The sequence below is a fragment of the Catharus ustulatus genome, chromosome 3 (assembly GCF_009819885.2).
Source record: "Catharus ustulatus isolate bCatUst1 chromosome 3, bCatUst1.pri.v2, whole genome shotgun sequence".
NCBI lineage: Eukaryota > Metazoa > Chordata > Aves > Passeriformes > Turdidae > Catharus > Catharus ustulatus.
This window is the reverse complement of record NC_046223.1, coordinates 44,173,788-44,311,732: the sequence shown is the minus strand read 5'-3', so window position 1 is coordinate 44,311,732 and position 137,945 is coordinate 44,173,788. Positions and strand designations below refer to the sequence as shown.

At 42.1% G+C, this 137,945-nt stretch overlaps 5 protein-coding genes across 9 annotated transcripts; 1 reads left to right on the top strand and 4 right to left on the bottom strand.

Annotated features, from left to right (window-relative positions):
- Positions 1 to 17,908: 17,908 nt before the first annotated feature.
- ACTA1 (actin alpha 1, skeletal muscle) lies at positions 17,909 to 20,251 on the bottom strand. The gene is made up of 7 exons (XM_033056569.1): positions 20,155 to 20,251; positions 19,932 to 20,074; positions 19,446 to 19,770; positions 19,142 to 19,303; positions 18,737 to 18,928; positions 18,446 to 18,627; positions 17,909 to 18,326 (listed from the first exon to the last, which is right to left on the bottom strand). Exons 2-7 carry the CDS (start codon positions 20,058 to 20,060, stop codon positions 18,183 to 18,185), a joined length of 1,134 nt encoding a protein of 377 aa, XP_032912460.1. The 5' UTR covers positions 20,061 to 20,074; positions 20,155 to 20,251; the 3' UTR covers positions 17,909 to 18,182.
- A 3,182-nt stretch (positions 20,252 to 23,433) lies between these two features.
- Positions 23,434 to 54,162, bottom strand: NUP133 (nucleoporin 133). Its single transcript, XM_033055992.2, has 26 exons — positions 53,962 to 54,162; positions 52,718 to 52,836; positions 51,845 to 51,948; positions 50,702 to 50,809; positions 49,022 to 49,153; positions 48,456 to 48,626; positions 47,685 to 47,840; positions 47,518 to 47,588; positions 46,806 to 46,953; positions 45,812 to 45,959; positions 45,018 to 45,175; positions 44,191 to 44,282; positions 41,705 to 41,868; positions 40,256 to 40,350; positions 39,919 to 40,143; positions 38,809 to 38,931; positions 38,255 to 38,354; positions 37,048 to 37,290; positions 35,738 to 35,871; positions 33,955 to 34,113; positions 32,424 to 32,559; positions 30,523 to 30,641; positions 28,968 to 29,048; positions 27,862 to 27,926; positions 25,528 to 25,616; positions 23,434 to 24,558 (listed from the first exon to the last, which is right to left on the bottom strand). The coding sequence occupies exons 1-26, from the start codon at positions 54,144 to 54,146 to the stop codon at positions 24,422 to 24,424; spliced, it is 3,462 nt and encodes a 1,153-aa protein (XP_032911883.1). The 5' UTR covers positions 54,147 to 54,162; the 3' UTR covers positions 23,434 to 24,421.
- A 2,775-nt stretch (positions 54,163 to 56,937) lies between these two features.
- Positions 56,938 to 79,594, bottom strand: ABCB10 (ATP binding cassette subfamily B member 10). Its single transcript, XM_033055823.1, has 13 exons — positions 79,267 to 79,594; positions 72,049 to 72,249; positions 71,504 to 71,706; positions 69,733 to 69,867; positions 68,245 to 68,391; positions 67,354 to 67,489; positions 64,910 to 65,005; positions 62,296 to 62,505; positions 61,951 to 62,030; positions 60,008 to 60,188; positions 59,729 to 59,772; positions 58,203 to 58,237; positions 56,938 to 57,564 (listed from the first exon to the last, which is right to left on the bottom strand). The coding sequence occupies exons 1-13, from the start codon at positions 79,592 to 79,594 to the stop codon at positions 57,273 to 57,275; spliced, it is 2,088 nt and encodes a 695-aa protein (XP_032911714.1). The 3' UTR covers positions 56,938 to 57,272.
- An 8,531-nt stretch (positions 79,595 to 88,125) lies between these two features.
- TAF5L (TATA-box binding protein associated factor 5 like) lies at positions 88,126 to 106,612 on the bottom strand. 4 transcript variants are annotated; one of them, XM_033055148.2, is made up of 5 exons: positions 106,568 to 106,612; positions 102,373 to 102,517; positions 98,395 to 98,499; positions 94,991 to 95,715; positions 88,126 to 90,069 (listed from the first exon to the last, which is right to left on the bottom strand). In XM_033055148.2, the coding sequence occupies exons 2-5, from the start codon at positions 102,512 to 102,514 to the stop codon at positions 89,272 to 89,274; spliced, it is 1,770 nt and encodes a 589-aa protein (XP_032911039.1). In that variant the 5' UTR covers positions 102,515 to 102,517; positions 106,568 to 106,612; the 3' UTR covers positions 88,126 to 89,271. The 4 variants fall into 4 exon arrangements, with proteins under 4 accessions (XP_032911039.1, XP_032911036.1, XP_032911037.1 ...); XM_033055145.1 differs by lacking the exon at positions 106,568 to 106,612 and adding an exon at positions 105,968 to 106,158; XM_033055146.2 differs by lacking the exon at positions 106,568 to 106,612 and adding an exon at positions 105,836 to 106,060.
- Positions 106,613 to 106,910: 298 nt separating this feature from the next.
- URB2 (URB2 ribosome biogenesis homolog) lies at positions 106,911 to 123,963 on the top strand. Of its 2 annotated transcripts, none has more exons than XM_033056333.1 (10): positions 106,911 to 106,978; positions 107,158 to 107,323; positions 108,521 to 108,697; positions 109,949 to 113,318; positions 114,725 to 114,885; positions 116,056 to 116,166; positions 117,028 to 117,270; positions 117,650 to 117,740; positions 119,315 to 119,454; positions 123,208 to 123,963. In XM_033056333.1, the coding sequence occupies exons 2-10, from the start codon at positions 107,198 to 107,200 to the stop codon at positions 123,403 to 123,405; spliced, it is 4,617 nt and encodes a 1,538-aa protein (XP_032912224.1). In that variant the 5' UTR covers positions 106,911 to 106,978; positions 107,158 to 107,197; the 3' UTR covers positions 123,406 to 123,963. The 2 variants fall into 2 exon arrangements, with proteins under 2 accessions (XP_032912224.1, XP_032912225.1); XM_033056334.1 differs by having other exon boundaries at positions 106,930 to 107,008.
- Positions 123,964 to 137,945: the final 13,982 nt, after the last annotated feature.

Sequence of the window (137,945 nt, the reverse complement as noted above, 5' to 3'; positions counted from 1 at the left end):
AGCACCATCTGCTGTAACAGAGGGTACTTCTTGGAAAAAAACAGGGAACAATAGGTTTAGAAACACCTGTAACTGAAGACTGCACTAGAGAAAGCAGCTGTAGCAGTGCTGTCTAGAGAGGAGAGCAGATTACTCCCCAATTAACCTGGGCTCTGGTTTCTTACTCTGATCCTGTGCTCAATCTACACATCTAATCTAAGTGGATTTCACATAAACAAGCAAGGTCTGGGGATTGCAGAATTTCCTTTCCTTTTATAAAATGTTATTTTGTACAAAATGTCATTTTGAACCAACCTGCACAGTTTTAGCTGGTCACTCGTAGTTATGAAAATGCTGCTGTTCTTTCCACATATTTTATAGTATCAACCTTTCCTTTCCCAAAGGACTTCTGTTCCCTGTTAGCCTGGTTTCATTGAGATAATTTTCTTCTTAGTAACTGGTACAATGCTGTGTGTTGGATTCAGCATGACAATAATGTTGGTAATACACCGATTACTCTAAATCAAGGACTTTTCAATTTCCCATGCTCTACCAGGGAGCACCAGAAGCCAGGAGGCAGCACGACCAGGACAGCTGACCCAAACTGGCCGAAGGGATATTCCACACCATTAAACATCCTGCCCAGTAAATAAACTGGGGGGAGTTGCCCAGGAGCCACTGATCACTGCTTGTGGGTAGGCTGAGCATCAGTCAGTGGATGGTGAGCAATTGTACTGTGCAGCACTGGTTTCTCCTGAGTTTTATCTCTCTCTTCCTCTCATTTTTATTGCTATCATTATATGTTATTATTGTTATTATTATAATTGATATTATTATATTTTACTTTATTTCAATTATTGAGCTGTTCTTATCTCAACCCACAAGTTTTACCTGTTCTCCTGTTTCTCCTCCCCATCCTACCAAGGGGAGAGAGGACTGGATAAGGACTGCACGGTACTGAGTCGCCAGCTGGGGTTGAACCATGACCTCAGTTTAAAGGATGCAGTTGTATCAGAGGTATATGGATGCTCTCTGGTGGCTTCTCTATCAGGAAGGAATTGCCTTTTGCAGAATCAAACTTCTCCTGGGGTGCTCATAAACCTACTGCCCAGTCATTAATCCGTGTCTCATCCATCATACAGAAAATGCCAGTATGACAGGCTCCAGATCCTGGCACACAATCTGTGAGCTCCCATTTTCTGCAATATTTTTCCCCTAACCTCTGCACTCTTCAGGTGAGTCATCTAATCTTCACAACAGCCTGTGAAGTGTCAGTGTTTCATGATTATCACAGTGCTGTTAGCAGCTGCCTCCACCCATCCTTTCCATTGTACCGCACAGGGTAGTGCTAGTGCTGACAAGACAATGAGCGTCCAACTGCCTGGGTAAGATGCACCTTCACACTCCTGCTCAATTTCTCCTTCAGGGTGCAACCCTCCCAGTCCAACAGTTAGCATGTACATCCCACAGTGGCTGGGGAAGGACCAGCTGCAAGGCTTGGAAACCGAGTGGGGACCGCTTGCCTAAGAAAACTTGTGACAGAATGAGTAGAGACACCCAGTAGAGCTGATATTGTACTTCACACATCACCTGAGGCTGATGCAAGCAAAAGCCTGGATGTGGCTGCCGGGCACTTTCCCCATGCCCAGCCACAATCTAATCTGGACACGTGCAGTGCAGCAAATGCCAGGCAACAGGGCCCAGCATCCCAAGCCAGCTCCAGAGACACTCCAGCTCCAGGGCAGGATGCTGAGAACATCCCGGGTGAGGAGCAGCAAGTCCCTCACCCCTCCAGCTGCAGCCAAGCAGCTCTGTATGTGCCAGACAAGAATCATTCGCCGTCCTCGACACAGCAGCTCTGGATATTCTCAGTGTAGCTGTATAAACATCATTATTAATTTAATCCTAATGAGTTTTGGCTTCAATACCTCATGGCAGAGACTTCCATGTACTGAGAATAGCCAGTTAATAAATGATTCTTAAACGAGGAAGTACAAAATTTATGAGGCTGATACTAACATTAGAATTTCCTCCCTTGCATACTTTGCTGCATTTTTGCTTTCATTAAAAAATGAAATAAAAACACCATTTGAATCATAACACTGAAATTCTAAACATACTTTTTCCTTTTAAAGCGCTTTTCCCCAGAGGATCTTCTTTACACCTCTTAATCCCTGTTATTGCTTTTCCACATGTAGCAAACCAGGTGGCCAGGTAGGTTAAGAGTTTCTGACCCAACCCATGACAGATGACTGATTGGTGACAAAGCCCAGGAGTCCCAGTTTCCTCCTCTACCTTCATTTGAATGGCAGCACCATTCCCACCAGAGAGGACAGCAGCAAAGTCCAGAGCAGAGAGATAAGCCTGAACTTTAAGTAAAAAGCAGTAAGTAGTGAAAAACAAGCATGGATGCTATTTTGCAGAGTCCAGAAAAACACTGGGTAATCACAAGGGTAGTTTACATATGGTTTTGACTTGCAGTCTTTTGCCTTGCCCCTCTCCCTATCTCCAGGCAATAAGGGGAATAGCGGACAGTTTGTATGCAGTAGGAGTGGGAAAATTACATGTCAGCACATCTTTCAGATCCACAGACTGGCTTCCATCCGGATCAGCAGCTGTCAGAGTCTGAAACTGGGCTGCTGAATTTGCTTGGGTAAAGACTGGAGGAGAAAAAAAAAACAGGGAAGAGAAATAAGCTGCTTCTTAAAGAGAAATGCATTTTTAAGGTATTTAACAGCATAAACTCCAAATCACCAAGAAAATTTTACCAGATAGGGAAAAAAACATTATATTTCCAGACCTGTAAATGCTGCTTTCACCTAGATCAGTGAATCTTTGCTAAGTACTGGGGGTAGCTGTCCCAGTCACATCACGAAACAAGCCATAACACTGTTAATAGTAGCCTGGTTAATCCTACAGATAGATGCAGGTTCTTTGGTTTCATGGGCTATTATCCTTTCTAGGTCTACACCAGCTGCCCACAGGGTAATGCTCTCATGAGAGAAGGATCGGAAGAGCTGGTTCAAATGCTTAAGTGCAGGTTAGTCAGCAGTAGCACACATGGCTGAAGAAGCCTCCCAGGACTGCCCGATCCTGGTATCCAGAGTTCTGGGAAACATGACCACAGCTGTTTTGAGTTGTAACCTGCTGGGGATGCCCTGTAACACTTCTTTGGCAACTCTGCTCACAAATCCTGTTATTTGTGCAAGTCTCACATTTTGCTTGAAGCAGCTTGAAGCTTTCTGCTGTTACACCTGAGTGGTTGTGCCTCCAAGCACCCACACCAGCAGAGTTCACAGCAACCTTAGCAGCTCCTCTGAGTCTTGTCAAAGGTGCATGCTTTCCATCCACCTTGCTAAAAGATGAAAAGAGAGATGTAGCTCCTTGGGTTGTATGCTAGGAATGTGGCCAGGGGCAGGGAGAGGCATTTCCCACCCCTGAGTGCCTTCTGGCTTCTGCAGTCTTGGATAGGCACCCAGTGAGGCTGGCTGTTCACATCCCATGGTGTGAACACAGCTCAGCTCCCGATTTTTAATTGTTACAGTGGCAAAGAATAAAGTCCATAATGGTATCGGCTCTTTTTTTCCTTTTTTTTTCCTGGACCCTTAAGTTTGCAAGGCTGCACACCTCTGTTGACTGGTCAAGTGGGTCCTTGCAGGGGAACAGATCTTACAGCCTGCAGTACAGGGGTGCTTGTCAAGGCACTGCCCCCAGCAACACATTTGCAATCTGCCTACTCAGTCTGAGAAAAATCCAAGTTTACATGCCAGCTGAGTAAGAGGCAGAGGAATTGGGAGAAATTTCCCACCTGTCCCTTTTTATCTCCTACTCGAGCAGCCCCGGTGACCAGCGGGCTCACTGGTGCTCAGCAGCTGCCTGTCCCATGGCCAAGGCAAGGACCTGGCTTCCAGATGTGCAGCTCCCCACCCTCAGCTACAGACTGAGTGTTTTTCATGATGGATGTGGGTTTCCCACAGCTCCTGACAAGCAGTGGGGTGTGGGCACATGTGGAAGTGACTGCTCACCACATTTCTTTCCCCAGGAGGCTAGTGAGTGGGGAGTAAATCCAGAGTTGGCTGCTCTCTAAAATTCCACATGTATTCCCTCCAATCTAAAGGCTTGGGGCCACTGTGGGCACCTGCATCCAGCTCTCCTTCACCATGCCTGAAGGGCATGGTACAAAACAAAGAAACCCAGTCTGAAAATGCCTGGGTTTTGAATGTGTCTGGAATAACTTGTGTCATTTATAAAGTTCCCCTAAAGAAAGGATAAACAGGGACTGAGGCACTCCACCCTGTGGTGGGATCTTGCTCCCAAAGGAGTCATCAAAGACAGACCTGCATCAAACCTCAAGTGGCAGAGCCCAGTACAGTCACTTGCAAGGTGCAAGACATTGTTGAGTTGGTGGTGTCAGTAACACCTACAAGATGCCACCTCCATGAGTCGAGGCAGGAGGCAGCTCAAGTGCACCCACTCAGGGATAGACAGGTGATGGAGAAGCATCTGAGCCCACACACTTCCCCTCAGTCTTATCTCAAGCTCATATGGCCGCCCTAAGCTGCTCTTGTCTCATATTCCCTTCCCTCTGGAGCTCTGGGGCAGCCCTCTGGCCACTGTCAAGGCTACTTTTGCTCTTGTTTCTGCTCATATTTCTTTTTCAATCCCAGGCACATACTCCTCTCCTTCTTTTGGCCCTGGACAACACCCAAGAGGCTGGTACAGCATTTGCCACAAGCAAGGGATTTAAAATCTACACCATGGGCTACTTCTGAGAGCCCATTTGTCACTGAGAGAACATAAATTTTTGGGGTAAATCAGAGACACCTGTCCCACAGCAGTAAGGGAGTGCTGCTGAAATGATGAGCTCTGAAAGACCATCCTTCAGACCATCACTGCTGGGCTAGAGTCAGCCTCTGGGTGATGGGGACAGAAGCTGTTTCCACAGCTTTGGGATGTTTCCTCCAGCATAGGAACCCACACATCCCACAGTTCCCAGTATGGTGGCCCAGTGCCAGTCCTGCATCTAACAGCAGCCTGCACAGTGATGGATCCATTTCCCAAGCAGTAAATTGATGAGTAGTAGCAAATGATCTGTAGAAAATAATTCAATGCTTGAAAAAACTTCACAGAATTTGCAATGAGAAGGCTTGGGAATAAGGCTGGCTCAGGCTCATATTACCAAATCTGGTTTTAAACATCACAAATTATTGGCAGCTTAGTGCTGACTCTGGCCTGATTTCACATTCAGTTTGTGAAATCTCTGTAATCTAATCTCATTGTTCCTCCCCCTTGAAACAAGTGGGTCTTCAGCACAAAAAAAAAAACCCTCATGTGAATATGGTGCCTTTTATGGATCCCAGTGTCATGGCCATGTGCTTTGAGATCATTCACTGAAGGTTGTCACAGCAGTCTCATTTTTTCTGAAGCACCTCCAGCACCAGTTCAGAAAAACTAATGTTTTTGAAGCTCTTCCCCAAACCACCTAGAGAAGCAGTCCCAAGGGACCCCCCAGCTCCTGATGAGCACACAGGGTGGAGGAGGATGCCACAATGGGGACAAGAGGAAAACAGTGCAGGGAGCTCCTGAGAAGGGTTTACCTGCCCTCAGCAGTACCCGATTCCCAGTCTCTTAGTGGGGGGGCTGCAAAATTTCATCCCAAGTAAAGCCAGTCACATCAAGGATTCAACTCTGAACAGAGGAAAGGCTCTGCTGATGAGCCTTGAGCTGCTTCCAAAACTGCACAGGGCCAGCAGAAAAAAAATGGGAAATGGTGGCAAAGAAGGCAAAGGCAAGCTGGAAAACCACAAGCAGTAGGCTGGGCACAGGCTTACAGGTCCCCCTTCTCTCCCCTCTGGCATCTTGTCTTGTCCTCACTTATACCCATTTGAGGTTAGTGCTGGTTTGGAGGATGAGCACTGGGGTCCCATTGTCCCTGCCTCACCCCAGAGATGCTGCCCTTCACTGCCTCTTTAAGGCAGTGCAGGGGGGAACCTTGCAGGGAGCCTTCCTATGGGGAATGTGGTACAAACACAGCTCAGACCCAGGGAGAAGCAGCCCTAATATGGTCTCAGCCACTCTGACTGGCTGGGGACTCCTGGGGGAGGAATGGAGCCCCTTATAAAAGTACCCAGGTCCTCCCACAAAGGCAAACCTCCCTGGACTTTAGCAGAGCTACAGAGAAGCTTGCTAGATATGGGAATTTCATCCACTCTTTGGAGATTATCCAAGCTTTCTTGGGTTTCATATGGCATGAGGTGGTGGCCTGGTCTGTGCGTGACCTGGCGGGTGCCAGCAGAGAAAGCCCCTTTTCAGGCAGCACACAACTCCTGCCAGCATCACTCTGGGAAGGAAACCTGCTGGTATCCCCCTAACATGGGCTCCTGCCTTGCTCCCTGCTGCCAATGCAGCAGCAGCACATGGCTCAAAGGGTGCAGACCAGTGCCACCACACCAGCCCCCACTCACTGCTCTTCCTCCATAGCAGCAGCTCCTCTTTGCTTTTGCTGCTTCCCAACACGCTCAGGTGCCCGTTTGTGCACTATAATCACCCCATGCACACCCTCAGCAGCCTCCTTGACCCCAGGAGCCATGTGTGGGAAATTCCCCGACCTGCAGTGCTGACCAGGGCTGGACCTTACCTGCATCAGGGCTGCAGCATGCCCAGCACACAGGTCAGACCCCTGCCTCCTGCGGTGGGAGGTGACAGCAGCGAGCGGACTCCTGCAGCTCCAAAGGGGCCGGGCCAGGGCTGGGGCTCCCATGAGCTGGGGTGGCCGCAGCACAGAGCTCCAGCCCCAGATGTTTCCTATAACACACCTGGAGGAGGCTTGCAGGAACACGTGTGCCAGATGCCAGATGGCACACTGCTGGGATGTCCTCCCCCAAAAGGCAGTACAGCCGTCCCACACGGCCAACATGAGCAAGTAGCAGAAAGGATGGCACTTTTCTAACAGGTATTCTCTGTCTTAAAAAAAAAAAAAAATGAAAAGAAAAAAAAAGACTCGTTTAGAGAGCAGCTCCCTGAGTTGCTCAGAAATATAAACCATATAAACCCTGGCTGTGTGTCGGGCCAGGACCACCACAGGCACACCAGCGATCACGCAGCAGTTGCTCGTTCAGAACGGGGCAGCCGGGGGCAGACACAGCCCCCCAAAACAGCAGAGTGGGGAGCCGGCCCGGGCAGCCGTGGGTTTGGGAAAGAGAAAGAGCCTTGAACAAAATGTCATCCCCATGAAAAGCATTTGCTCAGGTCTCGCGGAGCACTGTTGGGATGGAAATGCATGGCACACCTTTAAATGGACATAAAATGTGCCATCAGGGGGGTGGGATCTATTTTTAACCCCTTGGAGCCTGCAGATGTGCAACCCCCCTGAGAACAGCTCTAAGAAGCTAGAGAGAGGCGTGTGATCAGCCTTTTGGCTACCGGGCTGGGAAATGCCACCACAGTCAGGGTTCTTTATCCCCCAGAGAGGAGGGAGATTAAAGTCTTATCGTGCCCCTTCCTTTGCCTTGGTAGCAGCCCCGGCCAGCAGCCTGAGCACACACATACGTGCTAAGCGCTACCAATCGCTCACCAGCTTTGCAGTTTTCTTTTTGGAAAAGGACTTTCTGGGTCGGGGTAAATAGCCTCGGCACCCCCCGGCTCAGCCGGTGGGAGGGAGCTGGAAGAAATGCTGCTGCAAGGCGAGGAAAAGCAGGACAGCCTGGGGAGGGTGAGTGCATGCCGGTGACCCGCTGGTGGCTGCCGGCGGCAGGACAGCCCTGCGGCGGGGGCTCAGCCTTGTCAGCACGGCTATGAAGCCATCAGAACTGCATGTCAGCCGTCCTGGCCTGTCTGGCATCGTCCTGCACCCCCCAGCTGCATGGCCAGCAAGTGACACACACCCGCCAGTCCGAGCTTCCTCCAGCTGTGTAGTTAAACCACCTTGGTGGAGAGCAGTGTGTGTATCTGCAGCCCCTCCACATCGCACAGCATCTTGCAAAATCACCCATCGTGTCTTAAGAGTTTCTTCATCACTTCCTGAGAGGAAACTCTGCTGTTCAGAAAACCCAGTACTGATTTAAAATACAGAAAAGCAAATATTGTAGGCATTTTCCCAGGTCTCTCCAGATTAAAATTTTAATACATTTGTCTCCAGGCACCTGTTTGTCCCCTCTGGTGCTCTCCATCCCAACTTACTCCAGCAAAGGAGCCTCCTCACAAGGACAGCCACCAAAAAGGCCAGCTGCAATCAAAAGGCAACTATGGATCCTTCAGCATCCCTACAAGAAGGGTACCTCAGCTCTGCTGCAACATCTCTTGGCGCTCAGGTTTCAGTTCTTCAGAACATGAGGAGCAAGCAAAACCTGTGTCCAGTGGGAAAAGCCCCATTTTGAAACACAGCGTCCTTCCCAGTCACCAGAAATTATCTTAAAAGTGGTTTTGACAAATGGATGCTCTTGAAAAGAACCTGTGCACCACTTGTGAGCTGCTCCCCTAGAGAGCGCTGACATCTGCATATATTGTTTGTAATGAATTACCCACTCAGCACAGGGAACCTGTTGGCTCTGGAGGGTGGTGTTTAGGCTGACTTTCATCTCCCCAGCCTGCTGGTGGGAATCCAGCCTGAGTCTCCTGTGAACCAGACTTCCTACTGCAAAAATCCAACATGATGCCCTCACCTCCTTGTCCCTGCCACCCCACACAAAGTGAGTCATCCACATCCAGGAGCACCATGTAAGCATGAACCAGGCTGCTTCTGCAAAATTATGTGCTGATTTTGGCACTGAAGGGGGCAAGGATGGTGTAGGAAACCGTTTCTGGAGCAGAAAAGGAGCTGGTTGTGGACCTTGTCAGATCCTGCCCCAGCACCAACATCCACCTGCTGTCCCACCCACCCTGGGTCAGAGATGATGGGCACTGTGAGGAAACTCGGCGGACACAGAACTGAAAAGGCTTCACTGAGCCAAGCTCACAGGAGAAGCTTACTGAGCAGGGCATTTTGCTAGCAGTGGCTGGTGAGGCAGCTGGCTTTACTCCTGAGAGAGGAGACTGGGAGTTTGGGACTCTGGCCTGTGCTCCTGGCACTGCCACAGCTGCATGGTTATCCTTGTCAACCCCACAATCCTGCTCCCCACTGCCCCGCAATGAAACCACCAGAGAAACACATTTCTCTGCCTCAAATGTGCGAAGCATTCATTCATTTGTAGTTGTACAACCCTATGTGACTACTTCCAAATGCTATCCCTGCGGTACTCAGACCCACTGTCTGCTCCAAAACCTCTTTGGAGAAAGGCACTCAGGATAGGTGAATGAACACTATGGCAGTGCTGCCTTGCTGAGCTGGACAGGAAAGAAACTGGCTTCCTGTGAAGTCCTTCAGAGCCAAACCATGTCCAGGAGAAAGCAGTTAGCTGCTGCACACAGAAGGAGGTGAGCAGGAATAAAACCAGTTCCTTCAGTCACTGAAGTCTCACAAACAGGGGTTGCTTCAACCCCACAGACCTGCGTTCCAAGGTGCTGGTTTTGGCTGAGGTAATTTTTTTCATGGTGGCTGGTATGGGGCTCTGTTTTGGATTTGTGCAGAACACAGGGTTGATAATACAGTGATATTTTTGTTATTGCTGAGCAGGGCTTACACAGAATCAAGGCCTTTTCTGCTGTTTGTATTGCCACACTGGTGAGGAAGCTGGGAAAGAACGGGAGCCTGGGAGGAGACGCCGCCAGGGTAGGTGACCCAAAATGACCAAAGGGATCATCCAGACCATGTGGCATCATGTCAGTATTTAAAGTGGGAAGAAGAAGAAGGAATGGTGGGACATTGGAAGTGATGGCATTTGTCTCCCCAGTTAACCATTACATGGGATGGGGCTCTGCTTCTGTGAAGGCAGACCCAGGATGCACGTGTGTCCCACATTCCGCTCTCATCTCTCATTTGCCCAGTCATTTGCGGATGACAACCATGGAAACACGACTGACAGGGAAAAAATAAGATCATGCATTTTTCCAAACCTCTCTTTAAAAGCAATTTGTACGCGTTTGTCCCTCCTTGCCTGTTGTCTGTGAAGAGGAGGTGGACAAAACAGGTCAGGACTCTTCCTTCACGCATTTAGTGGCTCCCCTGGTGTGCTTCCCAGTACAATTTCCACTGCATCCCTCATGTCCTTTTGCCTCGTCTTCCCCGTCCTACCTACTAGATAATCACTATGTTACCAGCATTTGGAAACATGCTTTCTTGCAGCTCCAGCTGGAGCCCTGGGGAGGAGGATGCAGCTCTGGAGATGTGTCCCTCCTGTCCTGCACATCTAAGCCCTGTCAGCACCGAGGCACCCCACAGCTCGGGAGCAGTGACCCGGAAAGGGCTCCGGGTGTGGCAGGGACCAGGGCAGATGCCGGCAGGGACCCCCACTGAGGCTCCATTCCACTCCATAGCTGCGGCAGGGAGCAGCTCCAGCAGCTCCCCAGCCTCCCTCCAGGCACTGTGCGCTGGGAGAAAACCACTGGCTGTTGGGTTTGTTGCCATGTTTCCCTGGAATAACCTCCTGCTGCTCATCCACACATCCTGGAACACCTGCAGGGGCTCGGCTTCACTCTACTCTTCTTTCTCCAGCTCGTGCCCAGCAGACTGAAGCCATCCACCCCTGCCTCCTGGACTGTTTCATGGTGAAAAGCCTAGCAGCACATTTGATCTGGTCTTCAGAGGGCAGTCAGTATGCAGTGATTTGTTGTGTCCTTTCTAACTTCCCTTACTCCTCCAAATTATTCCCTGGTTCCCACACGATGCCACTAGAATCCCCTCCACAACTTGAAAGGCTTATTTAGCAAGTCAGATATAGCAAGGCATGTCTTTATAAATAGAGAGGGGCATGGTTGGGGACTGTGCAACATGACTCACAAGTCAAACTGTCAGTGAAGAACTTATCAGACATTTGCTTTAAATATTCATTTAGCAACAGCAAACCCTGCTTACAGTTACACCTACCATATAAAAACACCCTTCCCATGTGCAGTCAGTGTATTTATGTTTCTTTCTCCAAAACTATTCTGAAGCCACTTACTGTTGTGCTGGTCAGAGATAAACCAGAGTCAGAAAAGAAAATACCTCTTTGGAGCTTGAGCCTGCCATTGCTTCCAGCACTGCAACTCAGCACTCTTTCCCAGCACAAAGCCAACAGCATAACAGTTATGTCATAAAACTTTTTCTCTTTTAAGGCTTTTTTTTTCCATCCATGTATCTTATTCATCAAAACTACAACTCCTACAGAACACCTGTGGTCCAGACTTGGGTTTTACTGCTCTTCAGTTTTCTTCTATACCCTCATTTGCTCAACTGATCCCTAATTCAGACACATTCTTCCGCAGAAAATGAAGAAAAATGGATGTGATTTATGCAACAAGCAATAAAATATCTCATGGAACAGGCAAGTGACTCAATGCATACATCTTATGCATTCCATGGTCTCAAGCCATGCCGGATTCTGGACCTACAACAGCAGAATTAATTATTCCTTCTTTCTCCTTTCTGCTTCTTCATGTGATTGCTTTTATTGCTATGGCTCTTTTCTTAATCTGGTCATTCAAGCACTTAAAAATTAACCAAATCTACTGGTCCCCCCTCAGCTTCAGTGGGGCTGAATCAACTCCAGCACGTTTACATTGCAGCAGAGGCTTTCTGTGACTGGGTACATGGGCTGAAACTTTGCTGCAATGCTGAAGTAGAGCCAATCTAACATGCACAGATAGTAGAAATGGATACTGAGTGTAATCTCACTACAGCACCCCAGAGCCTTCTCCATTACTTCTGTGCTGCAGAACATCCCAGATACCTCCTCTTTACGTGGTTATGCCTCCATCCCAGTATTTGTCCTGTCCTTGATCAAACCCCCCTGCCCAGGCATGAGCTCTCCCCCTGCCATCTGCTGGCCTTGCAATATTTTCCATGTTATTCTTTTCTCTCCCCTTTTTATTTTTAAATGGTGATGCACATTCAGCAGGTGCACTCCCTGGGCTGCCTGCAGTCCTGCTGCAGCCTTTGCCATGGGAAGCTGAAAGTGGTGAAGAAACCAAGCACCTCCAGTTTGGGCAGAGCTACACCTGGTTTCTGGATTCTGATCAAGATTTTGTAACAGGAGTTACACCAGCTTTCTGTCAAACAACTGCTTCTCCACTCAGGAACTTGTGCAGCAGGCACTAAAAAAAATAAAGCAAGGTGTCAACAGAAGCTAAATACCTCAAGGATTAAATTACACCCTTTTAAAATTGACTTTGGAATTTAGCTCCAAGTTCCACTTAATACCATATTTTTCTGTCTAAGTAGAACCAAACTTCTTTATTAACCTGTCTGGTATTTAACTCATCAAATGCAAACAGAGAAATCATAACATCCCTGACCAGGATGGGCTGTCTTCAGTGGACTAACAGAAATTAAGGAAAGAGGGAATAAGTCTCAGAGTAGAAGGTCTAAAATCAATCAGCACATTTCTCCTAAAAGATTTTCCGTATTCTCTCTGGTTCGAACACTGTAATCCTCCTAAATTTGCCACTGCTATTAGGTTTGAAGAATAATCTTATCACAAAGTGCTCTTGGAGGCCCAGTGCAGAACCATCACACCCAGAACAAGGACAGAAACTGCTGGTGGTTTGGGATGCTGATGGAAACAACCTTGGAGGAAGTGAGAGGTCTGGGTTCTCAGCAAGGCTAAGGACTTGCAGGAGCACAGCCAGAGATTCCCAGAACCACCTGTGGCTACTGCAGCCTCCAGCTTGTGGCTGCAATTGGAAAATGTTCAGTTTTCAAGGCTTTCTCTGGTATTTGTGCCAGGAAACTGGGCTGCATGACTTTCAGGGCTAAATTTAGGATCACAAGTATTTCACATTCGCCAAACACCTTCTATGACAACATCTCAAAACCCTTCATGGACATTAGCTACTCCTCTTTATCTTCCTTTGAGATGGAAAATAGAAAAGCCTCTTTGCTGGCAACAAACAGAGCTATGAATGTTGACTCGCTCATGGTCACAGAGGAAAATTGTGATGGAGACTTGGGATGGGAAAGGAGAAAGGAGAAAGAAAACCAGTTTTCCAATGTGAACTGCTTGGTTCCTGCAGTCATAGAAACATGGCCTGCTGCAGTGCTGCTGGGATTAGGTAGGAATAAAGCTATTGCTACTTCAAAGTGATTGGGATAAGGGATTTCTGGTAGCTCTTAATCAATGGGTTTTTTAAAAATTTTTCTAGTGTTGAGGATAAGATGCTCCAGGACAAGCAACTCTTATAGAGAAAATATCCTGCCTTTTCCAAAGTGCCCCAGTCTGAAAAACTTGTGGCAAGAAAGTGGGCAGCTTTAGCACCTGGACCTCCTAATTTTCAGTGCAGAATGTAGTGCAGGGTGGGCAGAGCTCCATACAGAGATCTCCTTACACACCTGTACCTGAAGCCTTACAGCACTTCTGCTTTGGAAAGAGGACAACCCAGCAGAAGTGTGACAAGGTGTGATCTCCATAGCAAATACAGCCCAGCTCCTCAAGCCTTTGTGAGCCAGGCTCAGGGACTGATGCCTGCTGATGCTGGCTTTGGGCTGCTCATCTCTGAGCATGTCAGAGTCTTCTTACAGGGCAATCTTCCTCCTTTTCCCTCCTCCCTCCAGCAGTAGATTTCTCAACTTTAAAGCCTTGTTTACCCTGGAAGAGAGAGAAGCTGCTGGAAGCCAAGCAGTGAGGACACAGGGGAGCATGGGGTGTTTGTTTGGAGTGAGTTATGGGTGGGAGTAATGTGCCAAGGAAGGAAACTGCTTCCAGGGATCTATATATATGCAGCTCCCTGAGGTGGGGTTACATTGAGGCTCATTCCCGGGCTGCCTGTGGCACTCCCTGAACATCAACAGCCAGAGCTGCCTCCAAGCTGCAGCTTTATTTTCAGAGCATGGCCTTGAGCAGCCAAGACAAGATGGGGTTGGCTGTGGTCCCTGCAAGCACAGAGGAGGAGCTGCCCAGAGCCGCCACAGGGCAGGGGGTTTGCACACTGATAGCCCAGCTCTGCACAGGGCAGTGTAGTTTCAAGGTTGACAGGGTGCCCCGGAGGGGAGAAGAAGGAGACAAGTGGGGAAATGAAGGATTTCTCCAACATCTGCTCATCCCCACTGCACACAGCACACAGCCCTAGTGGGAGCCAGCAGTGCTCCAGCTCTCCCTGCTGCATAGCAATCAGCAACTGCTTAATTCTTCAGATCCTGGACAAATTAAAGACAAAGTCTCTGCAAGCTGCAAATACAACTATTTCCCAAACCTTGCAGCCAGAACTTTTTGGTCGCTCCAAAGTGTATTCTGGCCATGGGGGTCTGAGGACGATCCCCCAAGCTGCCAGCAATTCCCAGGAAAACGCTCAAGGCTGTGGGATATTTCAAGCGGTCCTGTTTCTGAAACAGCCCACACTGACTGGCATCTGTCCCACATGGGTGCCCTGCACACCAGCACTGCCTGCAGTTATCCACTGGCTGATCAATAGGTTACAGTCATCCTCGTGCACTTCATTTTCTAGCCCCAGGAGATGAGCCATAAAAATCTATACAACTGCATAGCTCTTTGATTTTTATTTTTTAAAAAAGAAAAACGCCTGTTCAAAAATAAATAAATAAACAAATAAATGCTAACAAGAAATGTTCCATTCAATTATTTTCCCTGTGCATTAATGAAGTAGAAGCAGCACAAAAATTTCCAATAAAATAAAATCATTTGAATCTTTGAAGGTCTTCATTTTAACGTCCCACTATCAGAAATAAAGATTACCACAGATTTTTTTTTGCTTAGGAGTTTCCTGTGAAAAGTGATGATAATTTTCAAGTGGCTTCTATTTTGCCCATTTAGTAAAAATCATTTAATAAATATTACTGGCCAAATGTCCATGGGAGACACACAGAGTACACAGTGGGGCTGCACTGATGTCAGTTCTGAGAGGGTGTTCAGGTCCTCTCGGCAAAGCCAAGCCCAGTAAATACTGTGGATCAAAGTGCTTTTTGTTTCTGCAGCTTTGGAACCCAAGGGGAGAAGCATGTTGGGGTGCCAGCTCCCTTTGCACATAACCTTTGTGGGAGGGTAGCCCATCCTGCCCCACATTCTGCTCTCTGTGCAAATGCATATTTCCACTTTAGAAAAATCTGCATCAAAATAAAATTATGAAACCCATCCAGTGTGCTCATCTTCTCCAGGATTTCCTTTGTTCTTTTGTTCAGAGGCTCCCTCAAGACTTCCCCTCACAGACTAGGTTTTCCCTTAGCTCCTTATATAATTGAGGTAATGGCCCAGGCATCTGCAGATCTGAAGGAAGCTTACATCAAAACCCAGTCATGACTGTGCCTCTCAAGCTCATCTAAACAGACCTACGTAATTTTTGTCCTTTCAAGGACTCCCCCTCTCTCAAGAATTTCCATCCCTTGGTGATATTTGACTGAGGGCAGCTTCTTGGGTTGCCCACTGGATGTAGACCCAAGTTATGGAGAGTTGTCCAGCACTGGTCCAGCCCTGGATCCAGATGGCTGTGGGGCAAGCAGTGAGCTGCAGCCTCAGAGGAGCAAGAGCCACTCCCTCCCTCCCACAGTATGTGAGTGTCCTGCATCCTTCCTTCTATCCCTTATTATCCTCTGTTCTTCCCTCTTACTCCTCTGATGTCCCATTTATCCCTTTGCCTTTCTCAAAACAGAGAATGCTAGTCCTGGGGATCCTTTGGGTCCTGGGGATCATTTACCTGCTGCCAACAGTGCTGTTAGAGGTGCGGGGAGGGCAATGACATTAATGAGAACTGCACAACAAAAACCAAACCCAGGTCTCAGTGCACAAGCAAAATTTCCGTAACACCTTCCCAACAGTGGAAGCCATATGAAAATCCAGCTCACCTGTTTCCAAACAATCTGTGTCATCAATTGCTAAAAATATTAAGGAAAACCCCAAGCCCAAATAAAAGGCTGGTTTCAGAATAAAGAGATTGTTTAAGTTTGAAATGAAAATGTGAACAAGGTGGTTTCATAAGTTTAAGACTCATGGCATTCCTGTTCACTGATTAAGGAACAAAGAAACCCCAAAACAGTAATTTTTTTCAGTTGTAAGAAAGTACTTTAGGGCATTTATCTTCAACGGGATGAAATTGGCACTGAGGCTGTTGAGCATACCTGATGCTGTGGGTTAGGGTGAGACCAAATGCTGCTGTTAGAGGCAGCAGACAATGACATGCCAGTGGCAGCATCAGTCTCTGTACAAGGCAGTGCCTGTGCAGCATCCTAAATGCTGAAGGACTCACCTCTGCCCACAGCTGCGCTCATGAGGGGTCCTAAATCCAAATTTGACTGTGCAAAATATAGGGCTTCGTTCAGAAGGTGGAAGCATCTCCTGATGACTTTGATTTTGGTCAGGCTGGAGATGAGTAGCTGGCTCAGCACCAGTCTGATCCATTGTGGATTTAAGACCATAAATTAATATTATAGGTGAAAAAGTGGAGTCTGTGAATGCTAATTCATGAGGCTACTATTCTAAGCTAACTTCTATCTGTGCTTCTCCAACAGTCTTTTAATTAAATAACAGAATCAGGTCCTAAAATTCATCTTATAACAGCACCTAAGCCACAACTGAACCTGAGATGAGGGGCCAAGTACTGAGGACTTAATGTTAAGCACCTCCCAAAATCCCAGCAGGGAGCTGACAGATATGTGTCACTACACAAATGGCAATAAAATTTTGTGTTTGCTTTTTGAGAAGTAACTGGTTTCCAGTCTATTCCCAGTCACTAAGAGCCCCCAGATACCAGGGAAGGACCAGGGCAGCTCCTCCCACAGATTTTTGCTTTGGGATAGTGCTAAAAAAAAAATGAACTCATGTATGGGTCTCACTTTAATGCAAGTAAAACCAGCCAAAATGCAAAACAAATGCACCTTAGCATAGCCACAACAGAGCAACAAACCTTCCTGGGCTGGAAGTATGTCTGAAAATCATCATTTTTTCCCTAGTACTGCTGTCCCCCACAGCAAAAGAACACCCCAAAACTCAGGCACTGCTTTCATGACAGCGTCCTGTGCTCCAGGAATCCTCCTCCTTCAAAGGCTGATGGTCCCTGCACATGTGCCCTGACCCAAGAACATGTGCCAAGCCTGGCAGGGCTTTAGGATGGCTCCCAGAGGGAGTGGAGCTCCCAGAGGGAGCACCTGGGGGTTTTGTGTGAGTGTGTGTGTGTGTACACGCTGGACATAAAGAGGGGTCCCAGAGACCCCTTGCCCCAGTGAGAGAGAAATGAGACAGGCCAGGAGCATCTTTCCCTCCTCCCATTCTGCTCTGTTCGGCAAACAAGGCAGGCAAACGCCCTTGGCAAGGGGAAGCCCCTGGGATTTTCCTTCGGGCTCCCAGGGAATTCCTGAGTGCAGGATAGCACCCGGGTAGGGGTGGCTCAGGGGGGCAGAGGACGGGGTGGTCCCTTGGCAGGTGTGACCACTGGCAAGGGCAAGCGTGTCAGGCAGGGTGAGGAAGTGGCCCTGGCTGCCCCCAGCCCCCCAGGACAGCTCCATGGCAGGTGGGCTTCCCATAAGTGGAGTGGAAAGCTCTTTATTTAACCTGCGCCCGCCACCTGCCCCCAGCCCCGGCCTTGCCTTCCTCGGGAGCATGCCAGGGCTACTTTTTTTGGCAGGCTGAGCCAAAAGAAATATTTTGCAAGCAAAGGCTCCAGGTAACCCTTTCCCGCCTGGGACTGGCACGCCACAGAGTGTCAGGCATCCCCCTTGCTGCAGCGTGATGCAACACTCAGCCAGCCCCCCAATGCTACCGAGCATCCTGCACCTCAGGGAGTCACAGAGTCCTGCCCTGTCCCCTCCTGTCCCAGCCCTGCTCCTTCCTGGGAGCTCAGCCCCACCGCCCACCGCCCTCACGCTTCCCACCAGTGATGGAAGAACCCGAGCGAATGACCACAAACAACAGCGTTAGGGGTGTGACAGAATGACTGATGATTTAATGCTTCTTGAAGTTTTTTGTTTCCTTCCACAGGGCGTTGGTTTTAAAAACAAACAAAACGAGATAAAATAAATTAATTTATGTACACTTTACATACACTGTGTCACATGGAGCTTTGCAGCAACAGTAACCAGAAATCGTAACAAAATAGAAAGTTACATGGCTGTTGCAGGGCCTCAGCCGCCTGCAACCTTGAAGGTTGTCATCCTGAGCGTGCTTGGCAAAGTGATCATGTAAACATGTTTAGAAGCATTTACGGTGGACAATGGATGGGCCAGCTTCATCGTACTCCTGCTTTGTGATCCACATCTGCTGGAAGGTGGACAGGGAGGCCAGGATGGAGCCACCGATCCAGACAGAGTACTTACGCTCAGGTGGGGCGATGATCTGGAAAACACAGAGAGAGCTGAGGTCAGGAAACACGGCCCTGCTGCTGCGTGCAGCCCCCTGCAGGGCAGCGAGAGAAGGCTGCTCCCAGTGCTCCAGCCTTCGTGCTCCAGCCTTACCTTGATCTTCATCGTGCTGGGGGCCAGGGCTGTGATCTCCTTTTGCATGCGGTCAGCGATACCTGGGTACATGGTGGTACCCCCGGACATGACATTGTTGGCGTACAGGTCCTTCCTGATGTCGATGTCGCACTTCATGATGCTGTTGTAGGTGGTCTCATGGATACCTGCAGACTCCATGCCTGGGGGCAGCAGGGGGAAACAGGTTAAGTGCAAAGCAAGAGCTCTGCATAGTGACTCTGGAGAGAGGGGAGAGCTGCCAAGAGAAGAGAGAGAGAGTGGAGCACACACCAATGAAGGAAGGCTGGAAGAGGGTCTCTGGGCAGCGGAAACGCTCATTGCCGATGGTGATGACCTGCCCATCAGGCAGCTCGTAGCTCTTTTCCAGGGAGGAGGAAGAGGCAGCGGTGGCCATCTCGTTCTCAAAGTCCAGCGCCACATAGCACAGCTTCTCCTTGATGTCACGGACAATCTCACGTTCAGCTGTCAGGGGGAAGCAAAGGCATCAGTGTTTGCAGAGGAGGAACAGGGAGCACTGGCACTGCCTCCATAGCTCTGCTGGGACTCCAGACCCCCAGCCACACATCAGCTCCCACCAGGGACTGGTTTTGGGGCTTGCAATGGGGTGAGAGTATCTCTAGAAGTGTGAGGGTTGGAAGCAAGAGGGAGCTTTTTGGAGGAGGGAATGGTGCTTACCTGTGGTGACAAAGGAATAGCCACGCTCAGTCAGGATCTTCATCAGGTAGTCCGTGAGGTCGCGGCCGGCCAGATCCAAGCGCATGATGGCATGGGGCAGGGCGTACCCCTCATAGATGGGGACATTGTGTGTCACACCGTCCCCGGAGTCCAGCACGATACCTGGGGAGACAAGAAGCAGCCATCTGAGAGATGTGGCCCGCAGAGGGTCCTGCCCTGGGAGGCAGAGCACTTGTCAGATGTAGGGAACCAATCCTGGGCATCCTCGCTTGGGGAAGAGGGGCCAGCAGGACTTTGCACTCACCAGTGGTACGGCCAGAGGCATATAGGGACAGCACAGCCTGGATGGCCACATACATGGCAGGGACGTTGAAGGTCTCAAACATGATTTGGGTCATCTTTTCACGGTTGGCTTTGGGGTTAAGGGGGGCCTCAGTGAGCAGAGTGGGGTGCTCCTCTGGGGCTACACGCAGCTCATTGTAGAAGGTGTGGTGCCAGATCTTCTCCATGTCGTCCCAGTTTGTGATGATGCCATGTTCAATGGGGTACTTCAGGGTCAGGATACCTCTCTTGCTTTGGGCTTCATCTCCTACGTAGGAGTCCTTCTGACCCATACCCACCATGACGCCCTGCAGGGGAGGAAAGCGGGGGCTCAGCAAGCTCTCCACGGGCAGCAGCACGGGGCTCCCCAGCAGGACAGGAGGATGCGGAGCGCTGGAAGGCAGCGGGGATCCGCAGCCACGGCAGTGGCAGGGCGTGCGGGGAGGCTCGGAGGGGGAGTGCGCCGTACCTGATGGCGGGGGCGGCCGACGATGGAAGGGAACACGGCCCTGGGGGCATCGTCCCCGGCGAAGCCAGCCTTCACCAGGCCGGAGCCGTTGTCGCACACGAGCGCGGTGGTCTCGTCCTCGTCACACATGGTGTCGGCTGTGTCTGCGGGGGCACAGGGCAGCGCGGCTGAGCCTCACGGCCGGCCGGCAGCCGCGGGCGGTGGCGGCGGGGCCGGGGCTTACCTGGGCTGGCTGCGGGCTCCGCGCTTCGGGCAGAGAGAGAGGCTCCCGCTCCTCGCCGGGTCACTCGTGGCCGCCGCGGCCGCGGCCGAGCCTTTTATCACGGCGGGTGGCGGCAGCGACCGGCCCCCAGGAATGCGGCCCCGGCCGTCCCCATATTTGGGCGTCGGGCCCGGCGCGGCCCCGGCCCGGCAGTGCCCAAAGAAGGCGCTCCTGGCCCCGGCCCAGGTGAGCCGGGCCCGGCCGTATAAGGCGCGTCTGCCGAGCCCCCCCCGCCACCGCCCGCGGCCGGGGCCGAAATAATCCCCCGGCAGCACCGGCCCCGTTAAGGGCAAAGCAGGTGGGGGCGGCCGGGACCCCGCGGGGCTCAGCGGGGCGGGAGGCGAGCGGCCATCGGCTCCGCGGCCACCACGTGCCAGGGCTTGGGGCTGCGAAGGGAAACGCGCCTCGCCCGGGCCTTTCCCATAGCTATAGGTGAGCCCAGGGTGAGAGAAGTGACAAGGGGGAGCCCAGGGGACTGGGAGAGAAGTGACAAGGTAGATCGCAAGGTAAATCCCAAGGTTTGCAAGGCACACTGTGACAGCCCGTGCAAAACCCACAACTTTACACATCAGGTTAAGCTGCACATCGTTTCCTTGCTGTGATTTAAAAATGGAAAATAAATGCACGGGGTAACATCTGTCAGACAAATGCCTGAAGAGAAGCCCGGTAAAGGATTAATCCTGGTCCGATCCCAGAAGCCTGACGTAGTCGTGAATGCTGGTGCCATTACGAGTGCCCATTGCTGGCCGCTGAGCTCGGCCAGGCAACACGGGAACCCTTCAGCTATCCCTGTGGCTCACCCTTTCCAAAAGGAGTGCGGTCTCACAGGCAAGTCATTGCTGACGAGCTGAAGGTACTATGCAAGTGAAAAGGAACAGTTCATCTCCTTCAGCTGCGGGTGTTAAAGCAGAGATTCCACGTGGGACACTTGGAAGATTTTACAGATACTTGGTTTCCAATGGAAAGAAGAGGCAGTAATGCAAGCAGATTTGCAGCCCTCACACTATGTTTGATGAAATCAGCCTTAATATCTTGTCTATTTACACGATTAGTCAAGTGTAAATCCTTTGAAAATGCAGGGAGTCAGGCAAGAAGGAAGAGGAATAGCAGGCTAGAAGCACTGTGCTGTGAGGAGTCTCCTGAGAGTGAAGCTATTTCTGCAGGTGATTTCCTTCACTGCAAGGCAGAGCAGACAGCTCAACAGAGAAGCAGACAACTTTTCTTCTGCTCTGTGCAACTTTTACATCCTCCAGGTTGGCAGCATTCCTCTTTACCTGTGGCAGCCATCTAATTCCTTCTGCTATAGATTTTGAATTCTTGTCAAGTTCTTATATTAAAATGTGGTCTTCTCTCGCCTTGTTCCTCTGCTTGTATTATTCTTCAGTTCTGTCATCAACAACTAGTAGTACAAAAATCGGAAGCCTGAAAGCACTTGAAGGCATCACAGCCACTAAATCTATTTACAGAACTGTAGTGCTTCATTGTGGTTTCCAAAATACGGTTGGTTGTGTTGAATCAGAAATCAAGTAACAGAAACCCTAACGTCGCTGAAAGATAAACATCCTTAATCCTGCAATGAAACATGATGCAAGGGTAAACTCACTCTTAAACTCTCTAAACCCTTTTATTTTCTCTCTACCTCAATCTAGTTTTCAGCAAAGTGCCCAAAAGGCAATGTTAAATTCTCCCACTTCTGAGAAAAATATCATTTTCTGCAGGAGATCTGATGTTTATCTGGATTCACTAAATGAATGTGTTTTTTGTCTCAAGTCAAAGCAGTTGGAGTTAATTTCCAGTATAGGGCACAAAGAACTCACTATCCACCATGCATAGTTTCTGAAATTGAAATGAAAACTGGTAAACTTTCTTGCTGCTCTGGTGACAACAAAGAATGCAAACGTGCACCTCCCGGACTTTGTGTACTCTCCATTACTGAGAAAACTGTTTAAGAAACAACGTACATCCTCATTCAAGAGGAGCTATCCATCCCCCTTAGGCAGTTCGAACCCTCATCTTTTTGTCACAAGTTTGTTTTTGTTACACTTAGAAACAACCTAGAGCTGCGGCATTTGCCACCTTCCATATGCAGTGGTAAATGAAGGCATCCTCCTGGAGCAGTAATCTGAGACTGGAGTTCTGCACCAGCACAGCTTATTACATAATGAAGCAGAGGACAGAGAGGAGGAATAACCCTGAATCCCAGGCTCTTTAAACTTTCCAACAGAACTGAGAACCAGTTCAACATTACTAGTACAAGAACATTAAACATCTGTTTAGACATGGAAGTTATTTTAATGAGGCTTTAAGTAAACTCATTGCAAGTAGCCTTCTGTTTTGGCAAAAGTCAGATGGAAAGCCGTTGTACAAATGCCAAGTGCCTCCCAACCCAGCAGTAGAGTAAAACAGTTGAAAACCCTACACAGCTCATCCTTTCCCAAAAACCTGGGGAATGCTTTCACACCAACCATGATAAACAAGATCCAGCAGAGAAGCGAGGCACTTTGAAACAATGAACAAGGGTGGTCAGAACCGCTTGCACATGGAGCAAGCTTTCCAGGGCTTGCCCTGCTGCTCCTGAGAGAACATGGAGATCTGGCCAACAGTCTAGGAAGATATGAGACACCCCCAAAGTGATTTATGGTGGACAGTCAGTTAAAGAGATTCCTCTTCAAGCAAAATTTAGGAGTCTAGGAAAAGTTAAGGCAGAACATATTTTGACAGGGGCAAGCAATCATTTATTCCATTTGTCCCTTTCTCCCCAAACCCTGCTAAGTGTATCGATGTGAAACCACCCTCAGGCGAACACGTGGAGTTCTTCCAAGGCTTTAAACAAGCAACTCCTTTGAAGCCAGAGCTGGGAGTTACACTCACACTTCTCAGCCATGCAAGACTGCAAAGTTCGCTGCTTAGAACAATCTTAGAAGATGACTGCTAGTGCATTTCTTTCCCATATTAGTTTGAACCTCTCTACATAAATCTATTCTTCCAAACATGTTCAGACTCTCAGCCCAGCTTACTGTATTAGTACAGGGAGGAGGGGAAGCCACGGAAGGGGAGCTGTGCTTTTAAAACTAGAAACTGGATTCTCTTCAACCAATTTAACTTCTGACCTTCTCAGCTGTTAGATCAAGTTGTTGCAGCAGGCATGGAGCCAGACAAGTAAAACAGAAGGGCATGCAAGTTGCTCTGCAGTCAGTTTCTGGCTCTTGAGCTACATGCAGAAGAAAGGTGCAACTCATCAGATTGCAGTAATTTTTATTGGAAGATTTAATTCTGCTGTTAATCAGAATTGAGAAATTGATTTTTTTTTTCTTATTCCCATGTCAGAGATAACTAACTGGGGTAGTGGGATTAGAAAGGAACAAAGGACATTAGTAGTGCCTACCAGCAGAGACTAAGGCATGGAAGTAAGGAAGATCATGCTGTACTCCCACACTTTCGTAACTGCTTTCGAGGTTTCTTCTGAGCCTAGGCATAAGCAGTTGCTGTGAATGACTGCATGGTGAGCTGCTAATCCCATTTTACATGTATGCTAGAAATAGCTTAAAGGAAAGTTAAATGGATACAATACTAAAATGTTTGGAAAAAGTTTAATTTAACAGACACAAACTGAAAGAATGGAGTATTTACTGGACCAGAAGGCCTTGAAAGAGAGCTGCACTTTTTTCTGTCACAGACAAGCTGTGATCAGGACAAGACAGTTATCCTTTTTATGTAAGTAACCTTTAATGCAAAACTGAAATTACCTGGTTTCTACAGCAAAAAATGTTGTACAAAGAAGGAGTGGAGTTATCTGATAGAATAACCTCTTGTTTCTTAAGTAATGTACACAGTCACTCCTCATTAATGTGTTCAGTATTTTCTCTGAACTGAAACCACAGCCCCAGTGCAGACAACATAAGTTTCCCACCCTCTGCAGTGGGACCCTGTGTTTCACCCTGTGTGTCTGTGTATCCTGGAGTCTCAGACAGGACACATTCTGATCAAGTTACAGAACAAAACAGCAAGTTTATGAAAGGAACAGAAAATGAAAACTTTATTTTCACTTTGCCTGAAAACACAACTCTGTGTCCCCTGACTAAAGCCAATGTCTATACATTTAAGACCATGTATATTACTCACACAGATTTATCACAAAGTTTTAGCAAAAAATTCCAAACAGAATATAAAAATGTAAACATGAATTAGCAGTTCTTTAGAAAAAAATATTTAAAAACCCCAGTGAGAATCATGTTTGCCCTTGAACGTAGAGTTCATAGTTTGCTTTTAACACAAATTCGAAGTAAGCATTGTATTTCAAGTTGCCGAGTTCGTTTGCTTGAAGCAAGTCCTTCACCTCTGGCAAATACTCACTTAACTGAACTCCTGTAAAACAAAACCATTTATTACAACACTGATTAAAGTACTCTGCATTAGTAGTTAACAGCATTTTTAAGTAAACACCTGTACCTGCCTCACAGCTAAATTACTCTTGGAATTGGGAAGCTCTAATTCCATTATACACGTCAAGAAATACAATAAAGCTTAAATAGCCTGTAAAACAGAGTTAGCTTTTTTAATCCAGAGTTCAGCAATTTAATGATTAAACCTAAAATTCAAGTCTTTACAGAACACTTCACCAAAATAAAAATCAAATAATAAAAGAAAGAGAAAAGAAAGCTCAGTCATACAACAATATATCAGTTGCAGCAGTTGAAGCTTAAGAGTGTGCAAGTCCTACAAATGCAAGGAAATTGATATGATTGAACACATAAAACTGGAACTTAAGTTTTGTCTTTTTCACAGGAAGTCTTTCGTGTTCTGTAAAAAGTTCTATGTAGTAATATTTAAAACAGGCTTTGACTCTCAGTTGCTTCCCTTCTCTCCCTCCCTCCTCCAGCTGTAAATTCCATGGCCATAACTTCCTATAGTCAGCTTTAAGTGGACAATGGGAGGTGTATTTTTTGGCTTTTGGAGATGGAAAACAACAGCAAAAAAAATTGCCTAAAATAGATTAAGTTCTACTGAGCAGCTGTCAATTAGTTATTATCCTGTATCTTACAGAAGAGACATATTTACCCCCAGAACTACTTTACTCTACAATAAGCAACTGCTAAAAATCTGTTGAGTGCCCTACTGAGCAAATAACTTACAGATACTAAAACTATAACCAAGAAATCTGTTCATCTCTTACCCCACTGAACAATTAGAATTTGCTCCAGATGATTTTAACTGCCTAGTGGAATGAATGTTTTATTACTTGGGGAATTTAATGATGATACTTTTTACATAGTACTGTTGATCTTAAGCAGCTTTTGAAACAACAATTTCAAGGCATTCAATTATATACTTTACCTTCTTTCAATAGCTTTTGTATTATTTTCACAAATATACTATCTTTAGATGCTTCAATTGGATCATCTCCACCATCTGAACAGGTCCATCTGCAAGTCAAAGAATGATTTCGGGAAATAATTACACAGACAAATTAATAGGGAAGCTAGAAAGATAAAAAACCCACAGGAAAATCAGACAAATTATCAAAGGTGATTAATACATGTCCATATGGAAGCATTATGTGCTTGGTTATAGCTCAAAGCAAGAGGTTTTTTCCTACCTTGTGTTAAATTAGTCTTTACTCCAACAGTAAAACTGGAACGAAACTGCACTACTATAATGTAGTCTGGTTAGGAGGAGAATAGAAATGTTTTCCATCTTCTAAACCATTAAAAATCCCAACCTAACAACATGATTTCTTTCAAAAAATAAAAGTATGTAATTATACTTTACAACTGAGGTGATGAAAGTGTAGATTTGGGTTTTTTTGGTAGAATAAAGCGAGAGAAGCAATTCTCTAATGTGAAAAAAAATCAAATCAAAACAAAAATCAAATACTGAGAAAAGAAATGGGAAAAAAATTTGCAAAATCTAAGTTGCAGGCCTGCAACAGCATACACAGTCACAAAACAAATAGTTTATCTACTTTGTGATTAAACGTGAAGACTCATGAATGCCAGTCTCATCTGTGATACAAAAAAAATCCCAAACAGATTTTTCTAAGAGGAAGATTGTTTTAAATGTGAATTTTTCATCCTTGCAGAGCTTTATATACACCAGTTTAAAGTCAACACCAACCTAACTTTTTTTGTTTTCAGTTGTCAAAATTTCCTGTTCCATGTGCTAAGCTGTCAGACAAAACTGGTTCTCATATCACTCCCTAAACTACCATGAGCCTGTGGGACATGCTTGTAACAGATCTGGATCTGGATCCAGAAGCTATTATTGACAAATCCTCTGTACTTCACTGGTTTTACCCTGGATGCCTCTTCAGCTCCTAAATGTCTAGGATTACATCTTTAATTCCACTGGGAAGAATGTGTGGAAAGGAGGGAGGGAAGGGGGATTTTCTTCCCTTGGGCTGAGGATACTAGCAGAACATCAGGAGCACACTCAGCAAGGCTCTCTATCCTACCCAAGAACCTTACCACCATCTGAGGCCCTCAAGTCAGAAACCATAGACTGTCCTTAGATGCAGGCACTGTCACATCTCAAATGTTTACACAGATGAAAGTTAACACCACCTCTCTGTAAGCCTTGGTGAGCCTTGCTGGACTGAAAACTCAGCTGGGACAACAAGTTTGCTACCCACTATTCAGTGTAAAGTCTGCATCTCAAATTGTCCCTGGTTAGCTGCCAGAATGACCAAAATCTTGTCAGCACTGTATGTGTTTGAACCCTTAAAATACCATACTCAAAACCCCATGCTTGTCCAGAGTGGTGCCATGTAGGACTTCTGAATTCTTCTGTCTTTAAAGGAACATGGGAAGGGAACTTTAAAAGAATGGAAGGGAAAACTTGGAATAGTGTGAACCTCTTTCTGCTAATTATTTGTGTTATATGAGGGCATAACTTAGTCATGCAATTAGGAATTATTTCCTAGACACCACTGCCCTTTGGAATCCATCCTATGCATGAATGTGAACCCAAATGCTGCTTATTTCCATTGAAATCACAAATGGCACAGTCCATTTGGAATGTATTCTCTCCTCACCTTTTCTTCCTTAGGTCCCTCTTGGAACATAGATTAGAGATAGGAAAGTCAGAAGACTTCTGAAAGTTACAAAGGGAGGAAATGCCATTTGCATTATTTAACCTGGGAGAGAACAGTACTACTGTTCTGATGACAAGATTCTTGTGACCAGCTGGATTCTGCCTGTATTTGGTTTTGAACATCCATAAGAGTGGCTTTTCTAAGCACTATTTAGGATTTGATCTCTTACAGCCAAGAATGCAGTTTTGACTCAAAAAGGTCATGAAATTGCCAGTGTGGTTCAACGGCAAAACCCAAGTGAAATAAAAGGTGGCAGGAGTGACCTCTGCCTATGTTACCTTATTAAAAAGCTTCAAAAAGATTCAGCATTGGTCACTCCTTTTTCCTCAGGAAAAGGTTCAAGAACAAAAGCTGCATGGGTTCATTTCTGGGTCAGGTACCAGGACTGCCAGTGAGATAAACCAACAAAGTACTGCAGGTTTTTTTTGCTGTGGTTTCACTTTACAAATAAGAATACAAGTTGGGATCAGACACATTATACTTTACTAACCTTATCCTGTGAAATTAAATATTTGTGATGAATTAGAGAAGAGTACACTAAAATTTAATTCTGGAAAAGCTCTGTCTTGGTTACTTACCCATCTCTTTGGAGAGCTTTACAGAGAATTTTAAGTTTAAGATCATTTACATCCACGTCTTCTTCCTTCAATTCATATAAGTAGAAAAGACAGGCAAATAAAAATTTTAGGGTTTTGTACAAAGACATAATCACTCTGTCACACAGATTGCACCAATGAATTAGATTCTTCAATCACCAAACATAATTTTTAACATATGCTGTTTTAACAGATGACCTGATTGGACTGTTGAAACACCGAACACTATTGGTTTCCATTTGAAATAATGGATTCAGACTTTCCACATAACCTCTCAACTGCTGAAGACCAACTAACACAGTGGGTAAAAGTGTACATTTTAAAATACCAATTTGTAAAACATTGTATTCCAGGTAAATTTTGTTTTACCATGTGCTAAATGATGACTGGAGTCAAAGCTTTTTTTCAGTATGGCCAAGCTAACTAACATGCATTAGTATCCACATTAGGATATATGTTTTATGAATATATTAGTAAATGTTTTCAAAGATACACATTTGATTTGAAAAGGGCGGTTTCTCCATTGCACAGAAACCACCACCTCTGATTTGTGATGAATGGTTCTACACAAGTTGTTAGAAACTTTAATATCTGTGGGGAAAAAGATTTTGAAATTGCACAGGTTTAGAGTAACATTTATTTTACTGAAATAAAAAAAAATACAGTTGGAAAAAAAGCAGATGGCAAATCTGTGGCTCAAAGCCATTTACATGTTAGCAGCTGGGTGACTATCCCACATTACCTCATGACAATCAGTGAAACTATCAATAGATGACACAAGAACTAAACTACTAAAAACAGCTGATCTTTGTCCTGTCTGGAGACAGCCTGAAGGGAAGCCAGGCTCTAAAAAGAAACTATAGACTATAAATGGGAAGTGAAGATGAAGAGTGCAATTTTTCTTAAATTATCTAAACCACATTTGTCATTATGTCTCCAGTGACTTAAACTGAAAAAAAACCATATCAGGGGTTGCTTTAATTACAATACACTAAGCTAATATTTTAATCAACTACAGATGCACCACACTAGCTTGAATAATAATTAAAAAGTCTCTAGGTTAGAAATCCTTCAGAAAGTTTTCCTACCTCATCAATATATTCCAGCAGATCAAGTGCTTTCTTGAAGTCATATTCATTGGCTCTTCTGTTCTCATCACATATGAACATCTATGAAATCAGAGATTAACATGGAGAACTATTTTTAGCCTACAAACTAACATAACTGGTATTGGGGACAACCCACTGTGGGAAGACCACCACGTATTTTCTACTTACATGACCTTCTCATGAAGCTATGTCTTGATTCAACTGCTAGTATTTTTATAGTAAGGAATATACTTAAGGTTTTAAAGCAGCATTCCACCTACGTGACAATGGTCTCTGGACAAATGATACTGGATACAAGGCTGCTGGGTTTCAAATTTAAGTGCCATTTAAGGCTGTAACATTCCTGGGCTACTGTAGCCAGAGCTCAGCTCCGCAAATAAGCTCTCTGAATTATTTTGGTAATTAAGCTCAAAGCAGTACTTCAGCACATATGTGCTGCCTTTCACCCCTTAAAAACAAGTTCCCCTCAGTATTTCATATCCCCCAACTATAAATTAGTACTTCAAAGAAAAATTAACACTCTTTTAATTTACAATTTCTGAGTTTCATTTTTGCATTACACGTAGCAAGTATTAACACTGGTTTGACAATAAGAGAGAACTCAAAAGAAAAACTGTTGTGGTGCCAGCACTTGCCAAGTCCTGACTGACACTTCCTACCCTGCCCTAATGCCCTAGCCTTACTTAAAGACACAGGTAAGGACTTCACAATCTGCTATTAGCACAGTTCTCAGGAAACAACAAGAACGTAAACAAGCATGCTTGTTTACATGCTAGCTGTTGATTTCCCACAGAATTGCAGAAAGATACAGAAAAATTGATACCCAGACATAAGTGACTTCTTTTACAATGTATTGCTGTTATTCATGGAGTACTGCTTGTGTGCATCATTGGATGGTAAAAATATGTGGCAAACAAGGCAGAATCAACAAGGCTATTGGTTCCTGGCTGATGCCAGAAAGGAGTGTGGAAAAGGAGTCAGCACTAGTACTTATCCCAGTACTGGAACAGTTCAGATTTTTGTTTCATTGTCTGTTGGATTTTTGTAAAAGAAAACAAAAGTAGAAAGACTTCTGGTGCCTCTTTGCAGCAGGTGACCAAAACCTTTTCCTGCTTCTAGAACTTCCTTTTTTATCTTGCAGCATCCTTCTCCACTAAGGTACAACTGTTTGCTCATTCTGCCTTCCAAGTTCTGCCCTACCAAGAATGTAAAGGAAGGTAAAAACTGTCTAAACATTCAAAAACTGGTTTAGACCAGTACGTCAACTTCTGGCACTGATATGATTTGCTTTTTCTCATAACAGCACTCCAAAGCACACATTCAACAGAAAAAAACTAGGACTAAACCTATCATTCTGATGTTTGCTGGTAGAAACTAAGCAAAGTTGAACTAATTCATACATCAGATCTTTAGGTGCTTAGCAAGTCATATAAGGGATAACGGCAGCTGTGATCTTCTCATTCATTTTACCACAAAGGGGCAGGAATCATACTGGAAGTTTACCTGTGTAATGAAGAAAACACGAGACACTTACATCAATGAGCTGAGATGCAGACAGCACTGGCATATCATTGAGGTTCAACTGTTTCTCTGCCAGGAGTTGTTCGGGAAGTGTCTCCTGATGTAACAAAAAGCGCTCCTGCTCTGATATTTCTTGTAGTCATTTAAGGAAATGAATGTTTCATGTTATTAAAATGTAATAATAAATTTTGCGGCACAACAATAACTCTCAAGTCACAGTATTATTCAAGTCTACAAGCGTTTGTTATGAAGCATTCTATTTGGACTCTCATCCACATTCCCAAAGAAATACTTCCATTTCAATACTGCCAGCCCAAGGAACTAGTTCTTACTTTCCACTCATGTTCCCAGTGTAATGAAAATGCAAAACTAATTTTGCCCCAAAACTTCAAAATTAATACAGAGGATTGGATGGAAGCTGTTGCACTACTCAGGAAAATGAGTTGGTTGCAAGTTTAAGGAGCTGTGCCATGGACACGTTGCTTCTCATGAACTGTTCAATTTTTGACTGTTTTATACTTGCCAGTATGAGCTGCTTTAGGATGAGAAACTTGCTAGTCTGAGACATTAAAGATGGAATAACATCAACCACAGTACATGAACCCTGCCCTTCTCACCATCTTCCATTTTGGTTAGAATACAGAAAATAATTCTATGGATCATTTTATCTGTTTAGAGGAATAAGAAAAATGTAGCAGAAATTATTAGTCTTTCTTTATCAATATGAAAGTGAAAGACTGTGAGTTTAACTTTTAAAAACTACATCATGTGCTACACAGAAATGTCTAGCAGAATGAAGTCCAGAACAAATCTGGGAGTCCTCTACTCCATTGAAATAAAGCTTTGATTATCTCATTTGTCACTTTAAAATTTTCCTATTTAAAGGTGAGATTCTTCACATCAGCATAGGCATTTTCACAGTGACAAAAACCCAAATTTAAAGATTTCATGTAATGCTATACAACTTAAAAGGAAGATAATACATCACTATTATTATGAGCTAAAAATAATTTTTAAAGCCTATTTAGTTAACCTAATTATTACCAGGCTTTTTCAATGGGATTTAAGAACTGTTCATTGCATAGATGGATAAATATGCATATAAACAGAAGCAAGCCTGAGCAGCAACCCTGAGTCATATTCCAAAGCCTCCCCCTGGTGGCCAGAATCCTTTAACCAGTAGTGCAAAATTGCTTTTTTCTCAAATTCATAGCACATGTGCTACACAAACAGTATTTTGCAAAGGGACAGGAATAGAGCAGTGGAACAATTGCATTTGGCAATGAATCAGGATAGATATTTGTACTTTCCCTGTTCACATCATTTCAGATAGAGTACAATGAAACACTGTCATGGTCACCTTCCTAGATACAGAGAGGAAAACCCTGAGAAAGTACTTCTTGATCACAACTGTATATATTTGCAATTGCATTACTGCACTACAGCAGTAAGCCTTCCTTGTACAGCCTAAGAACCTCAGCACTTGAGAAGAATTCAAAAGTGAAAGCCATTCTATAAATGGGCTCTAAGAAATTAATTAATTTTTACCTTGCATTTGAAATACAAAATGCAGATGCACTTAAATACATTCAGTGTGAATGACTGACAACTTTCAGCCACTTCTCAAAGTACAAGTGCAGCTTGTTATTTTTGCCAATGTTTTACATGTTAGTAAAAAAAGTGGAAAGGTACAAATTTGCCATGCTCATAGTCCTAATTCAATGTGAAAGTGAATACTGAGGTTAGTGCCTCCTGTTGTCTTCCTTGTGCTTCCTAAAATGAGCAAAATCATCAGCCCATTTATTCTTACCACACCCTCAACATAAAAAAATCAACAATCTCCAAAATTAATGGGATTCTAATTCAGTAATTTAATAAGTCTTTTCTTCACTTTGCCCTGTTTCTATTTCTTACCTTCTATTTTCTCTTGTAGTATGTCTTCTGAGAAGTCTGATGCAAGTGCAGCTAATTTGCTCAAGCCAAGAAGTGTTTTCTTCTTTGCAAAATATCGTGTCTCCATATTTGCTAAAGTCTGCAATGTTCTGTGAGCCTAAAATTAATAAAGATGTTAGAAATCAGTTTTGAAAATTAGGATCATAAGGTCAACAGACAAGAATTTTATCTGAACAGAAGTCCCAAGGTAATTTCGTATTTGTAATACTATAAGCCTTAATTTTAAAAGTTGTACAATTTGCAAGTGAAACTCTGCATTACGCTCTTCAACAAGAGGTTCTCTCCTTCAACAATATATTTAAAAAAAATCTTTTAATTGCTAATAGAAAAACCCTACCTTATTCTTACAGGATAAATTGTAACTGCACACATTGTATCTTTAGGATCTAATTCAACAATTTGCAATAAAAGCCAAGCAAATATATTTTGACACAACACTTTTGCATGCAGATTGATTTACTTGTTAATTCGGGAATTTGAAAAACCAGAATTGTGTGTAATTGCTGCAGTAACCAAATACAGAGACAAGAATTTGTTTATCATACAAAGAAACAGTTTCTGAGCATTTACTCAGAAAGAAACTATCTACACTGAATTAACTGTATATCTTAGAATCCTTACCCCCTCTTTGAAGTGCTTTGCATGATATAGTAAACCTCAATTGACACAAACAGAATTTTACAATATTCTCAGAGTGTTTTTTGTTTGTTTTGGTTGGGGTTGGTGGGTGAAACTTTTTTAAGAGGGATATAGCATTATGAACCTAGAATTTGCAGTAGGATAAATGTTTCTATGGTTTCCATGCATAAAAAAAATGTGCATATGGATTGAAAGAATTTTGATTTTAAATATTTTTAACTGTTAAATGAAATGTATTTTTAACTCCAGCAGAAGGATGGAAAGACTGACCAGCAAGGAGAGGAGACGTAACTGGAAAGACCAGAAGGCAACAAATGATCACATTTTAAAACAATGTCACATTAATCTATCCACATGTCCATTTAAAAATACTTTAAACTATGAATGTAAGTGATTAAAGTTATCGATGGCTTTTTTACATTCATGATACCATCAAATTCCTTAGCTTCAAGATGTTAGTCTTGAAAGAGCAGTTTCAGTTTTCCCCCAGCTGGATAACATAATAATGCTATTGATATTCACTATAAATCCCCAATTCCATCCAAGTAGTGACCATGTAGCCAAACCAAACCTCCTAATTAAAAAGTACTAGCCACCAGCCAGGGATGAAAAGCAGAACTAATTTCCATTACATGGTGCAATGGCTTACATGAGATACCAGGTGGTGCCCAAAGGGAGGCTTTTGGTACTCCAAAAGTATCAAATCAATTATCTGCCATGTTTCCCCTAACTCGCTTGGATAAGCTGTCTTTTGATGGAGATGAGTCATAACTTGGTAAATTACCTACTTGAATATATATCTGACCTGTTCAACATTTGTTATTTCCATTTGGCCATATTTAAGAAACCCTACCTTTTGCAAATCTTGGCTATTGATGTCATGTAACCAGCTCAGATGTTCATGTGCTTGCAAGAAACTGGCCAGCTGTCCATGCTGAGCAATAGGCTGAGATAACAGCTTTCCTCGCTTTCCTTTTTCCAGATACCAGCGAAACAGGAAATCTGAAAAGTTCTGAACATAACAGAAATATGAACAAATTTTAAAAGTTACATTTCAGTATCTGATTTACCTTCTAAGTGCTTTATAAAATACTATTGTTAAGAAAATAGTAGGAACCTGCTTGATAAAGCCACACACAAGACACAAAATACAGTGCTGATAAAAATGCCCCATAAGAGTCCTGACAGAAAGTGTTTAAAGCTCTCTGCAACAGACGCTGATAAACACAGAATCCTTCAAAGTGATGGAAGTGCCAAACGTAAATACTCCACATTAACACACAAGAACAAGAATCATATCAGTCACATTTCTCTTGCCTCATTTTCAGACCTGTTCCTTTGCATCCTTTGAAACTCCGTGCTTACTATTTCCTCTCATAACAAGTTTACTTCAGCTGTCACTGTTTTTGAAACATTCCCTCCTACCTACAAGTTACCCGGCAACTTTCCTTCTCTCAGGTATTGTTTAAAATAACCTGTCCTTTTAAGAGAAAAACCACCCTATTTAGTCTCAAAAACTTTGATGTGAAATAACTAATCAAGATTTTTGTCTGAGATTTAATTTAGGCTTTACAGAACAATATTAGAGTAACATTTAATTTTAATTGCATTGGTAATTTAAAAAATAAAGTCTGAGGAGGCCATCAGTCTGATAGTCTATCCATTAGACTTATTTATTCAGCTCTACTTTTGCCACAGTAACTTTTCAGGAGGTTTTACACTTCCCCTTTAAAATAAAGCTTGTGAAGAGGGGAAAACAAAGATAATTTAACCCCTTTGACAGTCAGGCCGAGTATTTAAGATTCATTATTTAAAAAGTTTGCTATAATTTCTGTCTATTACTGATACTTCTGGTTTTTGTTATTAAAACAATGTTTATGTACTCTCATTACTAAGAAACATGTAGACTGCAGGATTTCTCTTTCCCCAATAGTTGTGGAAAGCTAAACAAATTCATCTCACCAATTCTCAAATTAAGACCCTTTTGCTCCAGTCCCACACATTTCAAGTAATCTCTACCACCTTTTCCTTAAGCCTTCTAATATTTCAGCACACTTAGTTTTTACACTAGATTCTAACAGACAGTGGAAAAACTGTCCATCAAATATATAGCAGGACAATGCAAAAAACCCCAAAGCAACAGTCCTACCTTCCTACTCTTCCTAACTACTTTTATATTTATACATTAATTACTTTTCTAGTTACACATTTAATAATTTAATCTCTTTTGGAAATTACCCTCCATTTCATATTATGTTAGTTTAGTAAAACAACATCTGTAATGTGTAACATAACGTGTAATGACAACAACATTTGAGTGAAGAAGTCACAAAATGTTGAAAAATGTTAAGAGTGAGAAAACATGTCTGGGGCACAAAAAGGCCCCATCAAAATATGGGCGCTGCCCATATAGGTAGTACTTTTATTTCTGCTGGCGAGCTTTGCCTTCCCAATGTAAAATACTCCACTGAATATTGACTTCAATTTTCCACATTTCCCCTGTATGTATACATAATTACATACACATTAAAAAAAAAAAAGCTAAAAGAAACCCCAGAAAAAAATAATAAATTTTGCAACATTTCAGGTGCAAACTTATTATAAAACACTATCTGAAGGAAATAGAAGAGACTTGCCTGATCTGCAAACTGAGTCATGTAGCGCTGTAATCTGGTCTGGTTGTCTGTCTGTTCGCACATTTGTACCAGGATATCAAAGTCACAGTACTTCTCTGCTAAAGCAGCTGCCAACTGGTACTGTCCCAGGGACACTAAGTAACCAAGAAAAAGAAGTTTAATCAAACAAGCTCACCTTTGTCTGAGACCAGAAAAATGAAAACATTCTCAAAGGAACTCAAACTCACACACTCCCCTTCTGCATACATCTCATGTGCATACACATGCTCACAGACCTACCACCTCTGTCCCACAGCACAAGAAGGAAAAAGGGGATACTAAATGGCATAACGTTTTCTATTTCCTCTGGAAGTTAGCATCATCTGCTATTTGCACTAGGGGAGGGAATTCCACCCATGACTTAACATCTACAGTAACAGCCACTTAAATACACAAAACAAAAAAGCAGCAGCCATAGGCTTTTGAAAAAGAACAGGACAAATTGGGCTTGCATTAAAGAGAAACTACTCAGAATCTTTCTTTTTGTTCAGTTAACTATGTAAGAATTGGCAGAAGGCTTAGTTTTGTTTGTATGGAAATATGAACCTTAGATTGAACATAATGATATGAAATGTATTTATAAACTGACAGAGCCCAAGGATGTCAGGAGAGAAGACAAGGATAATTTTATGAAGCTTTCTCTAAGAATGCTCGAAAATGATCACTGGATTGTTCTACTTATATACTTTACTTCAGTAAAAAAAAAAAAAAAACCCAAAACTTTCCAAAGTTACTAAAATGCATTTACACCAACCTATTTCCATTTTTAAAGGAGGTTTTTCTATGGCTTACTCACTCAGGACTTGACCACACCCAACACACTAAACAATGGGTACAATTATTAAATAATTGAGATTCAAAAAGTAAATATTCCCTGATAAACACCAAACAAGCTTTCAGGTATATAGGTTTATCTCAACTTGCCACAATATAAATATTTAGAATTCATTTACAGGTTAGTTTCAGCCAAGCAGTGCAAGATAAAATCCTGCCAGAAAAATGTAACAAGTTAGCGGAAGACAGAAATTCAAGCACCCAGGTGTCTAATAAGAGGCACACACATGGAGTGCAGTCCTGGATGCTAACTTGTAATCTGCTTTTATTTTGTAGTTATCTCATTAAATCATAAACCAGTCATTTGTTCTCTGAAAGCAGCTGTGTAAAGCAAGCAGAATTCACACACAGTTGCCATTTACTCTATCAAATTGGTGCAATTTCCCTATCAAATGGACCATTTAATTTTGGTGTTAAAGAACAAGGAGAGCACTCACGGAGAGGGGACAAGAGTTCGGATCTCTTCTGGACGTATTCCATTTCCACGCTGCTGTACCGCTCCTGATCAGCCAGGCGATCCACAGACTTCAGCTGAGCCACGTAGCCGTCCAGGAAGCAATCCAGCAGTGCCACCAGCTGCTCGGCCACCACGCTGCGGAGGTTGCTGTCCACCTGGGGATACACCACCTTCAGGATGACACCGTGCTGACGCGTTATTGCCGCGCGGAGGCCGCTGGAGGCTTGGGAAAACAGCACAGGGAATGTTAAAGCAAAAATCCAATCAGCACAGCTATCTATGGCAAAGCGTAAGGAAAACATTACTATGTGTAATTAAAAAAAAATACGAGGAAAAAAATGTTTTCAGTTTGAAAACCAAAGTAATGCTGTCATCACTCCACCCCTGCAATAAACAACTACTCCCATCTACTTTTACGTATTAAACTTGGCCAAGACGTGGTAAATAAAAAGCCTGAACTACACAGATCTATGTTGCCAACTACCAACATCAGTTCTTTTTCCAGAAGAAAAGAATTATTTGCACTATTTCTAAGCAAAGTAAGACAATGCACACAAGGAAAAGGCAACTTCTGTTAACCTGATTGAAATACTTTGATATAGCCATCAAAACACAAGATCAAAAGAGTTTGCATGGGTCCTGCTTTTGCGAGGAGGAACATGGATTTCAAGGTTTTTGTTTTAGAAGCACTAAATAAATGTGTTTTACATGTAGAGACTACAAGGAAGCTTAAGCACCAACTGGAAAGTGCTTGCTTCTGAGAACATTTGTTCTGATAGTTTTTCACACTATTAAAACATCAAAACAAAACATATTTATGGAAGTAATCATCAGTCCTTTTAAAACAACTTTAGATCATATTTTATGATTTATTTTAATGTTATGTACCCCACAGATCTGCCAACCAGAACCAATGCATTAAAAAAAATTATAAAAATTCTAAAATTAGTTTTGTTTCCCAAACTTTTGGTTTTATAGCCAAATTTGCAACACAACTTTTAAAAAACTTCACCAGTACTGGACAAACTAAGTGTTCATTAATGCATCTCATTTAATTCCCCAAACAAAAATTTCATTTTCACCTCCTCACACTGACAACTCTGTAGCAGTTTTTAACAGTAAGTTTAAAATTCAGATTGAAATTCATGTGTTCTGAAACTTACGAACCCATAATAGTATTTTCTCACCTGTCCATGGAATATATTCAGGTTCTCTTTCTGGAAGTTCTCCTGTTTTATATAAAGAGGCTCTAGACTGACGATACTGGCAGGCAGCTTGTAGCATATCCTATTGAAAGGTAAGGATGTGAGTATTTTAAATTCTACCTCAGTATACACAGACCACAAAACATGTTGTCTTTTGTAATTCTGAAATATTCTTTTAATACTCACATTCTTTCTACACCACTTTCTCAGCTGGACAGAAAGGGACATATTGACTGAGCAAGAAACCTCAGTGCTCAAACACAAGCTCTTCACTCTTTGCTACATATTCATGATTCACAACTTCCAACAAAACTGCAACCCCTTAAATTATCTTTAACAGTGGCTTAGGAGGAAAAGGAAAGTCCCTAATTCTGCCCAAGGCTGTTTTTTCCTTCCTACTGTATACAGATATGTGAAAAGCACATTCACTCTTCTTCTCATGCTAGTAACTCGGATGTGCTACACTCACTTGTTCTGCGTTCCTCAATATTTATCTTTCCCCTCCCACAAATATCTTGGTTAAGGCAGTTCTGTACCTTCATGATGTTGTTCACATTGACAACTATCTGGGCCCACTCAATTGATTCAATAGGCATATCTTTCAGGATTTGTTCCTCCTCTTCTAATAAGCATTCAAAGATGGAATCTATCTGGGATACCTTGAAGACAGAAAGAAAAGTTATGTCGAACACAAACATGCCCGCTATCAGTGGATACCTGAAAGCCAAGAGCTGTATAGAAAAATAACTCCATTACTATAAACCACATAAATAGCCAAAAATGTTAAAAGGTATTAACTACCCTAATGCATAATGAAATCACCAGCTTATGGTTCATACAATACTTAAAACTACCAAAAAATGCCTTCTTTCTGGACTTCATCCTGAAAGGAAAAAAAATCCTCATTTCTGAAAAAACTCCATACACTTCCACTAAGCATATTCCTCCATCATCTTCTGGAATATTTGGTAGCAGAATCTTTGTTAGATATAGTATACTGGAAAACATATCTGCTTTAAAATAGCAGACTATTATTTCTGTTTTCTTTTATATTTATTTTTCTCCCATAGCAACTATTGTTCTCTGCAGTAAAAAACTTCCCAAGAACAAATGTTTTGTGCATAGTTCTTCTCAAGAAGGAAGAAAGAAAGCTGGAGCATGTGACTGGAATACAGCATAAACTGAGAACTAACTTAGTTTGACTAATGTTACAGAGGACAAAAATTATAAGTGACTGAATTAATATAATTCCATCCAGGACAGCTCATCAAAGCAGCTCTCCTATCTCGAAAGCTTCATATTCTTCAGTTCATCCCTTAAAAATTATGATTTAGTATGCGTCTTCTTATGTGTCAGAGAATTTCAGTTTTCTTTTTCATTACTTATCCATGTTGGGTAGTTGGAAATTGTAACAACTTTACTTCTGCTACACAACATTTTTCAGAATTCATGTTTCAGCTGTAGACACAAAAAATCACAAACACTTAAGTAAGGAAAATACGACATATTATCCCTATGCAAAGGATAATTTTGTTAAGTTGATTTTTTCAGTTTTACAGGGAAAAGTTTCAAAGTACATTCCAAAGCACTGTAACATTTACTACATGCAAGGCTGCACATTAATTCAGGAAGAACAGGTTTCTTACCTCCCTGAAGAACACATCAGCAGGGGTAAGGCTTGGTGGAACATCACATTCCCTTTTGTTTAATGCAATCAGTATAGCAGCATTCACCAGCTCAGGCAGCCTAGAGTGGTGATTCTTGAGAACAATAGCTGCTGCCAGCTTCTCTGCATGCTCACAGAGCAACAGTCGAGTGGCCATCGGCATCCCTCGCACTGGAAAACTGCCCAGACGTTCAAATGCACCAACCTTTTATTAAAAAAATAAAACAAAAGACCTCATGCACTTTAAACAGTGTTCTGGAGGAATCAAGAAAGTAATAAACTGTGTGTACTGATACCAAAAGAACAGTAGGACTTACCTGATGAAGAAACTCAATGAAGAAGGAGTGTGCTTTTGTCTTATCCTCTAGCTGATGAAGAAGAATGAGAGATGTGTTGCTAAAACCAGCTGCTTCTAAAAAAAGTAAAATCTTAGGTCAGAGAACTTGATATCTTTATTTCTGGAGAACTAGGTTTTTTGCTTTGGAGATAAATTGATCTGTCAATACTTTTTACAGTACACACACACACATTTACACTGTTTACCATGCTCTTTTTAATCTGTTTTTTTCCAACTCTATCATGGCTGAAGTAAAGCTTTTAGAAGAAATAAAGTATCTTTGGACCAGTACTATTCTGAAATACTCAATTCATTATGTTGCAAAAATTAGTAGCTCATGAGCATATTCTAGTTTTAGTAGGATTCAGACTCATATTTTTATGCTCATGGTGGACTAGCTACTGCTAAATTTATTGTGCCCTAGACCACAGCTACTAGAAACTACAGTGTTAACAGGCACTCAGATCTAATTGACTCTGCATCCAGAGTTTTTGTATAAATTAAGTGTGCTTATAATATCAAGACAAAAAACTTGGAAGAGCTATCACTGAGCAAAATTAGCAAGACGATTTCCAAGAAGCTATCACTTTTCATTTCTGGCTTTGTCAGGAATAAACACAGAGAAGCTGCCAAATTAAAAATAAAGTTGATTCAGAAAATAGTGAGGATCTGATGCCTGACAAATTCCAACTGGCTGCCCCACACAAACAACAGGAAACATCATCCATCTGTAACTAGGTTACATGAACTTTCAAACTAAGCCTCTACTTTCTAACTGGCAGCTACCACCTAGAGGTTTGAGGTCACTTTCAAATTAAAACTTGTAAGAGACACTAAAGTATGAACAAAGAAGTTTCTTGCTGAAAACATGTCTGCCTCAATCCTTTATGTACAACAAATACTTGTAAACCAATTTCTCTAGTCCTCTTTCAGGCAAATACCAAAGCCCCAGAGGAATGCGAGCTCACTTTACCCAGGACCCGAGGTGACCAGAAGCTGTGCAGTCACACTGACAAAAGGGTTAAGAATGAACAAGTAAGTTCTTTCTCTTAACACATCTATTTTTTTGAAAATTATTCAAAACTACACAAGGAATCATAGAAATATTAAAGCGACACCACCGGACCCTTGCACAAAGCACCCTTCCGAGAGAGATGTTTTCCTTGCTGTGTTTACTGTATGAAGACAAGAACTAATCACAGCAGACAGCAAGTTTAAAGATGCAAAAGATGCATCATTAAGTCTTTCTGGAAATGTATCCAGTGGTGATAAAGGGCAAGGGACACCTATGCCTTCTTTGCAAAGCCTAAAGTATGTTATTGAGAATATTATGGATACTATTTCAGAATCTAAACAACAACAACAACAACAACAAAAGAAACCCAAAAAACCAAACCAAAAAGCTCAAAAACCAACACATTACATTTACCTTCAGGTACAGATTCAGCCCATCTTGGATCAGAGGCAGGGTAGTCATCCATTAAGTCTACACTGATCTGAGTCACTGCTCTATCCAGTTCAGCATCAGAATCCAGATCTGTATTACTTGGAAAGAGCTCAATTACCATGCTTTGTGCATTGACTATATCTTTCCTGAAATAAATGAAACAAAGTATGCTAAATAAAATCAACTGAAAGGATTGTAGAAGAAAGAATCCCTCCATTAACAGGATTTTCTGATACATTTTTTACATTTAAGTGAAGTGCTTTAGATTATATACATCAAGCATTTTTTGCACTCTCTCTAAACTAACTGTGGATAAAAGATACTCCAACTCTTTAAAAGCAAGTAGGCTGCACAACTTCTAAATTAAAAAAGCACAAGCCAGGAGTCAAGGCACACTTCTTTTATTACCTCTGTTATTGTTATTTAAGAGAAAAGACCCATCACACAGAGTTAAGCCTGGATGTATCTGGTAGTTAAGTCAATAAATTTCTATTACTTGCTTTAAAATTTTCTCATTTTCTCAATCACTCCCACTAATGGCAATAGAGGGGAAGCTTGTAAAAGCTTTCAGGAAAAGGCTTCAGCAAATATTATGTATTATTTTTATTTACTATAATTTCAAAGAATCCTATCTAATATATATCAGCAAGTAAAAGAGCAAGAAGCAACCAAACAGAGACCTCCAAGATACGAAGTTGTACTTCTATGTAAGAATTATGCAATATACACAAAACCCAGGGATTTGTTTTTGTGACTAAAAAATTATAGTATTCCAACTGAGAAGGGCTACTGTGAACTCAATACTGGAAGCATTTATATTTTTCATGAAACTTTCAGTTTGAACACTTACATGACCAAGAAGTCTACAAATTTTTAAAAAATAAACAACCCAGCTGTGCATCCAGAAGTTGCACAAAGGTAAACCAAAGTAAACAATACTTTTGAAAAACTGGGATATACTAGATCTACTATTAAAAAAGAAAGTTCCATCTTTACTACCCAGCAGGATGTGTTTCTAAGGAAATTACATGGGGCTTCATTAGCTTCTTCAAATCATGAAGTGCCCTCAGAAAGGTTCAACTTGATCTATCCACAGAACTTCCTATTCCCTCTAAAGATCACTAGGTCTGTAAAGCTGCCAGAGCTCCTGTACAGCTGGTACACTTTACACTTCCAGGGGCTGCACAACCTTCCATTATGAGGTCTGCATCAACTCACTGGCCATCTGGACAGGCCACTGCTACATCTGCTCTGTGGAAGACTGCTCCATTCATTTTACCAGACTACTTTTTTCCAGGAAAAAAATCAGAATAACTACTACATACATGAAATTATTCTTTTCTTCTGGTTTCAAAAATACAACCCAGATTTGTATTGAAATAACTTCCAACTTTAATACTGTTTCACACTGTTTTCCTTATTACCTCCCACTTCCTTCTGTTTCCAACCCCTTTTACACATCCTCATTGGCATCATGTTTGTTAACCGTGCTCTCAGACCTCAGCTATTCCAACCATCTTCAGCAGCACTTCTGTTTAATGACACTTCTGAACAGATGCAGGATTTGTCTAAATGCTGTGCCTGTTTACAGATCTTGTGCTGTGCCTGTTTACAGATCTTGTATGGACATCCTTTATCCTCTGTGTCTAACCCCCTTCATTATCTCTTACCTCACATGACGTTCTATGGCAAAAGCATTCCCACCTCTTGTTATCTTAAACCTGTTCTTCCCAAGTTTTAAGACTCCTTAGGAGAATAGTTGTAAGAGGGTTTGTGCGTTGTTCTGTTTTTTAACACATAAATATTAAAACAAACCCCTCTAAATATAATTAATCTAAGCCTACAGATCTGTTTATCTTCCTTCTCCTTTTCCTCCTTTGTTTACATCACTCCTCTCAACATTGAATGCCTCCCCACACTCTAACTGTTATTATCAGGATAGTTTGACAAACAGGGTATTTTTCCCACTCACTCTTACACATCACCCAATCTAAAAAAAAAAAACAAAAAACAAAAAACAAAAAACCAAAAAAAAACCCCAGAACACCTGCCCAAAGTCTGTCATATCAGTTAATCTTCATGGTCATAAGTATACTCAAAGGTATTACTGAAAACGGGCAAATAAAAATCAGGATGAAATAGTTTTTTCAACAACAAAACACCACTTACTAAAGAATAAAGAAGTCAAAATGCAAAGTTGAAAGTTGTTTCACTGGCACAACTGTACCCATAGAAATTACATAGAGTAAGTGACAAGTGATTGAGATTACAGAAGTCTGCTCTTTTCTAGCACACATCCCTCTTCACTAGCCCAAGGCATACTCAATACTTTCCTAATAAAGATGTGCTTCATTAAAACACCTACAATTAAAATAGTACAGAAATATCCTAAGAGAATCTCTTACTCAAATACTAGAGTGCCTTCAAAAACAGCAAACAAAGTCTCAGAAATGAAATGCAATTTCTACCTGCAGTACTGTAGAAAAGCAGCTTTCAGTAATTTTGTTTTATCTTCCTGAGCTATAACTTCTAGCCTACCAGTTGCATCAAATGCAGGACTCTGAAAATGCAAAACAAAAACTTCAGCTGAAAGACAAATATTAATCTTTATTATGAAATGAAAACAAAATTTTTAAGTAGTAATGCCACAGATTTAAAAAAAACCACCACCTGGAAGCAGTTGTATTTATTAAGTCAAACATAAACCTCTACGGTACGTTACAATCAAAGTCACACAGAGGTTTGACCAAAATTCATAACATATGCAAAGGAACTTACACCAACTTATTCTGCCCATCAGATTTTCTAATGATAATTATTTGAAGATTCAAACCCACAATTTTTGACAGTATTTAAAAGGCATCCCTGAGTACTATCATCCACAAAAACAGTTTAACTGCAGACAAACTTAACTAGAAACTAGTTTAAGAAAAACAGTTTCATCAGAACAATCAAACATAGGCCTTCCACTAAAGTACAAGTTAATAATAACAACTGATTATAGTGTTATATTAAGCCTAGTGATAGACAGCAACACACCCACAAGAAAAAAAAAAGCAAATTTCATTGAAATCTCAACTGTGAAACAAAGGAAAACAAAAAAAGCTACCCAAACCGGTAGATGTAAAAATTTTTGTTTTGAAAACTGCCTTCATCACAAGCGTTTGAGTCTCTATTTTTAAAAAAAACTTTAAACCCCAAACAAGCCAGGATTTCCACAGTAAAATTCATAAGTGACATAAAAAACCACTTTATTTGTACCCTGTTTTCAACTAGGCAAGCAAATAACCATTACCTCACTTCTTGGTCCAGCAATAGAAGAGGACAGGGCATCTTCAAGGTCTTCAGGAAGCACAGAAATATTTTCCCTGGACAAGATAGTTAGAAGTCCACTTTTTTTGGCAAAGAAGATGGGAAGGCTATTACAGGAACCTGCTCCTAAAATACTGTCTCCTAAAATAAGAAGAAGAAAAAAAACCAAAAGCATGTAATTACCACATTATTTTAAAATCAGAACATAAGAGTTTCATAGATAATCACTGACTTTTGTCATTAATCTACCAATAGTAATTGATAACTACCAGACATGGAAAAACTGTGGAACTATTTGCTACTGCAAGAGTTTCAAAAAAAAAAAAAAAAAAAAAAAAAAGGAAAGAGAAGAAAAGAAGAAAAAAATCAAGATTCAGCTAATTCAAATTCTAACTGATATTCCTGCCTCTGAAAACTTTGAAGATCACAGATAACATATTTAGAGACATCTGGCACTGAGTTTAATTCAAGGAAAAAAAATCAACCCACAGTGAATGTTAGGAAAGAGAAAAACCAAGGAAAAAGCCCCACAAGCAAAACTCCCATCCTTTCATAAACCAAGGACTGGGATCTGCTTCGTTTTCATTTGAAACACTGTAGAGTAACAATACTGGATGCCACATCACCACTTCTCCATGCACTCATGACAAATTCCCAAATTGAAACATTTAAAAAAGGAGCACAAGTATGACACTGCTCTCTGAGATATCTAAGTACTGTAAAAACATTGAATTAGGAGGCACCAACAAAATGTGATTTTCCTCCATAGCAAGTTACCTTGTATGCCAAATATTATTTTTTCCTGTGGTAAGGAAATTCTGCCCGTTCCAGTGGAACAAGCAAACACTTCATCTTCCTTATAAAGGTAAGCAGCATGACTGAAGTAATCTGGGACTACCAGGCAGCACAACACTTCATCTTCTGACTGAAATTATTGAACACAAACAATATCACATATATAATCAATCCCTTAAACATTTAAAATTTTAAATGCTAACCCATTCTGCCTGAACTTGTTTTAATTTTTAACAATGAGGTATGGATGTAACTTACAACCTGAAAAACCAAACAAAATCGCTCTTAATTTGCCCTAAAATTTTAGATCCTGGGGTTTTTTCCCCTTCCATATGCATTATACTCTTGCTAATTTCACATGGAAAGATAAGTAAAAGATGAATTATTCAACAGTTTTCACACTCTTCTTCCACCTTTGAACTTTAAGACGCCATTGCAGACATTGGGGAGAGGGGGAAGAGTGGTAGAGGTTTACCAAAGCAATCTAGTCCCCAGGTTTATGCTTCCAGAAGACACAGCACAGACAATGTATTCCACAGACAGCCAAAGTGTCCTCCCCTCCCAGCAAGCTAGCTGCCTAGCAAGGACCAAAAAATACATCTCAGAATTCCTTGTCTTGCAACAAGAGTCTCAGAGTATGAGATCTGCTCTAAATGGATTACAAAAACACATGATTAAAATCACTCTGTAGAAACCTTCACAGACACACAAAAACTAAAATAAATCAGCAGGTGACAGATTAGACTTACTTTGAGGATTTTACCCTATAACTTAAAATGCAAAGCATAAACTTTACATACAGTTAGTACTAAACATTAAGAGATGCTGGTACGCATTTTCCTCAGAGTATTACAAATACATACTTCCAAGGGGATATGATTTTCCTTTAGACAAAACCTGACACATGATTTATACACAGGAATACTCTGAAACACTGAACCTTCTTAAGTCAGGCTCAGAACCTCAATTAGCATACCTGAAAAGATGGATTATATTGTGTGACTTCCACAACAACATCATCAGACATCTGACAGCCTTTATCTTCTACTGTTATCAGAGTGTAGTAGACAAGACATGGACGATCTCCAGGATGCCATGCTGCAGCAAGTATGACCAGTCCATCACTATCAATAGATATCACACCATTGAGAGATGATTATTACATATTTTACTTGCCCAAACATTACCATTCAAAAAAAAATTAACTACAATCTCAACCAGATATTTTTCAATCTTTTACTCTTTTAGAAAGAAAAACTATACTGTTTGTTCTTTTTTATTAACAGTATTCATATTGCAGTACAAAACTGAACCAAGGCAGTTGAAATTTCATGTAATTAAATCAAATCCAAGAGATACTAAATTCTCTGCACCTGCTGGAACAAGTTACAATTGCTTATTTTTTGTCTTTGTAAAATCAAGACAAACAAATACACAATCCTGATAAAATGACACTAAAGAAAGTAAAGAGAATTATTATCAGGTAAAAGATTTGTAATGCTAAAAAGATGATAGCATGAAATATAGGATAACCTAATTACCTAATATAAGGTGTTTATTTTATCAACAGTTAGACTCCAGTAAAATGAAATTGAAATTGTAATTATTTACATGAAGCTTTTGCAGGAAAACAGAACAGATTTATCTCATTAATGAAGGTCTTACCAGATGCAAGTACATTTCCTTACCGATTCCGTTTCAAATCCATGTATTGTATATTTACTCCTCCTTTAATATCTTCATAGTTACTTTCAGATCCCTAACAAAGAGAAATACATCTGTTGTATAACTGTACACAAACAAGATATCAATTAAAACAAACACACTAACCCTTTCCAGCTGGGCTGGCTCTTACCCAAATTGCATCTGTAATATGTTCTTTCAGGATCTTGCTGATATCCCAGCTGAGAATGTAACGTTCTGATGAATCATCAATCTCCCATTTGTTAAGATTTGAACTTGTTAGCATGTAAAAGCTTGATCTCTCTCTATCCCAAAGAACATTAGAAATCTGCATTTAAAAAATGAAAAAGTTAAAAAGGTTAAAGGAAATCCTGATAGAATAATCTAAATCACTCTCAGTCCACAAAGAGTCACTTCCTTGGGCAATCTACAAAAGCTGAACTCAAAAGGAGCATTATGATGACTTCCAAGAGAAGTCTTATTTTATAGGTGAAAAAACATCTATACTAAATACATTTCTTGTATTTCCTGCCAACTTCTGTGGAGTTCATTGACAAAACTCAACCCAATCATCAACTGGCAGTACTAAATCAGAAAAGAAGAATTACACGTTGGTTTCTTCAATTAGTAATGAGGCTATCACCAGAAAGGAGTAGGACACGCAACCATTGCATATTCCCCAGGAACGACTATTATTCCAAAGTCTCCTTTCATTCAGAGCTAAAGAGAAAGCCAGCATTTGCCTTCACAAAACATACAGATTTATCTGGTTTCTGTCTTTGTTTCAAATTTCAAAGAAATGTAAGTAACATAAATGAGCTGAGTGAGTCTTGTCTTTTTTTGTCATCACACAGCCTTATACAATCTTTTCCATTTCCTTTCTTAAACACAGGTTAGACATTACAAAGAGAAATTAAAGAAGATGAATGTTTCTCAAGCTTACCAGAGCATCATTTCCAGGAGATAATATACCCAGGAGAGAAGAAACCTTTCTACCAATTCCAGAAAACATACCCTGCCCGTGTGGCAGGGCATGCTGATGAATTTTGCCAGAGCTATCGGGTATCAGCCGGACCAGCTGACCTCTGGAAGATGATAAAATAAAGCTTCCTCCCTAGCAAAAAGAGAAAGTAACTACATTAAAAAAAAAAAACACATTAAAATCACATTCTAGAAAATTCTACTGTCAGCTCAAATTCTTTATATCAGCTCAGATGGGTAAATGCTGAACAAGACACAACGCATCCTTAGAAAACGACAAAAATCTCACAGGTACTTAGCACTAGCAAAGATTCATTTTCTTAGCTTTGTGTGACATTTTTATCCACTAAACTCAATTTCAGTTAAACAACAGAACTAAACACTCACATAATCCTTGGAATGTAATGACAAAACAGTGTTACCTTCATGACATTCACTGCAGATTTAAGACTAATAAAGTTGAGCATACTTTTCTATCTTTAGATTAGGAATAAAATCGGTATTTTAACATAAATCATCCTGTTTTACCTTTACTGCTGTGAGGAAACTGCACAGAGAGCCTCCAAAGTCTGTGAAAGTGTCTGTATAGGATCCTTCATGTGCAAGATTGGGCCAGTAGCGCACAGAGCCTTCACTGGTAGCAACCATTATTGCCAGAGACTTGAAGTGAAGAAGTAATTAAGAGAACAGGCAAGATCGTTATGATGAGAATGATAATATTAATTGGACTGCAGCTTTAACTAAAACATGTTATTTTACAAATCAAGATTGTGGGTGACAAAGACATGAGAAAGTAGTAAATACATATGGATGCACACTGACAAACCTGAAACTGAATCACAAAAACAGCAGCAACTTAATTTGTGCAGGGAATGTCATACTTATTTTCCTAATTAATATTTTCTATGCTTCTTATTCCTGTTAATCCAGGGTTTGCTGCTGCAATGCAAACAAAACCTGCTGTTGTAAAACAGAAAAGGGTCGGTGGAGAATTTCAGATGTCGAGAGTTAAAAGCTACTATGGAAGACTTCAAATGCAAACTATAATTTAACAAAGAAACTGCTCTAGTGTCTTTAAGAGAAATATCAAATCATATGGTGGCTCTTCAAAAGGCTACAGTGTAACTCAGTAAATCACAGATACCAAGTTAAAAGTGTGAAGCAAGAGACTGTTCAGGCAGCGATTTAGAAAAAACCATTGTACTTAATCTATTGGTTGGTAAAAAAAAAAGGTAAAAATCACAGAACAACAGAAGAACTGTAGCTGGGAGTTGTTATTGAGCTCCTTGGAGTTTTCTAACCAATTTTTTACTTGACTTTCAGTTCACAAGCTAAAGAACAATGAAATTTAAAAATACAATAAATAATGTATTAGGGTTAGGTGTATTACTTCCTCTTAAACTTCTTTGGATATTACTAAGTCAGAGTATTTCAGGTTTTGTGATATAACCCCAAAATACTAAGATTGCTTTTTATCATCTGGAAGATAACACAGCAACAAATCAAAAGAAAAGATCCTATTACATATTCTGTGCTGACGCTTACTTCCAAGGACAGCTTCTTAGCCAGTTTTATCAGAGCATCACATATATTAACTGAAATCTAATCTGAAAATGAGAGGTTCTTTTCATGAATGATAGTAACAGGCACCTTAACACACTTTCAGAACACAACCAGTCTTCAAACCTCACCCACTAGCACAGTAATTTACAAAAAGCCACTTAGGAAACCAATCTATCAATAAAGATTAAGTCTGTCCTTCCGGTGTCAACTTCCTCACAAAGACCAGCCAGGGGAGGGTGCTGGGGTTTACCTCTCATCTATGGATACTGGGAATTAATTCACTGAACAACGTTTTCAGATAGCACTTGGTCAGACCCCATTTTTGACTGCCGTGGTGTTTGTTAACACAACACCTCTCAGTTCACTGTAGTTTTGTTTGTTATGAAAGCATGTCAAGTAATCCCTGGGAAAAGTATTATTTAATGGGATCCTATAAGATGCACACGGTGCAATTTAAAAGGAAGTTTGTTAGCAGATGTTTGTTTACTTCAAAGGTATTTACTGCTAATATCAATCCTGACCTTTTGAATAAACAGCATACCGCCATATGTTTTCAAAGACTTTGAACATACCCTTTAGATAAAAAGGATGTATGCAAAATTATTCTTAAGGTGTTTTAAAACACTAAAATTGAAAATTGATCACCTGAAGAGAAGGTGCTTCACCTGAAGAATTGAGACAAGATATAGCTGCTAAATTAGAACTCCATTGGAAGTCACTGGGTGGTAGCTGCAATTCCTTGCAGAGAGATAACTGGAAGAAAGAAAGAGATGTCATAATAAATAAGAGACTGGAAGAACTTATTCCTCTGCCACAAAATCTTTAGACTTTTTGACCCTGCTAAAAATTACATTTCAACTAACCCAAACACTATGTAAGGGAACCAAAAAAATGTCATGAAACAATTTCAACAAGGTTGTCACAAGCAGCAAACAGTTAAAAAAAAAATCTTCAAATTTTCAAATATCACTGGTTTTCTTTATTTCTGAGTTTCCCACAACAACAACAACAACATTGGATTATTTATATTGGAGATTATTTTACTATTCCTTAATACAATATTATAAAAAAGTTAAACCAGAAATGCTTGAGAAAGCTTATTAGGTACTAATAAGGGTAGAGAGGGGAAATGTTCTTCACTCCCCTATGCCCTCAAAGTTAAACGACCAGGAAAATTTTAATCCCTTGGAAAATCTCTCCAAGTGCCAGAATGTGTATACCTGACACTCCCCTCTAAGTTCAGGTCCTGTATAATAAACATACATTGTCCTGATTGAAAGAAACTGATTTTGTAACTACAGTTTTTCTTTGACCATCAATCACTGAAACGATGCTGAAAGAAACACTGTCCAGAGGGAATAAAAAAATTCTTGACCTGAGAAATCCAGGTGAAACATTTGTACAGTACCTCTGAAACTACCCGTTTTTGGGGTTTGCTGCAAATTAAAAATGGGTGCCAGAATAATCTAAACTGATCTGTATAACACATTAACTAGATTTTAGTTATCAAAATAGGATTTATGAAGACTATCTAACCTAAGAGCCACACCCATTAAAATACAAAGAATTAACCTTAGCATCAAGGTGACAATTAAAACTGAAGAGAGGAATATATATAAGCACTCTCAAAAGCTCGAGTTGCAGTTACTGTTGTTAGCATTCATACCTATCCTACTGCTTTTGGGGGAAACCAGACAATCTCCAGTTGAAAAAATCCCCAATGCCACAACTGCATAACCAGTTCAAATAGCATAAAATACAGACTTTCCATTTTGACCCTTCAGTTACCTTAGCTACCGCAGACTGACCAATCTTCCAAATAATCAGCCTCTCCTTATGAACTAGCCAGGCCCATCCACTTTCATCCACTTGAACGCTCAGCTGGTCATCAGCTACATAAAAAAGTAACTTTATTTAAGCATTCAGATTTTTAAAACACTGCAGAGTAACCTTTAAACCAGTAAACTTTCATTCTTATATGAAAATAAGAAATATTTTCTATTAAATTAGTTTCCATGTTAGAATTTCCATCTATTTGATTAACATATCGAATTACTATATCTAGTTTAAAAATCCCTTTGATAAACCCTCAAGCTCTGAGAATGAAAAGACCCTAAAACTTATTATAATAGCTTTGCAAGCCACTCAACAATTTTAACATTATTTTAAAGATAGATATTTAGTTCCTTTTACATCTATTATAAAGGAAAAACTTATCCACAGAGAAAAAAAAATGCTTAGGAGACCAATTTCTTGAACTCAAGCAAGGGTTTGTGTCACTATCACTTTTGGAAGAGATAACCAACTGAAATAAAGAAAAAAAGTTAAGCAACCGCTCTAGGACACAGCAAAATCAAAACAAGTAAAAAAGGTAAGAAAGAACCAATAGGTAAAAGTTACTAAAAGCTTACTATTAGCTTTCTTTATACCCTGGTTTTTCACAATAAATTGCATAAGCAGCACCTGAAGGATATTTCCATGCATTCACACCCACATGGGTATTACTGTAATTATTGCTACATAGATAACCAGGTTGGATTCAAAGCAAGGCACAGACATTTCAGCTTCCCTTGCAAAGCCAGCATTTCAATGGCATCAACAACACATTAAAAATTCTCTCACCTGTCAATTGTCATGAAGAAAAATAACATCAATTCTTACCACCAGCCTTCTTCAGGGCTTCCATAACCTTAACAGGCAGAGAGGATCCAAAAGCCTTAACATCATAGTTGATAGTCTCAGTTGCTGTAGGAAGCTGGATAACTCTAGTAGGAGTCGCTCTTAAATAAAACAAAAAGTTCCAGTTAATTTTTTATTGTTTCTTCACCAATTTCAGCAGATATTTACTTCATGAGTATTTATTTAGAAAGAGATATATGTAAAATAAACATGCTTCCACTGGGAATACCACCTAAAGCAATAATTTGGTGGCTTCCTTGCAAGTTGCCAGCTGTCATCAAATTCTTTATTTTTAAATAACTGACTTTGAACATGCAGTACTCCACCAGCAACAAACTCACTGTTCAACTTCTCCACACCCTGGTTATCTACAGAATAAAGTCATTCACAATGTTAGAAGAAGCTCTTCCCTGACTGCTGGGTAGTACACACTGTGCAACACTTTAAACACCCACGGCAGCTTGGATCCAACAGCACTTCCACCACCCTTTGTTTGCTGTGGAGACTGCATTTCCCACCTGTTTGCAATATCAGTTATAAATTTTAAATATTATTTATAAGAGCTGCTTTGCATCTTTCCCCACCTTCTCCCTCCGGAACAGCACAGGTCCGTGTTATTTTTTGAACACAATTAGGTGGGCAAATTTCTCTGCTTTTAGAAGTTACTGCCCTCTTTTTACTTCTCACAAGTGACATGATGTCTCAGACTTCCCCGTGTGACATGGCAAAAGTTGATACAGAGCTGGTAGACAATCCTGACACCCGCTTTGCAAAAATTATTAAGCAGACTTGAAGTACAAGCTCCCCAAAACTGAACATGGGCAATCCTCTTTATCTCAATAACCCGACAAATAGCTGCTCCTGAGACAAGAGATTGTGAATCCTGAAACAGATCTGGGGCTCATGTTGTATCTCCGTCTTGATCCGTATGGGAGAAGACAGGGGAAGAAGCTGGGGAGTGGAGCGGGTGAAATGCCTGAACACGGACTATTTAATCTTTTTAAAAAGGAAGTCCTTATTATTTCCATGTATCATACTTGTATCACACAGGGACATATTTGAGGAAGGTGTGAATTCAAAACCCAGTAAGAGGCAGTCACGACGCTGAACACGCGGTACCGTACATTTCTGTGCCTTTAATGCACAGCACTACAACGCAGCCCTCCCCGGCCCGAGCACCGCACCCCCGGAGTCAGGCCGGCCGTGCGGCGAGGGGCGGCACTCACCGCGCCGACAGGGAGCCGCTCCTCCGCGCCGCCGGCGAGAACAGCACCGGCGAGGCGGCAGCCGCCACCACGGGCAGGCCCTTCTTGCCGCCCGGCCGGGACAGAGGGCTGGGCGCGGCGCTGCCGAGGGTCCTGCGGGCCGAGCCGCCCGGGGTCCGCGGGGAGGCGGGAGCCGACGAGAACATGGCTGTGGATGCGGCAGCGGCGCCGGCCCCGCGCTCCCGCCAGGCGCCCGCTGAGCGCGTCACCGCGGGGCGGAGCCGCGCGGGAACCGACGGGAGCCGAGCGTGACGGGAGGAGCCGAACGCAGCCGAACGTGACCGGGAGGAGCCGAACACAGCCGAGTGGATCCGAGCGCGGCGCGGCCCCTGCCGGGGAGCGGCGGAAAGCCCTGGGCAGCCGTGCCGCGCTCCTGTCCCGGCCCTGAGGGGGTGAATGGCGGTTCCGGCTGCTCCTGGGCGCTGCTCCTGGGCGCTCCCGCCCTCAGCGCCAAAGCGAAACACGTTCAGGTGTTCCTGGTACCATTCCTCACTGAGTTCATGCGATTAGCTGGGACTAAGCAGCTGGAGCAGGGAAAGGCCGGATATGATCAAAAAGCAGCTGTTCGAAGATCATTTCGAATGACTTATTTTCCACTGCCTTATCTTTAAAATAGCCTGTGCATACCTGCGTAAATGTCTAAGTAATTAAATTAATGAATACGCAAAACCATATTCTGTGCAAACCTTGGCACGTTTCACCTCTATGGTAAATAACAACCATGCACCACAGTTATTCTATATTACAGATTTTAGCCTTCCAGGGGAACTAAATGCTCAATGGCATCAGTTTGCATGAAAAAGCTTTCAGAAGGTATGTCCCAATATCTTGAGGAAGAAGTTGAGTTGAATGTATATTATTAACAAAGCGAATCAGTTAAGATAAAATTAACTAAAAATAGAACATTTAAAAACTTTTCAAAAATGCGTTCTTTGACAATAGATTCAGGACTGTCAGGCTTTCTATGCGGACTGTGGTGCCCTATGACTGAACCCAAATGCAAATGAGATAAACTTGAGATGGTTCATCTGGCAGGACTGAAGTATGAGGCACCTGTCAGTGCTTTGTCTTTTTCATTCAAGATCCTTTGGCTATGATTTTATGCAAAAAGCAAAATACCAACATTTAGTGGAGCATCACTATATTGTTACATTAATAGAGTATCCTTCTATATTGCCTTTTTTATACATATGATGCTAAATCATCATGTTACTGTCACTACATCAAGACAAACAAACTAAACCAAACCAGGAAATGCACACACAAACAAGCAAATACAGAAAACTCAGGAGGAAAATTCAAGATGACATCCATATTTCCCAACATTCATGATTGGTGACATTCAAATTATTTTAAAAACAAAGCTCCTCTTCACAGCTCGGTCCTAAAATATTTAAAATGATGCAGCATGAACAGTTATGTTTTGCTGACTGAACCCTATCTGTACACAGCTACATTTCCTCAGGGAATTAGTCGGCTTCCTTTTGCTGTCCCAGCCCTGTAAGAGCTCCATCTTCAGGAGAGAGATACAATTCAACAGTCAAATCTCATTTTCGACACAGAAATAACTTGTACTGCTACCAGTTAGAGACTTAACCAGTTTTTGACTGTCTCATAAATATCCCAAGGAGTTTTTTGAGTGGTTCTAACTTGAATAAAGTCTGCTAACCACTGTATCTGTCATGACAAACAGTTGCCTTTAAGTGGACTAGAGCTCTTGTGTAGCTTTTCACATTTCTCTGTCAGCTGCAATACTTGCCAGGATAACTAATAAACAAAAGACATTAAACACTCATTCAATTCAAGTAATTCCTGTAACCCGTGTAAATACAAGAGGGGCTCATTGGATCTCATATATGGAGAAATCATGCATGAGGATTAATGATGCAAACCCCTCTAAATACATTAATTAATAGTCAACATTGAAATTAAACATTGGGTCAGGAGTATTTTTTGCTTATTGTTAGTACAACATTTGCTTCTAGGCAAATTTTATCTGAGGGTAAAATCATGTCTGGATGTGTAATTTTATTTTCATTCTCTAATACTTTCACTATATTCCATATGGTGCCATTAACGGCACTAACATTTTAAGCTTGCCCAGCACTAGGCATGTCAGCTATTGCCAATAAGGTCTTCGAGCAACAAGTTTTCCTAGCGTGGATGAGTTTTAATCTGACCTGGGAAGATTCTAGCTTTTAAAAATCTTCTTGTGGGGTTTTGCATCTTCAGAGATTCTATTGAAAGAGACTCTTCAATCAGAAACATGAGGCAAACTCTTCACTGCCAAACATATCCCCCTGCAGTTATTAAAATTAATGTAATGCTATTTTACCAGTTGTCCTTGAGAAGGTTGTTTACTAGTTGTTTCTAATAAAGTAGTTAGGCAAAAGTCATAATTTCTATAACTGAAATTTTAATTAACAATGCAAAACTTACATATGCCTTTAAAAAGAACAAAAACATATATAAGGGAGGGTATGTTCTTTTGGATGTCAGAAAGGAAATGAAACTAAAGAAATGGGAAAATAAAAAAAGGGAAGAAAACACATGCAAAGTTTAGATTTTCCTATGTGACTTTATATGGTAATACACTTCCTTTGTCCTTATGTAAAGTCAGTTTTTTCTTTGGTTGCCTTTTTTTTCCATTGGGTTGTTTGTTTTATTAAAGAACTTTCCTCCAACTCATGCTTTCATGCTCTCTAAAATGTGTTTTAATATGTAATTCTCTACAGGAACTGTAGATGGGGCTCACAGTCAAGTTCAGAACACATAATCACATTTCGGGACAAACTGGAACTGGAGGGACAGTGCAGTGGAAGTCAGACAGAACTTTCAGTGTCTTAGTGTCATGCACTAATTTTTGAATTCCAGCATTTTAAGACTACTGACAAGCACAAAACACGAAAGTTCCTTGGAAAGAGAGAGACAATTATATGAAAATTACAAGATTGTCATTTAATTACCTTTAAAATACTGAACTTACTTGAGAATGGAGCATATCTTCATACATTGCATTACAACAAACAAGATTCTAGACAGTCTCAAAGTAACACAAGCAGAAAAATGTATGCACTGAAATTATCTCAGTGTGACAGATATTTTTAAAAGTTACAATAGTTATTAAAAAGCTTTCAATAAAAAGTTTAAACACATTTAAGTTTCAAAAGAATATTTTGTACATTTTGGAAAAATATAACATTTACTTTACACAACTGAAACATAAGTTATAGTCTTTGTAGTTTTTAAGTTTCCATTATTTATGTGTTGTCTCATACATTTTCTTTTAATATATTCTTTTCTCTGGATTGTAAATCTAATGCAAAAGTATCATTATTCTGAAGAAAAGCTTGTTTCTGCATTAGTTTCCTGAAAAGTCCATTTGGATTTGCAAGTAGTTCTTCGTGTTTCCCACATTCAAGAATTTTACCCTGGCCAAGGACTGCAACGAAATCAGCATTCTGAATGGTAGACAGACGATGAGCGATAATTAGGACTGTCCTCCCTTCCATCAGCCGGTCCAGAGCTTCTTGCACTAGATACTCATTTTCAGCGTCCAAAGCACTAGTAACAAATGGGGTGGGGAGGGGAGAGAGGAGATTTGTTACTGTAAGACAGGTTGGTTTTGTATGCATGAGGCTTATTTTGCCAAAATTGCAAACCCTCTCTATTTGCGGTGAAGATGAACTGCTGGAACTGCAGGAAAGTTGTGTGAACATGCTCAGTGCTCACATCCCAGTTACAGGCATTACATATTCTCATATGCAAAAATAAGCATGGAGAAATAACACCAAATTAAGTCAGCAGAAAAAAAATCAGTTACACTGCAAAATAAACTTATCTCTTTCACACTAGGATGTAAGTTTAAAGATACTAAAAAGCCTTAAGTAGACGTTTCAAAATCATGTTACATATTATGAATTTAACTCCATGAAAAATCACAATGTACCAGCCATCCTTTCTGCTTTGCATAAACAGCTTTTATTACAGGTGTCCTAATCAAGTTCCACATTCTAGTAGACACATTCCTTCTTGTGAGTAGAGAGCAAGAAGGGGCTAGATAATGTGTAATGCCATGGAAAGGGAGAAAGAGAGAAAGGGAGAAAGGAAGAAAAGGAGAGAGAGAGAGAAGAGAGAACAGTTCCCAAATCTGAGTTTTACAGGTACATAATTTCTAAGTTTCTATTTCGTTTTCTTCTTACCTTGTTGCTTCATCTAACAGAAGAATTTTAGGATTCTGAAAAAGAAAGTAAAATTGGTTGTAATAACAATTAAACAATATCTGAATATTTATATCAATAGAGAGCAGGATTTATATAGCTTAAAACTCTGAGTACCTACTTCATCAAAAGAACTGAGTGTCATTCTAAGAAATCTAAATGCTAAGAGGACGAAACAGAAGCACTCCTCCATTTTCAGATTTTTCAAACTAAAATAGCAGAATACAATTCCTGGATAACCATTTGAAATATACAAACTAAAGGGGGGAGATGATTTTTAAGGCATTTTTGGCAGCACTGTGGTCAAAAGCTCTATGTTCTTAAGTGGCTCTTTCACAGAAACTCAGCTACCCTCTGCTTGCAGTAGGTCTGCTATATAAAACTGCCTGAGTAACTGAAAGTAACGCAGCCCTACCAAAAAGCAGTATTTCACTCACAGATAAAACACATAGTACTTAAGAACTAGCGTTTGAGAATTTCTCCCAGTTAGATTATTTAAAAAAAAACACCTGCCAGCACTCAAATCCCTTAGAAGAATTCACCGCTGAATTACAGAAAATAACCCAAACTTCCTTGATAAAGTTGAGAGTAAAAACTTTAAACTTTATCTGGGACAGATGGGACTCCATTGCACCCCCAGCTATCCCAGTATATCAACTACTCATTTATTTTTTACAACCTTTTTACTTCCACAACATAAACTCTTTAATCCCATGAACCGGATAAAATGCATGGCTTGAAATACAATCAGCTTTTCAGCATTTGCGATAAAAGAGAACTGGTATAATGAAATTCCTATTAACCTAGCAGAGCTGGGCATGCCAGGATGCTACAGACACCTGTGTGGCTTAACATGAATGCAAACTGCTCAGCATGGATTAAAACTTCCAGCTGAGCATCAGCATCAAACTGCCTCCCTGCAAGGCCAGTGGCTGTCCCTGAACCAAAGTCTCTGTCATTCTGATCCTCAGAAGCCCCCTCAAATGTGTGCAGCACAGATCCTGCTCTGAAGCTAGATCCATATCAATCTTCGAAGAAAAACATGACACTACACTGTGCCTGAAATATCACCTTGTCCCAAATCCAGGCCACCTCCCCTCAAAGCCAAGATAAGGCATCTGAAGTACTAGTAAAGTGCAACCGAGAAAAATTAACCCATGAATGATAGAGATCTGAACACAGATGTGTCATAGATGCTTTTAATAGCACCACATTCTTAAAGTCTTCCTTTCATCCTTGACCTGGGCCATTATACAATGATTTAACATCAGTCTTGGCAAAACTATCAAAAAACATAACATGGCTGAAAGATAGGAAGAAGCACTGACATTAAGTAAATTGTCATTAGTTAAGTCACTCAGCCCTTTCAAACTTCATTAACATAAAAGATACAGTTTTCCTTTTTAAAATATTTTCCTACCTCTCCCATTGAAATACCTCCTGCTTGTTAATTCTTCCTGCCTCCCACCAAGAAGTAGTTCAATTAACCAGTTTGGGTGCTGGCTTACCTTAAGCAGAGCTCGAGCAATTGCAATTCGTTGCTTCTGTCCACCTGGGGGAAAAGAGTCAGTAAATTGAAATAGGAAAACAGATGTCTGGTAATTTTAACTGAACTAGGCCTATGTACTTTAGTGGGGAATGGAGGTGAAGGGTGGGTTCTTCTAATACTTATGGATTCTTTAAAACAGGCTACAGCTTGAAGAAAAAAGTAGTAACAAAAAATGATGGAATTTTTACATCACTCAATCATATCAAGATTTTTCAAAATAAGCAACATAAAAGCGTACCTGAAAGCAAAATGCCTTTTTCTCCAACTACAGTGTCAAACCCTTTTGGAAAATCTCTGATAAAACTAGCAGCATTAGCTATTTCAGCAACTTTCTGAATCTCCTCTGCAGTCACAGTAGAAGGATCCTCTGCACCATAGGCAATATTTTCAGCAATAGAACAGGAGAAGAGAATTGGTTCCTGACAAATGCAAACACATAACTAATATGGTAGATCTGTAATTGTATGCATGTATCATACATTATGTCAGATAACATAAACTGCATTTACAAGACCCCACTTACAATATCCATACAAAGAATATATAAGCTAGAGTTAACTGAATTAAAGACTAATAAAAAACCTCCTCCCCTAACACCAAAATGGACAGTGAAAACCAATTAAAAATTAAGTTGCTTTTTTAACTGACAAAACATAACTCTCCATTCATAATATTTTAGGAAGAGTTTAGGAAGAGGTATGCATTCAAACATCAAAAGCCCTCCCTTTGTACTTTGCCACAAATCATCATCACGGAAGGGAGGGAGCACCTGTCCTGTGAGGGAAGGCTGAGAGATCTGGGGCTGTTCAGCCTGGAGAAGAAAAGGCTCCAGAGAGACCTGACTGTGATGTTTCAGGACTTAAAGGGGGGCTCTAAGAAAGATGGAAACAGACTTTTTAGCAGGGCCTGTTGCAATAGGACAAGGGTAGATGGTTTTAAACTAAAGGAAGGTTGGTTTAAATTAAATATAATGAAGACTTTTTCACAATGCAGGTGGTGAAACACTGGAAGAGGTTGCCCAGAGAGGTGGTGGATGCCACATCCTTGGAAACATTCTAAGTCAGGCTCATTCAAGGATGGGGCTCTGATCAACCACATCTAGTTGAAGACGTCCCTCCTCAATCCAAGTGGATTGGATTAGATGACATTTAAAGGTCCTTTCCAACCCAAACTATTCTATGATTTGCAAAAATGATAGTTCTTTTCTTAAACTTTACACAAATTTTATATTATTATGTGCATTTAATTTGTATTCAAGCTTGCAACAGAGAACTGTGAGATAGGATAAATGATGTACAATGGGAAAATGTCTGAAATAAGGTGAGTCTGTTTAAAAAATAGAGCCACGTTCTTTGCATACCAGTATTGACCTCCTGCTGATATTTTAAATGGAATAGATTATTTCAAAAAGAAAAGTGCTAATGTGCCAACAGGAAAATAATTTTTGCAAAAAAGCTTTTGGTGGCATTATTACATAAAGAAGTTGTTTTGAAATGCAATAAATACTCAGTTACCCTTATGCTTTTAACCAGAACATCAGCCTAACAGTTAATTGCACTATGAAGTATCTGGGGACACAAGGGAATGAACATTCTAATTGATGAAATAGTTTATTTTTAAAACACCATTGACTTAAGGGTCTGGAGGTTGGTAGGAAGGTGGCACTATAAAAGTAAGTGCCAACTGTGCTATATTTTCATGCTTTCCTAATGGAAATTATGGTTTCCTGGAAACCATAATTATGGAATTATGTTTTCCTGGAAATTACTCTGAGCACAGAAGGTCAATTTTTTAAATGGCTGTGTAAAATATGATTGTGTGACTTCTATCAATAGAAAAGGTAATTAAGTGTAAAGATTTTTGTTACTTTCTTCAACAAATTACAGCAAGCATTGTAAATTACACAGTTTATAGCAATTTACCTTCCAGTCTCCCCATGTACACTTTTCTTGTAAACTAACATTTTGGATCTCTGTGATTATGTAAAAACAGACTACAAAATACTGGAACTAGCTCTAAATACTTATTTTTAGAACAAAGCATGTCCAACAGCAGTTATGGTAAAAGGGAAGGATTTCACTGAGAAGCAAGATTATGTCTTTCTAAAAAGAAGGAAGGTGAAGAAAAGCTAGTTGATCACAAAATTATTTCATCCACTTAGATTTTTTTTTTCTTCCTTACCTGACTTACTGTTCCAATCTTTGTCCTCAACCACAGTGGATTTAACTGACGGATATCAAAGCCATCAACAGTGATAGTACCTTAAATTAGGAAACAGTGAAGTCAAGTGTGTTTGACACATACTGACAAGAGTCCAAAGGAACAGCTGAGAATGACAACCCCTGGGCAATTGCATGCTGTACGGGTGGATCAGCAATGCAAAGCTATGCAGGGCACCACCACGAGGTAACCATACATCCCAGAAAGAAACAAGGGCCTCAAGCACAGGAACCCCAACTGTTTATAAAGTTTATCTGAGATGCAAAGCATTAATTGTTGCAAATGAGAGCAGCACACAAACCATACCTGAGATAGGATCATACAGCCGCAACAGAAGGGATACAATTGTTGATTTCCCTGTACCACTTGGGCCAACGAGAGCCATAACAGAGCCAGCTGGAATGGAAAGGCTGAAATCTTTGAAAATTGATGATTCTGGACGTGTTGGATATGCAAATTCAACATCTTTGAATTCCAAAGCACCTCTGAATATGTCTTTGCCTAATGTGATTCCCTCTGTATAACAAAGAATAAAATACAGAAATGTCAACATAAACAAAAATTAGCTCAGCCCTCCTAGAGCTTGCTTTGCAGACACTCAATAGAAATATGTATCTCCACATTCAATCTATGGATAACTGCAAGCCACAATTCAGGACCACAGTGGTTGTATTTCAGTCATGAGTGAATCAGTGTGGTATACCAATCATTCCTGAATGCAATTTCAGGTTGCTCACCAGCACTGAACCTGTAGGTTACCAACAGCAAGAGGGAGAATTTGCATCTTGCTAATACCTGACTACTAACAACAATCACCTCTCATAGAATTATCTGAATTAGTAAACATACTATAAACAATTTAAGCTTTATCAATTAGGAGTAATAAAATAAAGACTGGTGAAGGCCAAAGTCCCGTTACCATAGAACACAAAAAGATAAACATTGCAAATCACTTACTGCCCTTTCACCAAGCCACAAAAGTCACCTGAAGCACCCTCCTCTGAAACAAGAGCAGCTCCTGTCACTGGCATAAGGCTGCTGCTAGGTTTTTATTTTTGCCTTTCAGTGGAAATCATATTTAATAAATTCAAATACCAATCTGAGGCCTAACTCTTAGGCAACAGATCACTGAAATGAAAATTTTGGTTTGTGAAATTTTCCATTAATGAAACCACCATGAATGAACAACTACCAAAGTTAAATAAAACCAGCTTCTTTCTGGAACACAGTGTTTGACTTAAACAAGTATCTTTGTACCATTACTAGAAAAAGCTGATAAATCATTAAGACAAAGAAACAAAATTTCTTCAAGCCCTTTTAAAACCCAGTGATACATATCCATACAAAGCAAATTAATTGGACAGTGGGGCTGCATTCCCAAAAGACTTTGTGAAAACTGGCAGTGCTAGAGCAATACCCAAGACATGTTTGTTTGTGCTGGAGAAGCACAGCTCAAACACTTAATTCTTTTCAGATGCAGCACACAAGTAACTCCCAACCAACCACAGCACAGGGTAGCACATGCCAATGTTTGGTTAAACAGTAACTGTGGATAGGAAACAAAGACACCTATCAGTAGCAATCAAGATTTCACTAGTTCTGCTCTTTTCTTTTCAGGTTTCCATTTTTTCTCTGGGCTTTCAGTTTAATGTTAGTAGCGTTGGAATGGAAAAGGCAAGAGCATACAATTCCAGATTCTTTCCTTGACTTTAACCTATGGACATACACATTGTAATGTTTCCACAGTAGCCTGTAAACCTCCTTTTGGGAAAAGAAATGTTTTTGCTAAATCCTGTGTCAGCAACATAATCCTCACTATTACCCCAGTAGCAAGTAATCGCTTAAGTCTCAGTACCAGTTATTGCACAGTCTATCCATGGCCTGAAACACTGAATCTACTGCAATACAGGAAGTCTGTTACCACAAGTCCTTCCTCTATATATCACTGTAAAAATATCTAAAAGCCAGGCACTTGTCTCTTGTCTGGATTCTAGACACAAGAAAAAAAGACATTATTATTTGTTCCTGAGATATCTGCCACCAGCAGCAACCAGAGTTCTGCAAAAATAAAATCTTGCCCCCACAAATAGGGAAGAAATGTGGCTAGTATTATTGCAAGGAGAAAGGTACAAATCACTCCAAAAGCAACACCTGCTGTAGCTGCACATCCACACTATCTCAAGAAGTCTCCCTATCAGCCCTACCCTTTACTTCCATTTATTCCCCAGTCATGCCTCAGTCCTGATTCCCATGACAGAACAATTCAAGAACTCAATTTAGTATGTGTTTCTGAAAGGCCTCAAACTGTGTTTGCAAGTTAGGATTCAAATCAACATGTGGCTATGGGCTGATTTTCACTGGAACAATACGAAATGTTTAAGCTTGCAATACTCTTAATGAAAACCATCTGGTTTTGAAAGCATCTCTGATCATTTCTCAGCCATTAGAGATGAGCATGGTAAACTGTTCAGTAGAAATATGAGATACAAGCCATCTCAGAGCTCCTCCCTCCTCTCCTTTTTCTTCTTTCCACTCCTTTTGCTCTAAAGCTGAATCAAGAGGAAGCAGTGATGATTAAAAAAAAAAATTTCAAAAACCTAGAAATGACCATGTCCTCTGTCACATAAATTAGAAAGTAACATGATTTAAAATCATATTCTGAATTAAATAATTATTTTAAAATAATTAAACCAAAGGTAATTAATTAAGCTAAAATTTTGGCTTCTAAAATTTTTTATTAAAGGAATTTTCCATCATCTGTTTTGTACTTAGGTAAAGTCAGAAGGATTATGACTTTATCTAGTTTATTTGAAAAGAATATGAGTCAGTACTACCTTTAAGTGTTACATACACTCTTCTTAAGTATTGCTGACCCATAAGAGAAAATCAATCTTTAAACAATAAAAAACCAAGAACCTACCATTAAATGGAAGTTGGGGCTTCCTTTCAATAAGTTCCCAAAGACGTCCACCAGCACCAAGACCTTTCATTAGCTCAGAATAAAAGGAACTTAGACCTAAACAAAAAGCAATGGAAGATATAGAAGAGATCAAATTAGCATTAGACTTTTCAGCAGCAGCATTGAAGGATCAGATGTGTAAAGGATATTTTATTCCAACAAAGTGTTAAATGTGTTAAATCCTATCTAGTCTCATTTGAGAGCTGCCAACAACCCTTATTCACCATTCTTATATCTGTAAAACAAAACACTCTGAAGAAAAGAAAGTGTTAATACTCAGCTTATGTATGCCCTTTTTCATTCACCTGTCAGGAAGAACAGCATCCAACTTTAGGAAAATGGCTTTGCATTCAACCAGCTATATTCCCAGATCATTCAGTAGAACAGAGCATTCTGAATGCTCTTCTTTGTCAGATAGGTTTACACTGAGTCAGCCACAGTGGAGAGAGGGTTGAAGTGATGCTTGAGGAGGTGTGCGGAGAGTGGACAATGGAAAGAAATGTGTCTCCCATGCCAGAATACTTCAAACAGTACTGGAGAAAGCAGAAGCTAAGGACAAGGTCTGCACACAGTACTGCGTCCCAGCTCTTAGCAGCTGTGTGAATCATCTTGAAAGTAGCTTGGCTGAAGGACTTTCCAGCTGACATAAACACAGAAACCAATACAGAACTAAAAATGGAGTAGTACATAGATAGAAAATGTCCAATTTCTTAAATTTTTGTGTGCCTTTCAAAAGAAGGACACTGATTTCATGATCTTTGAATTCCAACAGAATAAACATACTTACACTGTGAAGTGCTTACAATGTTAAGAGTTATTTCAGGAGGGCAGAAAACCCAAGGTGCATATAAAAACATGTATATCTAAATCTATCTATCTATCTAAATATATATATATATATATAAAATGGATTTACTGGTTTATTTTTGCAGAGCAAGAAGCTCAGCTCAAAGTCACAAGTCTGTAAGTGCAGGCAGGGTGTTTCATCATGCTGCTGCTGAGGACTATCTGAAAGTTTGCAACACTAGCCATGGCAAGAAGCTGTCCTCTTGGAAAAAAGAGCCAAAGCACCAAATCCTAGAGCAGGGCATGGCAGGGGAAGGCATAAGCCTCACAGAGAAACTTCAAACTCAAACACTGAGGTTTGCAAATTCACAGCCACTCATTAAAAAAACCCTATTATATAATGTGGACAGCAAATACAAATTAGAATATGTTTTTATTTTTCATAACCCGTGTTCTGTGTTTGGAAGAAAACATTACAAACTTGCAACAAAGAGGGGCAAAGTCACAGATTATGCAGTGAACTTCACAGTTGTTCCATTGACTCACATATCTATCGATGACAGACAGAGCAGACTTAGCACTTGGAAGATTTATATGCCTTGTAGGCATCTAGGGTAGCAAGACACCTCTGCTTCAGAGTTCCCATGAAAATGAGCTCTGTGCAGAACTACATGCTACAATAATCTGAACTAGAATTTATAAACATGTTTTTATAGTGAATAGAAGTTAATTCAATGATATTTTTAACACTGCTTCTAATCTTCATTTATTTAATATTAGCTTGCCCCGTGTTTTCAAAGTGCCAGGTATGTCTCCATTGAACAAACTTCAATGATTTAAGCAGAGAAGAAAGGGGGATGGTAGTTGGAATGGGTGCCACTGGAATTTTGATATACAAGGAAGCAAGTTTGTTAAATTTTTCCGCCAAGTTCATCTTTGTGCTCCCCTGATACCAGGCCTAATCTTATAAAAGAAAAATACGGGCAAGCTGCATCGCCCTCCTAGTCTATCAGAAGTAACAGACCCACTTTAAAGAAGAATGCTTCTGAGCAACTTATCTTCATTTTTGCCTGTATGCAGCCATGAAGACAGCTCTGTCAAAAAGATGAACAGCTTGTTGCTGGGCCAGTAGATTACAGAGTGTGGGCTCCCAGGAGGAGTCAGTGAGTAAGGAAAACCAGAAGGTTAGCACCGAGTGCAGCATTCTGCTGGCACTTTGTTTACTCTTCCAGTTGAGGACACTCTATACTGAATTACAGCTAAATGCTACATGCCTTTCTAAATAGAGTATGCTTAACATAGACCCACATATTTTATTGCTTTACACAATACAGCAAGTATCTTAATTTAGATGTAAAGAAAATTAAAGTAATATATACTGTCACATGCACACATTGAAAAAACCTGATCTTTCTTCTGGGGAAAAAGAAGGCTAATATTAAGTTATAGATTATTATTTTCATTATCTCTTCAGAAAAAAAAGAATAATTATGATTTCTTGAGAAGTTCATTTGAAAGACTTTTTAAGAAAGTCAGATTGTTTAAGAGCTTCTTCCCTCCCACCCCTATAATGACTGTAATGTTTTGAAATGAAGAAAATCTAATTTCCCATTCCATACCTCCAATGCTTATGCCAACCCAGAAAGCGTACATTAGGAAAGATGAGAGTTCACCAACTGTCATGTAGGCACTGCCCATCAGTAATCCTCCTTTGTATAACACTGAGAGGACAATTAAATTCCCAGAAAGGCCAGTCTAAGGAAAAAGGAAAAGGCAGATTTTGTCACATACATTTAAATTTCATCCTCTAAAATGTGGTTTCAGAACTTTCTTTGTAATGAAAAGAACCCTCACACTATAGGTTTATCCAGACTTTTGGAGGGCTGAGGTAAATTCAACAATTCTAACGTAAAGCCAGCCAACAGCCAGCAAGACATCCAGTGGTACCGTGCTATCCAATAAGAGTTTAAAAACCAAGCAACTCTTTTTTGCCTTTTTTTTTTCCCCAAGGTGGAAAGGAACACTAAACATTATTCTCAGCCATCATCACCAAGGAAGAATTGATAATCTGCAGCTATCTTCCAGTTTTGGAATTCAATTAGGCAAACAGTTATGGAAAAATCCAAGCCTCCCTTCCCTACCTGCACACTCCCCACCTTTCTATGCATTGATGCTCCTCTCATTGGGGAGCCAAAACTCCAATGCTGAGGGTAGAAGGAGGTTTCCACTGGTTTAATTCCTTAAATAGAAGGTGTAGCCCAGATAAGTAGTCCGCAGCAATAGGGCGTGGTGCAGAAATAGAGGCTTAAAGTGACTTTATCATACCATTTCATCTTGAGATGCAGTTTCATAGCAATTTAGACTGATTTAAGTCCAGTCTTCCCACAGTTTTATGTAGGTTCAATTTATTCTCAATCATTAACTTGCAGATTTTTAAGTATCATTGGGAGTTTTAAAATAATTGACACTTTGCATAACATGGTTGGCTTACTTTCATTAAATATACTTACTGCTCCGAAGAAGCCTGCCCGAGCTAGTGCCTCTTTTTTAGCCAGCTGTAGCACATAATCAACTTTATTTGTATACTTCTCCATTTCAGCCATTTCTTGCCCAAAAGCTCGAACTGTTCTGATGTTTCCAATACGCTCTTCAGCTAACTGCATTGAAACAAAGTACAAAACAGATCCACAGAGACATACAATTTGAAATGCTCACATTACAGAATATCTGAAAGTTAAACCAATATCACTTCACTAATCTTCACATCTTTGGATAGCACTGGAAAGTTTCTCATACCTTCCTCTCCCCATCCCAAACCCTTTTTTTCAAAATTTTATTAAGTTAAAAGAAAACTGCATGCCCAGGCAGTTTAAAAAAACCTCAAGATGGTCTGAAGTTCTGGCAGACAAATATAAAAGTGAGGTTAAAAAATACAGTGAACAACACCCATAGGGAAGTTACTATTCACAATATGCAATAACAGTGTGGGAAGGGAAAAAATAAAGTATTCTGTTCCATACTAAGTCACTAAGTCATACAAAAAAGCCTGCAGTTATTTCCTAAAACAATTCCACTCATTTGATTAAAGCAATGCTGGGAATTAATTTAGCCCAGATACTCATGTCTCATTTCAACTCAGTATTTTAATTTCTAAACAGCAAAGTATTAATACTAAAATACCTCAATTGCAACCAATTACATTAAGTTATTAATGGACATTGTGATGGTCTTAGAAGAAACAAATTCCCCTTTTGTAAGTAAAAGTATGATACCAAAATATAATTCTCCTTCTTTCATCTCCCATTCAACCTGAAAATTTGAATGGAACGCAACAATTGCTTGTCCACATGAAGTCCCACACCTCATTTACAAAGGCACCAGCTTCCCACCAACACAGGAAGGAAGACAAACAGAAGAGGGCTAATTTTCCTTTTGCACAGTTCTACAAAGGACATCCCAAGTTTAAAGCAGCTGACAACTGTGGCTATTTTAACTACAGCTTTCCTAATTATTTCTGTGCTTTATTATGTTTCCCCACCATAAGCCTTGGAGGAAAATGTTTAAGAAGCAGGTCCCATAAACATTCAAGAGTTGACAGTAAGGTCAAGCATCAGGGATGCATTTCAGAGACTGACCTGCCAGCAAAGGAAGCATTCAAGCTCAAAAGTAATCCAAGAAAAGTGGTTTGCAAACCCAGGTACCAACTGACACAGGACTTCATAGGTTTTTTTTTTATGCTCTCACAAAACTAAAGCCTAAAGTCTTTGTGATGTCTTACATTTCCAAATTCTCAAGGCCTGGTTTCTCTGTATGATATTACGGACAAAGGAAGCATGGCTGTTTTTGAGATCTGTGAGTAAGTGTTATAGACATTTACTTTTCATACTACTCAGGTGCAAAACTACAGGGTCAGAACAACTGTCTTCAGAAAATCTGTAGCTTTAGAGATATTAACCTAAATACCTTAGAGCAACTTTAAAGTTAACTGGAAAGGTTACCTGTGTTGCTTCTGCAAGAGAATCTTGAGTCATTTTAGTAAGCTTTCGCAAGTATCTGCCATAAATCACAGCCAGGACAGCCAAGGGTGGCACAACGCTCAGTACAAATGTAGCAAGGCTAGGGGAAACAAAAAACTAGAAGAAAAAGGTACTGTCAGAGTTTAGCATTCAGTTTAAAAATAATCCCTGGAGTACTGAAGTGCAACTTCCCTTGCTACTTTTCTAAAACTAGTAGGGATTTAGTGCTGCTATGCTTTTATTTATCACATTTTAATTTTTTTCCAGGCAAAATATCCATTCTTCCACAGCATTTGGGAGGTTAGAACAAAAGATTATAAACAAAGCCATTTGGATTTCATTTCAAGCTTTCTCACTGGTTCACTGTGTGGCCTTAGTCAAGCATCTTAACCTGCCAGTAAAAAGGCCCACCAGGAAATCTCTTGGTGATGCTGAAACACATAAGTTATTACACAGTTTCTGAAGTGTTTTCACAACTATTAAATAGATGGTGTAATAAAGAAGCTCTGAGTAGAGAAATATTATACAATACTTCTGGGTAACCGAGAAACAAACAGGAGTCACCAGTACTCCCTAGCACCCACGAATGGGTGGAACACAGTAGTTAATTTATTGCTGCAAAACTTATTGCTTGTAATGATCATCATCAAAGCACCTAAAGAGGTTCTCTTCATAAGATTTACTGGCATTAGATCTAATGTGCTTTAATTTCTACTTGCTTTCTGTATTGAAAACAAAAATCTCCAGAAAGATTAAAAATCAACATAATTGAGAGGCTTTATAATAATATCTTCTTTCTTTTCTTGGCAAGCTTTTATAGTCCACCTCTTACAACCATCTCATGGCTGTATTTTGGAGCAGAATGCATTATATAAAGTTATCTCATTTTATCTATGGCAAGATAAAACCTTAGACTCCCTTTGTAAGGGAGTACAGGAAGCCATTCTTATCAGCAATTCTTATCAGTGACAAAATAGTAAAGCTTTAAAGCTTCATAGTAGAAACTTAACAGTTTCTAATAATGACAATATTGGATGCTTATTTTTATGAGGAGAGTATATGCTGTCTGTTTTTAACTCCAGGTAGACAGCAGAAATTACTACACCTTCATTTAAGATAATTGCAACCAATGCATAAGCATAAAAAAATTAATGCCACAAAAAAACCTTCAAGAGAAGTCAGACGTTCATGTAATCCAACTGACCACCAAGGAGCATTAACTGAAGCCCTGCACTGAACCTTTCATTAACAAGATTGCTACATAAACATATTCTTTACTGACAGACTAAAGCAGAAAGACTAATGCTTGTAAAAGTCCTTGGCGTTAATTAGATATGCAGTGCTGCCTTTGCTCACCTAGGCTTTAACCAGAATCAACCAATGTTAATTTTCTATCAGGCCCTTCATACCGTATTTTACCTACAAACACAGGAATGTTATCACTGATTTTAGTATCTTCAGTAAGAATGGAATTCAGCGATTTGCCTACTACATTTTGCTTGATAACTTTGGGTAGCAACAGTAGTTAATGCCAGTCCGTCATCCTCCAAATTTTGCTTGTGAGTAAACATCAAATGGTTGGCTACCAGCATTAGCCTATTGCAATAATCTCTGCATCTGTTGTAGATAACCAATGAAATACACTTGTACCGAAGAGCACACAATTGTTCCTGGACTGACTGACACTCACCTAATAGAACTGACACAAATATGAAATTACAAGAAGTGTCAAGGAAATAAGAGACTACCATACCATCATTCCAACCCCCACAGATGCCTGTGCTCCTGCCCTGAGCCCATCTGAAAGGTTTTCAGTCACTGAGCGGCCCAAAAGGGCTGTATCTGAAGATAAGCGGTTTATCAGCTCTCCTGTTCTGGTCTTGTCAAAGAAAGCTGTTTCTTGCTTCACAATAGAGGAGAACATGGTTGCCCTCAAACGTTTCACAATTCTTTGCCCTGTCAAAAACATAAGTCAGTCAAGCATGACACAAGAGACTTTACACAGTCACCAACAATATAAAAATCACAGCACTGAACAAGGCACATTACAGAGAAGAGAGTCTGGTAAGATGTGTTAGATGAGATCTTTAAGATCTCACCTAACAGTAAATAAAAATGAGCAATCATTCCAGCACACTTATCTTTGCACTATTAGTTTATCTTTGCTCTAGTTAAAAAAAGCTACTGATTCCAAAATCATCTCTTGGCCATTGCCAAGAATTTGTTTAAGAATATTAAATATCCTGACTCTGAATAAAACAAGATTGCCCTCAGTACCACTTTTGCTTCTGTTTTTACCTGCAGTCTGCATGAGGTAGACACGAGTAGCATTAGCAGCAGCACCACATAAAAAGATTCCACTCAGCAAGGCACACAGGCTGGTCAAGCTGTCAGTGAAATCCTCACTGGGATTTGTATAAATAATGTCAATAACTTTCCCCATAAAGAAAGGGGCTGACATGGTAATGACACTGGAAACTGCCAGAAAGCCAACAGCAGCTGCAAATCAACAAGAAAAAGGAAAGTTATTCTGAACTTACAAGATCGTTAATAGTACAAATGAAATTATTTTTCACTTGAAATTTCTATTAAGCTTGCAAGTAACAATTGAAATAATCAGCACTCTTTAGTACCCAGTTCTGTTTTAAGCCACTGTATAAATTAATGTAGGGAAGGCACATTTTAAGACTCTGAAAAACTTCTGTATACAATAACAGTCCTAGAATCACTTCTCTTGTCTAATCTTCAACAGTACCAAAGGTTAGTTTTTCACAGGTAATGCCCTTAGAGAGCATTGACATTTACCAAATTCTCACACACAAACCTTTAACTCCTGCGTGATTTGGGTTTTATTACTCATGATTATCACAGTATGGAAGCTTCCAGTTGTCTGTTTTTGAGATAACAAACCAGAAACCAAAAAACCCCACAAATTTTATTTCCTCTTAACTGATAAATTTTTTAAACATTCATTTCGTTTTACTCTTTACTATTGATGGCCTAAAAGAAAAATAGTTTAAGTCTTAATTAGAAGTACATTTGCTGATGAGCAGAGCTCTTGAATTCCAGTTGCAGGATCACCCATGGAACAGCCTGTCTAGATTTTGAAGGTATATCACAAAGTACAAAACTCACACTGGACCAAAACTTAGCCTTTTGAACTTAAATTTGCTGAGAAATTTCTTGAGCCAAGAACAAGTTTAATTCTAAAAAGGCAAGCCAAGCTTGGAAGGCTGAGAGCTAGAAAAAAAATCACATCTTAATTGAAAACTGAACAAACTTGATATGAAAACCACTGAACCACAACAAACAATGACATTTATACAGCATCATTTTCCAAGAACCAACCATACACTTAAAGCAACCATTCACAGGATTGCTGCAAAACTACTACAAATAATGCCTTTGAAGACACAAACATACTGTGCTGAAAGTCCTGAGCTTCTTGTATCACTTCTATGACAAAGACAGCAGCCAGCCTCCCTAATGCACACTGCTGTAAACAGTATTTCTAACACCTGACACAGATGATTTGATGCCTCTTACTACCTTCACACATGTGTGGAAAGCTTTGTTTCAGTTTTAATTGAAGCGTAAACACATCTGCGTATTCATAAGGAAGAATTCAGAATACAAAAGTGCATAGCTGCAGCCTGTGCTTCTTAGTCAAGACATGTTTGCAATCTTTCCCTTGCGTTACAGTCAGGCCAGGAAGTGTGTGAAAGATACAGGATTTGGATCTTTAACTTGAAGCTGTAGAAAGTATAAGAAACTTTCTGATGCAATCTTATTGATCTATGCCATAGGCACATCTAATCAGGATATTACTTATTAGCTAAAAAATTCATGCATGACCTTACTAAGAGGCTGGCAACACTGGTGCATTCAAGCTGTGAAGCAGCAGGAAAAAATCCAACAAAACCCAGGTTATTTCCTGTCAAGAAAAGCTGGTTTGTCTCCAAGGGAGCTGGAGATGGACAAAAGCATTGATTATAAGCACAGTACTGCATGGCAGCTCCATCTCCATTAGTCCAGACAAACAATTTCTCAGTTATGGATGGAACAGTACAAATGGAACTGTAGATATAAATATTCACAGAAGGAAGAGGACTGCATAGCTAAACCTCCCATGTGTTTCTGTCTAGTGACAGAAACTGGTTTGAATTTATCTTCAGCCCTTCTCTATTTCAAACTAGCACAGGTTTCACTGCAATTAGTTCCAATAGCCTTAACTGAATGAAGAGCAAATACTAGTACCTAAAGCAAACTGAAAAATACTGAACTAAGCAACATACATGTCTTTATTAATTTAATCACAAATCTCACATGCAAAATAAAGTTCTCCAATTGAAACTCTCACGGTGATTATAGCAGCAGACCAACTAGAAAATAGCACAGTTGCCAAATGGCTGCTCCTTTTTGCTTCTTCTAAAATGTTGAGTAGTTGAAAAAAATAGGAACCAGCAAACACTCATTGCATCGCCTCCTTCAGAGGAGCTGTCATGGTGATAACTGGCTGAAGGGAGGAGTTCAGTGTGTTCAGCAACCAGATATGAAGACACTCCAGTGGCACTGAAGGTTGTTACTGATAGAAAAAAAAAGGTCAGAATAAACTCTATAGTATCAGTTTCACCTGGCTTACTTTGTTATAAAAAAAATTACATCAAAAGAAGCTTCCAAAACACACTCTTATTTTTTTTAAGTATTTTTTTTTGGTAGGCTATGAAATGACAATAAAGGAACTGTGAGGCAGACCAGTGGAACTTAAAAAAACAGGACTTCAAAGTGGCAACAGGAGCAACGACAAGGAAAGTTGGCTGCAGTAGCTGAGCAACCCTCTTGGAAATGTTAGGCAAACATTTTGCTAATCTACTTGCACAGAAATCCAGATTGCTGCACAAAGTTATGCCTTTATCACTATTAAGATCAACACACTCTGTTAAGGCTGACCTGGGCCTGCTTCTTGACATCAAACCTGCAGCTTCCTTTGAAAACAAGGCTGCCAGCTGATAAACCACGATGTTTACAAGCAATAACTAAGGCACAGCTATCAGAAACCTCTCTTCAGAATGTAGACTAAGACTCCAAAGAGTCATAAATTAATTTTCTACAAACAAAAACAACACCAAGACAGTGAACATTTCTAATTATGCTGGTTCTTACCAGAACAACCTTTTCACCCAGTATAACATGTGGAAGAGTATGAAGACAAAATATTTGCAAGCACATTTGGTGATGGGCTGTTCTGAAGACAAATACATAAGGATTTTACCTCAGATGAATTAAGATCATCCAAGTCAATCAGGGATGAAAAACATGAGGTATTGATGAGCTTTGGATTTGTAACAAATATCCTTACACCAATAACAATGAATGACTGTCCTTTTCCAGTTATCTGTGCAGTTTTATTTAATATGTGGGGAATTTTTAAGCTTAACACTGACTGTCTTTCCTCAAGGGCATTTGGAGTAATGAATAAAACTTACCACATTATTATACGCATTCATGAAGATTGGGCTCTTCAGTTGTTCTTTTATGGGAGAGAGATGCACTGGTAAATTTTACATTTGTTGGTCAAATAAGGTTCATTTCCTTTTGGTGGACCCTGGTCCACAATATTTTTGGGTATCAACCATGCAAAAGTATCAACCCTGCAAAGAGTCAGCTTTGCAAATACTTACTAGAAGATAAAAATCTTTTTCCAGAGTACACTGTGAGCACTTAATGATGATGTTCTATAGTTCTAGATTAGGTATGAGTGGTTTGATTTTCTTTCTGTGTTAAAGTAAATTCATGCATAACATCTGCACTGCATCTGTTGTTATGCAAGAACCTTTTAGAACCACGCTCCTAACATTGTTAAGAACAACTGTGTTACTGTGCTCAGAAAAAAAAATACAGTTCACGAAATGCTAGAAAGTAACAGAATAACTCCAGGTTTAGAGAAGAGAGTAGAGCTTGGTTTTTTATCATGCATTTAACAGTAAAGCATTTAACTTGTTCCTTTTTACCTTATATAGAAGACAGAGATCATGTCAGACCAACCTAGCTATTATTTCTTCTGTCTCCACAGTTCACACAAATAATGCAGCAACAACACTCCCCAAGGAAATTAAGGTCTCAGCGCCTAACTGATCACAGTGATAAGCAGCTACTGTTTCTGCAATGCCTTACTTAAGAAGCTTCGTTAACAGTTCACCACCAGTTTAAAATACACAACCGTCACCAATTAGACACAGAAAAACAAACTTTCTGTGATAAAGCTACAAGGTTTCTTGGACCTTTTGTGAGTTTCATACCAAACATTGACAAAAACAGAAGAAAAACTAGGGGGAGAAACAACAAAAAGCGCCTAGCCTGCACATGAGAAAACACTCAATATATACACATATAGGAATTACGATTTAAAAACCACAATTGCCTTCTAAAAAAAAAATCAAAGTGCATCACCTGGTGTAATTTTAAAGTAAAATAAAAGCTGATTATGAATAAGGTAATGCTCTATCTTAATTGAAATTTTAATCTATAGGAAAGCAGGTATTACAAACTTGCTAAAAATTACCAAATAAAACTTAAAAAATAACATTTCTTGAATGCCCTTAAAGAACACCTGTGTACCAAACAAACCTTCTTACTTTCTTACACAGAAAGTTTTAGAGAGGGAAGGGCACGCTTTGCTATGGGATTAAAAATTTCAGAGTTCCTTGTGCTTACTTTTCAATTCAATACAACTATTGTTTCCTTTGACTGTGGTTTGGATAAAGTGCAACAGACAGATTCTCACGGGGAGAAAACAAGGAGGCAGGAGAATATAAAAGGGATTATTTTGAAAAGGCATTTTTGTGGTCTCACACACAGAGATCAGGATTTAATACGGCCCTGTCCTCTTCCCCAAGAACTGAATTTAACTGAAGATGCAGGTTTACCTTACCTGACTACACCAGGTCGGCCAAAGAATTCCTACAACTACTTCTCTCCTTTGTTAAACCTGGGAGGTATTACGGGATTTACAACCTCCTAATCACTACACAAAACGACGGTCACTAACAGAGTGAATTCCCACCACACTATTTACTACCACAGTACCATAGTATAACAGTCTTTTTACCACGTTAATTGCAAACCACAATATTTAACACACATGTCCCATTTAAAATATATTCATAGCTCTACCTCACTGTAGAAGTAACTGGACATGGAACATATTACGTTGGTACTTTTTTTATTTTTTTTGGACAGTATGACACTTGATACATTTATTTTCATTCCTAGGTGCCTCCAGAGAAGCTCCTGCAAGAGGTGCTGTGTGCAGAGCACATGGCTTCCTCCTGAGCCACTGGATGGTGAAGAGGCCCTGCACAGAGCAAGTAGGACCTTCTCCTCTGGTACCAATCACAAGGGGAGCAGGTCACCTTCACCTCTGTACCTGCACCTCACCAGCTGGGTGAAGCTAGCCTTGCTCAACTTCCTCATAAATCATCCTCTGCTCCCACTGTCTTCCTCTGTCCTCACAGCAACCACTTCACCTTCTGTGACTGTGAATTACAAGTGCAAGGAGCAGACAGACCATCATGGCTCATGCCATGTGGAATGCCAGAAAAGGTACACAGCACTTCACACTGGTACTGCTACTCCCCTGTATTACCAGCCACTGGTTCTATAAAACACAAAAAATCTGGAAGAACTCAGCCTTCCTGCAGAACTAAACAGCACCTGTAGCCCTCTGAAGAGAACTCACAGCATTTGCTTAACGGTTATATGGACCTGAAGAGGAAATTAAATGTTTTACCCTTGGTTCATTGTTTCATATAGTGAAACCATTAACCTTCCTCTTTTTTTGAGTGGAGAAAACCCAGACATACTAGCTTTTTAAGGACTAGTTTCTCAGTACAAAGCTGCAACAGGAACAAAATGCAACCTATTTTAACATATTTTAGATACAATGGGTAGATGCAATTTCCCTACAACCACCTACAATGCATTTTATCCTTATTTGTTGTCCCTGCACTCTACTATGACCAAAAGCATTTTCCCTATTAGCTTTTACATCATCCCACCTAATTACAACTGAACTACAACTTTTCCCTTAAGCAGGATGCCAATAAAGAAGAATCTCACACAAATTCATTCCTCTCCCAGAATGAGGACCTACTGAACTGAAAAGCAGTTATTACATTTCCATATTTTTTTCATCCTCATTACTTGATATAGGGTTTTTTTAAACTTTAATTCAGACCATTTTATTATCTCAAAAGACAAAACTGTATGTGGCTGGTTTTTAGTAACTGTGATAGCTGATTACTTAGATAAAACCATCAGCAAACTGCACAGACTAAGGATACTTTGCTCTATTTTAAAACGTAATTACAAGCAAGCATACCATACTCCATTATAAACAAGCTGGCAGCGAGTGCCCAGTAAAGTGAACTAAATTAAATTTTCAGTTATTTAGAAGTCTTGGGTCCTAAAAGTCATCCTTAAAATAACTGATTTATATACTTGATTAAATTTAAATGGGAAAACCACAGACTTTTAAAACTTCATTGTAAAGCCAGCAGGTAGTCAAAAATCTATAAACATTCATTTGGATCCAAATTATGTTGGCTATATAATACCAACATGTAATGAAACTCTGTAAATATCCACTGTGAATAAAATCTTGTGCAAAGTGCTTTGTATTCCACAAACCACCTCTTTATGTGTCCATCTACCTCGTCTCTCCTCTCAAACACCATTTACTCATTCCATGGGAACTACCTAAACTTTTACAGAGGACTACAAGGCCTCTCACTCATGAGACAGGGCATATGTTGTCTGCCAATAAAGATGCCTTAAAAAACCCAAAGAACACAATGATTTGATATTGTTTTCTTACTACCAGCTATTATCATATTAACCCATGAGAAGAAATGTCAAGATAAGTCCGTTTATACTCTGTTGAAAGTATCAGTGTTAAGGATGCAATTTCTACAACTACAGTGTTTTGGTTTCACCACATTGACACAAGAAGATAAACAATTTTCAAAACATCTTACTAAAGTTTTAAGCAAAAAAATAATTGGGGAAGAGAATTTCAACTTATGAAAAAAAAAAATATAAACATATCAGGTTCCCCTTTTTACTTAATTTCATGTAGTCTTGGGCCCAAATTTATTGCAGGCAGATAGCGAAGCCAGCGCTGAACACTCACAGAGGCATTAAACAAATGGAACCGAGTTCTGTTAACTTTCAAAACTTTTGCCTTCCCTTCAAAAACCAGCAAATTAAGAGATGGCAAAGTGAGAAGAGGGGGAGAATGTATGTTTTTCAGCTTTTCACACGTATGGAAGGCTCGCTCGGAGATTCCGGGCTGGGCTGGGATGCCGCCAGCAGGGCCGGTTCTCCAGGGAAACACGACCTTCTCCTTCGCCCCGGCGGCGGCCGCTCCGGCCGCGCACCCCGGCCCCGGCAGCCCCTCCGGGCGGGGCGCCCGCCGCACCCTCCCGCTCGGGCAAAGCCCCGGGGCGGCCCCGGTACCTGTCAGTCTCCAGCGCTCGGGGTGCGCCAGGGCCAGCAGCCTCCGAGCCTCGAAGCGCGGCGGAGCGCCCGCAGCCCCGCGCGGCGGCTCCGAGCCCGCCGCGGTGCTCAGGGAGCGCGGGGCGCCGCCCGCCGCGGCGGGGAGGAGGCAGCGGCGGTAGGACGGGGAGCCCGGCGGCAGCAGCGGCGGCGGGAGTGGGAGCGCCCCGCACCTGCCGGGCGGCAGCGGCGGGGCGCGGAGCCCGGCGGCCGCCCGAGCCCAGGGGGGCGGCGCCGCCCGGCGCAGCAGCGGCAGCAGCCAGGGCAGGCGCGGCGCGTAGCCCGCCATGCGGCCGGCGCGGCACCCGAGCTGCTCCTGCGGTCGCAGGTCCCCGCCGCGCGGGTCTGCGGCGGGAGGAGGAGGAGGAGGAGGCGCCTCCGAGCCGCCGCCGCCGCCCATGGGCCGGCGGCCGGGAACCCGCGGCCGCCCGGGCCCGGCCCGGCCTGCGGCGCGCTGATAAGGCTGCGGCTGCCGGCCTCCTCCCGGCCGCCACGGCCAGCGCCCTCTGCCGCCGCCCGGCCCGGGCGAGGCACGGGAGGGGGCCCGGGACTGCCGAAATGGCGCCCGAGAAGACAGAGGGGATCTCGCTAATGCGTATACACATCTCAAAGGCAGGTGCCAAGAGGATGGTGCCAGACTCTTCAGTTGTGCCCTGTAAGACAGCGAGGAGCAGTGGCCATTACTGAAAGCATAAGAAGTTTCCATCTCATTGTGAGGAAGAACTTTAGGTTGAGAGTGGCAGAGCACTGGAACAGGCTGCCCTGGGAGCTTGTGGATTTTCGCTGTCTGGAGACATTAAAAACCCACGTGTCACCTGCTCGAGGCGACCCTGCCTTGCCTTGGGGTTGCACTGGAAGATCTCCAGTGGTCCCTTCCAACCCTAACTGAGCCTGCTCTGCCCTGCACAGTGATGGCAGAGACCCACCTGGGAGGGGACAGGAGCTGAGGCAGCAGATCCTGGGAGAAGAAAGCAGGGACTTGGCCCCCTCCCCTGTTCCTCCCTTCCAGGCCCGCATGGGTCACAGTATCTCCAGCCATCTCAGGCTGGCCATCAGACCTTCCCGGCCTGTGTCCGTGGGTTTGGTCTTGGTGCAAACAAGGCAAAACGTCCATCCAGAGGAGAGCTGCCTTTCGGGGACACCGTGTGCCTGATCCCATGTTCAAGCTGGTGTCTACAGGATCGATATAAACTGGCCTTATGTGCCCATGCTTGGGCTAGAGCCCACAGGATTAGAAGGACTAATGAGTTCAAACAGAAAGGGGGAAATTTAGGATAGATATTAGGAAGAAATTCTTTACTGTGAGAGTGGTGACATACTGCAACAGGTTACCCAGAGAAGTTCTGGATGCCCCATCCCTGGAAATGTTTAAGGCCAGCTGCGATGGAGCTCTGGTCCAGTTGTGGGTGTCTCTGCCTATGGCATGGGGTTTGGGTCTCTTCCTACCTCTTAACATTACTATTTTCTTCACATATTGCTGCTCAAGGTGTGAACCATTTACTAAACAATCTCCTACCCCAAACCTGATTTAAGAAAAAGAAACCGAGTCACAGCTTTCCTGAGGCCACACATTACCAGCAGCCAGAGCAGGGAACTGACTGTCCTGTTTTCCCCACTGGAGTCCCCAGTATAGAGATAGCTATACTTCAATTTTAAATTTTTGGTTCAAGCTTCTGTATAAAAGCTAACATCAGTTTGTGAGACTAGGTTTGCCACAGTGGTTTGAACAATCACACTTTAAAGTCTACAAATGAGTAAAATTGTATTAAAAGATCACAAGAAAACATAAACAGTGTTTTGCTACTGCAAATGATACAGCCAAATTCCCAGCATTTAGGGAAATCATGGGGTTAGCACACCCAGCGACAGCGCTGAAGAATGGAGCCCCATCCTGGGAAAACCACTGGAGCAGTTTCCCTTGATATTTGAGGGAATTAGCATAAACCTCCTTTGATACTTGAGTGAATTCACATAAACCTTCCTTGAAGGAGGGCTGCAGTGCAAGGACAGTAGCTGCACAGCCTCAGCCTGGGTTTCCTCCTTTCCCACACCCAGCCTTCCTGCCCTCTACAGTGCTGCTCTTAGGCGCTGCTAGGAGGGAATGGCGTATATGCTGCACATTAAATCACAGAACGGGTCAGGCTGGCAGGGACCACAGGGGCTCATCTGGTCCAACCTCCCTGCTCAAGCAGGGTCATCCCAGAGCATCCCAGGATTGTGTCCAGATGGTTCTGGAGTATCTCCAGTGAGGGAGACTCCACAGCTCTCAGGACAACCTGCCCCAGTGCTCGGTCACCCGCACAGTGAAGTTGTTCCTCATATCCAGGTGGAACTTCCTGCGCATCAGTATCTGCCCATTGTCCTATTGCTTGGCACCACCGAGAAGATTCTGGCTGAATGCTCTTCACACCCACCCTTTAGCTGTTAGTACACATTGATGGGGCCCTCCCTCCGTGGAGCCGGAATGCCGTGAGCAGCCCGGCCGGTGGGAGTGCGGCGGGCCAGGCGCGGAGGCCGCCAGGGGGCAGGGTCGGGCCTGCTCGGGGCGGGTGCTGCCCCCGGGGCCCTGCCCGGCGCTCGGCGCGGCCGATCGATCCCTCGGGGAGCAGCGGGGCGGGCCGCCCTCCTTGTGAGGGGCGGTGGGGCGTGTGTGGGGCCTGGGCTGTGCTCGCCCCATGCCCAGGTGTAGGGAGATTTTTTTACAGTCGTTCTCTCCCGTTGGAAAAGGCAGCGCAGCGCGCGGCCGCTTCCCGAGGGCCGGGAGAGGGCCCGGGCGGCGCCTTTGGGCGGGATCGTGCTGACCGAACCCGCGCTTCCAAAACAGAGGGGCGGAATCAGTTGGTTTGGGATAGACCTGTGCCATCATCGAGTCCAGCCCATGACCAAACACCACCCTGTCAATTAGACCCTGGCACTCGCTGCCACTTCCAGTCGTTCCTTAAACACCTCCAGGGACAGTGACTCCACCGCCTGCCTGGGCAGCCCATTCCAGTGTCTAATCACGCTTTCTGTGCAGAATCCTCCTACTCTAAACCTCCCCAGTCACAGCTTAAGACTGCTCCCACCTGGCTGCACCCTTCTTGCAGGTGGTTGTAGAGAGCAATAATGTCACACTTGAGCCTCCCTTAGCCTAAACAACCCAGTTTTGGAAAACTACTGGCCACCAGAAGGGCACACCCAGGAAAGTTAGTTTGCAGAGGTGAGAATTTAAGTCTTGCAGTGAAGCTTCAGGTGCTGTCAAACTTGTACTGTACCCAGGTTATGTTACTGGGTGTATGAAAGCTGATGGGGTCAGATGTTGTAGCTCCAATTGCAAATATTAAATTTTTGTTTCATTATTGCATGATACTGAAATAGTTTTGTAGCCTCTGCATCTTCAGGGAGAAAAAACCAGGCACTTCAGGACAAAAGCCTTTGCATTGAGTGAAGCAAGCAGTACAAAAGCAACAGAGCATTGAAATCCCATTACACATGTTCTTTCAAAGTGCCATTTAAAGGAAAATGAAACATTTCCATCGTGAAATTAAACCTGAAAGTATACTGTTCCCAGTGCCAGGTGCACCCAAGCTGTGAGGTGTGCAGGGCGGGGCTCCAGCATCTCTGCATGTAGCTGTCACTGAGGTGTGTAATCTCTGTTCAATAAAACAGTGCTTCAGATAGACTTGTGTCTATCCTATGCTGATTGCAGCATGAGAGCTGTTGGAGAATGCAGGATGTTTTTTCTTGAGAGACTTCGGAGAAGTGAGATTTATGGATAAATATTTTAAAAAGAAAAGAGAAAACTAAGCACTCCTACCTCCTCCAGGACAAGGAGATCTGCCTAGCAAAGGCACCAAAAAGTTTAGGTGCAGCACAGCTTTACACTCCAGTTTGGTTTAGGCTTTGTTTCTGGGTTTAAAAATAAATAAATATATATATAAACACAACTACCTCCAAATTCACAGATGGTTATACAGTCATCCTAAATGGTCATTAAATATTTGCAGTAGTGGAGTGGAGTTGCCAGGAGGGAAGAGTGCCTAAAATTCTGGCTATTCTTTTCCAGTCTGTTAACCACATACAGATTGCTCTGCTACTGCCTTAAGCAAAAATGGCAAAAAGCAGCAGCAGTCCTGCACATGTCTCCAACTGAGCTAGTCGCCAATTAAAAAAAAAAAAAAAAAAAAAAAAGCTGTGCAAACATGCCTTTCTTCAACTCCAGTAATGGGCTGAAGTTGTGAGGTGTTAACCTAAAATACTACAAAGTCACATGTGCACTCACAACTCCAGAGCCTGGGAGCGAATGTTTAGGGCTTGGCGGATTCCTGGTGTTGAAGGACATACAGCTCCGGAAGGATCTGTGCTAGTTCTAAAGGGCAACTTGTCAGTACATTAGTTTTGTTGTGCTTTTCTGGATGCCAGACAAATGGCCATTCTCCACATGCAGTTGGCGCTAGTTTGTCTGGAGTTGTGTTACAGCATGACCCCAGTTTATCACTGCAGCAGCACACAGCGGTTTCTGCCTTTATTTGCCCTGTCCCTCTCCACAAACTACAAAACATCAGTGGCTGTTGCAAAGCCACGTGCAGGGCTGGCCTAAGGCAGACATCAGAGAGCACAGGTAGTATCACAGCTGTCCAGAGAACACGAAACACCTTCTGGCACGAGTGGTTTGTTATCTAGCAGCCTTTCTCCCCTTAGTGTCCACCTACCTCATCACTTCCAGGAACTTCCCAAGATTCATGTGCCAACCAGCCTTTGGTTATTTCAGTGAGGTATTGCTGTATCTCCAATAGAACTATGGCACTCACTGCTGTCTAGGTAGCCCGCTTGTCTAAGTGCAAAAATGGAGTATGATCTGGCCTCTTCCAGGGTCAGGGGGTTCAAGATACCCCTGAATATCCCAAAGAATATCCCAAGATAAAAGATTTCTTTCAGATGGAAACAGGCAAGTCAGTCTGCTACAGCCTAACTCTGTTAAATAATTTTAAGCCACAGAAAAAACAAACAAAAAACCAAACAAAGCAACAAAAAAAGGCAAATAAAAACCTAACAAACAAAAAAACAACAAACAAGAAACACCCCAACCCTAACCCCAGGCTTGATATTTACAGGCCATTTACAGGGAATGCAGGGTGATCATTTTAATTAGCTGCCTGACCAGCCCCACTGCTGCCCTAGCAGGGCTGCCTGAGTGAGTGTTGATGCTTAATTTCCAGCAAGATGAACAGAAGCATCACTATTTGGTGGGAGAAAGGAGTGATAGCAAAGAAATAGAACTGGATACCATCATGATCCTGGCCTTGTGTCCTGACACCTACAGCTCCTGAGCTGCCTCCCTCCTCCCTTTAGCAGCCCGGTAGAGGGATTAGGATGGAGTTACTTCCTCCTGTTCTCAGGCAAAGTGTCAGAGCAGCACTGCTGATATGATTATACATCACCAAACACTATAAAGCCCAATTGTTAGCTGACACCCCCATCTGTATATACTAAAATGTTGTTATCAGGCTTGTCATAAACAGAAAGACCACAACTTCAGTAAGATCACAAACCTGTGCAAAGACAATTTTATCCTAAAAGGAACTGCAAAGACCTGGACTGGGTAGGAAATCAGGGCTACTGGTAAAGCAGGCTTCTGAAATTGCCCCTTCCTCCCCTAACCCTCATCTTAGTGCAAGAGTATATCAAGTTACAGAAATAAGTTCCACAGCTTCCTTGTGCAACAACTTCCTTGTCCCAAGGAGCTGTTTTTTCAGGATAACACACAGTAGATAACACCTTGCCCTAAACTCTGCACTTAGAATGTATCACCTTCTCCGTTCACCTGCTGCTCAGTGCTGTTATATAGTAGTGTCCATGAAACAGAAAGGTGGACAGAGGTTTAATTTTTTTACAAAAAATTACCAGTTTAGAGGAAAATTTTTATTAGTATTTTGTACTTGAAGTACACTGAACAGGGTGAACATTGTTATTTCAGTCAGTTTGGGCTCCTATCCAGTACTTAAAAAAAAAAACCCAAAAACATAGCTGATGTTCAGCGTGCCAGGATAGTCTTTGGCAAGGGACATCCAGGCACTTAATTTTACTGTCACATCGGTGTCTTGTAGTGGTACAGTTTTAGAGCCTGGCTCACCATAAGCAATTAGACACCACTCACAAGAAAGGCCATTTCAGGACTTTGTTGAAGAACCCACAGAGCCCAGAGGTCTAACAAAAGGCAGCAAGTGTTGAAGCAAGGTTAGCAACATAGCCTCAAGTCCCTTTTATTTTTCTTGGTGAACCAGAAGGACCTGTTAATGGAAATAGCATTTCTGTAAAATATTTTCAGACCTAAAAACACTTGTAAGAGATTGTCTTTTCCCAAAGTGACAAGAATGGGGAGGAATAGGATGAACTTTACCATTTCAGGAATTAAGACATTTAGACTGAACACTATGGCAGCACATTCCTTGGGAGATGCCTGTGTTGAAAGTGAGAAGGGAAACTTTAGAATATGAATGAGTGTAGCAATGAATGGGTGTAGCCATTTATCAAAGCATGTACCCTTTCCTTTCCTCAGTATTCAATGACTAAACATGGATTTTTACCTTAGCTTTGTCTATACCTGCTGTGTTCTGGACTACCTCACACCCTGGAAAGGGGTTTTGCTCTTCATTGTTTTTATCAATTCAAGAGGTTAGGGAACAGAACAGAATTATCAGATAACAAATATCAAAATCAAGGAAGTATTTCTTCCCCCTCATAAAATCAAGGTGTAGAATTTCTTGCTGCAGCAAACTGTGGAAGCTACAAGTATATAGCTGATTAATAAAGGAGATTAATCTATTTTAGATGAAACTGAATGCATCAGCAGCTACACAATCTGCAGTGCCAGGGGTCTATTAAAACAAACCCCAGACCTCAGCACACCTAACTGTGAGAAGACAGGACTGTGTAAACCATCAAAGGCCTGCTGTCCATTTGTCCTCTGAGTACCTGTGGACAGCCACTGGCTGGTACCATACAGTGCTTGGTGCCCTGTGCATCATCCAGGAGGCACATGAAGTAAAAAGTTTTGCAGGGGAAGGAGGACCCAGCTACCCAACTGAGAACTATGTTACACATGGACACACAAACTGCAAGATCCTGCTATGATGTTTCTTAACATCATAATTTGAGTGCTTAACTACGTCAACTTAAGTGCTTTTGTAGTTTTTGGTATATATTTAAAATAGAAAGTGGTCTGTGCAAGTATACTTATTTCTGAATTAGCTAGCTAATAGAGACTACAGTCCAAATTTTGCTAGACTTATGGTATTCTTTCCTTCCACTCATACTTTCCTCCCAATTCTGCCTTAAAATTGAGCCTGTCAATCAACTTCAGACATTTTTTATAGTCTAGATTATTTCCCAGCTTCCTTCAAAGAGCACCAAAAACTTTCCAGACAGTACAGTTATTTATAAGTTTGAAGCACGTTATTAGTGACAGTTTTTCCAATTATTTAGGAATCACTTTTACATCTTTTAGCCTATGTGCATGTAACAGGATTTGCTTCTGAAGTCTCTTTACTCTTGTCACTTCTACATGCAATGCTTCAGAGCAACCCAAGTAATAATAGAAAAAAAAAAGCCTAATTCTGCTGTATAAGTAAGATGTTAACGGGAAACTTTGTTCTCTGCCCATCTCATTCCTATTTCCATCCCCTACTCTTTCCCCTTCCCTCCTCCCCTTTTCTTCCTCCCCTCCTCTTTTGGTTGCTGTTTGCTCTACTTCAGGACCAGAACTCCAGCTGCTCTAAATCTAAACACTGCTCATAACATATGGCAACAAATAGCAAAATGAGTTCCAGTGAGCACTGGTGGGCCATATCCTTCCTAGGTATTCACACAGGCATTCTGCCAAAACAGTCATTTCACAATAAAATCTTTGGGCTAGAATCTACAGAATTGAGCAAAACCACTCAAAACAACTAGAGGGAGTACTGCAGGTTGAAGAATACTATGTTTGGTCTGGTGAGCAGTATTGGCTCAGCAGAGCTGAAGGAGGTCTCTCTAGAGACCTGCATAGCACAAAGCATTGGCAACACAACCATCTTCCATACATTTTTCTGCAACAAGCCCAATCCTGGTCTGGGATTGGTAAGCTACTTCACACTTCTGACAAGCAGCAGTCAGAAGATCAGCAGCGTCATTCAACTCCAGGTGTACAGAGGAGTTTCTGGTACTCCCAGCACTGCGCCGCAGCACATGCCAGTCAGTGTTAATGTCAGAAAGGTCAAACACTTTTCTGGTACAAGATTTTTGTACTTTACTGTTTTGCAAATACACAATAAAATAAAATGGCAACTGTGAGTTGTTGTCAAACTCTTAGATTGTTTAGACGTTCAAGGGAATTTTCTCATGAAAATCCATAAAGGCTGAGGGAAGCTGATGGGAATTGTCATTTAATACCCAAAGCCTGTCTAGAAGACATCTGCTTGAAAGAGGCATTTTGAAAGATCAAACCACAAAGTAAAGGTCATGCGGTGCTACAGAATGAGGCCTTCTGATGTACAGTGTTAACCTCAGGGGGTACCGAGATCCTCCACATACGTATCAGCTGACCCACAAAGCTGTACCAATATCCCACTCTATGACGTGTCCCATCAGCTCTGTGGAAAGCAAGCAGGGTGACATCAAAACCCAAGTGAGTGAGACCACCAGGTTCTGTCTCCAAGTTGGGTCTGGCTCAAGCAGTGTAGGGGAAGCTGCTGCCCTCTTCTCACACAAGTCAGAGTGAACTTCCCAGAAAGGGACCAAACAATTTTTATTTTTCTTTTTAAACTAAATGCTTTTAATAGAAAACAAAATACAAAATAACTCTTTCCAGAAAGCAGAAATATTTAATCTCTCAGAATGACAAACTAGAACGTGCTTTTTCTGCAGATCCTTGTAAATGCTGATGATTTATCTCACAAAGTGTTCATGAAACTGGTATTGCAACATTTGAGAAAAATCCAACACTGGCAGAGCTGCCTCTGTGTACACACAATAATTTAGTAATACTATTTTTTCCCATGTCACTTTGTGTGTTTCTCCTCATCACCCTCTCCCTAGACTGCTAACTTCCATTTATGGAAATCTTTCTGTGAGGTGCAGTGGTGGGTTGCCATGCCCTGTTTGCATTAAGAGTCCAAACTTGGCCCTTTCCGTTCTATGGTGCCCTCCCTCCAGACAAGGCAAGTTGTTCATTATCATTAAAGCCACCACTCTGTCCCCACTGTCCTCTCATCCTCAAAACACAGTGCAACCAGAGTCAGAAAACTTCCTAATTAATGGAACATAAATACACATAATCACAGCTAGTACCAGGAACCAAACCCAAACAACAATGCAGAGATGGGCCCCAACTGAGGTCAGATTTCCTTGCCCTTACTGAAAAAAGAACAAGGGTATTTTCTACTTATTTAGCCCAAAATATTCCAGAAGTTCTACAGGGAGCTGAAATATTTAGGACCACTATCACTGTAGAAAATACATAATGTTCTTTTAATAGAAGAGTCTTAAGAATGCTGGTCCTCTGCAATACCAGGAAAGCTAAAGCAAAACAAAACAAAAACCACTGGGCCAGTAGTTCTCCACATACTCAAGCCGAATTAACAGTAGGTAAGATGTGCCCATCAATCAATGAAAGATATTTAAGTGCAGGTCACCAGCTTATCTGGTTGGCAGTTTCACTTGTCGGGGCCAGGCTTTCAGTTTCCCCAAGTTACTGGATTTACTCCCCTTTTTCCCATTCCTACAAGTAGAAAATTAGAATGCATATGTATTTTCATCAATCCTCCTTTTTTTTCCTTATTCTGTTCAACAGCACAGGCATTTTTGTGACATCTTAAAGCATTTGCATCACTCTGAACATGCCTTTCAAGGGGGCAGAGGAAGAGAAGTGTTTCACAGTCAGTAATCTCAGCTTGCAATGGACTCTGGCATTCAAGACACCCACCCACTTCCCTAAGACAAAAAGCAAAATTAATGTTCCTGATTTTCTTGTGCAATTCCAGTCACTAGAAGAAGATTACAGGCCATAAACTGTACGCTCAGTACATTATTCATCTGTCCGGTATATACACCAACCAGTTCACTGGAAGACCCATCCGCAGGGGCGTTGCAGTAAGTGTTCCGAATGTCCCAGACCCGAACTGAATTGTCCATCGACGCCGAAGCAATCAAACTACTGTCAGGGCTGAAAGTAAGGCTGGTTATGTTGTCTGTGTGCCCCCTCAGTTCTTTGTAAAGAGTTCCTGATGCTAAGTCCCACAGCTTCAGCCGCTGGTCTTCGCCTGCCGATGCCAGGTACTTACCGTTGGGGGAAAACGCGAGTGCCAGCACAGGGCCCCGGTGCCCGGTGAAAAGCCGCACCGAGTTGCCCTGCTGAGTGCTCCACAGGCGCACAGTTTTGTCCGTGGAGCCCGTCGCTAAGTAGTTGGAATTTGGGTGGAACTTGATGCAGTCCACGTCCGCCAAGTGGCCCGCGTATATTCGCAGCGGGTACGTCCGATCAAACGACCAGAGCCTTGCAGTGCGATCGTGGGAGCCGCTGGCAAAGTACAGGCTGCAGGGGCTAATATCCAAATCCCAGACAGGATAGGCATGTCCTTGGTACAACACAGTGTTTGTAAAACTTCCGAGGTCCCAGTATCTGATGGACATGTCCTCAGAACAAGACAAGAGTCCTGAACTGTCTGAAAGGAACCTTGTGCTATACACAGGTCCACAGTGTCCTCTCAGGATCTTCATTTCTGTGCCTGCATTGTCATCCTCTTCCTCCTGGAAGAAGATGAAGAAGAAAAAGAAACAAGGAAAGAAAGCATGTTTATCCATTCAACAAATATAAAAACCTCCACGAGGAAACCAGGATAGTGTTAATACAGAAGGGGTTAGATTATTTACTTGAGATGTGGCACAATTTGTGCAACTCTGAGACACAAACATTGCTGGTGCATTTGCTCTAAGTGAATTCTGAAAGAGATAGTGAGATAAGACTTTCTATAAAGGCATTATTTTTAATTTTGGTAGCCTTATGCTCATTCCAGACAGCATCTTAACCTGAGACTGCAGGCACAGAGGGGAAAAAACTATGTAATGACATTTTCCCTTTTGCTAAAAACATATGCATAGTCTCTATCCACTCTACTAAAAACATGTGGCTAAGATGTTGAAAACAGATCTTGGCATCTACTCTTTCTGTGTTGTCATTGTTGGAGGTGGATCTCACAGTAGAGGGAAACAATCACAGATGTCTTAAACAAAAGGCAGGAGATGGAAAGACAAAGCATATTTGACAAGCTGTCTGCTTAACATTTTTCCTCAACCCTGCATGTGAACAGAAACCCAGTGAGGCTCTAACATCTATTTCTCTCTGCAAAATAAATCAGGATGTTTCACATCCTCACCCTCCAAGAAGAGCCTTCAAAAATAGCAAATATATGCAGCTTATTTAGGTCAATGTATCTATTTTGGCGTAGGAGAAGATGAACAATCACAAAAATGCTGCCCCTGGAATCTCCCAATGGAAGGTAAGAGTCTCTAAAAGCCTGCTCAGGTAGCAACTCTTGACACTCTAAGGCTACAGACTACACAGGAATGTCCTTGCCTGACAGGTTGGGGTCTCACTGATGGTGCAAGATAACCCTTGCTTAGGGTGCACCTGTGTAGTAGTTTGAGACCACCCTTCGTAGGGCTGTCAGGCAGACACTTTCCCTCAGTACTGAATCAGTAACACCCATTCACAGACAATCTCTGCACATCAAATTCAACACAACATCTTTGTTTGCGAGCGGGCCCCTTTAATATTTATCATCTTGAACTGGCCCATTTCCTGCAGAAGGAGCACTTCCTGCCCCGAGAGGAAACCCAATTCCCCAGGGCTGCTGGACTGTTGACAACCATCAGAAGTCAGAGCAGCAGAAGTTGTGTGTGTTGTAAGCAGCTCTCTATCTCCCACCCCTCTGACCTCAGGACCCACAGACAGTTTGGCTTCAGATTTAGTGATAACCCTCAAGTGCTTCTCCTCCAGTGGTTTCAAATTTCATGCTGAAGGTGAGCAAACTCTGACTTGGCTATCTCCTTGCCTTTCTCCATCTCAACAGCATGTTATGTAGTAGGCAGCAAGCCATATTTAGCAATGCTGCTTCTCTTCATGTCAGTGCCCATGGGAGCTTTATGATGCGGCTGGAAGCCAACTTCATCTCTGCTATGGAGGTGAGGCAGGGAGAAACTGCAGGCTCTGGCATGTAAAGCCCCATTCTTATTCAAATTGCTTTCCTGCCTCAGATAGAGCATGGCTCACTGGAATCCACAGCATCTCTAGGCTGTGTTACCACATAAAAGGCAAATGGCTGATACCTGCCGCATTTTATACTATTTAATTATGACCATAAGATTCCTCACAAGTTACTAGTGGAAGCCCATTCAAGCTGTCTGTATTGTACTACAGTTTCTGCAAATTTTGCAAGTCCAAGTACTTAATTTTGTGGATTCAAATACAAGGCTACATGGACTGTCTGCAAGCACCTCCTCTTCCCTCCTTGAATTACAGTACCAGGAGATTTGACAACACCTTTTGCAGCGTTGAAACCCACACTCCTATGTGGTCACAGGTAGCAAATCTTATCTTTCTGTTTGACACTCACTTAGCACAACTCCACACTCCTGTCATAGCTCACTGAAAACAGTACATCTATAACACTTTTGAGTCACCACATTTTTCAGTTGCCTCCCCATCCAAGTTAGTCTGCTGACCAGATTAGCAAGGCAGCTGCAAGTCCAGCCACCAAGCCTCAAAAAGCAACAACGATAGTCTCAAAGAAAAACAAAACCAGGTTTTTCTGGGTGTCATCACCTCTCTCATCCTGCAGCGCTCTTAAGATGTCAAAAGGGAAGATCTCTTATCTGCCTATAGCAGAGATCCCTAGCAGGGAACAATGAGGAAGGATGCCTGTCTTTGCAGGACATTTTTTACTGCTCCTTCCAGAATTCCCTCCCATCTGCCATCAAACACGGTGTCAGCATCATCCCCACTCACTACCATTTGAAGGACAACGGCCACTTAAAAACAGTACCTTAGAAGCAGAGCTAAATGGGGTCAAGTCTTAGTCTTCACAGGATTTAAAGGCTGACACTATTGTGGCTTGGAACAGAGCATTATTTTCCGATGTTAATTTATGGAGTACCAGCAATGAGCATGATAAAATTGCAAAGAGACAGACAATGCATGCACTTGTACAGCTACAAAACTCCATTTTTATACTGGACTCAAAGTAAGAGAGACTATAAAGGGGCATTTGTGAGATAGTACTATAAAGAAAACAGAATTACTGTATCCCAAAATAATAAGCCTCTCTTATTTGCAAGAAGCAAGACTACACTAGTGAAGTACATTGCAGCACCACACTGAGCAAAATTTAGTAAAACTGCACCTAGAAGATGATTTTGACCTTAATGACACACAGGCTTCACATGCACTAGGAAAAAATTCTTGTTCTAACACATTTGCTAAGTCTCAATCTCATTTATATACATATACATACCCCTTCACAAGAAGAATAAACCCAACAGAGTAGCTTTAGTGCCACCCTGAACAACATACACTGAAACTAGCATGACTTCAGGCCTTTATGACTTCATAAAAGGATCTGTTTCTTTGCAGAAAATAAAAAACCAGGCTGAAGACTACTTATTTAATGCATTACTATTTAAAAGCATTATCCAAAGCTAATTATGCAATACAGAAACCAACCAAACCAAATTTTAACATCCTCACAAGTTATTCTACAGAACTCACAGAAATAAGTCAAAGCACATTAAGAACTTTTGTTTTTTGCCAAAGTTTTTATCAGTTTTATCCCTGTGAATTGCTACTGATCAGGCTGCAGTGACAATCTGAAATACAGCCCTGCTCACACTGATCTGCAGTCCAGTCAAGGTAGTGAGGTTTGGTCTCGGTATCTTTGGCTTCCTCCCCCATGGCAGCAAAGCAAGTGCTGGCCTGTTCCCACCTGCAACGCTGTGGGTGCCCGTGTAATTTCACTTAGGGCTCCCAGATAACTTAATTTATTTCCTTGTAGTCAAGGGACTTCCATTTGCATTTGGTAACCAAATTTGTGTTCAGGCTGGCATTGGTATCCTCCCTCAACTCTGAACTCCTGCTCAGGTCACTATTTGTTTTGTCAGTGGTGGAAATTATTTGGAGCAACGATGACTTTGATTTGTGATGTTTTTTGACCAGTTTTTGGCTTTAGACCTGTGCACAAAAACTACAGGGTACACAAAACATCAAATAGCCACCAAAAGCCATTTGCATTCAGGATTCTACTGCCATCTCCTAATGCATGTACAATACACAAGTCTATGACTACATGCCAAAGAAAGCTAATACACACACTCCTGATAACCTGGCAATTGCTCACTTTTCCATAGTCCACAGCCAAAGAAGGTGACCTGCTGATTTACCAGTCAAATTCTCATCTGCTGCAGGTTGCTGACATTTGGTTTCCATGATGGGCAATACACAGTCACATGCCCTACGAACACTTGCAGATTATAATGAAAACAAGTCCATAGCTCCATTTTGGGCTAGTCTGACTCACTTACCTGCTCACTCTGCAAAAAGGGTTAACCTGGGAAGCAGTGAGCATGCTGCTGTGCTGTCTCACCTTGATACTGCCTCTTTGCCCAAGCTGTTTAACAAAGCAATCCCTGATCACAGATCCCTGAATACACCAAGCTCCTGGCACACTTCCAAAATAAATAGAACCTTGCCACTAAGTATTTTTCAGAAGAAAAAAACAGTGGAAAAAAGGGTGTCACTCCTGCTAAACACTCAACACAAGAACAAGTAAGTTTTTTTTTTTTTAAGGAGAAGAGTGAATAAATAACAGAAGAGACAAAATTGTGATCTCCAACCAGATACAAGTCACTACTTCGGCAGTTGTTTGGAGAGAGGAGGAAGGGTGTGACTAGAAAGAAAAAAAAAAAAAGGTCAAGTAGAAGATGCCATCTAGCATTGCATGTGGGAAGCGAAAGTACATACATCCCTGCCCTTGTCTTCAGCACTCTGGAGTAGGAAGCCTCTGAAGTTTCTACTCTTCAGGCTCCTTAACAGAGACAATTTTTCCATAACTCTTGACCTCTGGTAAATAAAGGTGATACCTGAAACAGTTTTGCACATACACATCTGATCAGACTTCTTCAGCTCTTTCCTTACTTTGTCTATATTTTCCTCTTCGTGTATCTCCACCCTTCTCTCCACCCTTCTGCCTGGGTGTTCTGAGCTACTTTCCTTCTACTTTTCATTTGGCACTGTGTTTTCATTGCCTGTATTGCCTTGTATTATCTTCCATCCCAAAGAAGGCTCCAAGCTCCTCAGGGAAGGGAGCCTGCTCTAGTCACCTGACCTTTCTGGATTGCCTGCCTACTGTCATCTGTTCAAGGACAGCTGGAGGAAGGGGACCAACACCTAAGACTAACAAACTCTGACCTAAGCACAGACTGACTGCGCCTCAGTTTAGCGTTTACAAACACTGCAGGGAAGAACAAGGATGACAGTAGGTTATAAAATGTGTGCATCAAGGCAGACAGGTTGTGCAATAGCCTCAGAGTTCCCTAAGACATTTCCAGACACTCAACAATCATGTTCAAAACAGGTCAGCAGAAAGGGAAGAAGGGGGAAAAAAAAGGGTATCCAGACCTCCTCATCCAGGATGTCACAAGCCAAACGGATGCGGGACACATCAACAAGGTGGGGCTCAGATTTCAACTTCCTGGAGCGCAGGCTCCACAGCTTCACACACGAATTATCGAACCCAGCAGCGAGTAGCTTGCTATTTGGTGAAATCTCTGCAGTGTTCAGCAACTGCTCTGTGTTATAGAAGGCATAGAAACAGATGGTGGTTAAGGAAGGGGGCCCATCCTTGACACGTTTAATGCTGTCCTGCAGTAAATCCAGCGCTGCCTCATTCTGCAGAATGGAAGCTGGCACGTCGCTGGGTTCCAGGCCGTTGCTCTCGTTGCGTGAGGAGCTCCCACCAGCATAGAGCTGGTAGTCAGTCCTCTTGGCAGGCTGCACATCCAGGTGAATGTGCAAGGTCAGGACTTTGCACAGGGCGTTGTTGTTGTCACTTTGGAGGTAGCGAAGAAGGTAGTTGTAGCTGTCCTCTTGAAGGCGGATGACGTATTTGTTGTCCAGAAAAGCCCGGAGCTTCAAGTTGGACAGGATATCTTGAATAGTCATGGTAGTCTGCAACTGTTCAATGATATCCTTCTGGCTGGCATTCTGCAAGAACATGCCATGGAAGCGGCTGTAAAAACTGTCCACTGTGCTTTTTAGGCCATTCTGGACCATGTTCAGATGGAGGTAGACGAAGAGGGGATATAGAAGAGGCATCACTTCATGGCTGTGCTGAGAATCTGAATCTATATAAAAAAACAACAACAAACTTTGAATGACTGCTCAATCCACTTCCTACTGGGAATAAAATAGAGCAAGGATGACTATTGAAAAAGCCTTGACAGTGACACTGGAGAGCAAGCAAAAAGAGGCATTTGTTGGCACATCTACGCACACCTCTTCTGTCACCCAAAGGAGGTACAACAGAGATTGCCGCATCAGTGTCAGAAAAAAATGCAGAGATTTCAAAACCCTTCTCAGGTGTGGGACAGCTAATAATACACCACCTCATAGAATACATGAAAGTATGTCCTTTGTACCCTTTTACTGTGATAAATGAACTTTAAAATGTATTAATTATATTTAAAAGAATATTTTAAGTGTTTAAGCCAAAATTATTTACCTAGCTTGCCTGGCCTGAGCTTTGGTTGCTTTTTTTCCCCTCAGTTTCAGTAAAACGTGAGTCTGGTGCTTTGGAACTCATTTGTCTTTAGGGGAAGGGAAGCTACAGTTTCCAAAATGTACTGCACGATGCTGTGCTCTTGTTTTATTTCTGTGCCTGCTCAATTACATGCTTTTTTCTCTCTGCCAAGGCAAATCCCAGCAGTAATTCCTAGTACACAGTGTAACAAACCCCGATTAGGCTGTGCTGTACCTTGCAGAGGCTGATCTGTGCAACAGCTCCACCCCTCCTTCCCCAGCTTCTCTGGGGCTCTTTGCCAGCTGCAAGGAGCTGTGAGGAGTGGAGCCCTGCCAACACCATAGCAACAAACAGGGCCACAATGAGTTACTACCACAGGCCCAAATGGTCCAAATTACTGGAAAACAAATAGGCACTGCTGATCCTCAAACATTTGCTGATCCTCAAAATGAAAAAGCATTGCTGTTTTTCAACATGCTCTTCCCTCCTGCCACTCACCAATGCACATTCTCTTTCTCCCCTTCCATTAGGTTATTTTTCCTTTGTGCTGAGCACTCTTCCAGACCTTCTCTCACTTTTTCCTCATACTGTGCCTCTCTCTCATTTCTACAGGAGTAGCTACAGCATGTGTGGTGTGCAGTGTATACATACGTATTTGCATACTTGAGCATCACTCTCCTTCCTGAACCGCTGAAACTGGGCCAAAGCCAGTGAAAACAGTGGTCTGCATGTAACAAAAGCTTAAGCAGTCAGTAGGTCTTTTTTTTCCTCCAGGTGCACTAGTCCAAATACGAAACAAGAGGAAGGACCTCACTTTGCAGTAGGGGAAAAAGGGAAGAGATGGGAAGTCGGCAGAAAGAGGAACAAAGAAAATGTTCCCTAGGAACCTATGGAGAAGGTATAGGAGTTGGGTCTGTCTAGCCTGAAGAATAAGGGGATACTCAACTGCTTGCCTTCATTACCCAGTGGGACACTGTACAGGAAAAGGAGCCAGCCTCTTCTCAGAGGTGCTCTGTGGAAGGACAATAGGCAAGCTACTGCAAGGGAAATACTCACTCAATTACAGCAGAGCCCCAGAGATGCACAGCAATCTCCAGAGTGTTTGATTTTCTAAACCTGACTGGAAAGGGCTCTGAGCAACCTGATCAAACACCCATCCTGCCCCACTTTGAGCAGGTGGTTGAACTAGGGACTAGTTAGTTAAGTTAATCCATGTCACTAATCTCCTGCCTACTCCTCAGTGAGGCAGGCATCACAGAAATGGAAGTGGCCTGCTGTGCCTTGCAGCTGGTTAGCAAGCTACTCCCTTGAACAAACAGAGGTAGTTCATGTGTATAAGATACCAAACTAGAGCAAGAGGGGTAAAAAACATGAAAGCAGTCAAACTGAACACCAAAACCTCACACTTCATCAAGCATTAAGCAAGCACTTCACCAAGTACTGAATAGAGCTATCATACTTCTAAAAATCCATTAAACCATAAGGATTTAATTCAAATAGTAAAGTGCAAAGGTATTGAACTGCTGTAGGTGGCAAGGCTTCAAGAATTCAATTATTTTCTGCCTTTGCCTTCCTGCCCCCTTTCCTTCTAAAACTATCAGAAATAACAATCCCGATGTTATGCACACTGGGATCAAATCCCTACACTAGACAAATGTTGCTTGTGACAACTTCACTTTACTTGGTACTGCTCTTTTAACATTCTATCTGCTTTCTTCTTCCCATGTTGGGGACTTACAGAAGAAACAAGGACATTCCCAGGAGTACCTTTCTAAAAAAATTATCAAATAATTATAAAAAGAAAAAAAATAATTATGAAGTAAGAATTTTTTTACTTCACTGTATTGCTCCAGTCTCAAAGCCAGTACAGATAAATTTACGGGAACAGATTCTCCCTTAAAAATCCAGACCATCATAAAAACAAGTCAATTATGGATAAAATTAAAAACCTTAAGAGACAACAGAGAACTAGAGTAATTTCTCAGTTATCTGCCTTTCACATCAAACACTAATTTTCCTTCCTGTCCTGTGTAAATATGGTATTCTCTACAAGACAAAGGCCGAATGTTTGAATAAGAAAGGGTAAAGAGCCAGCCATCTACAAAACTCAAAGCTATTCAGCACACAGAAACCAACCAAAAAAAGAAAAATTAAATATTTCTATTTTTACTGAAATATCAAAACATTGTTAGAGACATGATTTTGAATTCTATTATATCATCCTTTACTCATTGAAATGACAAAAGAAGTCAGCTACTTTCTTCTTCCTTGCTTCCTGATTTACCTGTCAGAAAATTACGTAATCGTCCAAACTGTACTTCATATTGCTGTGGCTCTGCCAGGCAGGGAGCTGCAGACACGACGTTGGCACAACCAGACTCAGATTGGACTGTGAAATAAAAAAAGCAAAACTGACATGAGGATTCAAGGATTTTTACATGTGTGTCTGAAAACAAGGTTTCTCAAAATCCAAGGCATGCATCCACTCAGATAACATTTCATCTTCAAATCATCCAGATATGACATAGTCCAAAGCATCTAAACATGGCATTAATCGCCTAGACAGATCATGAGTGAGAAAATACACTGAAATCCAAAACCCACCCTAGAAGTCTTAGCAACTTACCTCCTCCACCCAGAACACATTTTCAAGTTCTCAAACACAACCTTAAATTCCCAAGAAATTCAGAGTAACAACCATCACAGATTCCTTAGAAGTTTTACAACTCTGGTTTTACAACTTTACAGTCAGAAAAGATAAAGCAACATACAATTTTCTCCAAAATATAGTTTATTTTTCAGTGAGTCTCCCCCAACCATAATGAACAGGTCTAAAGAGACACTACTTCAGATTCTCAAATTTCTTGTCCCAGTCATTACAATTTACAACAAATTATAATCATTACCATTTATTAAGTCTCACAGAGGTGGCGGAGAAAACACTGAATCTCTAAGCAAACACTTAGTAATTTTTAACCAAAATGTGCCCTCCTCCCTGAGGATTTTAGGTTAAGGGGTAGCTGGCAACTACCACAAACCCAGTTGTTACGGTCTCATCAGACTGTGTTAAACTGTTTATCAGAACCAGATTCTGGAAAAAGTGGTTCTGAACTGTTTACAAAGGGCATTGGTTTCTCCTTCTCTGGCACCAAACCTTTGCTGTTCTGCTAACAGCCTGGAATCTGCAGGAGACCTTGTGCAAGTTTACAGACACGCATCAAGAAACCCCAAGCACATGCAAATACCAGCGTTTAGAAAGTCAAGTTCTGCTGCTCTAAATAGAGCACAAGAGGGCAAGGAGTTTCACTATTTTCCTTTCAATTTATTTTTTTTTCAAATCATAACTCTCGTCCCCTCCAAACCCCCTGATTTTATTACTTTCACTTCAATCTATTTCAGTCTCCCTTGCCCTGCCTGCATCACTTTCCATCCTCCGCCTTTCTGCTCCTGATTGGCTGGGGGGCTTTTTGTTCCAGCATTTGGCTCGTGCACAGAGGCACAAGTCTGACAGCCCTGGAAGTCTATAAACAACATTATCAAATGTTCACACACTAAAGAGAGATAGGCCAGCCTCCAGCTCATCTCAATGCCTCTAATTAGAAAGAGATCGGCACACGGTATACACAGGCAGCCTGTCACTGTTCTTCCCCCATTCCTTGCTCTCTGGTAAAACACAGGTTTACCTTCCTTCAGCTTATGCAAATACAGGAGGTATGTCTGCAAAGGAGCTGAATTCAGCTTTTGAAACGGAGATAGGCTGAGCTCATCATCCTCTCTTGGAGGGAAAAAAAAAAATCAAACAAAACCAAAACCAGATTCCAGCACCAACATGATATCATCTATTAAATCAGTTTAGATATAAACAAATATAACTTGCTGAAAGGCACAGCTACGCTGAGCTTTCTACAGCCTGGCTGCATCAGAAACTCAAAGATGGTAAGAATTCCCGGCTCACATACTGGAACTACTCAACAGCCAAAGTAAAAAACTCTGCTATTTGGATGTAAAATTGAATACAATCAATATCCAGCACGAGAAAGCAAACTGCATGTATGCACACGTAGTAAGGCAAGAATACTTAGTGACAGTTTCCAATGTCACCCATACAACTCTTTGTAAAAGCAAAGAAATACAGAAATATGAAGGCCTGTCTATTATGCTATTACAGGATTACATCTAACAGTCAACTCTTCACAGAGATCTGGTGGTCTCATTCCTGCAGGAATAGGAATGGCCTGCCACCTTGTTCATGCTCTGATGTACATTATTTCAGCCAGTCATACGTGCTAACAGTGCTATGGGCAGTATTATAGGAACCTGTTCCTTGGTCACTCACTCTGTCATCAGACATTGCTCTTGTTTCCTAGAGAAATATGGGATAATTACAAGGAAGCTCTCTGCTGTATTTTACTGCAGATATAATCAGACAGAATCCTAGATAATATCATCTGGGAAAGGTTGGATCAGATTATCTTCTGAAGTCCCCTCCAAGTCTCCCATTCACACAGGCTAGTTAATTAAAAAGTCAAACGAAAGAACTGAACATAAAAAACAAGGTGAGCTTTGCTAAGGAAAAAGTAAAAACAGCTTCAGAAAATCACATTTGATCACTTTCCCAAAAATACAGCACTGCAGGCTTTACAATCTGCTCAGTTTTTACTCAGTTTGGAAAACTAAGATGACTGCAGCAGAAAGTATTTTCAGCATCTGTTGTCAGATTAAGTAACAAGCTTGGGTTTGCTTTTTTAGCAGTCATTGATGGAACTGCAGCATGCACACTGACAGTACACTGCAAGCATGTTTGACAAGAAGTAGTAAGCAGCTGAACATGAGAGCAGCCCATTTTCAGTTCTAATGAAAACTAATGACTAAATTCTCAATGACCATCCACAAAACCTGTGCACTGGCAAGAGAATACAGACTAACATGAAATTTAGTAATAACATTTGGTAGAAGATCAGTAAAAAAGACAAAACCCAAACACACACTCATTCACACTCTTTATTGAAATATTTTTTTTTTCTGCATGAGGCCATGTGCTCATGCAAGGGCTTGTAATCCAGCTCATCTCCACTACTTCAGACACTTCTGTGTCCTCCTCGTACAGCTGGTATCACTTTCTGAGCATGTTTTGACATTGACCTTTCTACCCACTTCTCACATAAAATCTCCCACTGAAAAACAATTCAGTTTAAGCAGTTAACTTTGGTTTCATTCTTTCCCCATCTTCCCCAGCACTTTTTCAGGGACTGCAATAAACTTCTGATAGCTAGTTCAGTTTCCTCCAGGCCACTGAGGGAGTCCTCCTGGATATTCACCTACAGGTCACTCATCTTTGGATGGCTAACTATGCTAAAATACTCTAAAAGTGGAAAATCTGTTCCTGCATCCAGTCTTATTTAGCCACAAACAGTTATATAGCTACTAATATTTTGTCAAATCAAGTCATATTACAAGTAACTTCATTACTCCCCTTTGTCTGAGATACATCATAATCTAAGCAGTTTCATTGACAGAAAAAAATTCCTCCTTGCTTTTCTACCCAAAATGTCAGCCCAGTATTTTCTATTACTTTTACAAGTAAATTGAATGTCTATAATGTCCACATAGCTTTTATCCTTCCAATACTTGTGCTTAATATGTGCTCAAGCAGCAGCAGAATTTGTTGAAACAAAAATAGTAATTATAATGAAAACTGTCACAGACACAATTTGGAAAGCAAGTAGCATGGAAGGATTCAAAAGTCCTTAAGAAAGAGAGGAAAGTTTATCTCCCTGTGTACCTTGTCTCATCCACCGAACATTTTGGGCTTTTTCCCCAAATGACAGAGCAGACTTCTCATAACTACAAAGCTGACTATCCCAGAAAAAGACACAGCCTTATCACTTTAATTTCACATGATATAACTCTGCTGGAGTACAAAGGTACAACAGAATTTCCTGCTTTTACTTCCTTTCTCATCTAGGTTCTTCTCCCCTCCATTCCAAAGCACCAGTACCCACCAGACTTTACGTTATTTGGAATAAAACATGCATTTTCCATTACCCTCACATGGTAGCTCAGCCTGATGCTTCATTGACTATGAATATCACCTTCCACCCACATTTTCATTCTTCAGAAGTTCATCATTCACATAAACTTAACAGTGAGAAATTTCTTAATTTCAAAAGGAGAAATGTCCATATGTGCAGCCAAATTCATACAGTTGCCAGCACATGCTCACACCTGTGCCAAGTAGTCATGGAAAATACGATAGGATTACCTGTGAGATTAGCTGCCATCTCTTCAGCAGTCTGACACAGCCTCAGCCCTTGTTTTAGGGGACCTTCTGAGTCCACATACTGACGGCGCTTGAGGTAGCAGGACACTGCCATCTGAATCTGTTCTGTGCGTACGCGTTTCATGACCTCAAAAGAAAAGAGAGAGGTGATGAGACTTACAGGCTAAGCTGAGATCAACTTAGATTGTAGCTGCATTAATACTGGTAGAAAACAAACATCTCTCTATTTTTTGTATTGCTGAAGTATGAAACAGAACCTTCAGGGATTTGCCTCTCAGTACTATGGCCTAACTAGACATTTTGTAGACCCCTGAAGATATTTTGCTGCCTAATTAGCCTAATTTCAGAGAGGAATCAAAAATAGTTTTGAAGATTCTGAACTAAAACTGCAGTGGTGAACTGAAGCATTTTTGTTTAAAACAACTCATAAAAAGGGAATGTCTCTCCTCCCTGAGTTTTGACAGTAGCAATTTGAATAATCTTCAGTCATCTTCTGGTTCCTCTGCTTGACCAAACAACAACAAAAAAAACCTCCAGAAGATTCAGTGGAATGAGAAATTAACACACAAAGATGGAAATTTTGGAAAGATAATGCTTTATATAGCAAATCTATTTGGGGAGTCTGAGAAGCAATAGCTTATTGGCTGAACTTAAAAGGCTAGAGTCAGACTCCTGGCACTTCACCCAGATAGGTCCCCAGGAAAAAAAAGAGGGAAATTAAAAGCTGTCTTTGTCACCTGTCTTGACCTATCCAGGCTTCCCTCCTACAAAACTTTGAAACAAAACTAATCCTTTGAAGGTTTTTTTTATATACATTTAGGAAGCCATCCTCACAAACCCCACATGGAAGTACCTCAAAATCAAAATGAGCCCAATGCTATCTTTTAGCCTCTGGCTTGCAATAAAGGACTCTCAGTAAGATGAATGCATTTGGGTTGTCGCTGACTGCACCAATCCTTCACAACACCCACCAATTTTTTACAAAAGTTTAGATAACCTAACAGTCTTTAAATAAAGCAGAATTAAGCCACAGTGGTTTTTTTTTCCTATTACAAGAGCAGGTAAAGCCTGCCTGGAGATAGTTCAACACCTTACAGCTCCACTACTAATGACATGTTTCCTGAGTGCTAGTGCTTCCTGGTTTGAGCAGCTAAATCTGATGAAGCACAACTTCTCTGAGAGAGACAAGGATGCCCTTCCTGCCTTTGCAAGAACCATCATTTCTACCAAAAGGACAGCTTTAAAAATATTATTACAAATTAGTTTTTTCCAATACCCATGCACACTTTAGTGTTTATTCCACTTGTTAGAACAATAGCCCTTTTTGTGAAGTTCAGCACAAGTGGATGAGGATGCAAGGTTTCAGCAACAATTCACTTCCAACAGATTCATGGAATTGCAAACCCACATGCTTGGGTGAAAACCTTAAAAATACTCCCATTTGTTCCCACAGGTTAAATAACTGTTGAGGGTAGGGAAGGAGCATCAACAGATGGGAGTTTTCAAAGCACTTCCAGATAGACTCACTAAACCAAAAAATTTTCAACACCTTTTTTCACTCCAAAAGCAAACCTCTTTTTCATCTTCCCTGCAATTAAATAAGCTATGGCTGAGACACTGTCTCAAGTGTCACACTTCTGCTGCAGTAAACTGTAGGAAAGACAGAACTCTTATCAAGACAAGAGTGGACACAAGGATGGACCAGCAAGTTAGCACCCTCCAAAAAAACACCTTTAACTAAGCTACAATATATTTGTTACGATTCTGCATTTCAGACAGCAGCACGGACTCATGTGCAAGTGATTTGCCCAGGTCCACACTCAGGCATTTATGCCATCTACACAGTTTCTTGCTCTCCTACGTAGGCCCCCCTGCAGCCACAGAGGGAATGCTAGCAGCAGTATCTCAAGGAGATTTTTTTCCTTACTCCCAGGTGACACAACAGGAACTATCGTAAGGACATGCATCTTCACCAAGAAACACCCACTGGCATCAGACCCACTGTCACCCATACTCTTATTTCAGGTCTTTGCTTCTTCCTTCACTTTGCCTTTATTTATCAAAATTAGAGTGTATCATAAAATAAACAGGGCCTCCCAAAATGCCTTCAGCCTGGTTCAAGCTACGCCAATTCATAACAGGTCAATGATGCAGAATTTAAAGGCATAAAAGGACAAGCCTGCCATTTTTAACTTTCTATTAACTCTTAATCTTAAGACTCTAGCTCTCACAACTGAAGATAATCTGCAAAATATGCATCAAACTGAAAGGATATGAAGTACCCTGTCCACGAAATGCATAAAGCTCGAAACAATTGTTCAGAAGTCCCAACTGTCTCATTCTCCTTGAACAGACAAAAAGAATAATAAACACTAATGCTGTTAACTAATTTTACTGATAAGCAGAACACATAAGGAAGGAGAGAGAGAGGGAGAGAGAGGGAGAGAGAGGGAGAGAGAGGGAGAGAGAGGGAGAGAGAGGGAGAGAGAGGGAGAGAGAGGGAGAGAGAGGGAGAGAGAGGGAGAGAGAGAGAGGAAAGATCACATTGTGAGAATGCAGAGCTACAATGCAGCATCTTCTGCAGTGTTCCAAACTGGAGCACTGTAAAAAGGTTAAGGTAATTTTTTTGTGAGGAATCAAAACCACTGAAAAAAAAAAAATCAGAGCACAGGCTAATAACACAAAACACATCACAAATTCCTCCTTCCTGGAAAAGCTGGAAATTAGTTGTGAACTAAGCACTGGGCCAAGGAAATTAATTTCCCGCCTATGCTACGTTTCAGGTACAGGTTTAGGCAGATTCCACAGCCTTGAAATAATCCCAATACAGACATACTAGAAAGAGCTTAAAAAGTAGCACTGGATACACTGCTTTTAAAGACTCAGTATTCCTGTCCTGACACTGGGACAGCAGTCTCTTTCTTCCAACAGACTGAGGAAAGACCTGTGAGCATCAGATAGCTAAGTTAAACAACACCTAACCCCCAAACCGATAAAAGCATAAAACAAAAGCATCTTTTGAATATTCTCTAATAAGAACTCTGTCTCAGGCCTCAATTGTGAGCAGCAAAAAATCTTTTATCCTTTATCACCACAGGTGAAATCTGAGGCCTACCAACAGTAATAGGCCTCAATTTTTAATTTCATGAAATTAAGATAATCTGAAATTTACAAAATTTCAGAATAAATGAGATAAGGACAAACTGATATTAATATAACCATAAACTCAGAGCCAGGGGATGTGGCACATGCAGCAGCTGAAATTCACAGGCAAGTAAACATGACAAGTTGACTTGGAGAGAATGGTGGCGCAAAATAGGAAAGCAGAAATTACGGAGAAGGCTTTTGCCTGAGCAACGGCATTCGTGTGAAGAGGCAGAGAGGGAACAGCTGTGATTTTAAAAGAGCATGAATCCATTTGCATTTGGACCGAGATCTGGCTCACCATCCACGAATGACGCTTTGCCAATTCCACATTGTTTCCCCCCTACCCCCCCGCGGCCCCAAGGCGGTGCCAAGCAGCGCTTCACCGATGTCCTCTGCGGGACCCGCTTTCCTCCAGCCCACTTCACACCACCTCGGCTGCAGCTCCGCCACCCGTGGGCCCTTCCCGGGCCGAGCGGAGCCGCGGGACCAGGCACCGCTCGCTTTTGGGCCCTGCCGGGGGACACCAGGGCCGGGAGCCCTGCGGGGCCCCACACCCGTCCTGGGGCTGCTCCGCGGGCCGAAGAGCGCTCGCTGAAGGGACGCCAAAGTTAAAGCCTTCTCCTGTCAATATTCAAAAAAAAAAAAAAAAAAAAAAAAAAGAAAAAAAAAGGAGGAAAAAAAGGAGGAAAAAAAGAAAAGGGAAGAGAGATGGCGCGATAAGAAGACGCTCATTAAACCCACGCACTTTCCAAGGGAAAGAAGGATATCTATCACGAGCAGAGGCCCCCCCCGCGACCTCTGGGCGCAGGGCACGCGCCCGGCCCCGTCCGCAGCCGGGGCTGCCCCAGGGCCGCGCCCGTGCCCGAGGTGCCCGCGCCGGCCTCCCGGGAGCCGCCGGCCAGGCCAGGCCTGCGGGCCTTCGCCACGAGGCGGCCCGCGGGACGCCCGGGCCCCGCTCCCGCCACCGGCCTCGCCCCCCGCGCCCCCCGTTCGGGCCCCGGGCCGCGGCCCCGGGCCGGTCCTCACTCACTGAGCATCGCAGGCGGCGGGAGGCGGCGGGAGGCAGGCGGGGGCCGGCGCGGCCGGGGGGCGCTGTCACTGCGCCCAGCGGGGCCGGGCGCTGCCGGCGGGCGCGCCGCCGCTGCCGCCTCCCCTGCGGGCCGGGACCGGTGCCGGTGGCGCGGCCGGTGCTGCCCGGGGCCCGGCGGGCGGCGGCGGCCGCTCCATGGCCCGGCTGACACACGCCGGGGCGGGCGGGAGCGGGGCCGGGGCCGCGCAAGCGCCCTCTGGCCGCCAATGGGCGCGGGTTCTCCCCAGCGCGCCGCCTCCCGCGCTCGGTGCTCGGCTGGCGCGGCTTGGCGGAGACAGGGGCCGGCGGGGAGGGCCCGGCCGTGCCGGGTGCGGGAAGCGGGCAGCGACGGCCCTGCGAGCGGAGGGGAAGGCGAGTGGGAGCGGGGCCCGGTGGGGAGAGGTGGGCGCTGGGGAGCGGCGCCGTGGGCGGGCGGCTGGCGGGCGGAGGGGCGCTGGGCCCCGAGCCCCGAGCGGCGCCACGTGGGGCAGTGCCGGGTGCGGGGCCGCTGCACGTCCGACCGTCTTCTCCTTGCTTGGCGTGTCTTCCAGACCCGTGTCTGCCTCTTCGCTGCTCCCACGTGCCGCCCCCATGGCAACGATCTACTCCGGCATTTACCTGAAGCTGAAAAGCTCCAAGACTTCTTGGGAGGACAAACTCAAACTAGCCCGGTTCGCGTGGGTTTCTCACCAGTGCGTCCTGCCTAATAAGGAGCAAGTGAGTACTTTTTAGTGGTGGACGGTGACGAAAGAAGAAAATACCCGTGGCGGATTGCTGCTGTGGTTGAATCAGTTCTTAAAATCCAGATCTAGCGTCTAGCTAGCTGATAGGACTGTAAATATAGCGCTCATGTAGGATTGTGATCAGTTCTTGATTTTTGTCGTTACATGAAATGGTTTTTTAATAACGTTTTGCAGATAGCTTTAGCACGAAGACCTGCATTCGTGCAGGATGAAAGAAACTTTCTTGTAGAGAGGGTGGTCCCTGTGCTCTGAATCGCAGAGACACAAGAAATCATTGGCTTCAGAGCTGTCATTGCCATTGGTATTATGCCCAGTACAGGATGCTCTGAAGTCGGATGCTTTTGGCCATAGTTAAAAACAAGAATTTCGGTATGGGAATGTGATAAAAGACTAACTGTGAACTATGTGCTTGTTCTCTGGTGCTCAGAACTTGTTGTGCATGAGCAAAGAGCACCCAGTGGATTCATGGACTGCTGCTTGGAACGTGATCTGGTTTTCTCTTGTTGGAACCCACCCTGTCTCCTAAGTCTTTTGTTTTGACCCTGTTTCCTGAAGGTCTGTGCAGTGTTTCTCTGGGTTAGGGGTTTCTTGTCCTATTCCTCCAACCCTGGTAGTACTTTGGGGTCTAGGGTTTGCACATCTGAGATCTCTGTTTCGGGTACTTGTTATTTCAGTTACTTAGAGTATTAAACTTAGCCATACACCACAACTTCAGTTTTAAAACAGTAATTAGTAGATTTCAACCTTTTCCAGTTTGCACCCATCTAAATTCCTAGGCCTGAATTTCTAGATACTGAATTTAAACATATGAAAAGGAGGAGGTGCATGGAATAGCAACTGGCAGAAAGTGAAAACCAGCTGATTCTCTGATCACTGAATTAAAAGACTGAATTTGCTAACCACTATCAACTATTAGAATTAGAATGTTGTCAGATTAAAGATGTTCGCTCCTGAAAGCTATTTTGGAATAGTACATGCTAGCACAGATACAACATTAGGTAATGAGTGTAGGCTCTTAGGAACTGGAGCCTTTAGCCAGGCTTCTCTGCTCACTCAGAGGCTATTCTGCTTGGATGTAGCACAGTTCTTAAGGCGCAAATGCTGTGAAGAGGTACTGCTTTTGTCCTGTTTTGGGTTGTTAAAGATTTCTTGTTTTCCCTTCTGTAAACAGGTTTTACTTGATTGGGTAAGCCGTGCATTGGTTTCCAACTACAACAAGAAACTTGAACTGGAGGATGAAGTTGTTGAAAAACTCTGGGCATATCTTGACAATGTTATTCATAGTAAAAGACTACAGGATCTCTTAAAGAGTGGGAAGACAGTTGGTCTGAGTTTTCCAATTGCACAGGTAACTATAACTGTGGATATCTGATAAAATTCTGGATAGCAATATGTGTCTCTTACAGTACTTCACTCTTTCTCACAGTGACAGATGTTGCATGAGGTATGTATTAATCTGATAGTTTGCAGGACCTATACTGAAAGTTTCTCTATTTCTGTCCTGCAGTACAGTTTGTATTTGTGCAGCACTAAGGTTAAAAATGGCAGAATTAGTGAGTGGCTGCAAAGGCAGTGAAAATGACTGGAAAAATGACCCTTCTAGTTTTGATCAGATTGAAGGGAAGCAAGAAAAGATTGTCTTTACGTGTAGAAATCAAACCGTAGAGTATGAAGAATTGCTTGAATGAAATCTACACTTCAGAGATGTTACACAGAAAGTGTGCCAATTTTAAACGTGGTCTATGTATGAAAATAGGTCTGGATGAACATTAGGTCAGAGGCATGGGACAGGGTACCCTGAACACCAAGGACAGAGGTGGTAGAGGGTCCAGTGGGAAGAATTTAAGGGTCTGTTTTAGTCTAGCAGTGTTCCAGGTGAGGAGATGAGCCATCCACAATAAGGTGTAAGAAGACAGGTGAGGTTTTTAACAAAATGGAGGCAAATTTGTAAATTGTTACTGAATTTGTTTGCAGATATTATCTGAAGGTGAGAAAAGGGAACGAGTGAAAAGTGGATTGAAGGAGAGAATAGCAGAGAAATACACATAAAGTTTGAGAAAAGGAAGAGAAATGCAATATTATTTCTCTAGAAATGTGTATCCCTCAAAGAGAAAAGAGAATAGTCCTTAATATTCCAGATATCAGGACCAGAAACTGTCTCATTTTCAAGTATAAAGATGATATTTAGTCATGGACATTCTTACTAAATAAGCTCGCTGTATCAGAGCAGAGATGTGTATTGTGTGTGGGTTTTTTGTTGTTGGGAGCATAACTTTGGGGACCATTCAAGAAGGGAAGAAATTTATCCCTAGTCCATTTCTGCAGGATGAACTATTAATATCAAGTAGGGATAGTCTTATGCTGTTGCCAGAAGCATTCATGAGGGCTTCCTTACTCCTCTGGTGGTGCAAACAAATGCAAGGACAGTGGAGCTTCTAGTTTGAAACCTATGATGTGAGAGTCCAAGCAGCAGCTGTTGGCACGTCCCCCTTGCTTGCAGCCATAGCTCCCAGAAGGTGTTGTTGGTTCATTATGATGGGCTTTGTCTTTCTATGTTAAATTGACCAGTTTTTGGGTTTGTTTTTGTTTCTTTTTTCAGGTCATAAACAAAAGGTTATCAGAGGCCTGTTCTGACAAAACCAAGCGGAACATTAGCACATTGCTGAGCTGCTCCAGTGGCATCCTTTCTACTCCTTCACTGTCCATCATATACACAGCAAAGTGTGAGCTTTTGGTTGATCTCCTCAGCAAGCTGTCCAAGCTGGCATGTCAGCAGCTGGCTTCTGACGATGCTGTCAGCTCCCAGTTGTTCAGCGTCCTCCAGCTTACCTTTGCTCAGTACTTACTGATCCAGAGGCAGCAACCCAACCCAAGACTTGTGTTTGGGCAAGTAACAAGTCAGTTGCTCCAGCCATGTTTGCTCCTGAGGCACTTGCTGACTGTGAGGAGCTGGACACAAGCAGATGACAGCCACGTGCGCCAGCATCTGAGCAGAGAAATACAAAGCCAAATAGAAACTTTGCTGCAGGTTGGGTTATTTCAGCCTGAGCTTTTTTCATCCTACAAAGAAGAGCTGCTACCAGAACAGGATCCCCAGGAGAAGAAGAAAGGAGGATTGAAAACTCTTTTGCTGCCAGCCAACACAATGCAGACCAAGCTGGGCAGTGACTTGTGTGAGCCTGCCCTTCATGGAGTGGTTGTGGCTAGTTCAGTGTCCCTGCTATATAAGCTCTTTCTGGACTCATACTGTAAGGCAGAAAACTACCTTGTGTGTTTCCACATGCTCAGCAGGCTTTTTGGCTGTCTCAGGCTCTCTGACCTGCAAGAGGCAGGGAGGAGCGATATGCTTTCCCCTGTGGATTGGAACACAGAGCTGCTTGCTCTGGAGCAGCTTCTGAGCTTGGTGCTCAGCAATGATATCTATAATGTCGCCAGTGACCGTATCCGGCACAAAGAGGTGCAGTTTCAGTTTTACCGGAAGCTGGCACAGATGCTGCTGACACACTCCCAAGCTTCCATCCCTGCTTGGTTCAGGTGTCTCAAACTCTTGATGTCATTAAATCACCTTATTGTAGAGCCAGACCTGGATGACTTGGTGTCATCAGCTTGGATTGATGCTGAGGCCTCTGAACCACATACAAAGAAGCCGCAGGAGGCTCTCATCAACACCATATTCCAGACCTACTCCAAGCTGAGGCAGTTCCCACGGCTCTTTGAAGAAGTGCTGACAGTCATTTGCCGGCCAGCTGTTGATGAACTGAGGCCGCCTGTCTTCTCTGCTGGCCTGACAGTAAAGCTTCATGAGTGCCTTCTTGAACTGCCACCCAACCAGATTCTGGACATTCTCTGTCTGTTTGTGGAGAAATGCCAGACCCTTATCATTCCAGCTGTTGAAGGGTCAATTGACATGGCCTTGAAGCTGATGTCAGTGTGCTCCGTGCTGCATGCTTTTCTGTTCAACATGAGGAGCCTAGATGATGTCACTCCTTCCCCTGTGGTGCTTCGCACTCAGCGTTTGATGGCAAGCATACAGAAGGGAATAACTCAGCCACTGATGGAGCTGCTGCAGGCTCGTAGGAGAAAGGAAGAAAAGTCAGAGCTTTGGCTAAGAAAGGCCAGTGATGCTGCTCTCCTCCTCATTTACACTTGGGTTGAGGTAGACACTCTGTTTGGTGTTAGCTGCAGTAAGTATGTCTCTCCAACAGCTGAAATTGCTGTTACTGAACCTGCTGCAAGGCACTGGGACATTTCAGCTCTTCTTCCTGGTGTGAAGGAGCAGTGCTGGAGGAGAGTTACAGAACTTGCAAGTGGTTTTGCCTCCACTAGTAAATACTGCTTAGAACTGCTCACACTTCAGAAAATGAAGATGATGTTACTGCAGGCTGAAGCTGACCTACAGGCCTTGCAGCATGCTGCAGCTTTCATCCTGGAGTCTGGAAGATCCGCCATGAGCAGAGGAGAATCTGAACTTTGGGATGGAGATATCAGCGCGATAACTGAACTTAGCTACCCCACAGCACACTGGCATCTTGTCATGTCCAACCTGACCATCCTGTTACCCTATACTTCCTTAAAAGATGTAGAGTACCTTGCAAAAGTGCTTCTAGAGACGTTGATGTTGGCTGAAGCTCAGGAAGCTGCCATGGACCAGGAGCCTTCCATCAGCATTGGAAAGATATCTGTTGGTTTTATGCACAGCTCTCTTCTACCAGAAATGAAGGTCCTGCACTGTGCTTTTCTGACCCATCTCATTCATCAGTTTGCTATGGTGTTGCCCACTGCTACCAGGGATTCAGTAGATCTGCCACTTCAGCAGCTGTCTGTGATTAATGTTCCTTGGCATGAAGAAATTCTGGCTCCTTGCAAAACTGTTGACCCTTTGGAAGTACCATCAGAAAACAAACTGCTGAAGGATGAGCTGAGCTTGTCTTGGAAAACACTGGAGAAAGTTGCCCAATGTATAGTATTGTTAGCAAAAAATGACTGTCCTGTCATCGTGAAAGAACATCAGCTACAAAGATGCCTGAGTTTGCTAAAAATTGTTTCTCTTCTGAAATTAGACAGTTTTCTTCCCTCTGACTGTACTCGGTGTTTTCTGGTGCTGCTGTCCCTGCTAGTTAATACCAGGGCTAGTGTCTCTTGCAGCAAGTTGTTGTTGCTGGAGGTTTTAAGGACTTGCCTCCACCTCCTGAGATGCCTGCAAGCTGGCAGGAATGTCAGCTCTGTTTTTAAGGTGTTACGTGCCAGTGATGTTCTTGAGGCTGTCATGACTTCCCAACTTACAACTTGCAAATTCTTCACTGATGTCTTTACTGTTCCTGTTTGGGCACAATATGTCCAGGAAGTCCAAGAGTTTTTGGAAAACTTTCTTCAGATGATTATTGAGAGAAGACAAAGTGTGAAGCTCAACTTGGAAAAGTTCATGTCTTTCCTGGTGAGCAGCAGGCCAGACACAGGTGCAGTGAAAAGCAAAGACTGGAAAAACTGGAATCCTGCAGCTGAGCACTTACTGCTTGCAGCATTCACCACACTCTGTCATGTCATCACACTGCACCTCCAGCAGCTGCCAGAAAAGAGGCTGCATTCTGCGGATGTGTTCTCTGCTCTGTTGGAACCAGTAGTTCTGCAGATGGTCAGAACTGTTGAACATGGTCTTCAGAGTAACACCCCAAACCAGCTTTTGCCTTTAGCATTCATACCATCTGTCACTACTCTCCTCAAAGCAGATCTGAGCCATCCTGTCAAGGACTGGCAGAAGGAGCCCAGTGGGTTTTTGGAGCAGCCCCGTTTTAAACTGTACCAAGAGTTTTACTCTCAGATATTGAAAGAGCTGCCCTGTGCAGGGAATAATCTGCAGTTCCTTCAGTTTGCTTTGCAGTTCCTGACGGTCTTCTGCTCCATACCAGAGCTGTATCCTGGACAAGAAACTGCAGTCATGGTTGTTTTTGCTATAAAAAAGCTTCTGTCTGGTATGAAAACTCTGTTTCTCCACCTCCTTTGCTAATTTTGTGAGTTAGAAGCCATTTACCAAAGCATACAGCTTCTTTAAAAGTCTGTATTTATTGACTTGTGTTGAAACAGTAGGCTATCCTTTTTTAGATGCATAACAGGAGAACTTTCAAGGACGCTATGGTGTGGTACCTGGACCACAGTCACCATCTAGTTTGGTAATCATCTTCTGATGGATGTTAACATCTTAATAAAGTTGAATTACTCATCCATGGTAGAACATTTTGCAAGTAACTGGAACATGGTAATACTTCCAGAGATAGGGCTGAAGTGCAGTGTCCTACTCGTGTAATTTGTATAGTAGGCACCACTGAAGCAGCTGATTTGCACCAGGTCAGATCTTAAGAGTAAAATACTCATCTGCTTTGGTATCTGGTAGGTGAGTTTATAGAACAGTGGAAGTTACCTAACTGTTAAGGATGCTGAACACCATGTGGTAATTCTGATAAATTCAGTGGGATGTTGGCAGCTTGGTTCCTTTATCCTCATCAAATAAAGAGCCAGGGCTGGAGATTACACATGAAAAACCTCTGCTGCCAGCTGTAGGACCTAATGGCTCCTTTATATTGTCTCATCAGAAAGAGAGATGAACACAGAGCAGGTATAACTGTTCTCTTTGACTTCTTCAAACAGTTGGAATTTGTCAAACTTATTACTGGCATGGTCTGGTGCAGTGGTCTCCAAACATTTTTGATTGCACACACCTATCATAGAAAAAGCTAAGAAATTGAACACACAGCCTGAATATGATGTACTTATGAATTATACATGTGCTACTCCATTACGTACATTACAAAACACACATACAGAAAATGTTTAAGAAGCATGAGAGAAAGATGAAATAAACACTATTTTAAATATCTTTTTATATTTATTAAAGATTTTTTTTCATAATTCCCACACCCCAGTGAATGGTCTTGTGCACATCCTGGGGTATGCACACCCTGCTTTGGAGACTACTGTTCAAGTGAACTATCGTGATCTCAGTGTTTGTATTGCCATTAAGTAGTCTTAAAAAAAGCTTTATGCTTTTGTGATTTTTGATGTGTCTCTGGCCACCATTTGTAGAAAAGACCTGTGGCTTGTTTAGCCTGCTCCTTTGACTTGTGCAGTTGCTTTGGTGTAGTCTTTCTGTAATATTGAAGAGTTTTTATTGCTATGATGACTGCTCTGTGAGCCTGAGGGTAGGATATACTTGACATCATCAAGTCATTTCACTAGTGAGGAAGGCTAAAGTACCAAGCCCTCTGTGTATTTGAGTGTTAGAAAAGTATCCCCAGAGCTGTTTCATTTTCAGTTTACCCTCTTCTTAACTGTGGAAGTCCTTGTCTTGGGAATTGATTGCTTTGGTCTCTTCAATATGCAGGTCCTGCAATTACAACCCAGGTGATCCGAAGTGTGGAGATGGAGCTTACAGAGGTGCTTGCCAAGGTGCTGGGAAACTGCTCTGCTGAGGAGTTTTATGCCATAATGAGACTGGTGCTGCAGGGACTGGAAGTGAAGAATGTTTGGCAGCAGAAGGCTAAAGTAAGGCTTAATATATTGTCAACTTCCTTTTGTGGTCTGCTGTATCTCGAAAAAAAGGTTATTGACTGAATTACATTTGTTAAATATTTTTTTCTCCTTCCTGCTTTATGTTCATTGGTCAGGTCAAATTAATTTACATGGATAAGAGCTTGGTGACTGTTCTATGTTCTGTATATAAATTGAGAGGTGGAAAGATCATGCAAACCTGTTAAAAAAAACTTTCTGTCCAGCTTAAGGGCTCAGCAGTCTTGAGTCCATGTATTGACAACAGAAATCACACAGCTGTGATGTTACAGGCTGTGCTGAATGCTTTTTCCTGCTTGCTGCTCAGACCTCTTGCACAACAGATACCAGCGGTCAGCGTTTGTCTGTGGCTCTTTTTTACAAAGTTAAAGGCACTTTTAGAAGTGCTGGCATTTTTAAGTAAAACCAAAACTGCACCTGTCATTTTAGTACTTGTTGCTCTAAAGACTATTCAGCAATAACCAGATAGCACTCAGTATCTTTTTAAGTTCTGTTCCCTTCTTCAGAGCAGCTTAAGCACCAGTGGTAATGTATGGAACACTTTTGGCAAGAAAGTCAGCTGTATGCTCCATGGAGAGCCCAGTGGCTTGAAAATGACACTTGGATTAAACTTGTGGGGTTGTCTGGCCCTGTCTTTTTTGTCAGAAGGAGACATGGATGTGCTGCATCAATACTTAATGCATCTTTCTGAAGGTGTATCTGAAATTCTTGAACTGTGCAGATAATTCCTGCCGCTGAATGTAGCTTGCAATATGCTTCTTTTATCAGTCTGCATAAACAGCTAGCAAGTAAAAAAAACCCTGCTGCCAAAAGCAGTATTCTTAATTTATGGTGTACTGGTATCCTTGTATTGCCTGTGCTTCCCTCTGTTGTCTAGTGGTAGTTGTATGAGAAGGCTTTCCTTTCTTAAAGGTCATGTAAGCCTTTTTGTACAGTAAGTTGATTGTGGAGCATTTGGGTCAGTGCTGCTCAGTGCATTGAATTCTCTTGAGCTGTGGCTCAAGAGAGGTATTGGTGGGTGGCCTTTCATGTGTCAAGGCTCTGGTAATGCTCAAAAGTGGCACTGACCTTGAAAGAGCTGTTCTGTACTTGAAAGGAGCCAGTGTGCCTTGTACCCCTGACTGATGATCCCTCTGCTTTCTGCAGGAGGTATTGTCAGCTGTTACGCTAACCAAATTGTTGCTCAGCTGCCCATTAAGTGGAGACAAAGAGAAAGCTTTCTGGTTTGCCAGCCCGCAGATAATCACAGCTTTAGCTGTAAGTATCTCTTCACTGTAACTTCATTACCTATCCCTCCTGTCTGTTAGGGTCTCTAGCGATACACAGAGGCACATAGGAACAAAAACTAAACAAATCCATGCCAGATTCATCTGAACGTTTTTGTCTAGACCTTTTTTCTCCTCCTTTCTCAAGTAAATCTCCACCTGTGAGTGCAGTGTGCAGATCATCCATTTCTTATACACAGTAATTTTATGGAACTACACCATGTAATATGGAGCTTGGGAGAAACTTGTTAGACTGCAGGGTAGAGAGTCTGACTCCTGTGTTGCAGCAGAAGCCAACAGCAGCAAACCAAAATTTTAAAAGTGCTTATAGAAAATTCTAATTATATAAATTCACAGAATTACGAAAGGGAGACTAATCAAACCCAAGTTTCCTGCCCTTCATTCGTACAGCATATAAACCTAGTGATGTAGGTTTTTCTTCTCTTGGGATGATATATCTAGGCAAGAATTTATCAGAGGTTGGTTCTACAGTGCCTGGAAATCATAAGCTTGCAGTTTTTGCCCTTTTTGATGTGTCTGCATGCATGTAAAAAAATGAACTGCATCATTGGATTCATGTGAAGAGGTACAAAGAGGTGCTGGGCTCTGGTGGGGGGCTGGGGAATAGTTGCTGTTCCAGTTATGCTCACAGCAGTGTTATTTTGAAATGCATCGTATGCATCCTCACACAGGGCACAATTGCATGAAAGTGGCTCAGGTGCAGGAGTCTCCCTGCCAGTTCAGCTAGCACAGGTCTAGTTCCATTGACTCCAGTCAGAGCTTTAGGGTTCTCTGGTGTTCCAACACCAGTGATAAGCGGCTAATCCATTTCTCATTGTTTCCTGTATTGTAGCTGCAAACCAAAGAGGCCTGTCAGGACCAGTCACTGATTTCCATCATAGTTATACCTATTCTAGAGACTGTAGCAGCTCTGCTAAGGCAGGGAGAAGGGATTCTTGTGAATCCACATCACGTTTCGTTGGCATTCAGCATTCTTCTGGCAGTCCCTCTGGATCATCTGAAGACAGAAGAGTATCGTGGTGTCTTCCTGGGGGTCCATGAAGTGCTCTTCTCTGTTGTACAGTGTCATCCAAAGGTATATCTGTGAGGGACTGGGAGAAGGGGAAAAAGTTTAAAAGAGCAAACGTATTAGTGATAGAAATTTTTAAAATATGGTTTTGAAATGTTTTGTCTTGGTAGTATGAAAGTGCATTGTACTGTTTGTCATTGGAAAGGCTGGGAATCTCAAAATCACATAATTTCAGTTGTTCTGCTTTGCTTGTTTTTGCATTGTTGTTCTTTGGCAGGGGATTCCTTATGAACATCTGATACTAGGTTAGGAAAAATGTTTCCTTTCTCTGTGGTTGATTCTAGAAGCACAAATGGCTCAGGATGCAGAATGAAAAGATAGTTTCTTCCCTCTCCACTCCCTCTACTATGTAATCTCAGATGTTTTTATTTCGTGTCTTTTTCAGGTGCTGTTGAAAGCAACACCGTCTTTTCTGTGCAGTTTCCATCGTCTGGTTGTTTCTGTCATGCATGAAGGACGTCAGAAAGGAGACAAAGGTACCATGTCTTTTCCATCTTTGCATTATGTATATATACTCTGGAAGAGGAGATGCTGAACAGGACAAAGTTCTCAAAACCTTGCTGTGGCATTGAAACTATCAGCTCTATCTGTCCTTTATGAAAAATTAGGCATGAGCTTTGTGGTATTGTGGGCTGGGGAAGATAACTGGGGCTCCTGGGGAGCTGCATGCAGACAGCATTGCTTCTGGTGAGTAAGTTATTATTCACTGCCTGGCTGGAAAGTAGACAGGAAGCAGTAAGGGTTGCTGTGCCCTGTGTCTGCTCTGCCTATCAACCCCTGTGTCTGCAAGCGTGGTGGCTGTGAGCTCCAGTGATTCATGCTAATATGTGTGATTTGTAATCCCAAATGGATGCTGCTAAATGGAATTTTTTGAGATTGGAACTATGTTTACTACTGAGCTGAGTTGTCACCATTCTATGCGAAGTATAAGAACTCTGTATGTATCTGCAACATCAGTTGGGATTAGATGATAAATCTGTGTGGTCATGGATTTGGATTAAGTGTAATTAAATATCCTAAGAGGAAGAGGAAAAAGCAGTCTTCTTACTGGAAGATATTAAATAATTTACATAGTCAAAGTAGATAAGTCAGAGATGTCCACAATGATTAAGATGGTCAGGACACAAATACCCTGTCATTAATGGTGGAGAGTTTTGAGACAAGTTGACCTCACTGCCTGAAACTGATTGTATCCCAGCTTTCTGCTGATGTCCTACAGTCTGTGCCATGTTCAGATTTATCTCAGCTGATATGTTGCCCCAGCTGTGGGCAAATATAAGTGTGTGTATTCATTGTAGAGGAATATATTAGCTGAGGCTCAGTGATAGAGGAAAAGGTATGTTAAACTGGTGCCAGATTTGGAGAATTTTCTTGCTTCTGCACTATATTTACGTAAGGAAATCATCACAGGAAGCTTACAGGTACATGGCATCCTCAAGCTGAAAATGATGCTGTTTATCTTTGCAGGATTGTTCTGGTTTTGTAACAGGTAACATGAAAGTAATTTCTGGATTTCCCTTCTCCCTTGTTTGTACTAGCTCTCTTCATTCTCTGCCTACTGAGTTAATTCTCAGCTGATCTCAGTAGCCTCACTTTAGATATTTCCAGTGATGTAGTTTTATAATAATAGATCTCGTCAGAAAGCTTTCTTACTATGCTGTTTCTAAGAAATGTCTTCTGATTTTCTCTAGGTAGGGAATACAATTTTCTTGTCTCCTTGTTCTCTCCTCCACATTGCTAGTTGGGACTGAATTGTGAAAGGGACCAGAACTACTGTTTTGAGCACTTCAACATTTATAACAAGTAATTTTTGTCTTGCAGTGCACATTAATTGGAATCAGTGTGCTCTTACAAAATAGCCATTCTAAGAGATGTATTTTGTGTGTTTTGGGGGGCCTCTAGCTGTGGATTGATATGAAAAGATGATAAAATAGGCAAGCTGTCCTTGGCCACATGTAGTTCAGGAATCATGGAAGACTGATTCTTTGGGCTTTTTTCCATCATGTTTTTAAGTCTCAAATGCCAGACTTCATCTCATTTTGTGTTTTAGGCAACATGGATGAGTTTGAAATGATACTGAAATGTGCACACTTGGTGGAACGGATGTATACTCATATTGCTGCAGAAATGGAGAACTTCACTGTGTTTTCTGCTTTCATGGTGGCTCAGTATGTGACTGAATTGCAGAAGGTATGTTCTCATTCATCTTGAAAGTGCCATAGTATTGTGCTAGCTTTGGTGTTTCTGTTCCAAAGGCAACTCTTAAATTTTGTAAAATTTGTGAAGTTACAGAAGTTGTTACGCCTCATGGAGATGCAGGTTTGATCCAGGTTGTTACATTATGCAAGAGTTCCTGAGAATCTTTCTTACCAAACATCTGGAAAATTTTCTAAAGGTGTGGGCTGTGGGTTTTTTCTTTTAAGGTAAAACAGTGTAGTGCCCAGGTACAAAGCTGCTTTGCTTTAGTTCCATGTTGGGTGTTGCTTTTCTTCATAGAATCATAGGATGGTTTGGGTTAAAAGGTTGAAAGATAACCTTTAAAGGTCATCTAGTCCAAGTCCTCTACAATGAGCAGGGACATCTTGAAATAGATCAGGCTGCTCACAGCCACATCCAACCTTGGATGTTTCCAGGAATGAGGTATCTACCACTTCTCTGGACAGCCTGTTCCACAATATTGCCACCACCATTATTAAAAATATCTTCTTTATAGTTATGGTAGTTAAGCTTAGTCTCCCAAATACTCTCAGTTGTCCAGGATTGATAACAGTTAAGGCCCCGTCTGGCAAAGTAATGGTGGATGATTCTCCTGGAAAACATCTTTTAATGTGGTCTAAGTGATTAAGTGAATGGAAAAAATGTTACCAAGGCAAGAAATACTAGCTTTTTAGTAATTCTCCTTCTGTACCAAAGATATAATTCTGATCCTTACTGAAAGCAACTACTTCTGCTCTTATGGATGCCAGAGCCAGATGAGTGTTTTCTCTCATCCAAAAGTAACTTCAGCTTGTCATTTTCTTCAGCCCAATAGATTTAGATGTCACCAGGGTTTAAATGCTATTTGTGGTGCAAGTACCTGCGAACTGATTATTTGTAATTCTGGCCTGGGCATGGGCTGAAATACAGAAAAGAAATTTTTTGTTGTTAGGCCCTCTTACAAAAAAAAATCCTAACTGGTGCTATGTTTCTGAAGGATTGTGTTATAACCAATATAACTAAACATGAAGGTTATTACAGAGGTTAAACTTTGCTGCCTTCTCTGTTGCCCCTCTTTTTCCTTTTTTCTTTTTTTGGGGGAAGGGAGGGATGGGGGAGCAAAACAATGGGAGATGTCAGATTTTAGCCGTATTATTTAGTGTTCCTGGTTAGTTGGCTATTGTTTACATAGTGAACATAGTAGTTCAGCAAAGGGATCATTGCTGTTAAGATGACTTCTGTTCCCTTTAACCGTCTGTGAATTTTGTAATCTGGTCATCACTGAATGTAAGTCTGAAAGCCTGACTTGAATTGTCAAACGACCTTTTTGAGTTTAAAGGACACTTGTCTCAGTGTTAGCAGGAATACACAGTCTCAGGAGACTTCTAGGAAAATTTTGTGTAAGATGTTCACTGGGAAATGGGAAGTGATGGATGATAGCTGAAACCACGGATCAGTAATGTATGCATGGAACCTTTGGGTATGGAAGGGGGAATTGGTGTAGTGAGCCACCAGGCACTGTGGCAAAGGAGTGTTTTCTGTCTGACAGAATAGATAGATCACAAGTAGGTGATGATTTATTTGCTCATTAGGCTGTTGAGAATTGATGGATATCAGAGGAAAGGGGGGCCTCAGATGCCTGTCTTAAATGGGGCATGTATACATCTTTCATGTTGCTCTGCAGAGGGAGAGAAAAACTCTTTTAACCATTCCTCTCTTCCAAGTCAGGATCAATCCAAGTGTCTTTCTTTCTGTGATATGAAGACCCCGAGGGTCCATCAAAGATAACTGAGAAAAACATTTAGATTTAAGTCTTTATATAGGCATCTGCACACTTACTGGAACCCTTTTAAGGGTCTGCAAACCAGAACTGATGAAAACTATTGACCTAAGCAGTCACTTACCCTAGAGTGGTTGTGTAACAACTCCCTCAGTGCTTCCTCTTTATACCACAAATTATTTTGTATTAATCTAGAAAGATTCCTTACTGGAGTGGGTGGCATCTCTTTCATACTGTTGACAGTGCTTTCTGGTTGTTGCCTGTGAGCTGTTGCTTAATTCAGCAATAGTGAAATACCTCTTCACACATTTAATGTCTCACATCAAGAGCTCTATAATGCTTGACAAATTGGTTGTGCTAACTGTATAGACCATAAACCACTTACAAGTATAATTAACTGCCAGCCAGTAGTGGCAGCTGTTTAAATCTTTGGTTCTGCTTTCCATGGTGTTATTGGTGTTTATAGGAAACTGCAAAGCAAGAATGGCTCAAATAAGGCATGGGTCCAAATGAATTTGTGATGTGAGGGATGCAGTTCCATTAACTGCAGCTCTGAGCTGCTTATCCCAAGTGGGCCATCTGGTCCATATTGTCAGTAGCTGTGGGTTTTCCTGTCCTTATTCTCTGCAGTCATTTCTCTGCCCTAGGAAGGGAGAGCCCAGCCCAGTGCATTCACTGGGAGCTGTGATGCTCAGCTGTTCTCCAACTGTATTGCACAGTGTAGGGAGAAATAACATCTGTTGTAAACAAACCAATTGATCAACTGACAGAGAAGGGAAAAATTTACTATCTCTTGGACATGCAAACTTCAGAGTCACAGATCTAAAGGAAGTCTTATGTGCCTTAATGCCTGCTATATGTTTTTCCCTGCTATGTTAGTGGATCCAACAAAATGTAGAAGCTGTTCCACTTTTAGGGCAGAAAGAGAGTGGGAGCCTGTCACACTGATGAGGAGTGCACTTCATTAGTAGAAAGTTTATTAGTTGCCTAAGGAAGAAAGAAGCCTGAATTTTAATGACAGCTTTTTATGTAATTTTCATTAGGCCTGGAGTGCAGAGGCTCACATCTGGAGGCATAAAGCTAATTTTGGGATTCAGCAAAGATAAGACATGGTTCTGCAGCAAAAATAATGTGATGGTGCCAGAGGCCAGCACTGTCTTGAACAGTGAAGTATTTAGCAAGTGATTTGTGAGCACAGGACAAATTTCAATTAGCCTAGAGCAGAAGAAGACTCCAGAGTCAGCACTAATGTTCCTTGTTGTTAGTGGCGGTCCTGCTGATTGTGGGGTTGAGCAGAGGTAATGTTGGGAGCAGGGTGCCGAGTCCTGAGTAATTTCTTGTATTCATCCAGCTTTCTGCATGACTTCTGGCAAGGTACCTGATTCCTGGTGTTAAAACAGATTAAGGAAATATACATCTCCTGAGATTTTTGAAGGCTTCTTTTATTAAGGCATGCACATTGAAGTACTCAGAAAAGAAATTGTTAGATAAATATGAAATTGTTAAGTGGTAAGTTAAAATTGTTTGACTACCCAATGTAAATGAGAGAGTAGCCTAAAGGAAGAGCTCATTTGAAACTGACTTAACAGCATACAGACTATAGGAGACATACAGTGTCTACTGAAATGTATAATCCAAAGCAAGTATTTTAGGGTTTTTTAAATTAGAGTTACTGTGCTGAGGAGCGTCCATGTGATTCCAGGATGATTAGTGTCTTTGCCATTGCAGCAATGTGTATAGTACTCCTGTGGATTTTACTGCTGAGGCTGTGCTTGTTTTGCAAAACATGTTTGCAAAATTCAGGAAAATACTGCACAAGTAAAAATCTTGGATTTTATCTAATGGCTAGTTCCAGATGGTCTGATGCAAAGGATAAAGTTGTCAGCATTTAATGTACACTGACTGTGGAAACAGTGTTTTCTTCCCTTTCTGTCTTCAAGTTTAAGGCAATTTTGTTCTTCTTGTAGGTGACTCTGCACCCAGCTGTGAAGGCACATCTCACAGAAGGAATATATCACATCCTTGACCTTTGCATTGAACGGGACATCAAGTTCTTAAATGCATCGCTCCCAGCAGGTGTGAGGGAGGTCTTTAAGGATCTGTATAATGATTACAACCACTACCACAAAGCAAAGAAACAGGGGGAGGAAAAGTACACTGCATGATGAATCCTGCCTGGCGCTGTGTGATCAGTTATGAATTGATCTTGCAGCACTCAGATGATGCTCAGTGGCTGTTTGGTTTGGGATGACGAGTAAGATTGAACCTGAGGAAGATCCTAAACATGGATTGTGTTTATCCCTGTACAGCCAGCCTTCATAATGGGGAAAAAGGGAACTGGGGAGGGAGGATGTGCTATGCTGTTGTTTCTGGTCCTGCATTGTGCCACGAATGGCAGAACTGCTGTGCTTCTCATGGCCCCTGGTGAACTCTCTGGGAGCCTTGGGTCGCTCACTGCAATTTGACAGCAGATGTCAGGCTTCAGGCTTTGGCACATCATGGTGCTTTCCTGTGGAAGCAATAGTCTGGTCTAAAAGCCAGTGAGAGATATAACCCCTGCTTTTGCTTACATGGTAAGCAGAATTAAAGCAGTTAAAGGGCTTTTTCTGGTACCCTGTTATTTTACATTTTGTAACTGAAGAAATTTGTCAATATTAAACAGCTGTACAGTTGGTTACTGTGCAAACCTGCAGAAGTAACAGTAAAAAATTTGAAAAATTTTATCTCTTTGCTTGATTGGTTTTGCTGGCCAGTCCGGCTCTGGGCAACCTGGTCTGACCTATTGAATTTCCTTCCCAACTATATTACCCTCTGATCTCATGATAATCAAAAAGACTGACTACCTGGAGCTCTGGTCGATTTACTGTCATTAAGCAATTACACTTAGTCATCTGAGCTGTCGTCACTCTCAGTGTACAGTTTTAACTTGTGACAAATGTTAATTACCACAGTTACTGTCTGAGACCCTTCTTGGTCTAAGCTGAGCCTTGTTGCTTTGCATTCATTCTAGGTTAAGAGTAACTTCGGCTTCTTGCAGCTCAGCTCAGCTTCTGACAGGAAGCTTTATCAAGTTTTATCAAATAGCTCCCTTTCATTAGCTAAATGACAAGTTTATTTTTTGTAAATGATGTGTGCTAAAGATCTAAATTTTTATGTAAGTGGTAAAAGAGTCTTCACACGTACAGGTAGGTAGTAGAAAGAACTCAATACTCTCATATGATTATCTGCTTTAATCTATAGATAGGGGGTGGGCAGAGGGCGACTGAAATGTGGCTTACCACTTTTCTGGGACCATCTGCCTCATAGCAAGGTCCAAAGGATGAAGTTTGTCTGGAGCAAAAGACTCCATGTGGCTCAGATGAGGGAGGTGACCAGGGCTTGCTAAACTTCATCCTTTGGACTGCAGATGACCTTCCTCTCATCCTGAAAAAGCATCTTGGAGGGCTTTGATACTGTGCAAGCACTGTTCAGAAGTAGCAGTGCTATGTTTTTAACACTGTTCTAGTCACAAACACATAACCACAGTGGCATATAGGCTGCCATGAAGCAAGTTAACTCTATCCAAGCTGGAATCCGTGCACCACTGGGCCACTTCTGTATTTTATTTCGTGTGGGACAGCGATGGGAGGGGGAGTTACTTCTTGCCCCACCAGGAAGTGGGACAGTGAGATAGGTCCCAGAAGGGAAACGTGGGAGCTGGAGATATCCAAAGAGGCATCAAAGAGGGCAAGTCTCCAGGGTGGAGATAGTTAATACACTGGAAAACGAAGGAAGGTTTTGAGCACTGGGAGAGGATGTGGAAAGAACAGCAGAAAAAAAAGAGCTGGGTTTGGAGCGGGGGAGGAAGTGAGGGAGGAAGGAAGTGAGGTAGCATTTCTGGCGTGTAAGTGTCAAGACTCCCCTGATGCAGCCATATGGTGCAAGCCACACACAAAGCTCAAAAGCTACTGAGTGCACACCATGGTAAATAGCGTTAGCCAAAGGAGGTAAACTAGTTGAGTGGAGATCAGTTTTATAACATTAATACTAACTTTTAAAATGTTACCAATTTTAACCTCTTGGCTTGAAAATGAAAATGTGTAAGTGGCTTAGATGTATAGGGGTGATGGAATTAACAAACCCCCACTGTCAAAAGGGCACAGTGCTTGAATGAATGAAAATCTGAAATCCTGCCACAATTAAACCTTTATTTCAAACACTCTGCAACTGCCTCTTATCCCACAGCCCCCCTCCTTCTCCTTGCAAAGCAGTGGAGTTCTGAAGCACAAAGCTTCTGTGTAGAAGTGACAAAGGGGTTAAAAGGAAGGCTGTCTTTCACTTGCTAATCCCAGGTCTTTGTCCAAGAACTGCTCCAGATTTTTTCTTTTTTTTTTTTTCCTAGAATAAATTAAATCACTGGCAGAGGACCACCTGCTGAGAAAGCAGGCTTTGTACTCCCGAGTGCATTCCCACGTGGGTGCAGTTTTCCTCTGTTGTCACACGATGGGGCCATCCTGCAAGGGTACAAAGCACCCTTGTGCTGTCTGACATCAGTTTTGGAGCTCTTCCTGCTAGGCTGGGCTCCTTTACGAGCTCTGAACATCAGGAAGGGAAAGGGTTTGGGAGAAACACCATCTCAGGGGTCAATGCCAGGGATCACAACCTTTGTTTCACTGGAGCGTTGCTTTGTGCAAGTGAATCTCTGGCCTTACAGGCCACAGCTACTCTTGGCCAGATTTCCAATTGTTGATGCAGCACATCTCTTCTGAGGGTTTCTCTTGCTGCAGCATGGACAGAAATTCCTCCTGTAGGCAGAACTTGGAGGCTGGCATCTCAGGGTCCTGCTGGCCGTGCCACTGGCTCAGCCTGTGACTCTGCCTGCGGTGTTTTTCACTGGTGCATGGGCAGTGCCCAAGTCTGCTGTGCCAAAAACTGGCTCAAATAGCAAGAAACAGGAAAGGCAAGAAGAACAGTCAAGACCAGCAAAAATCACTCTGGGTTTATTTACCCCTTATTTTGTGTAGCTGCTGTGAAAAATCAGCTGATTTTTCTCCTTACCTGGTGGTGGGGCTTAATACTTGATTTACCTTGCAATTGTGGATATAAATGTCAAAATGTTTAGGACATTAGAAATTGTATTACTTATTCATAAATTATTTTCCCGATCATACATTTTGGGAAGAGACTATGTACTGTGTACTTTCCTTTAGGCTTGAAATGAATCAGTAGCTTCCTATTTGTTTACTTGATGCAGTTCCGGAGCTTCTGGATAACAGAAGGCTCCTTCCAAAGCTACCTTTATGGGTTAAAATATAATATGAATAGAGGAGTACTTTGAGAGATTTCTATACCATTATTACTGAACCATTAAATGTTTCCAGCGCCAGTCTGCTGATGATAGTGAACTGAGTGGGGAAGTGAACACTTGGGACAGGAGAGCCAAGCTGTAAGAAGACCTGGATAGGCTGGAAGGCTGGGCTAAAATAATCTTGTGAAGTTCAACAAAGATTAACATAGGGTCTTGCACCTGGGAAAACATAATCCAAGACTCCAGCACAGGCTGGAATTTGCCCATGTGGGGTGCAGCTCTGTGGAAAGGGACCTGTGGGTCCCATTGAACAAAAAGCTCAGTATGAGTGAACATGGGCTTCTGTGGCAAAGAAATCCAATGAGATAGTCAATCCCATCTACAAGGGCATCACCAGCAGAAAGAAGTCATTATCCCATTCTGTTCAGCCACACCAGGAATAATGTGATCAATTTTATTGCCTGCTATGCAGAAGAGATGTGGACAGGCTGGAAAAGGTCCAGAGAAGGGCCACAATGATGATCAGACTGGGAAGCTTTCCCTGAGAAATCTGAGACAACTGGCTTTGTTTAGCCTTGAGAAAATAAGGTTTACAGGGAGACCTTATCACGGTGTTCCTGTATTCAAAGGGTGATTACAAAGAAGATGAAGACTCCCTTCTTACAAGGAATCACATGGAAAACACAAAGGCCAATGGTAAGACTGGGGACATTCCAATTGGACACAAGAGGAAAATTTTTCACAGAGAGAACAATTGGCCATTGGAGTAATCTCCCCAGGGAAGTGGTGCATTCCTCAACATGGAACAATTTTTTTTTTCCAGCTAAATGACTGCTTGATTTTTTTTCAATAAGAAACATGCTAAAGTGCCATTGTAGGCAGTACTGACATTTGCTGCTGAATGATCAGTGCTGTATTCTGCAAGCAGTCAAAATTTCCAAAAAGGAAGAGGCTCCTGTTATTGTACCTACCCACTAATATTTATGTCACAGACAAGGGGACCTGACTTGCTATGGAGTGGTACTGATACGTATTCACATATCTTTTAAAAAAAAATATAAAAATTTTTTTTGTTTTTTTAATTGACTTTAAAGTCTGGAAAATTTGTGAAAGAAAGTGTGTCCCTGTGACCTTCTCAAAAGTTTTAGTCTAGGAGAGCCCTCTAGCAACCCCTTTGGCAGTTCTTTAAGAGAATGTGGGAAGAAAAAATAAATGCCCTCCAAGTGACTAAGCTGTATTGCCATCCCTTTGCTTCCAAAGAAGGATACTGACATTTTTGTACCTATTTCTGAAGATGGTAGCAAACAAAAAGGACCAAATCAATTTTGTCTTTTGTAGGAATCTTCTTATGTAAGCATAGAGTGAGTGGCAAGAGGTACAAGCCTGTCATGGCTTTCAAGTGGTGGCTGCTTGTTCTTTTCTAGGTGTTTATTTCAGGAGAGCTTCATTCTGACATGTGCTCCTGAGGCTTCTCTTTTAAGATTGGTGGAGACCAATTTCTGCCCCAAAGCAGTTGTCATTATTTTAATTACCACTTTTAGAAGTTGGATTCAGAATTGCTTCTTGAAAGAAGTTCTACAGATGATCTGTTCTGAATTAGACATCTTCTTGTGGAGGCTGCTGCAGGGCCTGGGTCCTCTTTCCAGCTGGGAAGTCACTGTAATGCCTTTTCAGTCTTCCCCACAACCAGAAGACAGGTTGTTTTTTTCTGATAGCTGGCAGAGAGCATTTGGAAAGCAAACAAAGAATAAAAGGAGAGGAAAATTTGGGACAGGTCCCCTGTTAATTCATCTGTTCAAGTTTTCTGTTAGGTTCAGGTGTCCCTGCTTTTGTTTTTGCAGCCTCTGCTTGAGGGATTGGTTCTCCAGGCTTTCACAGAACTGTGCTGGGGCTGCTGGAATGTGCACAAAGCTGGCACATTGCTGTCCTAAGGATGACCATGGGCTGCTTCTGCTGTAAGAAGGGAGAGAAGAAAAAGTTCAGGAATGGAGGTCTAGGATGCATCCAGTCTACTGTCAAGACTCTGCTGAGATGACTTTATTAATGATTTAATTTTGGTAGGAATCAGCAGCTTACAAGACAGAAAGAAGTTTCTGGCAGCTGAAAGAAGAGCAGCTTTGAAAACCAGGCTGTTCTTGATTTTCAGTACATCTTAAACATCCATTGCTTTATTTGGTCTGTCCAAGCTCCCAGAAACCTTTCTGGGCAATGAGCCACCACGTGTGCAGTAGTGTGAACTGTGAGCGGGCATTTGCTGTCCCAACACACTGCCAGGTGTGAGAGACAGTGGGTGGGAGAAGAAACAACATTGTAGGAAGAAGTGATTGATTTGTGTTTAGATTTTTATGCCAGTTTTAGAGCAGCACGTGGGAGTTCCCTCCAGTAACCCCAGGGAAGAGTATTCTTGGGTTTGGGGTTTGTTAATATACCAGGAAAAGAAAGCAAGAGTAAAGGGCTGTGTACCAAAGGGGAAGAAAAAAATCAAAATTTCATGTTGGGGAATAAGCAGACAAATCCATAAAAGACAATTTGATCAATACTGCCATCGGTAAATTATGTGGTCTGCGTAAACAAAGCCTCAGCTTTATCAGAGAGTGTATTAACTCATGGAGAGGAGGCTGATTTATCACTCTTCATCCAGTAATTGTCATCCCATAATCCCCTGAAGGTAAAGTGGCCATCCGTGCTTATCACTTGAGGAGAGACACTAGAACAAACAGATGCTGATTTTAGCCTGGCAAAAAAACACTGCCACTTGAGCACAGCTGGGCTGCCCAGATGCAAGTGGCTGCTGCTTGTTCCTGCTCCCGAGGCTCAGGAGTGCACCTGATTTTGAGCATCCATGGCTGGGAGTAAAGCTCGGGGCTTTGTGGTGGCTTTGGTCTTGCACCTGCTGCAGGTCACCTGTGTGCTTTGCTTGCTGAGGCCTTGTCCTCTTTGGCCTTTGACACAGACAGGAGTCTTCCCCATAAGAGATTTGTGAAGTTTGCAGAATTTTTAATGCTCTATGGGCATCTAGGGGAACTGAGATTTTTTTTTTTTTCAACTGCTACAGAGATGAGTGATACAGCATTATTTAGCTGATCCAGTATCCCCAGTGACATCACCAGAAAATATGTTGACTGACTGCATAATTTCTGCTCCTCTTGTCTTCTCACAAGATGTAAGTGAATCTTACTGTTGTTTTAGTTGCATTTTGCTCTCTTTTCTAGGCTTTGTTCAATGTTCAGTGTCAGTGTTCAGTTTCTTCAGGAGACAGTTATGCAAATGTCAGCTGCTAGTACCTGGTTTCTTCAGACTGAAATTTGAAATATGCTCATGAAAGTTTTCATAATCTAAGCCCATAATACTGAGAGCCTGGAGTATGTGCCTCCTGGTGCTACATGCAAAGGAAGTGTGGCTAAGAAACCTGTTATTAACAGGTTGTATTTTGTTTGTGCAGTGACATCTAAGGGACTTTCTAAGCAACTTGTTTTCCCTTGCTGTAAAGGAAGATTTCTTACTGCAGCAAGAGGCAAATCTATTCCTCAGATCTCAGCCTGTGCAATATTGTCTGGACGGGGAGAAACCTGTGGAGTAGAAATAGTTTTGTTTCTGAGCCAGAAACACCAGCTGGAAACCTCCTTTGACCCACATGCCCTTTCCCTGCAATAGCACCCCTCCTCTGATCCTGTTTTTTGGAGGGGATTGTGTAGCTGTGTTGTCTTAATGCAGGCAGTGTCTGGAAAATGGGCTCACCTCTGCATCCAGGGCTTGGGTGATGAGGAGGAGCTGTGGTGCATGCATCTTTTTTGCTGCCACACTGTAGCAGTGGCAATGTTTAGAATTAGCTTCTGCACATGATTCCTAGGGACATCAGAGGGCAGAAACTTGCCCTTAGAGCTCCCAGCACTTTTCATCTTCAAAGGGCATTATAATCATTAATACATTAATTAGGCATTCTCCCCTTCCATCCTTCTAACTAGGTTTATTAGCTGAATGTATTTATCTTTGGGCAGCTTCTAGAAGCAATTGAATGGATAATTTTCTTAATAACTTTAAGAGCAAAGACATGAAAAGGAATAAGGATGATGAGAATAGGAGACCAAGGCAAATTAAGCTGTGCTGTGAGAGGAGAGGAACAATTTGATTCTAGGTGTAACTCCACCTACCCCTGCAATTCCCAGCTGACAGCTGTGCAGGCTTTCTTGCTTCTGTCTTCCCTAACCTACATGGAATTACACATCTATGTAACATTTATTGCTAGCACACACAAATGCAAAAAAAAAAAGGAGGTCATGGATGACTGGACTCTGCAGAAAAGGAGAACATGAAAATAGCTTGCAATTGAAGGTGAGGAAAGTCTATGTGAATTTTTGGCTTTTACATGTGCTTGTATCATAGGTGTTTTTATGAGAACTGGTATAACCTATCAGTGTTTCACAGCAGGTGAGCTGCAGGGGTGGAGGAAGTTCATGAAAGACTGTCAGGGAGTGTAAGGTGTTGAAAACTGTCATCTAAAGCAAATGAAATCCTGTGTTCCTTCTGCATCTTTATCCTTCAAGCATTGTTGCTCATGCCCTTATAGCACACACAAATACAATGTGTGGCTGCTATCATGTGGCTGCATGCAATTTTGCTCATATTCTCACAGTAAATATTGATGGAAGGACATAAAAGATTTTCTCTGAAAAACTGCATGCTCCTGAAAAGTTCGGAGACTCAGTGACTTAGTGACTAGGATACTGCACTGTGAATTTAGTGAATTTTTTTCAGTGCTCTGCCATTTGCCAAGTGATTTCACCTCTGTCTTCTTCCTGTCTTGTTTATTTAGATTCACAGGCTTAAGACCAGGAGGGACTACTAGATCATCTTGCCAGACCTCTTGTGTATCACATCACAGTCGATTGAGCTTGAAATAGTTACTGCTGTAGTGAACCCAATAACCTGTGGGTGGTTGCAACATATCTTCCATGAAGCCAAATTTTTGACATTAAGCTCTTCAGGGCAGGAGTTGTGTTCTATCCGTGCTTTAATTAGATATTCTCAGCAGTGCTATTAAACCAGTATCAACACCAAGAAAAATAACACCAAGGGTAATAGCAATAATGTTAATTATAATAAAATCTATTAATATTTTATTGGTTAAGCTTGTTAGGTTGATTATGTTGTTCTGAATTTTCTTTTAAACTGTGAATCCAGTCACTGTATATGAACTGTAGCTTTCAGAAAAGAGACTGAGAGGTGGCTTTTCAGTTCTGGTATCAAATACTTCTGCTGAGCAACAGACCAGGTATTGGAATGGCTCTTTAATGCAGTGGAGGAGGTTGTAAAAAAAAACCCCAAAGCGCATAGCCAGGAGCTGCTCTCCAGAAATGTGGATTTTAAGTTGACCTCCATACAGCAGTAAGGGAGCAAAATGTTACTGCTGAGGTATGTAGGATAAATGCTCTGAGTCTCAAGTGTAGATTTTAATAAATATGAAGAATCAGCCCCATTTTTCTATTTTTTAATTCCCAATTTAAGGATCAAGTAGTCTGCCTGTCCCATTTTGATGGAAAGTGGCTGGCCAAGTGGAGCAAGTTGGGGTTTTTTGTAAGAATTCTTTCAGCTAATGTGGATTTGACACTCCCACAGCTTTGCTCAAACTCTGTCAGACCAGGGAGATATTTGTCAGCATCCTCTTTTACTGGAAGAGCTAACCTAGTCTGAAATCTTGAAGGAATAAAACCTTGACTTAAAATAGAACTGTTTGTGACAGGACAGGGTGATGGGAATGGATGGATCCTTCCTAACCACCTGCCTGGCTGTCAGAGGAGCTCATCTCTTCCCCTTGCTGCCTTTGGCTGTCTAGAATTTGCCATGAACTGCAGGCAGGCTGCAAAGGGGCCGGGTGAGATGAACATGTGCACTGAGAAGTGACCGGAGTTTATTTGTTGTGACAGGAATGGTGCCCCCTCCACCACCGGCAATCTTTTCCTACAGCCCTGGGATGGAGAAGCTTCAGCTGGTTTAACCAAAGCAAGGCAGGGCTGTATCAATCTCTCTGCACCCTACTGGAGGTCTTGCCTCAGACCCTGCAGCTCCAAGCCTGATCCATTAACCCAAACCCCTGGAGAAGATAGTTAAAAATAAAATGCTGAGTTGCAGGGAAGATAACACACTTCTGCTCTCTCTGTGCCTGCTGTGGGACAGTGGGACAGTGGGACAGTGGGACAGTGGGACAGTGGGACAGTAGTCTTTGGCACACAGGCAGGACAAACACAGCAGGTGAAACTCAAGGTAGTACCTGAAGGAGATGCAGCAAGGTCAATGCAACCAGCAGGGGTTGCCTCTGAAGTCCCAGGGCACTGCTGGTCCGGCACACTCTGGGCAGAACTCAGCCCTGTCACACCTCCCACTCCACCCAGCAGTATGTGTGTGCTGCAGATAGAGGCACTCACAGTAGCAGCAGGCAAACTAGCTCTTGGCTGGTTTCCCACAGATGCCAAAGCCCAAAAGTGAAGCTTCAATCTTGGCCACTGATTGCCTGAGAGGTTATGGGGGTGCTGTCTTCCCTTTAGCTCTCATTACCCTGTCACCTCAGGGTCCACCATCACAAACCCTTTGTTTAAAGTTGGCCAAAGGACAGCCAGATGTACTGCAGTTATTTACACTTTTGGTGGCAAAAGAGACATGCCTTGGCTTTAAAGCCTTGCCTTGGACTTCACACAAGAATGGATTCTCTTTCTTTGAGCAGCATGGGAGTTCTGCAGCGAAGGAGAAATAAGGGAGTGAAACTGGACCAGAACAAAGTAAAGTTTATGGTTGCAGGTCTTGTAATGCAGTTTCCCTTCTGTAGCTAGAACTGAGCCTTAAGCCTTGTTCAGTGAATGAGATAAGCCTTCATTACTTCAAGGTTTACTGATTTCCGTTGTTTAGGAACCAGACAGCTTGGGAGCCCATCCTTTTGGGACAATTTTAAAAGGAAACATTCACAAGTTCAGATGTAGGTCTGCTTAAGGATTTTGTTTCAAAGCTAGTAGGAAATGTTAAAGGCAAAAACTCCCTGGAAGAAATCACCAGTGCATCTCGGTTCAAAGCAAGGTCTGCCCTGCTGTTTCTATTCATAGTACCTCAAGAATGTGTTTATTTTGTTTTTTCAAAGACCGCTGGGATGGGAATTTCAATATGGAATGGGAAAGGTTAAGGCTAAAATGCTAAAACAAAAAAGCCCTGCCGTGGTAGCCTGTCTTCCCTTTCTTTTGGAGCCAATGTAGGCTGCAGGTGAGCAAGGCCACAGTGAGACTAATTTCTTGCAGCTGACAGATGATAGCTGGAACTATCTGGTGGACTTCCAGAGCTTTGAAAAGCAGCTTTGAAAACTTGAAGACTGTGTGGCATGTGTTACAGTATGGGTGGTTGCATTCCCCTTGCCTTGCATTCTCATGGGATGTGGCACTTTTCCCTCTCAAGATGCTAAGCACTCGAGGGGAGCCCTACCCAGCTGTGGCCGAATAAGCTGGGATGTGGTGTGCGCTCCTTGTGCTGTAGCCTTTATTAAAGGTAATGTCTTCCACAGAGCGAAGGCTGAGTGGCTCTGTGCTCAGATTTTGTGGATAGCTGCACTCATGAGCCTTCATTTTGCCCAGGTGCTGATCTTCGGTCCTGGGTAGGCTCATCCCTGTCAGACAGCATGTCTTCCTTCCTAAGTGCCACATCCCAGCATCTGCAGCATTTCACCCCTTCGTGCACTTCCTCTGTTTGCACAGCGATTACAGAAATAATTTTTGCCTGCACTACAGCATTCCTTAGGTTCCAGAAATGTGGGCTGTTATTGTGATTGTTAAATAAAAGCGAAGCTGCAGCTTAGTACTGAGGGTGAAATATTCCCCCAGCCAGATGTGGTAACTATGTCCATAACTCTCAGGCTTCTGAGAGCTTAAATTGGTCTGAGAAATAAATGTGGTGTATAAGACAACTTGTGGTGAAGCCAGCCTCTATAGCAAATTTCTGAGCAGCTTCACCTGCTCTAAATATTTTCAAGCTTTTTAAACTCTTGCCATCTCTTTCCCTGGTTCTGCTGACAACTTCTGGGGGTCTTCTGCAACAGTATGAAAATTATAAGTGCCCTGCCATTTGCCAGTCTGATGATGGACCATCTGCATGAAGCCGTTCTACTGTGTTCATCCTTTAGTTCCTCCTGTCTTGGGTTGGGTATTTTCACAGCTAAGAGTTGATCAGATGTGCTCATCTGGATTTTGTGAGCCAAGGAAAGATTCTCAACATCTGCAAGAACTCTGCCCTGCCCTTACGGAGTGGGTGGGGAACCCCAACATTTTGTAACCATATGGTTTTGGCTGATTTCTGGCTTTAATAATTTCCTCTTGGGAGAGGACTGTCCAGCTCTCTGTGCTCTCTACCAGGAACTGACTCATGGAAATGGAGTTTTCCCTGGATGCATTGTGAAAGCAAGTATCTGTGTGTATTTGAAGAAGCTAGTGAGCTAATGTGCAGGTGATGAAGATTTCTAAATGTTGGGGAAAGCCCCATACTTGGCTATTTTAAATTAAGCTTCTCATTTTATGCATCAGCCATTTGGAGATTCATCTATTCTAAATGAGAGATTTGTCTCCCTCATTGCTCACAAACTGAAAAGCTGGTGACCTGAATGTTGTTGCTTTACAGAGGTAAGTGATAGCAGAGAGTGGATAGAGTTGATCAGATGCCATGGAGATAAGGCTGATATAAAATCCAAACCTTAGTCTTGCTGTCAGCTCTGTGCAGATCTTGTGCCCTCTGTTAGAACATCATGGCCTTAGGCATCATCATCATCTAGGCTTGAATGTGAGATTTGTGGAGCTGGAGGCTCAGGCAGGCGAGTGCACTGTGACCAAACCTGAAGTAAAACATGTTTGCATAAGCCATAATGAAAAAGGTTTAAGCAAATACATTTTTATCTCACTTTTGTGATAGGCTGAGTGTGCGTGCAGTCTGCCACTGCGGCTTGGCTGATAAGCAGTGTCTTCCTGAGCTGTAGCAACTAATCAAGTGTCTGAACTGTGAGTGGAGGGCACTCGCTGTTACTGTGAGACTGAGCTGTCTCACTGGTAATTGACATCCAGTCACAAGGAGACAGAGCTGCAGAGGTTCAGAGTGTTTGCCAGAAGTCCAGTTGTTTATAATGGGAATCCAGGCATTTGTGTCTCTGTTACATGAGAAGTGTCTTGGCAGACCAGGCTCTTTAAATTACGTGGCGTGTCACCTGTTCTGTCAAAAGTTGAGAGTTTTTGCATGGTGTTTGTTTTCTGTCACAGGATTAACCACTCCAAAACTTTCTCAGTATCCTCAAGAAGTTATTTCTACCTTTCATGATTACTGTCATGGGAAATTTTGTTTGATCTCAAGCCTGAGTTCATTGGTTCAGTTTTATCCTCTTATTTCTGGATAAAAGGAGCCATGCAGCAGAAGTAGCATTTCTTGCATCAAGGTTTGGAGGCATGGTATCACTGTTGGACTGCTGTGGAGGAGTTGTGGATGGACAGTCTTCGAAGCAGTGAGGCCTTTCCCTTACAAGCAGGAAATCTGTTGCCTTTTAGGTGTGTCATTTGTTGACCTCCTGACTGATCTTTGATTTTTTTTTTTGAGACACATCCCAGTGTATCAGATACATGCACAGCTAAAGCCCTAGAAGATTATCTGTATGCTGTTGCAAGTGAACAGGCTGTGCCCAAGGCTAAATTCCATATTAGCTGACAAACAGGTGATGTGCAGGGAAAAAATGGGGAGTATAGAGGGTGTTTTTGTGGCTCCTAGGGCTGAAGAAATGGTGATCTGTGCTCAGAAACAAAGACAATTTGCATGTAATTTCTCTGGGCTGCAGTGCTGGCGACAATGGTAGATGTTCATGTGTAGCATTAAATCCCTGCATGCCAGGGCTGAATGGGAGCCTTTGTTCAGGGCTGGGACAGCAGGAGCACTGCAGCCTGGACTGGAGCTCTGTGCCACACAGCGTGGCCACAGGCAGGAGGCAGGGCAGCTCTTCCCAGAGAACTATGGCCAGGGGTCATTCAGGGGTAAGCCAGGGCATGTACAAGGTGCATCCTGCTCCTGCAACTACTTGGGCTCTGCTCAAGAGTTTGAAGAGTCCTAAATCTAACCTGCCTGGGAGATGGTCTCCTACCTAGATGAAGCCTTCAGAAGGTGGTGAAGTATGGTATGGGTGGAGACAGAATGTCAAGTGTGGTGCAGAGACTTGCTCCTCTAGCAGACACCTGAGTTCAGCTACGTGTTAAGTGATGGATGCCACCCCAAACTTTGTTGGGGCAGGCAGTTAACCTGTCATGCAGCTTGGAAAGCCCTTTTCCAGGGACTCCAGGCACCTCTGGATTGTGACAAGCGTATTCCCTCAGACTGGTGGCTAGCAGCCACAGGACACGTTGCTGTATCCATCAGCAATGTTCTCTTCCCCAAAAGCCCAGAAGTCCTTACTCATTGCACTAGCTGACTGTCTGATACAAGTACCCAAGTGGTGGGAGTTTGTCTGAGACCACCAGGCAGCAGGTGAGAGTCTTCTGGTTTCTTACCAGGAGTGATTTGAAGTCTACCATTTTCTGCAGTTGGTGGGAGGATAGTGTGGGATGTAGGATCCTGCTCTCTAGCTCCACAGGGAAATGGTGTTTGGCTTGGGGATTGACCGTGCAAAACTCTGACTTAGAAACCTGAGCTTCTCCTGCCTCACCTACCCCATTGTACAGTGCTCACCATGCCAGCTGAATAAGACATAGTGTTAATTGCTCTGTGTGCTCCTAAGCTTCTTTCCATGGCTTTCAGGAAGCTGATTAAAAGAGTGAAAGTAAAGCGGGGATTAATGGGATCCTGGTGGAGGCTTGGGGGGAAAAAAAAGGAAATTCCTTGGAGGAGAAAAAGAGGGATTTGAGCAGCTGACAGCAAGTCTCTGCAAACAAACCGGGAGAGTTAGGCAGCAGATGGACTAACACTCTCTGGGCTTGTGCCAATGCATCAGATTGATTTTAAAGATGAAGCACCCACTGCCTGGGAAAGCAAGCCCTTCGAGTAGGAGCTCTTCCTGGCAGCTGTTCAAACACTAGCTGCTTTACAGTTCGCTTTCAGTGCACCAAGAGGCAGTGAGAAGCACTGGGGACTTGGGATATGAAATATGACCAGTGGGAACTATGGACCAATAAAGGAGTTATTTTTGTCGGGAGGATTGCATGGAAAATAACGTCCAGTTGCTCAGAAATGCATAGTGTGCAATTAAAGAACCAGGAGAGATCAAAGGGCCATCAAGTCAACTCTGTGTCTCCCAGCATGGTAAGTGCTAAATCTTTCAAGCAAAGGTGAAGACTTCTCTGGAGTTCAGTTCCAGAGGGGAATTATTTTGCTGGGCCTCAGCTGTAGACCTTGCTGTAGATCAGCTTATGTCATGAGGTATGACTG

What these genes read in the sequence shown, in the direction of transcription:
- ACTA1 (XM_033056569.1), bottom strand. Translation starts at nt 20,060, where the DNA reads ATGTGTGACGAGGACGAGACCACCGCGCTCGTGTGCGACAACGGCTCC. An exon ending in TCGGCCGCCCCCGCCATCAG is followed by an intron (nt 19,771 to 19,931) that starts GTACGGCGCACT and finishes CCTCCCCTGCAG; the next exon opens with GGCGTCATGGTGGGTATGGG. An exon ending in CTATTCCTTTGTCACCACAG is followed by an intron (nt 18,929 to 19,141) that starts GTAAGCACCATT and finishes TCCCCCTGACAG; the next exon opens with CTGAACGTGAGATTGTCCGT.
- NUP133 (XM_033055992.2), bottom strand. Translation starts at nt 54,146, where the DNA reads ATGTTCTCGTCGGCTCCCGCCTCCCCGCGGACCCCGGGCGGCTCGGCC. An exon ending in ATATTACAGATGCAATTTGG is followed by an intron (nt 47,589 to 47,684) that starts GTAAGAGCCAGC and finishes TCTCTTTGTTAG; the next exon opens with GGATCTGAAAGTAACTATGA. An exon ending in GGCTGAATCTGTACCTGAAG is followed by an intron (nt 40,351 to 41,704) that starts GTAAATGTAATG and finishes TACTTTTTTTAG; the next exon opens with AAGCAGCTGGTTTTAGCAAC.
- ABCB10 (XM_033055823.1), bottom strand. Translation starts at nt 79,594, where the DNA reads ATGGCGGGCTACGCGCCGCGCCTGCCCTGGCTGCTGCCGCTGCTGCGC. An exon ending in GGGCAGGCTTCTTCGGAGCA is followed by an intron (nt 67,490 to 68,244) that starts GTAAGTATATTT and finishes CTTTTTCCTTAG; the next exon opens with ACTGGCCTTTCTGGGAATTT. An exon ending in AAAAGGCATTTTGCTTTCAG is followed by an intron (nt 59,773 to 60,007) that starts GTACGCTTTTAT and finishes CTTTTCCCCCAG; the next exon opens with GTGGACAGAAGCAACGAATT.
- TAF5L (XM_033055146.2), bottom strand. An exon ending in GATGGCAGCTAATCTCACAG is followed by an intron (nt 98,500 to 102,372) that starts GTAATCCTATCG and finishes TTTATTTCACAG; the next exon opens with TCCAATCTGAGTCTGGTTGT. An exon ending in GTGACATCCTGGATGAGGAG is followed by an intron (nt 90,070 to 94,990) that starts GTCTGGATACCC and finishes ATCTTCTTCCAG; the next exon opens with GAGGAAGAGGATGACAATGC.
- URB2 (XM_033056333.1), top strand. Translation starts at nt 107,198, where the DNA reads ATGGCAACGATCTACTCCGGCATTTACCTGAAGCTGAAAAGCTCCAAG. An exon ending in TATAAAAAAGCTTCTGTCTG is followed by an intron (nt 113,319 to 114,724) that starts GTATGAAAACTC and finishes TTCAATATGCAG; the next exon opens with GTCCTGCAATTACAACCCAG. An exon ending in TTTGGCAGCAGAAGGCTAAA is followed by an intron (nt 114,886 to 116,055) that starts GTAAGGCTTAAT and finishes TGCTTTCTGCAG; the next exon opens with GAGGTATTGTCAGCTGTTAC.